At 52.6% G+C, this 135991-nt stretch overlaps 10 protein-coding genes and 1 long non-coding RNA gene across 17 annotated transcripts in view; 7 read left to right on the top strand and 4 right to left on the bottom strand.

The window, feature by feature from the left end:
• The first annotated feature begins 15546 nt into the window (after positions 1 to 15546).
• LOC115654256 (RNA-binding protein 4-like) lies at positions 15547 to 20530 on the top strand. 3 transcript variants are annotated; one of them, XM_030568250.1, is made up of 3 exons: positions 15547 to 15652; positions 18063 to 19000; positions 20417 to 20530. In XM_030568250.1, exons 2-3 carry the CDS (start codon positions 18121 to 18123, stop codon positions 20434 to 20436), a joined length of 900 nt encoding a protein of 299 aa, XP_030424110.1. In that variant the 5' UTR covers positions 15547 to 15652; positions 18063 to 18120; the 3' UTR covers positions 20437 to 20530. The 3 variants fall into 3 exon arrangements, with proteins under 3 accessions (XP_030424110.1, XP_030424109.1, XP_030424108.1); XM_030568249.1 differs by having other exon boundaries at positions 18063 to 19078; positions 20417 to 20504; XM_030568248.1 differs by having other exon boundaries at positions 18063 to 20509.
• Positions 20531 to 22356: 1826 nt separating this feature from the next.
• Positions 22357 to 32894, top strand: ARL2 (ADP ribosylation factor like GTPase 2). Of its 2 annotated transcripts, XM_030568252.1 has the most exons (7): positions 22357 to 22360; positions 29522 to 29529; positions 29599 to 29685; positions 30277 to 30387; positions 31138 to 31300; positions 31815 to 31895; positions 32244 to 32894. In XM_030568252.1, exons 3-7 carry the CDS (start codon positions 29621 to 29623, stop codon positions 32376 to 32378), a joined length of 555 nt encoding a protein of 184 aa, XP_030424112.1. In that variant the 5' UTR covers positions 22357 to 22360; positions 29522 to 29529; positions 29599 to 29620; the 3' UTR covers positions 32379 to 32894. The 2 variants fall into 2 exon arrangements, with proteins under 2 accessions (XP_030424112.1, XP_030424111.1); XM_030568251.1 differs by lacking the exon at positions 22357 to 22360 and adding an exon at positions 27208 to 27272 and having other exon boundaries at positions 29462 to 29685.
• A 1689-nt stretch (positions 32895 to 34583) lies between these two features.
• SNX15 (sorting nexin 15) lies at positions 34584 to 43721 on the top strand. Of its 2 annotated transcripts, XM_030569600.1 has the most exons (8): positions 34584 to 34790; positions 36332 to 36367; positions 36861 to 36981; positions 37413 to 37528; positions 38058 to 38325; positions 40531 to 40674; positions 40967 to 41245; positions 43357 to 43721. In XM_030569600.1, the coding sequence occupies exons 1-8, from the start codon at positions 34692 to 34694 to the stop codon at positions 43455 to 43457; spliced, it is 1164 nt and encodes a 387-aa protein (XP_030425460.1). In that variant the 5' UTR covers positions 34584 to 34691; the 3' UTR covers positions 43458 to 43721. The 2 variants fall into 2 exon arrangements, with proteins under 2 accessions (XP_030425460.1, XP_030425461.1); XM_030569601.1 differs by lacking the exon at positions 40967 to 41245.
• A 4269-nt stretch (positions 43722 to 47990) lies between these two features.
• SAC3D1 (SAC3 domain containing 1) lies at positions 47991 to 51339 on the top strand. 2 transcript variants are annotated; one of them, XM_030569602.1, is made up of 3 exons: positions 47991 to 48132; positions 48475 to 49041; positions 50202 to 51339. In XM_030569602.1, the coding sequence occupies exons 2-3, from the start codon at positions 48486 to 48488 to the stop codon at positions 50663 to 50665; spliced, it is 1020 nt and encodes a 339-aa protein (XP_030425462.1). In that variant the 5' UTR covers positions 47991 to 48132; positions 48475 to 48485; the 3' UTR covers positions 50666 to 51339. The 2 variants fall into 2 exon arrangements, with proteins under 2 accessions (XP_030425462.1, XP_030425463.1); XM_030569603.1 differs by lacking the exon at positions 47991 to 48132 and having other exon boundaries at positions 48218 to 49041.
• A 4650-nt stretch (positions 51340 to 55989) lies between these two features.
• LOC115655235 (prospero homeobox protein 1-like) lies at positions 55990 to 61875 on the top strand. Its single transcript, XM_030570481.1, has 5 exons — positions 55990 to 56039; positions 57824 to 58856; positions 60607 to 60708; positions 61113 to 61307; positions 61618 to 61875. The coding sequence occupies exons 2-5, from the start codon at positions 57837 to 57839 to the stop codon at positions 61801 to 61803; spliced, it is 1503 nt and encodes a 500-aa protein (XP_030426341.1). The 5' UTR covers positions 55990 to 56039; positions 57824 to 57836; the 3' UTR covers positions 61804 to 61875.
• Positions 61876 to 68125: 6250 nt separating this feature from the next.
• On the bottom strand, positions 68126 to 79752 carry NAALADL1 (N-acetylated alpha-linked acidic dipeptidase like 1). Its single transcript, XM_030569604.1, has 19 exons — positions 79544 to 79752; positions 78967 to 79153; positions 78403 to 78516; positions 77043 to 77165; positions 76211 to 76400; positions 75443 to 75536; positions 73803 to 73907; positions 72957 to 73042; positions 72394 to 72513; positions 72118 to 72203; positions 71772 to 71835; positions 71095 to 71162; positions 70914 to 71005; positions 70347 to 70437; positions 69935 to 70016; positions 69664 to 69840; positions 69250 to 69337; positions 68726 to 68818; positions 68126 to 68294 (listed from the first exon to the last, which is right to left on the bottom strand). The coding sequence occupies exons 1-19, from the start codon at positions 79750 to 79752 to the stop codon at positions 68126 to 68128; spliced, it is 2238 nt and encodes a 745-aa protein (XP_030425464.1).
• A 12974-nt stretch (positions 79753 to 92726) lies between these two features.
• Positions 92727 to 95384, bottom strand: LOC115654312. The gene is made up of 3 exons (XR_004001161.1): positions 95375 to 95384; positions 95004 to 95006; positions 92727 to 92856 (listed from the first exon to the last, which is right to left on the bottom strand). It is a non-coding gene; the product is annotated as an uncharacterized LOC115654312 (long non-coding RNA).
• Positions 95385 to 101456: 6072 nt separating this feature from the next.
• On the bottom strand, positions 101457 to 123243 carry CDCA5 (cell division cycle associated 5). Its single transcript, XM_030569671.1, has 7 exons — positions 123174 to 123243; positions 121623 to 121732; positions 109174 to 109236; positions 103059 to 103097; positions 102585 to 102623; positions 101812 to 102300; positions 101457 to 101628 (listed from the first exon to the last, which is right to left on the bottom strand). The coding sequence occupies exons 1-7, from the start codon at positions 123241 to 123243 to the stop codon at positions 101548 to 101550; spliced, it is 891 nt and encodes a 296-aa protein (XP_030425531.1). The 3' UTR covers positions 101457 to 101547.
• Positions 123244 to 123386: 143 nt separating this feature from the next.
• On the top strand, positions 123387 to 131091 carry ZFPL1 (zinc finger protein like 1). 2 transcript variants are annotated; one of them, XM_030568792.1, is made up of 8 exons: positions 123387 to 123474; positions 123857 to 123967; positions 124641 to 124752; positions 125202 to 125395; positions 125679 to 125754; positions 127194 to 127379; positions 127759 to 127894; positions 128126 to 131091. In XM_030568792.1, exons 2-8 carry the CDS (start codon positions 123866 to 123868, stop codon positions 128313 to 128315), a joined length of 996 nt encoding a protein of 331 aa, XP_030424652.1. In that variant the 5' UTR covers positions 123387 to 123474; positions 123857 to 123865; the 3' UTR covers positions 128316 to 131091. The 2 variants fall into 2 exon arrangements, with proteins under 2 accessions (XP_030424652.1, XP_030424653.1); XM_030568793.1 differs by having other exon boundaries at positions 127762 to 127894.
• Positions 131092 to 131169: 78 nt separating this feature from the next.
• TMEM262 (transmembrane protein 262) lies at positions 131170 to 133399 on the bottom strand. Its single transcript, XM_030568794.1, has 3 exons — positions 132195 to 133399; positions 131658 to 131757; positions 131170 to 131287 (listed from the first exon to the last, which is right to left on the bottom strand). The coding sequence occupies exons 1-3, from the start codon at positions 132426 to 132428 to the stop codon at positions 131211 to 131213; spliced, it is 411 nt and encodes a 136-aa protein (XP_030424654.1). The 5' UTR covers positions 132429 to 133399; the 3' UTR covers positions 131170 to 131210.
• A 91-nt stretch (positions 133400 to 133490) lies between these two features.
• Positions 133491 to 135991, top strand: part of VPS51 (VPS51 subunit of GARP complex) — an 8755-nt gene continuing 6254 nt past the window's right edge. Inside the window, exons 1-4 of the mRNA XM_030568791.1 lie at positions 133491 to 133710; positions 134487 to 134616; positions 134716 to 134862; positions 135507 to 135726. Of these exons, the coding sequence (XP_030424651.1) occupies positions 133507 to 133710; positions 134487 to 134616; positions 134716 to 134862; positions 135507 to 135726 (701 nt within the window). The 5' untranslated portion in view covers positions 133491 to 133506. The remainder of the gene's footprint in view (positions 133711 to 134486; positions 134617 to 134715; positions 134863 to 135506; positions 135727 to 135991) is intronic.

A 135991-nucleotide genomic window follows, 5' to 3' on the forward strand; every position in this document is an offset into this window, starting at 1 on the left:
ACCCAGAGGAACTCTGTCCAGAGAAGTGAGGCAACGAGAGAATGGAAATAGGTCTTCTGCAATATTTTTGAGGACCATTTTGTGTTAAATCTATGACTGATTGTGTTCTACTCCAGGTGGGATACAGCCCCTACAGGAACTACAAACAGCGGGGGGTGATTAAGGTGAATCACTGAGGGCAGGCCTACACTTAAAACACTGCGCCATAACGCTTCAGTGAAGACGTTACTTAGGCTGAGAGGAGGGATTCTACCATCAGCGTAGGAAATCCACCTCCCCAAGAGGCAGTAGCTATGTTGATGGGAGAATTCTCCTGTTGACTTAGCCAGTCTACTACACCAGAGGTTAGGTCGGTTGAACTGCGTAGCTCAGGGGTGTGGATTTTTCATACCCGGGAGTGACGTAGTTATACCCACCTGGTTTCCAGGTATAGACCTGGCCTAATGATAAACAACTCAAGAGAGGTATGACCCCCTGGAGGGGTTTCCATATACTGGATCAGTCTGGGCTTTCCAGAGACTGAGATACAAAGAAAAGGGCTTTTGGTATGAAAGGATGACCTTGAACTGACACTAGGCCTTCTTTCTGATCCAGCGATTGGCCAGGACCTTATGTCCCAGGGCCCTCAACCCCAGAGGAGGGGTTGGAAAGACTGGCCTATTAGGGCCCCGTGGGACTGATGGGTGATTCCTGGTGTGTTCAGGGTGTGTTTAAATCTATCGGTTTTATATGTTTTCTCTGTAACGCTTTTACCTTAAGAATAAATGTACCTGCTTAGAAAGAGCTATGTGGTTATTTGTAACTGCTGGCAATAGACTGCTCATAACCCTCAGAGAGAGAGCAAAGCTCAAGGACTAGGCTTTCAGCAGACTGGCTTGCAGGGGATATCACAGTGTGAGGCAGGGACCAGTGCAGCTGTAAAACGAAATGGTCAGAAGGGAGAGAGAGATGCGGGTCTCTACCCAACAGAGGCGATAGCTGGGAGCCGGAAAACTTAAGCGGGTGATTTTGAGAAACCATGGAGAGGGAATACAGATCCAGTTACCCAGCGACTGTGACAGGCCCTACAGTCAAGCTCCTTCTCCTGGGTTGTAGAGGGGGATCTTGGCCAGTGCCAGGAAGAGAAGAAGCTGTTGTGAGTGGGATCCTGAGAGGAAGCAGAAAGGCAGGGCTTCTTGGGCACAGAGCCCACTGGAGGGGCAGACTTGGGGATTTCAAAGCAAGGTAACTACCAGCTGTTGTTAGTTTCTACTGCATTCAGGGAAACAGGACGTTGTATGCATTCTTTGTGAATAGATGAGATTACACCTAGGAATAGACCTACCTCATCTCACTGATTTCTCCTACTAATGGACACAGCCCTGCAAGACCCCAGGTAGTGGCTAATTGCTTGGGCCAGAGGGGCAATGCTACACTCAAGATTGTGAAGTACTCAGATACCATGGTAATAGGGGGCATCTAATTACCTAAGATAGGTATTGCCCAGGGTAAACATTAACCCTTGGCTCTAGGGTGAGAGGTAATAGGAGTGGCACTCACACTGCAACTGACTATAAACAGCCAATACTGGAGGAGAGTTAAACACCTGTGGGTTTATGAGCTTATTTTACATGCCACTTTCAAGCTGTTCCTATCTGCCCACAGGCACCTAACTTTTGCTGATGTCCTTATCAGATTTTTATTGGTATTTCCAGTAAAGGGATGCAGTAGGCCCTTATCACTACCCGGAAACTGAGGCAGATTTAGTTAATCATTAATTGGCACCAGCAGTGTCTAGGGAGCTCTTCTCCCTCTCAGGGCCAGCTCCAGCTTTTGTGCAAACCCAAGTGGCGAAGCAGAAAAAAAAATGAAAGAAAGGAAAAAAAAGCTCAAAGATGAAGAGAGGGACTGAGGGACCCGCCGCCGAATTCCACTGAAGACCCAGATGTGCCGCCCCTTTCCACTGGCCACCCCAAGCACCTGTTTCCTTCACTGGTGCCTGTAGCCGGCCCTGCTCTCTCTACGCCTTATCTCTGGTAATCTCAGCCACAAATTCAACTGCCATCTCTGTGTGGACGGCTCTCACAGATACTGCTCTGCTCAGGAGCGGCGCCAGGGTTTCTGACGCCCTAGGCGGACAGCCATTTAGCCGCTCCCCCGCGGGTCCGGTGGACCTACCGCAGTCATGCCGGCGGACGGTCCGCTGCTGGAAAGGCTCCGGTGGAGCTGCTGCAGTGATGCCGGTGGGCGGTCCGCTGGTCTAAAGGCTCTGGTGGAGCGGCTGCAGTGATGCCGGCGGGCGGTCCGCTGGTCTAAAGGCTCCGGTGGAGCTGCCGCAAGCATGACTGTGGTAGGTCCACCGGACCCGCGTGCTGCCCTCCCCCGGCAAAATAGCACCCCCCATTGCCTAGGTCACCTAAATGGTAGTGCCAGCCCTGGCTCTGCTCCAGACCTGGTCCTTCTGTCCAAACTGAAATCTTGCCCTGTCTCCCTGACATCTCTTCATTGAGGTCTAGCTGTCAGCTCAACTGCAACATGACTAAAACAGAGCTCTTAATCTTCCTCCCCCAGCCCTCCCCGCTACCATCTTTCTTGAGCACTGTGGACAATACCACCAGCCTGCCTGTCATGTAGTTCTGTAACTTGGGCATCATCTTCAGCTTGGACTACTTTCTAAGGCCTCATATCCAGTCTATGGCTAAATCTTGCAGACTCTTTCTGCAAAACATCTCTTAGATACAGCCTTTCTAAACCTCTCATCCAGGCTCTCATCCCATGTCTTCCATCTCTCTCTCTCATCTTGCCCCACTCATATCCATTCAGAATACTGCAGCTGCAAAGATCATTCTTCTAGCCTAGCCCATCACATTGGTCAAGTCTCTCCTCTCTTTGCATCCCTTCATTGGCCTCCTGTTCTCTATCTTATCAAACATAAGCTAGTTGCCTTCACTTTGAAACCCTTCCTGACCTAACTCCACTTTACCTATCATCTCTCATTCAGTAGTACTGAAAGGTTGACTCCCACCTCTGATTGGCCCAGGATGCAGCCTCCATCACCCACATGTTAAATTTTTAACTAAGCACCTTCATACTTTCTCCAGTGCTGCCCCTCAGGGTTGGGAGGAACACCTGGTGAACACCCTCAGAGCTACCTCATTATCTGTCATGCTCCTGTACCAGATATGGACTGTCTCAGCCCCTGCTTATACACACCAGATGTGTTCATCATAAAATCCTTGAATCCTCTGCCAGGTATAGCTAAGGGTATGTCTACAGAACGAAATTAATTTGAACTTATTCTATTCAAATTTTTGGAAGCGATTTTATACATTCGGTGTTGTGTGTGCCAACTAAAGTGCGTGAATTCGGCGGAGTGCAACCACAGTACCAAGGCAAGAATCGAATGTCGGAGCGGTGCACTGTGGGAAACTATCCCACAGTTCCCGCAGTCCCTGCCGCCCATTGGAATTCTGGGTTAAACTCCCAGTGTATGATGGGGCAAAAACATTCTCGTGGGTGTTTTTGGGTGTGTGCTGTCATTTGCTCCTCCGTCTGTGAAAGCTATGGCAGATGCCATACTGCCAGCAGATGGTGCAGTACGGTGCACCACCTGTCTCCTGGTACTATGAATCCACCTCGCATGTCCTCATGTCTTTCTATCTACTCTTTTATCTAACCATTTCCCGCCTTTTTTCGGCTACCACGAAACGAGCAGCACAGCTTCCGCTGAAAACTCTGCTCTCCCACTCTTGCGTTGCTGGCTAATTTTTCCATGTTGTCGGCCCTGGGCTCCTATGAAGGCTATAGAAGGCAACAATTCCCCCCCGTTTTTCGGCCATCGTGAACTGAGCCTCACAGCTTCTGCCGCAAACTCTGCTCTCACTTCCGTCACAAACTCTGCTCTCCCACTCTTGAAGGTCTAGCGAGCTTCCCGCCTCTGTGAAAGCTACAGAAGACAACCATTTACCGCCTTTTATTGGCCGTTTTGAACAGAACAGCTCTCCTACGTTTTGCACCCTTTTTCCAGGATTACCTGTACAGGCACCATAGCGCGGCAAGCATGGAGCCCACTCAGATCTCTGCTGCAATTTTGACCATTGTAAATACCTTGTGCATTATCCGGCAGTATGTCCAGTACCTGCAAAACTGGGCGAGGAAGCGATGACAGTGCGATTACTATACTGATGAGGACATGGACACAGACCTTTCTAGAAGCACGGCATGTGGCGATTGGGAGATCATGGTGGCACTGGGCCAGGTTCATACTGTAGAATGCCAATTCTGGGCCCGGGAAACAAGCACAGACTGGCGGGACCGCATAGTGTTGCAGGTCTGGGATGATTCCCAGTGGCTGCAAAACTTTCGTATGCATAGGCCGCTTTCATGGAACTTTGTGACGTGCTGTCACCTGCCCTGAAGCGCAAAATAAGAGCAGCCCTCACAGTTGAGAAGCGAGTGGCCATAGCACTGTGGAAGTTTGCAACGCCCGACAGCTACCAGTCAGTTGGGAATCATTTTGGAGTGGGCAAATCTACTGTGGGGGCTGCGGTGCTGCAAGTAGCCAACGAAATCATTGACTGGTTGCTATCAAGAGTAGTGACTTTGGGAAATGTGCAGACCATTGTGGATGGCTTTAATGCGCTGGGGTTCCCTAACTGCAGCAGGGCGATAGATGGAACGCATATCCCTATCTTGACCCTGGCACACCAGGGAGGCCAGTACGTAAATCACAAGGGGTACTTTTCTATGGTGCTGCAAGCACTGGTGGATCACAAGGGACATTTCACCGACATCAACGTGGGATGGCCGGGAAGGGTGCGTGATGCTCGCATCTTCAGGAACTCTGATCTGTTTGAACAGCTGCAGGAAGGGACTTACTTCCCAGAGCAGAAAATTACTGTTGGGGATGTTGAAATGCTTATAGTTATCCTTGGGGACCAAGTCTACCCCTTAATGCCACAGCTCATGAAGCCGTACACAGGCACCCTGGACAGTAGTAAAGAACAGTTCAACTATAGGCTGAGCAAGTGCAGAATGGTGGTAGAAAATGCTTTTGGATGTTTGAAAGTGCGCTGGTGCAGTTTACTGACTCGGTTAGATCTCAGCACAACCAATATTCCAATTGTAATTGCTGCTTGTTGCGTGTTCCACAATATCTGTGAGAGTAAGGGGGAGACGTTTATGGCGGGGTGGGAAGTTGCAGCAACTTGCCTGGTGGCCAATTTCACACAGCCAGACAACAGGGCAATTAGAAGAGCACAGCAGGGTGTGCTGCGCATCGGAGAAGCTTTGAAAGCCGGTTTCATGACTGGCCAGGGTACAGTGTGACAGTTGTGTTTGTTGCTCTTGAAGTTACCCACCCACTATATATATGAAAGGAAATAAAGCCAACATTGTTTTAAAACTGTTCTTTGTTATTTGTTGCACAACAGACTGAGAGAAACCAGAAGGGAGTCCAGGGGTGGGAGGTGGGGGGTGGGGAATTGGGTTAGGAGAGTGGAGGAGGAGGGAAGGACAAGTCCAGAAACCAAATCAAAAGTTCACATATGCCAGCTTTCTGCTGCTTGGTCGATCCTCTGGGGTTGAGTGCGTGGGTCCCTGTAGCCTCCCTCCTCGTGTTCTTGGGTGTCTGGGTGAGGAGGCTATGGAACTTGGGGAGGAGGGAATTTGATTATACAGGGGCTGCAGCAGCAGTCTGTGGTCTTGCTGCCTTTCCCACATTAGATCCACCATACAGTGGGGCATGTAAGTTTGCTCCCCCATGAGCTTGACCATAGATTCCTGCCTTCTCTCATCGCGCGTGTCCCTCCTCTCTTTGTATTTCTGTAATGCTTTACAGGATTCTGCAATTGTTTGCCTCCATGCATTCAGCTGGGCCCTATCAGTGTGGGAGGACTGCCTGAGCTCAGCAAACATGTCGTCCTGAGTTCATTTTTTCGACCTTCTAATCTGGACCAGCCTCTGGGACGGAGTAGATAGGGGCTGCGTTGAAACATTTGAACCTGGAGGAGGAGAAAAAGGGAGGGTAGTATTTTAAAAGATACATTTCAGAGAACAAAGGGGACACTCCTTCTCAGTGAAACAGGCAATTCATAGTACACAGCACATGTTCTTTCTGTGCAAGTTAGCATTTTGCCTCTTATACTGAAGTGCCTGCTACTTTGGTGTGTGTAAGCCATCATACACGTCCGGGCAACAGAATTCAGCTTGCAGGCAGCCTAGGGGCACACGGGGTTCTGCTTCTTCTACATTCATTTCAATGCTTTCAAACTGCTGGGCCCCCTTTCCCGTAGCAAGCAAAGCCTGGTGGTTTTGCCATATAAAAGGAGGGCCTGTGGGCTCTCTGGGATGACCGCTTCACCCAACACACCTTCCCACCCATCTACACACCCACTGCGTGGCTCTGATGAGGCTCTGAGCAGGGATGAGCTCTTTCAAATAACGCGAACAGCTCAACGCGGCTGGGTTTCCCCCCCGCCCCCCACCGCATGTCTCCGATCAGGCTCTCACTCATCAGAAGTATCTTCTCCAGGGTCACGGTCCGGGAGCCCGCCTTGGGAGTGCGGGGAGGTTATTGGCTCCAGCATTAAGAATAGTTCCTGGCTAGGGGGGAAAACGGATTCCCCACTTGCCGCCTCTGCACTGTCCTCCTCCTCCTCCTCTTCGTCCTCCAATGACTCTTCCTCCTCGCTCCATGCAACTCCCTCCTTGCAGGTGTCCACAGACAATGATGGGGTAGTGGTGGCGTCACCCCCCATAATTGCATGCAGCTCACGGTAGAAGTGGAATGTATGGGGCTGTGACCCAGAGTGCCTGTTTGCCTCCCTGGCTTTTTGGTACACTTGCCTGAGTTCCTTGATTTTTGTATGACACTGCTCTGTGTCCCTGGAGTAGCCTCTTTCCATCATGGTCCTGGAGATTTCAGCATACGTATTTGTGTTCTTTTTTCTGGAATGTAGTTCTGCCATAACAGATTCTTCTCCCCAACATGCAATGAGATCCAGTACCTCTCATTCGGACCATGCTGGAGCTCATCTGCAAATCCAAGACTGCATGATCTCTTGTGATGGTGGACTCTGCATGGTCACCTGTGATGGTAGACTGTGCTGATGGTCACCTGTGCTGATGATGACCAAACAGGAAATGAAATTCAAAAGTTCCCGGGGCTTTTCCTGCCAACCTGGCTAGTGCATTGGAGTTGAGAGTGTTGTCCAGAGTGGTCACAAGGGAGTATTCTGGGATAGCTCCTGGAGACCAATAATGTCAAATTGCGTCCACAATACCTTTAACCCGGGATTGCGATCTCGATTTAAGCACTACTTCACTTGCTGAGGTGGAGTACAGAAATCAGATTAAAGAGCTGTTTAAATTGAAAAAAACGGTTTCATCATGTGGACGGAATCTTTTTTTTTTTTTTCGTAATTAACTCAGCTAATTCCGAAATAACAGACTAGTGTAGACCAGGCCTAGGTTTTCGCTTTAAATATGATATTTTACATTCAGTGCCACCTAGTGGGAGAACTAAAGTTCCACTTTCCTACACTTACAATATTTACACTATCACATTGTCTTTGAAATTCAGTATATATCAGTTTGTTAAGCGTCTCTCAATCATACTGGGTTTCTAATTACACAACCTGAATATATAATAACTTGGTCTTCTGGCTGTCCATTAGCTGCAACAACTGGCTGTGGCTAGTTTGGAATCCTTGAGTCTTCTTCTTCTTGTTCTGCATCTGCCATCTGTAGAGTTTGCTCTGTTGATTGTTCATTCTGAGGAACAAACTGTAGATGTTGATGGTTTCTGTTGCATTCTCCACTGTCTGGCTAGATTACATATGCTGTGGACACTGAATGTTTTTTCTTTACAACACCTGGAGTTGTCCTTCCATTTTCTCCATCTAATTTGACATGAACATGGTCACCAAGTTATAGACGGGGCAGTTCTCTAAATGAGTGACATCTGTTGTAAAAGTGTTCATAAATGCTTTAAGCATTTGCATCCAATTTGGCCACTCTCTTCATGTCTGGTCACTTTGGAGATAGGTTCTTTTCCAAAGTTGGAACAATAGTTCTGAATTGTCTTCCCATCAGGAATTGTGCTGGACTATATCCAGTAGCTGCTTTTGGTATTGATCTGTAACTCAGAAGAGGGAGGACTAGATCTTCCTGCTGTAGGATTTTCTTGGCTGTCTGTACAACTGTCATAGCCTCTCCATTCACTTGTGGGTAATGTGGGCTGCTCGTAATATGATCAAAATCATATTTCGATTGGAATGATTTAAATTCTGCTGCAGTTAATTGTGATTCATTCTTCATCCCTAGTTGATCTGGAACAGTGAAATGAGCAAAAGTGTACTTCAGTTTCTCGATAACACTGAGACATGTTATGTCTTTCAACTATATTATTTCTATGTACCTGGAAAAATAGTCCACTATGGCCAGGAAATAATTAATTATAAATTTGCATAAATCTGCAGCTTGTCTCTTCCATGGTCTCTCTGGTAGGGATGCTTGTACACTGTATGGTTGAGGATTGTTCTTAAGTTGATTTGTACTGGATCTCCTTTCAAATGTCCAATATCATCAAGTCCTCCATCAAGTTCCTCCACCTTTCTCACTAGGCCCTCTATGGCTGCCACACCGCAGCTAAAAAAGGTTGTTGGTCTTTGATCCACATGCACTGTGAATGCATAGTTTTTGCATTTGTAAGTTGTTTCTGTGGTGAACTGGCCCAATGCAGTCCAAAATACCTCCAAGGCTAGTCAGAGCTGTGTCAGAGTCCAGCTCCTGAGTCAATTTTAAAGTCAATAGACTTTCCATGAATAGTCATTTTCACTTCCCAGAAACAATTGCTCTTGGTTGTCTGTAATATGAGTCAACTCCCTGACTGCTTTGGTGCGGCTAACAGCTGTAAAATGTCCATATTTCATACATGTATTACAGCAGTGGTTCTCAAACTTTTGTACTGGTGACCCCTTTCACACAGCAAGCCTATGCATGTGAGACCCCAGCCCCCCAATAAATTAAAAACACTTTTTTATATATTTAACACCATTATAAATGCTGGAGGCAAAGCAGAGCTTGGGGTGGAGGCTGACAGTTCATGACCCCCCAGGTATAACCTCGTGACCCCCTGAGGTGTCCAGACCCCCAGTTTGAGAACCCCTGTATTACACCATGTGTCTTTGGCTGGATATGTATAAACTCTTTGGATCTGACTTTTTCCACACCTTATGCACCTCAGAGTGGAATTTGTACCTCTTAGACTAGGGTGCAGCTGCGCTGTTGTAGAGCTTTAGTCAATGGGAGAGAGCTCTTCTATCGACTTAATTACTTCAGCCCCCAAGAGTGGTGATAGCTATGTCGGTGGGAGAAGCTGTCTCACTGACATAGCACTGTCCACACCAGTGCTTAGGTTGGTGTAACATATGTCCCTTGGGGAGGGTGGCTTATTCACATCCCTGAGCAACATAATTTATACCGGCATAAGCTGTAGTGTGTACACAGCTGTCATAAACAGATAAGTAAGAGTTAATAGAACAGAAGTACTTCATGTCTCTTTTGCCTGTAAAGGATTAACAAGTTCAGTGAGCCTGGCTGTCACCTGACCAGAGGACCAATCAGGGGACAAGATACTTTCAAATCTTGAGGGAGGGAAGTTTTTGTGTGTGCTGTTAGTTTTTGGTTGTTCTCTCTGGGTTTTGAAAGCGACCAGACGTGCAACCAGGTTTCTCTCCAATCTCTCTGATACAGTCTCTTATATGTCCAGAATAGTAAGTACGAGGTAGTTAAGGCGAGTTAGGTTTATGTTTGTTTTCTTTATTTGCAAATGTGTATTTGGCTGGAAGGAGTTCAAATTTGTATTTTGCTGAAAGGATTTTAATTTGTACTTGTATACTTAGGCTGGGAGGGTATTCCCAGTGTCTATAGCTGAAAGACTCTGTAACATATTCCATCTTAAATTTACAAAGATAATTTTTACTGTTTTTTCTTTCTTTAATTAAAAGCCTTTCTTGTTTAAGAACTTGATTGTTTTTTTATTCTGGTGAGACCCCAGGGGACTGGGTCTGGATCCACCAGGGAATTGGTGGGGAGAAAGGAGGAGAGAGAGGTTAATTTTCTCTCTCTGTGTTAGGATTACTTTCTCTCTCAGGGAGAATCTGGGACGGGGAGAGAGAAGGAGGGGGAAAGGTGGATTTTCCTCTCTGTTTTAAGATTCAAGGAGTTTGAATCACAGTGATCTTCCAGGGTAACCCAGAGAGGGGAAGCCTGGGAGAGGTAACGGTGAGGGAAAGGGTTTACTTTCCTTGTGTTAAGATCCAGAGGGACTGGGTCTTGGGGGTCCCCGGGCAAGGTTTTGGGGGGACCAGAGTGTACCAGGCACTGAAATTCCTGGTTGGTGGCAGCGCTACAAGTACTAAGCTGGTAATTGAACTTAGAGGAATTCATGCTGGTACCCCATCTTTTGGACGCTAATGTTCAGAGTGGGGAATTATACCATGGCAACAGCCCTAGCTTGGGAGTTTTCTCTCCTCGCCTCAGGAGTTTTATGATACTAACTTTAAATGTCCAAGTGTCTGTTTACAGTTTCTAAGCTAGTTTCAGGTTTTTAGGTATGTCAAGTTGCTCTAGGTTTTGCTGTTTCACCAGTTCAGACTGTTTTGCAATTTGAATAGCTGGTGTAGGGTTAGATCTATTTTTAATTGGAGCTGCTGTAAAGGTTTTTGCCTATTAACCAAATAGTGAGCCTGCCTCTAATATTTTCATGTTTTGCGTTCCCAAAATCACAGTTTTCAGTTACTGTATTGCAGAGCTCTTATAAATGATTCAACATTTTCCTCTGGTTCTGAATTCTCTGATGGAAACATGCTCTTTCTTAAACCAAATTTTAAAAGGATTTAAAGATATGCTCTGCTTGCTTTTGTATAGCATAAAATATAGATGATACCTGTACATCTCTAGTTTCTTTGTGCAGCTTGGTAGAAATGCAAAATCTTGCAAAATATTGTTTCCAGTCTGTCCATTCTTAATGTTTATCAAAGTTGAAGTTCTCTGGGGGCATTGAAGAGTGGCATGCTGATGAGATCCTACAACCTTCGTTGCTTTGTCCCTTCTGTTTGCAACCTTTGTTGTTGTTTTCCTTCCGTTTCGGTTCTCAGTTTACTTCTGACACCGTGTCATGTTTTTCTGTACCAGATATGGGCTGGTCACAGAGCTTGTTTATACACACCAGATGTGTTCATCATGAGATCCTTTAATGGTCTTGCAGGTATGCCTAAGATTCGCTTTAAATCAGGCAGTGCCCCCTGCCAGTGTACTGGCAGAACAGTACAATATAGTTTAGCATTCCATTCCATTATCCTGTTTTAAAACCTTCCTTAAAACTCTATTCTGCTGTGAGTCCTACAGAAAACTTGGCAATGGCTAGGCTGCTGGTGTGCTGAGACTACAGCCTATCATGCTGACCGATATTGTCTCATTGTTTCCTTGTACTCCCATCTGTCCGTCTGTATCCACCTGTTGTACACCCCTGTCTGTCTCCATCTTGTAGTCTCTTGAACTAGATAAATTCATAGAGAATAGGTCCATCAATGGCTATTAGCTACAATGATCAAGGATGCAACCCCGTGCTCTGGGTGTCCTAAGCCTCCAACTGCCAGAAAGTGGGAGTGGATTACAGGGCATGGATCACTCTGTAATTGCCCTATTCTGTTCATTCACTCTGAAGTATCTGGCATTGGCCACTGTCAGCAGACAGGATACTAGCCAAATGGACCATTGAGCTGACGCAGTATGGCTGTTCTTATATTCTTGTTTTACACTGAGGTTGTCAGCTCTCTGGAGCAGGAACTGTCTCTTAGGGCTTGGCTACACTGGAGAGTTGCAGCGCTGGTGGTGGGTTTACAGCACTGCAACTTAGTAACCATCCACACCTTCAAGGCACATCCAGCGCTGCAACTCCCTGGCTGCAGCGCTGGCTGTACACCTGGTCTGCTTGGGGTATAACGATTGCAGCATAGGTGATGCAGCGCTGCTCGTCAAGTGTGGCCACCAAAAGCGCTGTTATTGGCCTCCAGAGTATTCGGAGGTATCCCAGAATGCCTGCTCAGCCACTCTGCTCATCAGTTCAAACTCTACTGCCCTGGCCTCAGGTAACCTGCCCTTTAAATGCCCCGGGAATTTTAAAAATCCCCTTCTTGTTTGCTAACCCAGATGTGGAGTGCTTATCTAAAAACAAACACAGCACTTGTTTGCCCAAGCAGAGGTAGGCAGGGAATGTCTACAACTGCTAGTGTTTGCTTGAGGAGAGAAACAGGGGGAGGGAGTCCATCAGAGAAGCTACTTATCTGGTCTGAAGCCTTTTTGCATTTAAGAGTGATTGAGAGAGGAATGGGGGAAATGGCTGGAATTTGCAAGGCAGGGAGCTGTCACAGTGTCTGCTCCAAAAATCCACTCTCTCTCTCTCTCCCCCACGCTTCCTGTTACACTCCACTCCACTCCCCTCTTTTGAAAAGCACGTTGCAGCCACTTGAACGCTGGGATAGCTGCCCATAATGCACCACTCCCAACAGCGCTGCAAATGCTGCAAATGTGGCCACACTATAGTGCTGGTAGCTGTCAGTGTGGCCACACTCCAGCGCTTTCCCTACACAGCTGTACAAAGATAGCTGTAACTCCCAGCGCTGCACACCTGCAAGTGTGGCCAAGCCCTTAGTTCTGAGTTTTTACAGTGCCTAGCTCAGGTCCTGGTCCATGATTGGGCCTCCTTGGTGCTACAATACTACTACTAATAATAATAATTAATAATTAATAGGCAGAGATGCCTTAGCCTTGATTCAGCAGGACTCTGGTGTAACTGGGTGCACAGCTATATCATTAGCTTCTGGGAGTGGTGATGATGTGTGGGTGATTTGCAGTGAAGGATTTGTGTGATAGGGACACCTGTCCTGCCGGGAACTGGGCTGAGGCCCAGCAACTGTAATATATTTAACACCCGTTGCCATGGATCGGTGACTCAGCTCAGGCTGCTGTTGCGTGGTGACATATTTCACACCACCCTGACTCTGTGTGGTGACATATTTCACACGGGGCACAGAGAAGTGGTGACATTCAAACTCCTGGTCTCGTTTTCCCCAGCTTTCCCCATATTTTGCACTGTCGCGCTATGAGCCAATGACTTATTTCATGTCATGTGGGCAACATGTGCTGATATATTTCATACTGTGGTGCCACAGATGAGTGACTTATTTACACACCCCTGATGCTGTGTAGTGACATATTTCATACTGTGGCACCATGGGCCAGTGATTTATTTTACACCATGTTGATCCTGCAAGACACATAGTCTGTGTTGCAGGTCTGTGGGCCAGTGACTTATTTCATCCCAGGTGGGCACCCTGCCAACAGGATGTTATGACATATTTCGCTCCACATTATCACCAACAGCTCCTCCTCCACCCTAAAACTCCATTGTGTAGGGACAGGGAGGGGGACTAAAGTGTGTGTTCTTGAGAGACAGAGAGAGAGAAAAATAGTTCTCTGATCACATCACCCAAGTAACATAGCGCTCCCCTGGTAGGGCTCAGGCACCAGTGGTCAAGGCGGAAAAGTGCCAGACTTCCGGTATGGAGCGGAAGTAGCTGGTGGGGCGTGACGCCAGTTCCGGGGCTTCCCCGGTGAGTGACTGAGAGGCGGCCCCTCCCTCCCCAGGTGAGGGAGGGGGAGAGTGCTCTCCGGGGCAGGAGAGGAGAGCGGCCGGGGCTGCGGTGCTGGCGGGAGAGCAGCGAGCAGCGAGGTGGTAGTTAGCAGATTAATTTGGGGGAGGGGTGCGGAACTAGCAAAGGGGGGTGAGAGGGGAGGGCTCGCTCGGGAAGGCTGGCCTGGCTGTGAATCTGTAGCCCCACGCTGCGGTTCACTTGACACCGGCGGGGAGGGGAGGCGACAAATCTCCCACCCCTTGCAAAGGTCCCCAGGCCGTGCTAACAGCTCCGTAGTGCTGTCCATTTGCAGAATGGTGGCTGGGTGAACCCCGGGGAATAAGCTAGACAGTTTACGAACCTTTGGAACCAGGGAAAACTTCTCCGACCAAAGCTCTTAACGCTGAATCTTTTTTTCTTCCTCTTTTACCATATGGGCAGGAACCTTTTTCAACCAATTGCGTTGCTTCTCTTTGCCCTACCTCTGTTTTTAAAAAACGATAATACTAGGCACAGATCAACACTTAAAGGGCTTTACTAACACTAATCCTTCATTATACATAACCCAGGCCCTGGTTTTCAGGAGCGAGGCATATTTGAGTGCTGTTGTGAAGGAAGCTGAGAGGGGCTAGTTATTTTTTTAGAGTCACAGGTTAACTCCAGACTTGTAGTTACTTGAAAGATCATATGTTCAGCTATAGGCATCTGTTAATTGGGGGCTGCCGTATTTGGGACACATGATAACGTGGATACTGATGTTGTCTCTGTGTCCCACCGCCAGGAGGCAGCTTTCCTCGCTTTGCTCCTTGGCCCTTGAACTGAGGCTGCTAATAAAAGTGGTGTGGTTTTGTGGCTGCCTGTCCAGTGGGAGTGGGGCCACTGACTGACCGTCAGATGGAAAACAATTTGACAGTGACCACTGCCAGAGACAGGATACTGGACTAGATGGAGCTTGGATCTGGTCCAGTCTGGCAGTAACTATATTCCTATATTCAGCCACTCCTGACCTGGGTCATATTTGAAAGCAGTGTGCTAAAGGTGGAATAATCTGAGACACATTTGTTTCTCTCCCTCTGCCTCTCCCCCTTGCTCCTAGAGACAGATTGGCGGTTGTAAACTAAAGGTAAAAGGCATCATTCCCCATTCCTGCTCTTCTGAGCCATCCTTGCTTCACCACTCTATTGTGTTTCTTACATTGGAAACTATCCGTGTTATATGCCAGCATCTGCAACCAGACAGTGGTATCTCCCTTGCTTCTAGCAATGCAGTCTGATCTGCCCTCTTCCTGGAGTAGAGAGAGGCTAAACCCCTCATCCTTGCTTGTTTGTGCTGTTTCTCGCTGGAAGAATTGCATCAAGCACCTCCTGAGCCTAGTCTGCTACTGGCCAATGAGCAAGGAGATGTGCTGTGACCCCTCCAGCCACAGGGCATGTTATGCCTTGGTAACTTTTCCTAACACCTGAAGCCACCTGCCTTGCCAAACTCTTCAGCAACTGTGACTAGGCTGGGGCAGTGAGCTGGGCGGAGTAAGGAGGCTAGCCCCAGCAGCTGAGCCAGGTCTCCTTGGGGCAGGGGATCTGCCTGGCACAAAACGTGGCCCCAACCTCTGTCCTAGTTTTGCAGGGGGATGGACTCTTTCTTGCTGCTTCCTGATCATATGAGGCAAAGATGGCGCCACCATGCGGCTTCAGCAGGAATGGGGGGGACCACCATCAAATGATTGCGCGATGCTCCCGCCGTCACTGGAGCAGCGTTTTTCTCTCATCCACCCCTTAGTTTTCTGCAAGAGCGATGGTTATCACGTGTCCCAAATATGGCGGCGCCCTAATCGCTTCTACCCCTGGAGCTGGACTTCGGGGGGGGGCGCCGGAAGTGAGCGCCGCCATCTTGTTTCTGTGGTTTTGGAGGAACAGTTGGTTTCCACTGGGAGCTGTGCTGTTTTGTTCCTCCTGGCCCGTCCGCCCTCCTCCGCGGTGAGTCCCGGGCGGGAAGGAGCCGGAGGGCTCATGGTCCCGCCGCAGCTCGCGCGTGCCGGATGGGTGGGCTGGTTTGTGCTCAGTGCGCATGCGGGGACGGTATCATCGGGAAACACGGGGGGCGATACCGCTGAGGTGGGGCGGTACCATTGGGTGACGTTGGGGAGCACGGTGGAGCGAGGGGAGGCGGAGGCCCTTGGCCCTACGGAGACCCCGAGGGGCTTGGTCACAAGGCGAAGGGTTTCCTGCCTGTCCCTCAGGATCACCGTCCCCTGTCCCGAGCCACGCCCCCTTCCCTGCCCGGGGCACCAGGCTCCTCCCCATAGCCCCGTTCCTGTCCCGCTGGAGGTGGCGCAGCGTCTGAGGCCCTGCCTGCCCTGCCCGTTTCTCTAGCACCCGTCCCAGTGCCGAGTCCTCCCCACTGGAGGAGGTGCAGATTGTGTGTCTGGGCTGCGTGCTGCCAAAGCTGAGCAGCTACGGTTTTACTACGGGTTTCACTCTAGTTCCTAACCCGCATAGGCCATTCCACTTCCGTACCCAAGTGTGAAAATTCCTAGTCCAGCTTTGTTCTGTCCACCCCCTGGAGAGCTTGGTATTAGGGCTATTGAGCAATTAAAAAAATTAATTGTGACTAATTGCACGATTAATCGTTCTGTTAAACAATAGAATACCATTTATTTTAAATATTTTGGATGTTTACTACATTTTAAAATATATTTCAATTATAACAATGCAAGGTGTACGGTGCTCACTTTATATTTTTACAAATGTTTACACTGCAAAAAATGTATTTTTCAATTCACATCATATAAGCACTGTGGTGTAATCTCTATCATGAAAGCTGAACTTGTAAATATAGAATGATGTAAAAAACTACATTCTAAAACAAAACAGTGTAAAACTTTAGAGACCATAAGTCCAATCAGTCCTACTTCTTTTGTTTTGAGCCAATCACTCAGACAAACAAGGTTGGTTACAATTTGCAGGAGATAATGCTGCCTGCTTCTTATTTACCGTGTTACCTGAAAGTGAGAACAGGCATTCGTATGGCACTGTTGTAGCTGGCATTGCAAGATATTTACGTGCCTGATGCGCTAAAGATTCATATGTCCCTTCATGTTTCAACCAACATTGCAGAGGACATGCTTCCATGCTGATGATTGGTTCTGCTTGATAACAATCTGAAGCAGTGTGGACTGATGCATGTTCATTATCTGAGTCAGATGCCACCAGCAGGTGGTTGATTTTTGGTGGTTTGGGTTCTGTAGTTTCCGCATCAGAGTGTTCATAGACTATCAGAATGGGAAGGGACCTCAGGAGTTCATCTAGTCCAACCCCCTGATCAAAGCAGGACAAATCTCCAGACAGATGTTTGCCCCCGATTCCTAAATGCCCTCTCCCAGATTGAACTCACAACCTTGGGTTTAGCAGGCCAATGCTCAAACCACTAGTCTGTCCCTGTGCTCTTTAAAACTGCTAAAAGCATGCTCCACACCTCATCCCTCTCAGATTTTGGATGACACTTCAGATTCGTAAACCTTGGGTTGAGTGCTGTAGCTATTTTTCGAACTCTCACTTCCATACCTTCTTTGCATTTTGTCAAATCCAGTGTGCGAGTGTTCTTAAAATGAACATGTGCTGGGTCATCATCCAAGACTGCTATAACATAAAATATATGCAGAATGTAGGTAAAACAGAGCAGGAAATATACAGTTCTCCTCCCAGGGAGTACAGTCACAAATTTAATTCATTATTTTTTTAAAGAGTATGGAAGCATGTCCTCTGGAATGGTGGCCGAAGCATGGAAGGGGCATACCTGGCATGTAAATACCTTGCAATGCCGGCTACAAAAGTGCCATGCAAACGCCTGTTCTCACTTTCAGGTGACATTGTAAATAAGCAGGCAGCATTATCTCCCGTCAATGTAAACAAACTTGTTTGTATCGGCGATTGGCAGAATAAGAAGTAGGATTGAGTGGACTTGTAGGCTCTAAAGTTTTACACTGTTTTGTTTTAGAGTGCAGTTATGTAACCAAAAAAAATCTGCATTTGTAAGTTACGCTTTCACAATAAAGAGATTGCACTTCAGTACATGTATGAGGTGAATTGAAAAATACTATTCCTTTTGTCATTTTTACAGTGCATATATTTGTAACCAAAAATACTATAAAGTGAGCACTGTGCACTTTGTATTCTGTGTTGTAATTGAAATCAATATTGAAAATGTAAAAAAATCCTAAAATATTTAATACATTTAATTTGGTATTCTATTGGTATAAGTGCAATTAATCACAATTAATTTTTGGAGTTAATTGCATGAGTTAACTGCGATTGACAGCCCTACTTGGTATCACTATGATAGCTTGAACGTAAGCCAGAAGTAACTCTTCTCCCCTCTGTCTCTCAGTTGAGTTTGCGTGGGTGATTCCCGAGAGCATTGCAGGCTGGAAGTGCAACCTCCTGCCATGGTGAAGATCTTTGTGGGAGGGGTCTCCCCTTCTGTCACAGTGGATGAACTGAAGAAGCTCTTCGAGCAGTATGGACAGGTGAACGAGTGTGACATCCTGAAGAACTTCGCCTTTGTGCACATGGAGAAGGAGGACGAGGCCCACAAGGCCATCAGCGAGCTGCACAAGCAGGAGTTCTACGGGGCCAACCTGACGGTAGAGTACGCCACATCCAAGATCCGTAACGCCACCAAGATCTATGTGGGCAATGTCTCCAGCAAGGCCACCACAGCCCAGATCAAGGAGCTCTTTGAGAAGTTTGGCAAGGTGGTGGAGTGTGACATTGTCAAGAACTACGCCTTTGTCCACATGGCCAAGGAGAGGGAAGCCATGGACGCTATCTTGAACCTCAACGACATGCCTCTGGAGGATCAGAAGATCTTTGTAACACTGTCCAAGAGCAACAACTCGCTCAAGACAACCAAGGGGACTTCTGTGCCACCTCCACCACCTGCACTGCCCAGTTACTACTTCCCTAGGGGACGCATCCCTCCACCACCGTCTCCTTATACCCCATATGCAACCCGATCTTGGTATGACCGGGAATATTACGACCGCTTTGCTTATGAGCTCTACAACCGGGCGATGACTGCCAGGACAGCATACGAGAGGGCCTTGCCACCTGCACCCTCTACCCCCACCGCCTACAGAGAGAGGAGCCCTGTGGGCAGGCGGACGACTGCTGCGGTGGCCCAGTATACTGATCCCTACGCTGCTGCGGCTGCCGCCCAGACATACAGCCAAGTGTACAACCAGACAGGTTATGCAGCAGTGGCGGCTGCAGCCGCAGCAGCAGCTACCTACTCCCAGTACAGCATGGGTGCCACCTACAGTGCAGGGGAGTACTATGAGAAATACAGCAACGGCTATGCCACTCAATATGCCCAGACGTACTAATCTCACTGTGCTCATAGTAGTAAGTGACCAGAGATCTTAGCTTTGGTGGGAGGCGGAGGCATGGAGTGGAGAATAACTAGCCCTAGAACTCCTTACTGGCACAGTTTTTTATGGGGTAAGGGAGTGCCACTCCTCCCTAAAGTAGCTCTCTGATGCCATCCACAGTGGATGGAGGTTACCATGCCTCCTGAAATAGGCTCATATGAACTAGACAACCTTTTATGTGTGTGTTAGCCTAGATTTCCTTTGAAGGTCAAGAAGCTCTGGCGAGAAGTGAGTTTGCCTCCCTCCCTCCCTCCCTCCCCGTTAAGAAATTAACCTTTGTTTTCCTTCAGTCTTCTCATGCTCCCACTTTCCAAGCTTTGTTAGGATGCATCTTTTCTTTACCTTCCTCCCTCATCCCCTTTCCCTCCTGGTTTGCTTTCCTCATGTTCTCTTTTGTTTTGGTTCAATCGCTAAGAAAATAATTCCAGTTTGAAAGATGAGTCGCCCACCACGACAAACTGGCCCCCTGCAAGCCTGCACTGAAAGCCACGGCAATTCTGCTCATAATTCAGAGCTGATCCTTTCTTGATTCCCCTCCCCTCTCATCAGTTTTAACTGTTGTAACTTGCAGTGCTCCTTTTTTCCCTCTTTTGCTGGCTAATTCCTTGGCACGGTCTTCCCGTGTTGTGCATGCGGAGCGGAGTTTTGAAATGTGTGTCTCTAGATCCGTAGCTAGGACCAGAGGGTGGGGGAAGGGGTGCCTTGTTCTTTTTCTGTACCTCAGTATTACAAAAGGAAGTGGATTTTTTTGGTGCCTCCAAAGTCCGTCCGTGTCACGGCTTTTTTTTCCCTTTTCGTTTTTTACATTGATGATTAAACAGCTTGTACAGAACTTCCCGGCGTCTCGTCGTCAAATCAGCTGCTGCGTCGCTTTAACTGTGCCCAAACCTCTGTGTGGCTCTTCTTTCTCCGCCTCTGTCCTCTGTGCCTAGCGAACGGCAAAACTGACACCCCGATTTCGCTTGACTGTATCGCGCTGCCTGTTCCACCGCGGTTGCCTTGGTTAACGGAGCAACCCTCTTCCCTTCCCGTCTCCCTGTGCCCTCCCCACGGCGAGCGCCTTGTTAGCAACCCCACAGGCTGCCCAGGTTTCCCTCCTGCCTTCTGGCTGCAGCATTCCTCTGCTCCAGCTCAGCCAGGGCATCTGTAACTCTGACCTGTTGCAAGCCCCTTATCTGCTATTCCTGTTGTTGAGGCCAACTCCCCCCCCCCCCCTCACCCTCATACTCATTTGTTTAGACCTCACTTGTCAGGTATCTAACATTGTAACCCTTTCTTCCCCCCCCCATTGATTTTTTTTCTCCATACACAGCCCGGTGCTCGGAGGCGTAAGGGGGAAAGGGATCTCGGCTGCAAAGGTGCAGGCAGAGCTGATTCAAGACAGCGCAATGCCTTTAACCACCACCCTGCTGAAGGAAGCGTGAAGCCTCCGCTACAAGCTTGAGTGAATATACCACTCCCTTTGTCCCCTGCCTGTGCTTCTTCCTCTTCTGGTGCTCTCAGGTTAGCTATTTGGCAGTCCAGAGGGCACCCTCTGGTGAGAGCGCAAGGCTAGCAGGACTTATGGGTTCTATTCCAGCAACTCCTTTCACCTCCCCGTGCCTTGGTTTCCCCACAGCAGAGATTGTGTTGAAATCTTTGGGTAAGCACTGTATGTGCAAAAAGATCTTGGCTTCTTGCTGGGGATGCTGCCTCCACCTATCTAAAGCGCTCCACCTTATCCCTCCTCCCCCCTTTGTGATGTCCTCTGGCTAGCTCATGTTCCTGCCCTTACTGGGTTTGAAGTTCTAGGGACAGACCTTCTCCTTAGCACATGTATGTCTCAGCCTGGGGATCGCTTTGGTCGTTCCAGATCCTCCTGCATGCATCCGCTTAGGGCTAGCACACCCAATCTCCATTTGCTTTTTAGTAGCTGTCTTCAGTTGCCAGAGACAATGGCATAGGAATCCATTGCGCTGCTGAATAGTCAGCTTGAGCTGCTTTCTCTCCTAGGAGCAGACTCGGGGCAGAACGTGCTCAGCGGCTGGGGCCAGGAATTGCACCCCCCATTGGTTCAGCATTGGGTAATGCCTTCTGTTGATGTGGGATACAGAACTAGGTGGACCACTGGTGTGTGAGAGAAGTGATAGAGAGACCCTTTCATTCCCCCAGCAGCACGTCTGGGAGGTGAAGGGGGAGCATCAGAAAAAAACAGCCGACAGGGTAACCGTCTCCCTCTGGCATCTGTCCATGGCAGATTGAGGTAAGGCAGAAAGACCTCCCCGATGAGTGTTTGAGCCTGTGTTTGTTGGAGACGATGCCGCGAGCAGGGGAGTGGGTTATTGGGGGGGAATGGTGCAGTGGTTAGAGCAGGGAGAGTCTACCCCTATGAGCTCGTAGACAGATCACTTCCCCTGCCTGTTTCAGTTTCCCCATGTGTGACTGAGGGAGCCTTTCAGTGCCTGGAGAGCCTCTGATGGAAAGGGCTGTAGAAGCACCCTTGCCACTCAGAGGTCAGACTCCTTCCATCCCCTGACCAAGGGGTTGCGGCATGATGTGCCCCAGGAACAGAATTTGGAAGAGCCTGGCAGCGCAGGGGAAGCCGCTCTGAGCGTCCAATCAGAACGGTCTGGATCTGGCCGTGGGGGAGCATTAGGAGACAAGTCTTAGTTCCATAAGCATCCACAGAAGGGGGCGTGGTATCTGCTTTCAGCACAGTTCATGGACAGACATTTGTCAGCCTGACTTCTGAGGCATCCTTTTGGGACTGTCGAGTCTGCTGACTCCACGGAGTCCTTGGAGCTGGCAGCCGTGTGCCATCCGAGCTCTGTGTTTAAATCTGTTCATTTTACACTGAAGGCCAGCTATTAACCCAAGCTCCTCCAGGCCAAGGGGAAACCAAAGGGCAGGATGCAAAGCCCCTAGATCCTTTTAGAAACTCAGGCAGGAGGGGCTAGTGAATCTAACTCGCCAATCTATTCTAGATTGACCCTATCCCAAAGAGACCTTACATCAAGGTAACCCCCAGACCAGGAACTCTTTTGGCCTCAGCTGACATGTCAGGGGAAGAGCAGGATTTCTGGAGGACCCACCAAGCATCCTGCTAGCAGAGGTGAAAGATGATTTGAAGGTTCCCCGAAGATCTCCCAGTCTCTCCTCTCTAACCACTGTGAGCCTTAAACACCCCTGGGGAATCCAGCCTGAGATGAAGCAGGAGGTAAGCGCTATTGTCCCTCCTTCCCTTTCACTCGCGCTCCAAAAGGAAGGAACCAGTGGTGTGCTTCTGTCACAGACAGCAGAAGATCTGGGTTCTGTTCCCTGGTTCTGGCACTGACCTCAGGGCAAGTCTGTGGATCTCATCTATAAAAGGGGCAAGGGTTGATTCATGTTTGGTTAAGATCTCCACTGGCTGGTGCTGAGTCAAGTAGTAGTAGAAATCCCTGCAACAGAGAGGTTGCGTTCTGGAAGCACATGCTTCCTGCCTTATTGGGCTAATCTAGTTTAGGTCTTTATATGGTTCCCATAGTGACTTGATCACTGTCTGCAGCTGCGGTGGAGATTTGAGAATAGAGCAGTCTTTAATCTCACAGACAAAGGCAGAACAAGAGCCAATCAGTGGATGTTGAAGCGAGACAAATTCAGACTGGAAATAAGGCAAATTTTTAACCCCAAGAGGAATTAGCCAGTGGACATAGGGACGTTGTGGATTCTCCATTGCTTGGAGTCTTTTAAGTCAAGACTGGCTGTCTTTCCTAAACCTGCACTGTAGCTCACACAAATTACAGGTGTGATGCAGGAAAAGGGATTCTCTGACCTATAGTATGCAGGAGTGAGCATAGATGATCAGAATGGGCCCTTCTGGTCTTAAAAGCAATGAATCATTTCCACAGTATGTGAGCGCCTCGGTTTTGAATGGATTTATCTTCCCAACACCTCTGTGAGGCGGGGTGGCGCTGTTCTCCCCATTTTACAGATGGGGAAACTGAGGCACAAAGCAACTAAGTGACTTGACCAAGTTCACACAGGCAGACTGGCAGAGCAGGGACTCAAACCCAGGTCTCCTGACTCCCGGTCCAGCACTTGAGCCTTAAGATCATTCTTCATCTTCTAAGTTATGTAACATTAGGGTTGCCTGCCTGAAGAAACACAGGCCCTTGGCTGTGGTTAGGTGGCCCTACTAGTGCCATGAGCCCAGGCTGAGTATAGGGTGAGTGCGCCCTAAGGTGAACGTACAGATCTAGGGCAGCCAACAGTTCCCAGCTTCAGTTCTTTGGCGCTACTGCATCAAAATGTGTGCGCTCTCCTCTTCCTCATCAGCCTGAACAGGAAGGGGCAGATTGAGGTAAACCCAGACCTTTGGCACAACAGCCCACCCACAACGTGATCCGTGTGTGGAGTGGCCTGGTTGCGACAAGGACTGAAAGGAAGCTTGGAGCTGGGGAGCCTTCAGCTGAAAGTCTCTTCTCTTACTCTCTCCTAGAGCAGAGTGGATTGGGCCCTGTCTCTGTCTCTCTCTCCCTCCCTCCCTTCCAGCCCAACTCCATCATCCCTTGTTCTGCGAAAGCAGCGAGCTCCGTCCCCACCACAGTGCTCTGGATGCTGTCGGAAGGCTCCCTGCTCGGTGAGATTCTCCACACCTCCTGGCTGCTGGGTAACGGGTGACGGGAGCAAACAGCCTAGGCCCCGCTCTGCCCTCTGGCTGGGGAGAGCTGCATGGAGCTAGGAGCTGGGAGAGGTCTTTCCCTGCAATCATGATTGGTGCTTGGAGTGGGATTGACCTTTCAAGGTGTTGAGAACTCATCCCCTGGTGGGTGGGATGCTGGCTTGAAGGGCTGGCTTGGTTTGCATCACGGGCAGCTTTCTCCATATAGGGGTGTTGGGACAGGAAGGAATTCTCTGGTGTAAAGACCAAGGTTGTCCTCATTTCCTCCTGGGTGATCCGACTCGTCCTGCAGTCTTTGGTTTGAGTGTGACTGGTGGGGGCAGCTTTACATCTTCGCTCTGTACCGAGGCAGTGCAGATTTGGCTGGGCCTCTTCTCTGCCTCAGAAAGATCTCTGAACCGCTGCTTCTGGTTGGGAGTCACCTTGCTTCCTTGTCTAGCCCGGGGCCTTGACCGACACCACACCTTCCACAGCTTCCCTCCTTCATCCCTGCCATAGAGTGTCCCGCCACAGAGATGGGGCCAGCAGAGCTCGTGTGCGGGATGAGAACCACCATGTCTCTACCACCGGGTACCTCCAACAATAGTCTCAACTCCCTGTTAATTGCAATTGGCTCCAGCAGAGGAGGATGGAGTGTGGGGACTGCAGGCTTCTCTGCATTGGATGAGCATGGCAAGCTGCTCCTGGTAGGTGTGTGTGTGTGGAGGCCAAGGGCAGGGGTAGAAGCCTAGGGCTCGGTGCTTTGTTGATTGGAGCAGTGGAATACATTACCTTCCTAGGGGTTCCTGAGCAGAAATAACTATAAAGCCTCTCTCCATCAGAAATCTGGGTTAAACTTGACCACAGGAGCTACATGAGATGGGTTGTGTTTGTTTTGTGGTTCCCCAGTGGACTAAACCACCCCTAAGCGGGCCAGATTGGCAGTGTCAGTTCAGGAGAAGCCCAGGAATGGACTAGTGGAGGTGAAGAATGTTGCTGGAGGACATAATTGGAGGTCATTGGCTGCTGTGTGTGAGAGGAGTCTGGGTTGGGTACCAGGGGGCTGTGGTGGGTATTGAGGGGGATCAGCAGAGTTGGAAGAGGAAGCCAGGGGACTGTGGGTCAGGATTGAGAGGGACTTTGACAGAACTGTGTAGCGGGGCAGTCGGGTTGGGATTAAGGAGCATTGGCAGAGCTGAGTGGGTGGGGGTTGTGTCTGAAGCAGAGCCCAGCCTGGGATAGCATGAGGGCTGTGGGCCAGGATTGAGGGGCATCAGCAGAACTGTGTTTGGACCCAGAACTGGATTGCCTTCTAGTTCTGTGCAGCTGGTGCTAAGCTGCCGTGACATTTTGCATTGGAACTCCGTCAGCACTACGGGCAGCCCCCTCTGCAGAACCCTGGCATCTCTGAGAGCAGTTGGCTTCTGTTGTATCAGTGACTGTTGGCTACCTGGCTCCAGCCCTTATCCGAGGCCCAAACTGCGCTTGAGTGAAATGTGCCGCCCTAGCATAGGGCTCTGGGATTGGTAGGTGGCACTTAGTACAGCATCACAAGGGTAGGGGCTGTAGGGGCGAGGCTTGGGACTAATAAACATCCTTGTTTAAATAGCATTTGGGCTGGTGGCTGATTATTTCTTGTCTGCCTTGGTCTATGGTTCCTGCGAGTCCCTGAAGAGGGCCTACTGGCTTTGCTAATGGGCTCCTCTTTGAGCAGTCACAGACCCTGAAATGTTCCTCCCAGCTGATCTCATGCTGCAGGACATGCCATCCCTCAGCTTCCTCTCTTCTCCATCCACAGAGCGGCTTCTAGAGTGGGACAATGGCCCAGTGGTGAGGGAGCTTGGGAGACCTGGATTTAATTCCCAGCTCTGCCACAGACTCCCTGCGTGACCTTGGGCAGGCCATTCAGTCTCGGTTTTCACCATCTGTACAATGGGGATAATAGCTCAGCACTGCCTCATGATAGGGAGGGAGGAAAAGAGTTGAGGCTTCAAGGTGCCCAGATGATGGCAATCTCTGTCTCTTATCAGCAGATCTCAGAGCACTTTACAAAGGAGGTGAATGGGGGACTCTGAAGCACAGAGAGGAAATGTGACTTGCCCAAGGTCACCCAGCAGGTCAGTGGCAGAGCCCCACTCTCCTGAGTCCTAGTCCAGTGTATGATCCCCTAGGCCACACCGGCTCTCCTAATGGGGACCAGATAAGTACCTTAGATGGTCAGAAGTACAGAATAGCTGGTGTTACAGGGCCATCTACTCCGGAGCAAGGAGAAGGGGAATGCTATGTAATGGAAAAGGCTACTTCTATAGCTGGACTGAACCCGCCTTCCACTTCCTCCAGTAGCCTTTGCTTCCTTCCCCTGGAAACATGGAGCACCTCCCAGGCTATGGGCATGGTCATAGGATGGGGATCTTCCTCTAATTACCTTCCCTACTTCTCATTTTGTCTTCAGGAGACCTCCAGCTCCTTAGTAGAGCCCGACAGCAGGACATCTTCCCAGCACTGAGCTGAGATGTATGTACTGTTTAGGGGAGAAGACAGGATAGCCCTAGTGGAATAAAACCAGCCATGGCAAGGGGTGTTCTCACATCAAACCGCTACAGCCAGGTTCTCACACCATGGCTGCTTTGCCCACCTCTAGTAATGGGACCATGTAGTGGGTGTAAATTACACCACTAAAGCAGAGTAGAAAGGGGCCTTAGGCCCAAGTCCTCAAAGGTATTTCAGCTCCTAACATGCATTGAAAGTAAGGGAAGGAACCTAAATGCCTGAGAGGATTGGGCCTTGGACAAGGCCTAGCCTGAAACTTGGCGTACACCTCAGACTCTCAGTACGGGGGAGATCTGATTTGGGGGTAGAGAAGTGGCATATCTGGGACCTGTTGCTTTGCAAAGAGCTGTAAATCTCCAGTGCTTGTTTGAGTGTGTCTGTGGCTAAGAACTTCCTTTGCTGAGCCTATGGTCCTTTCACGTTGCCCTTTAAACTAGAAGCCAGAGGCCTCTGCAGCGGGGGTGGGGGGGGGGGGCGTAAGCAGATGATTTGTTTGGGATAGTTGAGGCACTGCTTTTGGGGCCTAGGGTGGCCGGGCTGCAGTGCCCCACAACCTACCAAAGGGCTTGGACAAGAGGTCTGCACCTGGGTGGCTACCCTAGAGACCCAGAAACAGGGACTAGACCCTACCCAGACCCAGGGGGACCCAGGATTGGGTCCACTTCCAACAAACTACAGAAAACTGGGCTTGGTCTAATTAAAGCAGTACAACACCCCACCGCTCCAGATGGACATTGTGGTAGGGATATAAAGGTGCTGAGCTATTCCCCTACAGGAAGGGGAACAAGCTATAACAGTCTAAGGGTATGTCTACACTACCCTCTGGATTGGCGGGTAGCGATCGATCTATCGGGGATCGATTTATCATGTGTAGTGTAGATGCGATAAATTGATCCCCGATCGCTCTCCAGTCAACTGCTGAACTCCAGCTCAAAGAGGCAGAAGAAAAGTCGACGGGGGAACTGCATCCGTCGATCGAGCGCTGTGAGGACGCGAAGTAAGTAATTTTAATTCGATCTAAGATACATTGAATTCAGCTACGCTATTCTCATAGCTGAAATTGCGTATCTTAGATAGATCTCCCCCCTAGTGTAGACCAGGCCTAAGGCACCTTTCTACCACTATAACTGCCCACAGTAGAGCTTGTGTTGTATATCTGTCAGTTAACCTCCCCCTCCCTCAGCTGACAGTCCTACCGGAACCAACTCTGAAGCCAACAAAGAAAAGGTGCTTTGGCTTTTGAGGAGTGCAATCTGATCTCTTTACTCAGCTAGGCAGTAACGAGAAATAGCTTCTCTCAAATGATTAATAGTGATTAATAAAGTCACTGCCCTTCTAGGTACTATTTCCTAGAACAGGGGTAGGCAACCTATGGCACGTGTGCCGAAGGCAGCACGTGAGCTGATTTTCAGTGGCAGTCGCACTGCCTAGGTCCTGACCACTGGTCCAGGGGCTCTGCATTTTAATTTAATTTTAAATGAAGTTTCTTAAACGTTTTGAAACCTTATTTACGTAATATATAATTTAACTATTGGTCTGTGTAGACTTATAGAAAGATCTTCTAAAAACATTAAAATGTATTACTGGCACGTGGAAGCTTAAATCAGAGTGAATAAATGAAGACTCGACACACCACTTCTGAAACGTTGCTGACCCCTGCCCTAGAACATTGGTTACTCTGCTTGCCAGTAGCCTTGCTCCCCTTAGGAAAGTGAAAGTGTCTCTTTTTTTCTTTTTTCTTTTTTCTTTTTTTTTTTTCAAACTTTCCATTGACTGGCATTCAGCCTTTCAGTCCTATATCAGTGCCAGCGTTGCTGAGAACCTCCGGCTCCTGTACTTCATACAAGTGGGGGGCTGCTCTGCACTTGTGAAAAACAGGTCACTTCCCCTCTCTGGCTACTCGCTCCTGTGGAGTGTTGAAGGGCTGGGTCATCTCCAACTCCTGAAGGTTGGACCCCATGTAGGTACGAGGGAGGACATTTGCTCTTTTGCTGAGGTAGAGGGGACTTCACTCTTCAGAACTTGTACTCCACCATCACGTGCCAGTATGAAATTCTATCCCAGAATGGAGAGGGTACCAATTTTCAAATTTTCACTGATCAAATAGCTGAATTAGTTTCTCCAGCATGGCTCCTGAAGGGCTTCAGTGGATGAGGGAGTGAAGTGAAGAACCAGTGAAGTGAAGAACGGCTGCAAATTTCCCTGCTACTGGTCATTTGTGATGCTGCTGTTTCTCTATGCTTACCAGCTTGTCTAGCTGGTTGTGCTGCAGCACCTCCTTCCAGTACAGGGACGCAGAGGCATTTGTACTCATTGCATAGCACCAGCTAGGTGCTCTGTAGCTGTTGCAGCACCCTCTCCTTTCAGACCGTGAGATGTGTAAACATAGTATATCATTCACCAGCTATGCAAGTGATGGGTGCTTTACAGAATAAGCACCCCCACAATGGTCCTTACCCCCAATCTAATGCACATAGAAGCTCTGAGTTGTTGAGGAAGGGTGATCTCCAGTGTCTTGGGAGGAGTTAATAGCAGTGAAAGCAGAGGTGCCATTGCCCTCTCTTAAGGGATCTGGTGCATGGGAATCCCTGGCCTTGATAAGGATGGCCTGTTTGCTCTTAGCGCTATCCTTAGCAACAGAAGAAGATTCAGAGACCTGTGATGACACAAACTGGGTTCAGACATGGCCAAGCCACCAGTGCAACTTCCCTTCTGCATTGGGATTCGTGCCACCAGCAGGGATGGCAGGAGCCTAGCTGGTGGGGTCAGGGCCAGTAGTAGCCAGCTTGGCTGTTGGAGTGCACTGCTGCTGGGCTAATCCCCCCACCCCATCTAGAGTGGGGCCAGTGACTCACTGTCCCCACTGTGGCTCATTTTCCCCTGGCGTGTGTGAGCATCTTGCTTTCCCTTGGGCTTGGCTGGTCACCTGGCTTAGAGGGTCCCAGCCAGCTATCCCATTTCGGGTTTGGCTAGCTTTCCCTGTGTGACTTGTAAATGAACCTCTTTGAGGGGCTGTAATACCAGTCTCCATCCCCAGGTGACGCTGTGGGTTCCTTTTAAGGATTCTTCTAGCCGACGGCCCTCCCCCTCTGTGAGTCCTGGGGGTGGGACCTGTAATTTCACACCCTTCGCCTAGGTGGCGATGTGGGAAAATTTAGCGTTGTGAGGGATCTCTCCTGGCGGCAGGGCCCGTCCTCCTTGGTTTTCGGTAAGGGGCGGACCTTGGAGTGAGTGCACCCAATGGAGATCAACGCTATGGTGATTGGCGGCGACGGGACCCAATGGGCGCTGGTCCGTGGAAAGCGGGTGGCGGGCGGGGCGGAAGAGGCGGCTGGACTGGTGGTGATGGGGCTGCTGACTATTCTGAAGAAGATGCGACAGAAGGAGCGGGAGCTGCGGCTCCTCATGCTGTATCCTTTTGCAGGGGGAGAGGATGGGCTGTACCAAGTATCGCGTGGTAAAGGGGGCTTCTATCATTTAGAGGTGGGAGCTGACGGCCGTACCAAGGAGCTGGGCGGGGGGGATGTATCCTGTGTGTCTGGGGTTTGGGCTGTACCAGGGAGGTGTATCCTGTGGGTCTGGGCTGTACCAGGGAGGTGTATCCCGTGGGTCTGGGTCTGAGCTGTACCAACAGTTCTGGGGGCAGGGGGTGTATCCTGTGGGTTTGGGCTGTGCCAAGGGCTTTGGGGGCAGGGATGTATCCTGTGGCTATGGGATCTGGGCTCTACCAAGTGGCCTGGAGGAGTGCTATATTTTGTGGGTATGCGGGTGAGGGGGACCAAATGTCCCGGGGTGGGGGCTGTGTCCAGTGAACAGAGGGGTAAATAGGGTTGTACCAAGCGCTGGAAGGGGCTGCGCTGGTCCCAACTGGGAGTTTCCTTTTTATGGGCTGATCCGCCATCCAGCTGTGACACTAACATCCCATGCCCCCCACCCACCCCCACACGCTCATGTGGCTTTCCATGTTCTGAGCTGCCATCTCCTTGACCTGCCTCCCACAGTGGCCTAGACAATGCTGGCAAAACCACCATTCTGAAGAAGTTCAATGGGGAGGATATCGACACCATCTCACCCACACTGGGCTTCAACATCAAAACCCTGGAGCACCGAGGGTGAGCGCCCAACGGAGTGTCTGATCTATCCACAGGCCCCAAAACCTGCCCTGTCCAGCCCAGCCCAGCCCATCCATCCCCTGGAGAGATTTGTCCCTCCAAAGTCTGATCCCCACCCCTTCCAGGGCAGGATTATCCACCCCGCCCCACAGTACAAACCCTCAGCCTCTGTTCAGCCCTGGTTTCAAACCCCCTTAAGCCATAGGTGGTAGCACTGTGGAAAAGGATCTTGAGGTTTCAGTGGATCACAAATTGAGTATCATGGTCTAGGTTTGCTTGGTCCTGCCACAGTGCAGGGGCTGGACTTGATGACTTCTCAAGGTCTTTTCCAGCCCTACATTTCTGTGATTCTGTAGTGCGCCCTTGGAGATTCCCCTGCCTAATAGATCTCAATAACCTTGATTCTTTACTCCAAGTTCTGTACAGATCCCTCACCCCATTCCCCTAACTGTTCCAGCTCCCCCTTGAGCTTAACCCCCTTCAGATCATGGGGGTGGTTCTTCCGTCCTCAGAGGCTTAACCAAAGCAAGATGAGGCTTTACTGACAAATCCCCTGTCCCCACTCTCAGCTCAGCCCCTTGCTCACTTTCTGTCACTCTTAAGGGATTTGGAGAAGGTTTGGTCTCCCCAGAGCCAGATGCAGAGGGAACGTCCCCTCCTTGCTCCAGGATGCTCGTTTCCCATTGCATGCTGGGATCTTGCCTGACTGCCCCTTTACCTCCACACTCTGTGTCTTTTTCTACTGCTCAGGTTCAAGCTGAACATCTGGGACGTGGGCGGACAGACATCCCTGCGCTCCTACTGGCGCAACTACTTTGAGAGCACAGATGGTCTCATCTGGGTGGTGGACAGCGCTGACCAGCAGCGCCTGCAGGTCTGCAAGCAGGAGTTGCAGAGCCTCCTGGTGGAAGAGGTGGGAACTGCACCTATCTGGGGGGCAGAGAGGGTCTATATTGGGGGATGGGGAGAGCTGTACCAATTCTCTTTGAGGGTGGGGGGGCTGTATCCTGCCGGGAAAAGAGTGATATGTATGGGATGGGTTGTATCAAATGTCTTGGGAAAGGCAGTGTATCTTTTGGGCATGGGGGAGTGGGCTGTACAAAGTGTCCTTCGGGAGGGCTGTATGCTCTGGGTAGGTGGGACAACTTCTGGCTGAACTAGGCTGGAGGTAGCTGGAATTTGGGTTGGGATCCCTGAGGGTCCTTGTTTGGTATTGACCTGCTGGAGGCAGCAGTTGCCTCTGCTGCAGAGAGGACCCCAGTCCCCTTGCTGCCAGGTCCCTCAGGACTGAGAAACAGACCCCTGTTTGGGACAGAGGAGGAGGGGGTAGGCTGCTGACTGGGTAGGAGGGTGCTTGATGGGCTAACAGGCATGGGGGACCAAGACAACAGGGTCATGCAACTCACCCTGTGCTTCCTTCGCCACAGCGCCTGGCCGGAGCCACTCTGCTCATCTTCGCCAACAAACAGGACCTGCCGGGAGCATTGTCCTCCAATGCCATCCGGGAGGTGAGAGCCACTGGCCTGAAGCAAACCAGGGATATTGACTGAGAGGAGTGAGGTCTGTTGGGTGGAGTATGGGGGGCAGGGACCGGGAGTCAGGTCTTCTGTTCCCAGCTCTGGAAGGGGAGTCAGGTAGAAGAGTTACACCAGATGAATGGCAGCCAGGACTTCTGACTCACTGTATGATCTTTCCCCTCTCTGTGCCTCAGTTTTACCAGGTTGTGAGTAAGGGACTAATCCTTCCCTCCCCAGAGCAGGGACAGGAGGGTGTGCTGCTGCTGAGAGATGTGAGCTGAGGACAGGTTTGGTCTCAGCACACTCAGGTAAGTCAGCGTCGTCTTGTCTTCCCTTCAGGCCTTGGAACTAGACAGCATCAAAAGCCACCACTGGTGCATCCAGGCCTGCAGTGCCTTCACTGGGGAGAACCTGCTGACGGGGATCGACTGGCTCCTGGATGATATTTCCAGCCGGATCTTCACCACGGACTGACCATGCCCCAGACATGGCCCCCTCCTTTGTGGGGGGGCTGCAAGAGTAGGGGTGGGGCTGCATCCCAGCTTTGAACAGAGTTCCCAGGACCATGTGGGTGTTGTTTCCATGGACCCTCCCATCATGCTTTCCTCCAACAGTCAATCACCGGGACAGCAACTCCCCTTGGATTCGGCCTAGATCCCAGCTGCCCCCTGGATTGACGCATGGCTTAGTGCCCCTGGCCTGGGTCTCGTGCATGCGTTTCAGGGTTTGAGCCTTTAATGCTGGCAATCAGTTCGGGGGAAGCTGGGGAAGCAGCGGGACCAGGCCATTTATAGTTGTGGGGGCTGAGACCCCATCACTGGAGCACAAGGCCTGTTGAACTGTGTGTGTGAGTGGGACTGGTAGAGAGGAACTCTTCCCCCCTCCCCCCCAAAAAAAATGAAAAAACAAACCCACCTCTGTATCAAACATTCACATTTTTCATCTCCTGCGCTAATAAAATCAGTGGCCTATGTCCTGGCTATGCCTGGATTCCTTGACCCTGCGTGGGTTGCTTTGTGGTTTTGACTTATTGTGCCAGCTTTCCCTGAGAGATGGACTTCCCCTAGGGGTGGCTCTAGATGCTCAGCTATGGCATCTGTTTCTCACATGGGCTTAGTGATGCCTGTATTTTTTTTCCTGCCTCAGCTGAGTTGCAGATGGGGATGGGGCACTCAAGAGGCTGGGGCGGGGGGGGGGGAGTTCTGCAAGAATCTTCCTCACCCTCCCACTCTATTCTGAGCCCGCTGTGATTTTAAGCAGAGAGAGATTCACGTCCTGTTCTTAACTCTTACTATGAGCTATTAAACAGCCCCCTCTGTCCCAGTCAGTGGTGGCCGCATCTCAGAGCAAAGCAAGGGATCACTGAATAAACAGCCCCTGCTCCCCACCTCAGAGGGGGCTATATCTCAACACTGGTTAGAAACAGCTCTTGTGTCCCACCCCAGAGGCAACTGCATTTTAGTGATTGAGAAAATTAATCTCTGTCAAATACATTAATAATTCACCTCTTTCCAGTGCATTTAATCTCATTTTGCTCTGCAAACTCTGCACTCACCCTCATTGTGCTGCAGCAACCTCTGGGATGGAGAAGGGATAGCAGAGCCATGAGAGGTGCTGTTTTGGCCAAGGTCCCTGAGGCAGTGGGAAGCCCTGGGCTGCTGCAGACATGCCCTCTGGTCAGCTATATCCATACAGCGAGGGCAAGACCTCAACTTTAAGGATGTACCTCAAAGATGCCCCCCAGTGTTGAACTGTGAGGGCTGGAGCAGCCTGGCTGGGGTTGGAATGGGACATGGGGATTGAGGTTCCAGAGAGCAAACCTTATTCCTAGCCCTTTGCTCTGCTTGTAAAGCCCATCAGCGTTAGAAGGGAGACACCATTTTTCTCCCTTCTCTCTATTTACCTCCCTTGTCACATAGCCTCCCCCGGCCCTACCCCGTTACCTTCCACCTTCTATCCTATAATATTAGATCCTTTATACTTTACCCTGTAATTCAGTGGCCCTCAACCTTTCCAGACAACTTTGCCCCTTTCAGGAGTCTTTGTCTTGTGTACCCCAAGTTTCACTTCACTTAACTACTTGCCTTCAAAATCAGACAAACGTACAAGTGTCCCAGCACAATTACTGAGAAATTGCTCGCTCTCATTTGTACCATGTAATTTCAAAATAAATCAATTGGAACATAAATATTGTCATTACATTTCAGTGTGTAGTATATAGAGCAGTATAAACAAGTCATTGTTTGAGTTTGGTTTGTGCTGACTGTGGGAATGCTTTTTGTGTAGCCTGTTGTAAAACTAGGCAGATAACTAGATGAGTTGATGTACCTGCCTGAAGACCTCAGCATACTCCCAGGGCTATTCATACCCCTGGTTAAGAATCACTGCTGTAACCTGCTTTCTTTACCGCAGCTCAGTCCCAATTACCCCTTTGTCCCTGCCACTTTTCTCCCCTATACTGTTTTCCCCATTCCAAGCTCAACTCCCCGGTTACCCTGCCTGTAACATGTGGGCACTTTCCAGAGGAGCCCTTGACTCTTCAGCTCGCCTGAAGCCTTGCACTTTACACACGCTCCCTGGGCTGGGGCGGGGAAAGGAGGTCCGATCGCGTGTGCGCAGTGAATGTATGGGTGATGCGGCACCTGGATTGCTTGCGCATGCGTAGTGGCTGTTCGGCAAAGCCACGCTCCCTGGCGGCAGTTGCTGCTGCTGGGAGGCTGGCTGCTGATTGGGGGAGAGGGTGGGCTCAGGATTTAAAGGGGCCGCAGCCCCAGTGGGAGGAGGGTGATGGCCTGCACGGTGAAGGATGAGTACCAGCGGCATTACACGGTCACAGAGCCGCGGAGCCACCCCAAGGGCCACACCGAGTATAAAGTGACAGCTAAGGTGAGGGGCAGCTCCTGGGACCCTGCCTAGGGGCTGCGCGTGGCCCCTTTAAGGCGAAGGGCCCTTCCTGCTGGGCAGCAGGGGCTGCTGATACCCCCATGAGAGGGGGGCACCTCACTTGGTCTCCCTAAGGAGGGAGCATCATGCGGCGCGGGTGGGGCGAGACATGTCCCTGGTACTTTTCCGGGGGCAGGAGACTGTGTGTAGTCGCTTTAAGAGGTGGGGAGCTGCGTATGGGCCCCCTCGGGTCTCCGTTTTGGGGTGTCGTGGGTGTGGCCCCTTTAAGATGGAAGCTTCCTGCAGGGGGAGCCTTGTGTTCCTGGGTCCCGTGAGACCCGCACGTGGGACGTGGCTGGCACCTGCCACAGCTTTCCACGGCCCAGGCAGGGGTGGCAGGCTTGTATAATTTTTGGTGGTGCCCAGAACAGGTCCAAGAACCCAACCCTGTGCCTTGTAAGCCAGTATACATATTTTAAAAGGAATGTAAAACTGTGGGGGTGGGGATGGAGATGGGGGGTTTAGGGTGGGGGCTCAGGGCTAGGGCAGAGGGGTGGGATGTGGATGAGGGGTTTATGATGCAGGAGGGGGCTCAGGACTGGGGCAGAAGGTTGGGGTGTGGGGGGGTGAGGGCTCTGGTTGGGGGTGTGGGCTCTGGGGTGGGGCAGGGCTGGGGATGAGGAGTTTGGGGTACAGGCAGGCTGCCCCAGGGCTGGGGCCAGAGAGGAGGACTCCCCCCAGCCCTCTCCCCACCTACAGCAGCAAGCTCTGTGGGAGGGGCCTTCCCCTCCCCGCAGCACACTTGCCTCGCACCATTGTCACTGTGCATGCTCCTATGGCCCCTCTCAGGTCCAGGAAGCCCCCTCGCCTCCCCTGTGGTCGGTGCCAGGGGGGCTGCCATCGTATGTGCACTTCCTCCCCTGCTGCTGCTGCTGCCGCCACTCACTGGGGATGGGGCTGCCCCTTGCCCAGTGTGGGGCAGGAGCGGTGACTGTGGGCAGGGGGGCCTGTGCTGGTGTAGGGGTCCTGCTGGAAAAGGGAAGGGTCAGCCTGCCCTGGCACTAGTGCATGGGGGCACAAGGACTCTGCAGCCACAGTTGATGCCAGGAGCCAGCAGATTGGAGGCAGCGGAGAGCTGCAGGGGAGAGACCCAGCCCCAAACATTGGTGGAGCTGGGCCCCTGGGCCCTGAGTATTGCTGGAGCCTGGGCACCATGGGCCCATATAACTCACTGCCCCTGGGCCCCAGGGGCTTCCCAGGTGGGAGGCCCTGCTACAAGCCCTAGGCACTGCAGATGTCGCAGGTCAAAGACTTGTCCCACATTGACCATGTCCCAGGGATGTCCCAGGTTAAAGGTAACTCCCACGCCCTGGGGGTGTGTCCTGGGGGGTGACCCCTACCCTACCCTACCACACCACACCCTGTGGCTGTCACATTTCCCACATCCTAGACTGATGGCCCCTAGGCTGCTGGTCCCTTCATTAGCTCTGAATCTCTGCCTCCTGGCTCGGAAATTACTAACTCCTTGTCTCTTCCCTCCATAGTTTGTTTCGAAGATGAACCCGGAGGATGTCAAGGAGGTGACTCTTTTAAACCCATCTGCTCATGCAGGGGAGAGGTGCAAAGAAAGGGTGGGAAGGAATCCATATCCATCTGTCTGTGTCCTCAAAGAGAGGGAGCAAAGAATTCTGGGGGGGTCTCCACTCCAGGGTAGCCTGCATGCACAGCTGCTCAGCAGTGATAGGCAAAGTCCCAAAATTTGAGGTCTGGTGGAGCTGAGTTTTGGGGATGGTTTTGTCTTGGGGCTTTGAGGCTTATGGCAAAGGTTGTGAGGCAAGGGCAGAGTGACCAAGGTCTGGGGGTGAAAATCAGGAGGGCTTTGGGGGAAATACAGGAGTTTTGACATCAAAGTTCAGCTTGGAAGGAGCTGGGTCCATAGATTTGTATGTCGGGGTTTGAGTTAAAGGGTTGCAGTTTGGGTAATAAGAGAAGGGTCCCTGGGACTGTGGGAGCTGTGGGGTAATGCACATCTGGCTAGTTAACTGGGGTGCCTGGGGGGCTCGTGTCCTTCAGATCACGGTCTGGAAACGGTACAGTGACTTCAAGAAGCTGCATGGGGACCTGTCCTACATCCACCGCAACCTCTTCCGGCGCATGGAGGAGTTCCCCACCTTCCCCAAAGCCCAGGTCTTCGGTAAGGGACTTCCCAAGGGGCAGGGGGCGCAGCAGCCCCTGGAGCCTGATTCATCTGGGTGCCCCCAGAGCAGGGGCAGTGGCAGAGAGAGCTCCCCCCACATAAAGAGATGCACTCCGCTCCCCCAATTCCTCCACCTTTGCCCCCCCCCCACAGCTCACTTTCTCATGCCTAGCTCCCCCCATCCCCACAGCACAGCCCCCTACCCCACGTAGCTCCCTTATCCACCCACACAGCTTCTTCCTGCCCACAGTGCTCCACAACGGGCACACAGTGGATGTGAAGTGAATTGAGGTGGGATGCCCACCAGACAGAGGCAGGGGTGGGTGGGCGGGCTAGAATGTACCACAGGGTTAGAGGTGGAGTGGATGGTCTGTCTGGGGAGGGGGTTGTGCTGGAGGACCTATCCTAATAGGAGCTCTGTCTTGCAGGCCGCTTTGAGCCCGAGGTGATCGAGGAGCGCAGGAAAGCGGCTGAGGCCATGCTGAGGTTCACAGTGCACATTCCTGCACTGAACAACAGCCCCCAGCTCAAGGAGTTCTTCAGGGTACGTGGGGTAGGGCTGGTCTGGGCTGAGGGATCCCGGGGTGGTCAAAGTCTATTGCTGATGCATCAGGCTGCTCACACATGGCAGTACCAATGGCCCACCCAGTTGCTCTACACCTCCCTTGAAAAGCTTGGACTGAGGAGATTCTCCTCATCCCAGCGTACAGCAGAGACTCCTCTGAAAGATGATAGTCAGGACTGATTGGATCTAGTGGGTTAGAACAGCGGGAGCCGGGAGTCAGGATTTCTGGGTTCTATTCCCAGCTCTGGGAGGAATGTGGGATCTGGTGGGTTACGGGGGGAGCTGGTATGTGGACACCTGGGTTCCCTTCCCAGTTCCGTCACTGACCTGCTATGTGGTTCTGGGCAGGTCACTTCCCCGCTTTGTGCCCATCTTCCCCGCTGCACATGTCAAAATGTGTCTGCTGCCAGTGGAGAAGTATGAGGCTAATTCCCCATCCCTGCCCCCATGGCCACACTAGCACCCCAATCCCCAGCTCCTCCTTTACCATGCTGCTTCCTTCCTCCAGGGAGGGGAGGTAAAGAGGCCCCTGGAAGCCTGTGACCTACGCATCCTGCCACCCCCTCTGATCCCAGTACCACAGGAGGGCACAGATGCCGGGGACGATGCTCGGGGATCTGTGGCAGAGCTGGGACGGCAGAGCCTGGAGCCTGAGGGGGTGCCAGAGCCACACCCACATCAAAGGGAGCGGGCAGAACTGCAGAGCCCAGTGCCCCTGGGAGCTGTGGGGGTAGCGGGGGAGGAGCATAACAGGGGAGACAAAGGAGAGGAGACAGGTACAAGATTCCTGCTATTGATTTTGTGGGTTACAGTAGGGCGACCGGGAGTCAGGACTCCTGCGTTCTATCCCCAGCTCTGGGAGGGCAGTGGGATCATGTGGTTTAGAGCAGGGGGGCTCGGAGTCAGGACTCTTGGGTTCTATCCCCAACTCTGGGAGTCTGACTGAGTGACAAGAGCTGGGTTTTCTGGGTTCAGTTCCAGACCCTGCCACAGATTCCCGGTGTGACCTTGGACAAATTGCTTCCCCTGTCTGTGCTGCTCTTCCTCAGTCTGCAAAATGGGGATAATTATACTGAGCAGCCTCTGAGCAGGGCTGCAAAGGGTTAATTAATTGCTCTGGGCAAAGCCCTTGGCTTCCTCAGAGGAAAGGCACAAAAGAGGGGCAAAAATATTATTGTGCCGTTAAATGTCATGGTGTTGATCTATGACGTTCAGGAACCTTTTCCCCATTTAAACCTGACCCTGGCTACCCAAACAGACCAACCTTGTGCTTACGGCAGGGGGAGAAGGAAGGGAAACTTGCCAGCTGAGTTTCAGAGCAGAGATTTGAGCAACTCTTATTTATATTGTGGGAGTATGAAGGGACCCTATTATGGGGCACACCTTAGCAGGAGTATTAAGGTTGTACCTGGAGGACCCCTCTGTATTAGAGCCCCACTATGATGTGCACATTATCACCAGTATTGTGGTGCACCTACAGCTGAACTCATGGCTCATTGTGTTACATGGTCTCGGCCCAGAAGAGTTCATACCCTAAATAGACAAAGGGTGGGAAACAGAGGCACAGAGAGGTGAAGGAACTTGTCAAAGGTCACTCAGCAGGTCGGTGGCAGAGCTGGGAATAGAACCCAGGAGTCCTGAGGCCCAGCCTTGTGCCCTAGCTATTGGACCATGCTGCAGCTTGGTATATGTGAAACTGACCAGCCTGGTGATCAGCTGTCTAAAGCGGCATTGCTAAGAGCCATTCCCTAGTAGGGAGGATTGGAGGCTGCGATTGGGAATTAGGTCCCCAACTCCCAGAGGATATTGACACTTAACACCTTCACAAATCCCAGCCTTGATCTCCATGAAGGACGTTGCCCTTGCCGAGGGTTTGGTTTCCAAAGGCAGTGACTATCCGTGGCTCTGATCGGGGGCAGCAGGTGCTTCAGAATCCCAGGCCTCCTCTTCTCTGCAGGCCAGGGAGCAGGATTAGGGGACAATGCACCATGAGCACATGACATTCAGCTGATTCAGGGGGAGACAGGGGATGATACATCATGTGGTTTGTAGGAGGGGGAGTGAGGGAGGATTCTGCTGCTACAGCAGGCAAGTCCAGAGCAGGGAAACAAAGAGCTGTAGTCACAGCCCGGCACCAGGAAGGGACTGGACAAGAGGCAGCTCAAGGGCCTGAGCCTATAATGAAAGGCATCACTTTCAGTGTTCGCCAGTGAAGACTGTCAGATCCAAGACTCTATCCTGCCTCAGGCAGAGGCTCTTCAGCTGGCCCAGCCTAGATGCACTTAGCAGCACTGTTCATATGATGGTGGTACCTAGAGGCGCTGTACACCATAGAGTACGGTACACACAGGCCCTGACCAAGATGGGGATCCCTCTGAGGTACACAGCAGTAGTAGAATAGCATCTAGAGCCCCCAGCTGTGATCTGGGCCCCATTACGGGTGTGCATTATTAGTAATATTATGGTAACATCTACAGGCTCCATCCAATACTGAGGCCTTATTGTAGTGTGTGCATTAGTAGTATGGTCACAGCCAGAGGCCCCAGCTCAGATCAGGGCCTCATTAGGGTGTGTATTATTAGTAGCATTACAGTAGCACCTAGAAACCAGCTGAGATTTGCACCCTGTTATAGCATGCACACTAGTAGTAATATCGTAGTGCCACAGGCCCCATTATGGTGTGTGCTTTATTATTAAACATACAGTAGCATCTAGAGGCCCCAACCAAGCCTGTGGTCCCATTTTGGTGGATGCATTAGTAGCAGTATTACATTAGCGCCTACAAACCCAGCAAGAGACTGTCCCTGCCCCAAAGAGCTCACAGACAAGCAGTGACTCTCCCAGTTGTACAGATGGGGAAACTTAAGCCTTGAGCGCCAGATCCTCAGCTGATGGTGGGGCGGGTAGGCAGGCTGGCTCCTCAGAGTAGGGTTCAGTTCAGACACCCACACTTTCTCCTGTGCTTCGTGCCTGGCTCACAGGGGACCCCGCACTGGCTGCTAAATCCGAGGAGGATCTGGATCTGCTATTTGCCTCAGTAGAGGAGGAGAAGGAGAGCGGGTCACCTCTCCGCGGCCCCCTGTCTAACCAGGACCTGGCTCTCTTTGACCCTTTCATCAAGGAAGGTAGGCGGGGGTTAGATGGGTCTGGGTCACCTCTAGGGGATGCCAGCCCTGATCCAGTTCCAGGGTGGGGGCACTGGCTGGCTCAGGGGAGTGGGACATGGCAGCTTTCTCCTCAAGATGCTGGGCAGGCTCAGGCCACTTGGAGGGTGCAGCGGTGGGAATCTTGCCTGATGCTCCCCATAGTGGGAGAAGGGAATGGAGGAGAACGGAGGGTTTCAGTCTCGTGAAGCTGGCGTGGGATCCCCGCTCCCTTCTAACATGCCTCCCCCACCCACGCACTTTGTGCTTTCAGAGCAATGCTCAGCCAGCCCTTCCCAGGGGGCCATGTTGGCCGTGGGATCAGAACTCCTCCCCAGCCAGGACATTGAGCTGGCAGCTGATGCCCTGTGGGACCTGCAGATCTCTCAGCCTGCGGAGCAGGAGGCAATACAGGGACTGGACCCGGGAGGGTACCTGGCAGTGGCCACTGAGGAGATCACACTGGCCTTGAAGAGAGAAGCAGCCAAAGACTACGCAGGGGCCCTCTGTTGCTACCGCAGTGGAGTGGACATCCTGCTGAAGGGGGTGCAAGGTACTTGGAGGGGTGGGAGAATCTCTTGGTCTGACCTCATTGATAAACCAGCACCCTCCATAGCATAGAGGGGAAAATGAGGCACAGAGAAGGTTAGTGACGTCCCCCACAAGGCATGACATGAAGTCTGCAGCACAGCCAGAGCAGAACGCAGAAGTCCTGGCCCCCAGCTTCAACCACTGGACTCCACTCCTCTCCCAGAGCCTGGCATCGTACCCAGGAGTCCTGACTCCCAGCTCCCTCCCTTACTCTCCCAGAGATGTCTGTGTCATGGCAGCTATTAGCCCCCTGGCCATTAGTGTCAGCGGTGTTGTACCTCCATTTATTCCCCTCCCCCCCCCCCGCCCTCCTGAGAGCAGAGTCACAGGCCTTGATTCCATCAGGCTGCACTTGGCCCCCTCTCAGGGGGGTGGGTGGGTGTGTCCCCTAAATCACCCCAAGCAGGGACTTGGGGCAGCTCTCACAAGCTGCAGTGGAACAACCCTCCCCACGTTGCAGCCAACCCACTCACTCGCAGGGATGTGAGAGGGGATCCAGGGACTGGCCTGGGCCAGTGCTTTTATTACCAGAGCATTGCACTCTTCATGGCATAGGAAGGCCAAACTGTATAGCCAGCAGCCCCTCCCCATTGCTGGCCAGCCCCTTGTTTGCCCCCACTGTATCCAGCCCCCTGCCCGAACAGGGCCTTTGACCCTTACCCCCCTCATGCCCAGCCAGCCCCTCTTCCCCCAGCACGATCCTCCATTAGCACTGAAGAAGTTGGATAACACGAGGAGCTTGGTCTGCGTGAGCAATGAAGTGTATGGCCCTCTGGTGAGCTGCCGCCTGTGATGTGCGTAGGCTGCAGCAAAGGGCACCAGGGAGCCTCAGCAGATCAATTTCTAGTGAGAATCAGGGTTTGCTCATTGTGCCCAGTTCCGCAGGGTGCCAGCGCCTTGACCATTCCTAGCGATTCTGGAAGTGGTCAGTTTTCAGAAGTTCTCACATTCCAGCCAGACAAAGAGAGGTGTCAGAGTTCAGCATGGCCCTCCCTTCTCCTGCCCTGTAACAGCTAATGAGGCTGCATCTGGTCGCCCCAGTCCTGGAGCAGGACCCCAGTGTGCTAGGTGCTGCACAAACATGGAACAGGCAGTCCCTACCCCAAAGAGCTCCGCAGCTGCAGCTAGGTATTGCCAATCAGCCAGCCACCCTCAGCCTGCTTTCAGGAGGGAGGAAGATCCAATATTAAGGTTACCCAGGGTGTGAGATTGATCCTATGTCCCTTGCCAGGGCTGCCACTTCCTCTTTGGCTTAAGCACAGATTTTGCTGTGGTTTTTTTGACTGTCTTTTCCCTTCCTTGATCCTTGGGGGCCTTTTGTTTCCCCAGGGGGTTGCAAATTAACTCAGGCTACCTACCAGCAGCGTGGATCCTCCCACATTTAGTCTGGGCTGTTGTGGCCAAACAGGCCAGCATAAAGAACAAACCCACAGCTGCTTTCTCTAGATGTCACTGAGTTTGGAGGTGTGGGTCTTGGTCCTGAAATCCCTGGTCCTCAGCCCAGACATGCACCAGTCTATTGGGACCAGCTGGCAGCATGCTGAGACAGTGTCTCCTGGCCCCCGTTCTCCAAGAGCAGGTCTTCCCTGCGGAGTTAACTCTGTGATTGCATGCGAAGTATTAGCCTTGCTGCAGTTGATGTGTCTGCCCTGCTCCTGGGAGGTGCTAAGATTTCAGGGGGGCATCCTGGGCATCCCATAGCCATTACCACAGCAAGCTGAGTGGCTGTGATCCTTTTCTAGTGAATGTGGGGAGAACTCATCTGTCCTTTACAGGCACCTGGATGGGGAGGAATTGGGGGAAGACACTGAAGAATTAGCTGCCCTCAAGCAGCACTAGCTTGCGGTCACCCTGCACTGTTGTGCTAGCAGCTGGAGAGATTCACTCACTTGAGTTTTAGCCTAAACCCCCTCTGGGGACGGCCAGCTTGAGTTCAGACACACACACACACCCGCCAATTAATTCTGCAGCTGAAGAAAAGGCTTAAGTGTCATAAGTTTCTCTGCAGGGAGGAGTCAGCACATTGCTTACAGTCATGGGCACATCTTTTGCATTTCTCCTCTCCCTGCCCAGGAGACCCTGATCCCACCCGCCGGGAAGCAGTGAAGAAGAAGACAGCCGAGTATCTACAACGGGCCGAAGAGCTGGTCCAGTTGACTCATCTCCAGCCATGAGCCAGGATCTAAGTCCCCTCCCTGCCCCCAGGGCATGGGGCTGAGCTGAGATCTGAACCCCAAACTGCCTTTCCAAAGGGATCTAGGACATGCAAGTGTCTTAGCTAAAGCCCTTCCCTCATGTCCCCCCTGGGCTCAGAAGCAGGGCTACAGGCCCTGGCTAGAAACACACAACTCACATAGCCTCCGTGGTTTGCTTTAACACAGGGCTGTATGGTGAAGGGGGGAGTCTCTGCACTACTAAAGATGTTTGTGTCTATAGCGCCTCTCCAGACAGTGGGTGATTCTTCTTCTGCCCCCTGGGCTTGTGTTTGAATAATCAGTCAGGACGCTCCAGCTCTTTGCAAAGGTGAAGGAGCTCTGGAGCCCCCACAACCAAAGAGGGAGAGGTCAGCACCCCCGCTTTGCAGAAGCTGAGGCATGGAAAGCTATGACTTCCCCAAAGTCATATAGGAAACTGGTGGCAAAGCTGGAAATTGAATCCAGCAGTCCTGGCTTCCTCTTGTTTTAGTTCTCTAGACCTCACTCCCCTCCCAGAACATAGAATAGAAGCCAGGTGTCCTGACTCCCAGTTCCCCTCTCTAGTCCTGTAGGCCCCCCTCCCCTCTCAGAGCTGGGTATAGACCACAGGAGTCCTGGGACTTGAACATGGGAATGTAATGGTCAAAGGGCTGCACTTCTCCCACATGAGCTTAGCTGGCCTCCTTCAGACAGCAGCAGGTCTTTTATCCTCTGTGTTGCAGGCACTAGTGGGTGACAAGGCCAACACACTAGAGGGGTGGAGGAACCTATAGAAGGAAAGGGGAATGGAATACAGATGAATTCCCATGGCCCTGCTTTCCTGCCACACGTGGGCATGACTCGCACCACCTGTCCACCCCCATTCACTCAGCCGCATGGGGTGAAAGCTGCTGACTCATTCTCACAGCAGCACTGGAGCCCCCAGGGGACTATTGGCAGAGACTAGCATGTGGCCAGGGCTCTGTCCTTAGCAGGGGGCCCTGCATCAATCCTGTGGGGCTGGGACCCTCTAATCTTTCCCCTGAAAGCAGGGTCCAGATTTAACCCTCAAGCTTTCTCCTAGAGGCACAATCAGTCAGGGCAGTGATTGCAAGAGACCCTACAATAACAACCCAGCATCTATAACCACATGGCTTGCAGGACATTCTGTAGCAGGCTTCTGCCAATAACAAACTGATGTGGACATGAGGCTGCTTGGGTAACAGGGACTAGTGGAGAGGGGCTCACGCTATGTAGCTTGTGTCGGCAAAGTGCATTGCACACACCAGGGGTTTTTGCCCTCCGTTCCCCCCACAGCTCCCTGTGTGCCCCGTTCAGGATGCCTTCCAAGGGTGCCAGGGCTGCAAGGCACCTCACTGCCACCTGCCCTTCGCCTGAGGGGGTCTTGTCTACGCCTGCTGTGAAGCAGCCCGCCGCCTCTGGCAACACAAGCCTGGCCTTCCAGTCTGCCCTCAGCACACATTAACCTCCAGCTCCTACACCTGTCGCCCTGGAGTGCCCAGCTGCAACCAGCTGGGCACACTCAGCTTTGCCATGCCTGCAAGAGCAGCACACAGCAACTTCCAAGAATCACCTCCGGCTCCCTGCTCCGCTGAACATCCAGCAGTTAGCCAGTCAGAGTGAAAACAAGCCACCTTTACTAGCAGAAGAGACTCAAATGAGGGACAGGAAGACTATTGGAAGCAATCTTGGTTACACGGAAGACAAAATCATTGCGTGCCTAGACGTAACTCACAAGACGTTGCCCCATCTCCTGCAGGCTGGCTTGCCCCAAGTCCTTTTCCCAGCCTTTTCAGCCAGCATGGTTGAGATCCCACTTTCATAAGCTCAAGCCTGCTGGCAGCCTGTCTTCGCAGATTGTGGCACGCCAAGGCATCTCGCTGCACCCCCAGAAATACCAGACTGAACCCCCATTTTCCTCTTACTGTTAATTTCCTTCTGAAGACTCCCCGAGCTCTTCATTAGACTCAGTGCATTGGCAGACTTCTCCTGGGACACACACAACGGCCCACCAGGGAGATAGGTGCCTCCCACACGGTTTTGAGTGCTCTGCCTTTAACTACAAGGCCTAGACAACACAATTTTTAGCATAGCCACAACTCCTCACATTTTCCATACATCCATCTCACAATTATTTTGGTGACCAGTGTGATGCAGGTTTCTAGTAGAGCCTTGCATGACCTTTTAGGCGAACTCAGGGGATCCTTGTGCCCTATGTTTCACTGTACCCTCTGCCAGTTGGCATTGAGGGGTCTTTGGGTCACAGCCCACTATTTTGAGGACTCATGGTGACTCCTCCCCACCCCTCTCCCCATACCAAGTGCTTTGTGTGCCCCCCCTTTTCCTTTCCTCAAGGCCAGAATATGTGCATGCTCTCCATTCTCCTCTCCCCTATGCCAGGGATTCTGTGTGCCTTCCATTTCCCACAAACCAGGGCCTTTATGTGCCCTCTTTGCTCCTCCTGCCATACCAGGCTTCACTATTTCCTCCTGTGCAAGGAACTCTTTGTATCTCCACACACCAAGGTCATATAGATTTGCCACCTGACTACCTCCACTCTCCTTACTCAGTTAATCTAGAACTAGCTTAGTGGTTCTCATCTATATATAAAGCTCTCAGCCCCACCCTCCCAGGTAAATCCTGCCTATGGGTGGGACTTAATCTATAAATACACCATCCTCCATCTTGAATCCCTTTAGCTACCCATCAAACAGCTTTTGGTTCAGAGAAGCAGGTGAGCCTCACTCAGATATGGGGAATGTTGGGTGGGGCGATGTTTTGGGAGAGAAAGAGAAGAGGGTTAATTATTTACCCCAGGGGGCATTTTTATTTGTAATCTTAACTGTTGGGGGAATCCTTAGGGTTTTCTGTCTCTCACAGCCTTGCTTGGGTAATGCCCAGATTCTCTGTGTTTTACCTAGTCCAAACAATGGATGAGGGCTTATTACTGCTGCCACCAGCCAATGGCATTTCTCTTGTGGCCTGAGTTCAGTCCCCCTCCTGATGACTCCCAACTGTGACTACCATAGAGAAGGATTAGATGGAGCCTTTCCATGTGATCTTGTGGTTAAGGCCCCAGGACTGGGACTCCAGAGACATGGATTTGATTCCTGGTGCAGTCACAGACTTGGGGTCTGACCTTGGGCAAGTCACCCCATCTCTGTGCCTCAGTTTCAGAGTACTGTCAGGGTACATCCTTTAATGTTTCTGAAACTTGTAACTACTCTGATGGGCTCCTCAGAGCTAGGGAGAGCTGACAGTTCTGGAGAGTTGCTGTCTTTTGGATTCTCTTAAAATGGAATAAAAAACTCAGGAGTCTTGTCACCTCTTCCCACCCCTGCTCCCAGAGCTGGGACTAAAACCCAGGAGACCTGATTCTCTGGCCTCCTCCCAACCCGTTAGATCCCACTCTATTCCCAAACCTGGAAGAAGAACCCAGGAAGCCTGACTACCACCCCCTTTTAGACCACACAGCTCCCAAAGCTGGAAATAGAACCCAGGAGTCCTGACTGTTATTCTAACCACTAGTCCCCAGTCCCCTCCCAAAGCCAAGAGTAGAATCCAGGAGTCATGATTTTTGGTGTTAAATGTATTTTACCTGTACATTTCCCACCCTCATGTGTCTGAGAAAGTTGGGCTGTGGAAGGTGTGGGTCAGTGGAGAGAAACCTCCCTGGTTCTTCAGTGTCCTGGTGTGTGGCTGGAACCTGGATTTATGGCTTTCTTGGGGGCTGAAATTGTGGGTGAATGAGGGAGTGTGAGTCTGATCGTATAATGTCTCCACAGTTAGCCTGTGGGACTCTTTACCACAAGGTCTCATTGAAACCAAGTTAGAGGGATTCATACCAGAATTGGATGTTGATCTGAATAACTAATATCCAGAGCAAAGATTAAAATGTCACCTAGGCTTTGGGAAAGAGCAGAAACCCTCATGCTTCAAGGCAAGAGCTCACTCCTGACTAATGGGGGTCAGGAGGAACCTGCCCTTGTGATCCACTTATGTCATTACCAAAGGGCTCCTTCACCTGCCTTTCAAGCAGCTGGGCCAGGCTGCTCTGGGAGATAGGATACCAGGCTAAATGGGCCCCCTGGCATGGTACTTCCTAGGTTCCTCTTCTAGAGGGGATGTGGTCCCCTTGCCCTGATGGCTGGGGCAGGAGATCCCTTCCCTGCTCACCACTGCAAAGCATTTTGCAAGCAGCAAGGAAACAAAGCACACAGCTGCCAGCTCGGGTGGGAACAACTGAGGCACAAAGAGGGCAAAATAACTCCCTCCCAATGGCCTGAGGGCAGAGCTGGGAATAGAACCCAGGAGTCCTGGCTCACAGCTGCCCTGTTCTAAGTCACTAGACCCCTCCTAGAGCCAGGGATAGAACCCAGTGGTCGGGAGCCCGCGCCCGCTTCTAACGGACCAGCCAGCACCATTCCCCGCCCCGGCCCTACACAGCTGGGATTGGATGGTGAGATCACATGATGATGACGGGCTGTTTGCCTGTGCAAGGAGGAAGCAGCCTCTGGCGCAGTGCATTGTGGGGGAATTGCAGGGGGGGGGGGTCGAGGCTGTAGGGCATTGTGGGTCCCAGGGAAGGCTCTCGGGTTGGGGCAGGAGCGACTGGGCTCTGTCCTCAGGGCTGGGAGGAGAGTGGGGTCTAGTGGTGAGAGCGGGGGGGAGGGGGCGTGTCAGCACTCCTGGATTTTATCCCTAGTATTGGGCAGGTCGTGGGGGGAGGAGGATATAATTTGGGGGGCTGCTGGGATTGGTCCAGTTCTCCCACAGGGACAGCCCTGACTCCAGGTCTCCTCCTAGGACCCACCAGAGGCGTAGTTCAGATCACCCACCTACCAGGCCCCACAAGGAGAGGCACTTCCCTCAGACCTGCCCCTCCTCAGAGTCCCCATGGGGAGGACCTGATTCTCCTCGTCTTGCCCCACATGCTGTGGGAACCCCCTGCCCCCCCCCAACGCCCGGATCCTCACACTCTCTGTCTCTGCTGCAGGTGCCTGGCCAATGGGGGGTGCAGATGAGTTCCCAGTGGGCACATGCCCTGGGATGTGCCCACTGGGTGAACTGGTGCAGCGGGAGCGCCAGGGCCGCCTGCACCGGCTGGAGCTGCGGGAGGGGACGCGGCAGGGTGACCCTACCCGCGTGGTGAAGGAGTATTCCCGTCCAGCTGCTGGCAAGGAGCTGCCCCGGCTCCAGGAGCTGCGCCCTGCCCCAGTGCTGCTGGCCACTGTGCGCTACCTGCTGGGCCAGGTGGTGCAGCGAGCTGACCTGCCCCCAGCTGAGGTCCATGCTTTCATCTCTGACCGGTTGCGTGCTGTGCGCCAGGATGCCACGCTGCAGCGACTGCAGGGGGCTCCATGTGTGGCCCTGCTGGAGCGATCACTGGGCTACCTGCTCCATGCCGGCTACCAGCTGTGTCAGGAACCTCCTGCCCGCTTCGACCCCCACCTCCATCACACCCAGCTCCAAGAGTGCTTCAGCTGGCTGCGGCGCTGCTACCGGAACAGCTGTCATGACAGGGAGCCGGCCTTCCAGGCTCTTTTCCTCCTCTACAATCTGGGTGAGCAGCACTAGGGGGTGCTGTGCTGCAGGAGCAGGAGGGAGTCAGTAGGGATCGTGCTGCAGGAAGAATTTGGGGGAGGTCTTGGGAGGTGTGTGCTGGGCTGCAGGGAGTAGGAGAGGGTCAGAAGGGGGCGTTGTGCTGCATAGGGCAAGGTGAGTTGCTCAGTAGGGCACGCTGTGCTGCATGCATTGCTCAGTAGGAGGGGCTGTGCTGCAGAGGCCTGGTCTACACTACGCTGTTAAACCGATTTTAACAGCGTTAAATCGATTTAACGCTGCACTCGTCCACACTACACTGCTCTTTATATCGATTTAAAGGGCTCTTTAAATCGATTTCTGTACTCCTACAAAACGAGAGGAGTAACGCTAAAATCGATATTACTATAGCGGATTAGGGTTAGTGTGGACGCAAATCGAAGTTATTGGCCTCCTTATTTTACAGTAGCTACCCACAGTGCACCGCTCCAGAAATCGACGCTAGCGTCGGATCATGGACGCACACCACCGAATTAATGTGTCTAGTGTGGACGCGCACAATCGACTTTCTAATATTTGTTTTATAAAATCGTGTTAAGCTAATTCGAATTTATCCTGTAGTGTAGATGTAGCCAGAGAGTGGGCCGTGTTGCTCAGCAGGGGGTACTGTGACCCAGGGAATAGCGTGGTGGCTCAGTAGAGGGCACTGTGCCACAGAGACCAGGGTCAGGGGCTCAGTAGGAGGCACTCTCCCCTGGCAGTCAGTGCTGACCCCAGTGCGGTGCTAGGAGGTACTGTGCTGCAGGAAGCAATGTGGGTAGATCAGTGGCTGATGCTGGGCTGCAGAGAGGGGGCAGGGGCTCAGTAGGGGGTGCTGTGCTGCAGGAAGAAGTAGAGGCTCAGAAGAGGGCATTGTGCTGCATGGGGTGGCACAGAGGGCTCAGTAGGGGGTGCTGGAGTTTAGAGAATGGTGCAGGGGCTGGGAGGGAACCAGATGACAGGGAGAGGGGAATGTAGTCAGGGAAGGGCACTGTGCTGCAGGGAGCAGGATGGGGGATCTCAGTAGGGGTCCTGTGCTGCAGGGAGTTGTGAGGAGTTCCGCAGGGGGGTGCTGTGCGCAAGGAGCAGTGGTGAGGGGCTCAGCAGGGGGCGCTGCTCTGATTTGCCCCTTTTCCACCCTAGGCTTCCCGGAAGCCCTGCACCAGGTCCTGCAGCTCCCAGACCCTGTCCGGGCCTCCCCTGAACTCCGCACGGCGCTGGCTGTCAACTGGGCTTACCTGGAGCGCAACTGGGCACGATTTTTCCGCCTGATGCAGGCCCTGCCCTACCTGCCGATTTGCGCCCTTCATCGGCACCTGGGCCCTGCCCGGCACCTGGCACTGCTCACCTTTAGCCACGGCTTCAGTGCCAGGAACTGTCGCTGCCCTCTGACCTGGCTTGCCCGGCTACTGGCAGTGGACAGCCCTGAGGAGATGGCAGAGCTGTGCCGCCATCATGGGCTCACGGTGCTGGATGGAGCCGTGGTCTTCCAGAAAACAGCTTTCAGGGACCCAGGCATGTTGGTCCACGGCCTCTCACAGCTGCTAGTGGACAGTAAACGAGGGGAGGCCCCCCTGCTGGAGGTCATCGAAGATGCCTGTAGCTAATGGTCTGGAGAGACTTGGGAGGTGAGGATGGGAGCCAGGACTCCTGAGTTCCCATCCCTGCCTCTGGGAGAGGAGTGAGGTCTAGTTGGCTGGATTGGGAGTCAGGATTTATGGGTTTTATTGCTGGCTCTGAGGAGGGCTCCTGGTTCTGCTCCTTGCAATGAAAGAGGAATCAGGTTTAAAACAAGAGACTGGGAGCCAGGACTGCTGGGTTCTCTTAGTGACTCGGTCACTGATTCTCTGTGTGTCACCTCCGCCAAGCCACTCCCTTTGCCTGATTTCCCCCCTGCATAAAAGGGGGCTAAAGGAAGTAACTTACTTGTGCCTAGTGCAACTGGATGGCTCTGGGCGATCTTGTATGTTGATGTGCTTGGCTTCCTGCATTTGACCCCTTGTGCTGGATAATTTTTCCTCCCCCCGCCCTGTGGTTTTGCAGTTCAGGAAGCTGGCTCAGATCTTGGAGTTTGTGGGAGTTTGTTTGGGTCTGAGCTTTGGTGTAATGGTTTGGGGTCCCCGATCCACATGGTGGGGAGCTGTATGGAATGGCAGCCAGTGTCCCCTGCCCCAGGTGGGAGGTAAGGGGAGATGTAGGACACAGCCCAAAGCGCCCCTAGAATTTTGGGGTGTCTGGAGGTAATAGAAGTCAGTTTCACAATAAATGTTGACTTGTAAGAGGTGGTGGCTCTGTGCAGTGGTTGATTAGCCAATGGGCCCATGGGTCCCGGCCAATTGAGGAGTCCCACTCCCAGAAGACAAACACCGGGATGGGGCAGAGGGAGTCTCTGCATCCCAACCCAGCTCTCTGGCAGCAGGGCAGGGCAGGAGAAGACCCCAGCTTCCTGGCCCTGGCTGCAGCCCCTGGACTGGAGGAGTTCTCGCTCCCTGCTGCGGCCTCGGGGTTGGGAGAGCCCTCACTTCCTGCTGTGGTCCCAGGGCCCTGGTAGGGATGGGGGTGGGGAGAAGAGACACAGCTTACAGGGGTTGGGCTACGGGGAAGAGGCACAAGGTTTGAGGCTGTGGGAGGGGCCACAGACAGAACAGGGGCGGGACCACAGGCGGAAGGTGTGGGGAGGGGGCAGCCTATTTGCTTTGGCCCAGGGCCCCACGAAACCTTAATCCACCTCTGTGTGGTGTGGGTCTGCCATGCTGGAGCATTGTGTTAATGTCATGGGGAGCTGAGTATGCAGTGTTGTGAGGTGGTGCATGAGGGGAAGTGAATGAATCATTGGGGATAAATGGGGGGTTGCGTTTGTCTAGGGGGAGTGTGTGTGGTTGCATTGTGTGTATGTGGAGAGTCATATGGTGTTGCTGGGGGATGGGTTGTCTGTGAGGTTTCACAAGTGGGGGCTTTGTGAGGCAGGGTGTGTGTGTGAATTTGAGTGTGGAATGGGGGTTGTGTGTGTGGTATCTGAGGGTTGGGACACACACAGGTCCTTGCCAGAGGATCTCAGAGAGTAGAGTAGGGACTAATGGTTTAGAGTGGGGGGAGGGCTGGGGTGGGAGCCAGGACTCCTGGGTTCTATCCCCAGCTCTGGGAGCAGGGTGGGAATCTCAAGTCTTGGGAAGGTTTAAAGAGACCCAGGTTTTTGAGACTGAAGCTTGAGGCCTGCTTGTGTGGAGGTGTGGGGGGCAGTGCGCCCTGCCAGGATGCCCACCAGAAGCATGATTAGACGCCAGGAAAGAGAGCCACAGCCACGCGCCTAGGCTGTTGGTTGGGATAGAATGTTTTCCTTTGTGCTTTGTTCCTGTGGTTCAGTCATCAATACCTGGGTTTGACGAAGGCTCTTTGGGGTGGCTGGAACCCACTAGTCACAGGCTCCCAGAGGGAAGATCTGCCAATGCTTGAACCCAGCAGGCCCAGGATGGGCCCAGCTGTAGCCCGGCACCCAGGCCAAGAGTAGAAGAATCACAAGATTCTTCCCCAAGAGAGGCGAAGGCTGAAGGCTGGAGACCTGAGGAGGGTGTGCTCAGACAGAAAAGGGATTTCCCACTGTTTCCTGTTTCCCACTCCCCGCCCCCTGGAGCCCGCTGATCTCCCTGGTCTGGGGGCACATCAGAGCCGGTTCTCCTTGGAGAGGAAAGGCCCTTTGTGCCATTTCCCACCCCCATGAGCCAGCAAGTCCCCCTGCCCTGGGGCTGGATCAGAGCCACCGCCCCGTAACAGGGATGGGGAAGGCTTGTGTCCCATTCCCCACCCCCCTGAACCAGCTAGTTTATCTGCCATAAGGCCAGGTCTGAGCTAGGGCGCCCTATAGGGGAAAGGCTCCATATCCTATCTCCAAACCCCTCTGAGCTAGCCAGGCCTGCTGTTCTGGGACTGGATTGGAGCTGGTGCCTCTTAGAGGGGAAAGGCCCCATATTCCATTTCCTGCCCTGTGGCTGGATCCAAGCTGACGTCCCCTGAAGAGGAAAGGACCCATTCCCCATTCCCAACCCCTCTGAGCTAGCTAGTCCCCCTCAGCTGGGGCTGGATGGAAGCCAGCGCCCCCTAGAGGTGAAAGGTGCTGTATCCTATTCCCAGGCCTCCTGAGCCAGCCAGTCTCCCACTCTGGGGCCAGACTGGAGCTAGCTAGCACCATCTAGATAGGAAAAACCCCATGTCCCATTCCCAGGCACCCTTGTGTATCCCCAGGATGGGTGGGGGGTGTCTATAACTCAGAATCCGACAGCCTGAGAATCTGGACTTTGTTTATTTCCCTCCAAGGTGTCTCTCCCTCCCTCCCCTTTATGGTGTCCAATTAAATCTTAAAACAACTCAGGCAAACACGCAGCAGCCTCTCAAGAGGAACTGGAGGCCCACGTTCTCACGGGGCCCAGCTGGGACTGATAAGCTGGGACCTTCCAGCCCCTGGGAAACTCCTGCCTGTGATGTGTGTGACAGGGTAAGTGACAGATCCTCAGGTAATGGATGAGGGACTTGTCTCTCCCAGGAGATTTATGCATCTGCTTATCTGAAGCTTTATTAGTCTGGGGAATTTCGCCATCATCAGAGCAGGTGACTCTGTTCCGCAATGATCCAGATGGGTCACATCTGCCCCTTTAAGTGATGCTCCAGGAGCTAGGCTGCTGGCCTGAAACTCAGGACAGCTGGGTTCAATTTCTGGCTCTGCTGCAATTCCATTGGTGGTCATCCACTCGGTGACTCAAGTTGCCTGTCTGACAAATGGGAAGAATAATCCTGCCTTTTGCCATGACTGAAAACTCTTCAGGGCAGGAGACTGTCTCTCACTCTGTGTCTGTGCAGTGCCTGTCCAGCTGGGAATTGTGCAGCACTCAGAATCACAGGGGCCTCAGTCTTAGTCATGGGTCTGCAGCACTCAGCATGACGGGTTCGGATCCCCATTGTGGGTCAGTGCCTGGCTCAATGGGTACCATGTGTTCACACGTGAAAGGACCTGGCAGGTCTCTGGTCCCATGGGCCATCTATGGCACTGGTCACAGAGAACCAGGAGGATCTGTATGCCAGTGTGCAAGGGGGTTTGCCACCCTGTGCACCTTCCAGAATTGCCCCAGGTAGGGAGCAGATATAAGGCAGATGTGTGGGGGGGGACGACTAGATGCTTAAAGACCTTATGGGCAGGAGAGTGGAGTTTAGTGATCACAGCTGGGCTGCTGGGAGTCAGGACTTCTATTCCCAGATCCATGGAAGGAGAGGGACTGGGAAGACCCGAGACTTCCCCTCCTTTCCCCCAGGGGAACAGCTCCCTCCACTGGGGCATGCAACTCTGTGCAAAGACCCTGTGGGTCCCTGGAACTCTGGCTGTGTCAAAGGGGCATGAAAACAAGCCCTGATAATGCCAGCAAGCAGAAAACAAGAGGCACAGGGTGGGGGCTGGAGATTAAGGGCTGAATGGAGGCAGTGAATGGGCCAGGCGGTGTGGGGGGGGCACAAATCCTTTGGACGCATCGAGACGTGAATATAGGAGCAGACACAGCACTTGTGCCTAAGCCCTGGCCTGCCACCCACCGTATGGGGCTGGGTGGCTATTGTGATGACCTCAGGCCCAGACTAATCCCACCCGCATTCCTGATGGGTTGGCTAAAGTCTTCTCCCAGGGTTAGCTTATTACACCAGCCCTGGGGAGCAGGTCTAGGGTGAGAGGGGAAAAGACCCTTAAAGACCCGGGGAGCAGGGTGGAGCATTGAGGGTTGGGGATATAGGAGTCATGACTCCAGGGTTCTCTCCCCGCCACAGGGATGGGAGTGATGTCTTTAGTTGGAACAGCAGGGCTTGGGAGGCAGGAAGCCTGGGTTCTGTCCCCATTCAGGGAGGGGAGTGGGGGCAGCTGGATAGTGGGCCCTATGTGAGGCAGTGTGGGTACGCCTCTGTGAGCACTGGGTGTGGTTGTGCATGAGGAGGGTGTCTGAATGCAAGTGGGTACATGTGTTTAGGGGAGGTGGTTGTCTGTTTGAACAGCTTCCCCATAAATGTCAGTTTTAGGTTGCAATTCTCTCTGTCCCCTTCCCTCCCCCAGGGACTCCACAGATCCCAACCATCTAGGACCCCCCAGACCCTGCTGATTCCCTCTGCCCCACCCCACCTGGGTCTTATTGATCTTGACCCCTTACCCTACACACACAGACACACTGACTCTGTGGCCCCTTGGATTTTGGCAGGTCCCTTCCTGCTCCGAGGCTGCCCCGGCTGCCAGCTGCCCCACGGGAAGTACCGTTGTATTTATGGTGTGATTTACAGCACCCCAGAGTGGCAGCTGGGAGGCGAGGGTTGTAGCCACCTGACTTAGCCAAGGATCTGGAGATGGGGGCAGCTGGGAGTCAGGATTCTTGGGTTCTATCCGAGCTCTGGAAGTGCAGTGGGCTCTGGTGGGACAGGGTCAGAGGTGGGAGCTTGGAGTTAGGACTCTGGGTTATCCCTCCAGCTCTGGGAAGGAAGTGGGGTGCAATGGGTTAGAGCAGGGGGGCTGGGAGTCAGGATACCTGGGTTCTATCCTCAGCTCTGGGAGGGGAGCAAGGTGCAATGGGTTAGAGTGGAGGGCTGAGTCAGGACTCCTGAGTTCTCTCCTCAGTTCTGGGAGGGGAGTGGGTTCCTGTGTTCACTTGTTTCCTAGCATTTCCTTCCCCCTTTCTGGTCTCCAGGATTTGGCTCTTCCTTTTGGCATCTGGGTCCAGCTTGTCCCTCCTCCCACTCTGGCCCAGGATTGACAAGGGGATAACCCTCTGCCCAATCATGATTCAGCTCCTCCCATGCCACTGGCATTCCCCTCCCCCCACGTGGGGCTGTGTCCCCGTGGTGTGATGTCACCAGAGGAATGACCCAGGTCCTTCCAGGCTCTGTCAATCAGTGTGGCAGAGACTAGCTGGCATCAGGGATCGGGGCTCAGGGGCTCTCCCCAGGGTGGGCACCTGCCAAGCGGTGAGTCAGAATACCATCTGCCCCTGGCACCTGCCTTCAGGTCCCAGCATGAGCAAAAGGGGCAGAGTCAACTGGGGACTTCCAGGGCACCCCAGAGATGCTGGGGAGAGATGGAACAGAGGGCATGGGGGTTCAGGAGCAGGGTGGGGAGTTGAGGGGAGGCAGGGTCTGGGTGAGGAGAAGCTGGAATTGGAATATAAGGGTTGGCGAGCAGGGGAAGGCTGGGAGTTGGGGGCAGAGTCTGGGTCAGGTAATGCTCAGGGTTTGGGGCCAGGGAAGGTCTAGGGGTGGGGTTCAGGGGATGAAGCAGGGTTGCAAAGGGCTGGGGGATTGGGGTGATTAGGGGAGCCAGAGGGGATGCAGGGCTGGGGGGTAGGAAGGTCTGGGTGGAGGTCTGTGGAGGGGTGCAGGAAGAGGCTTGGAGGCAGGGGTTAGGGGAGAGCTTGAGTGGGAAATGCAAGGTAGCAGGGAAGGTCTGGGTGGAGGATGTAGGAAGGCCGAAAGGAAGCAGGGTCTGGGTGGGAGGATGCAGGGGTTGGCTTGGGGGAGACAGGTGGAGGATGCTGAGGGAGGCAGGGTCTGGTTTGGGGGATGCAGGGGTGTGTGGCAGAAGGGAGGCAGGAGAGTTGTCTGTTTACTATAAAGTTCAGCCAGCGTGAGAGCCACAGATCCCAGAATCCCCATGCTGCCCCCCTCCAGTCAACACTGTGGGGGTTGTTAGGTGCCCATTGCCCCAGCCTCTTGCTTTCTACCGATGACGCAGCCTATTCCTAGTAGTTGTTCCAAGGGGTTTGGGAGGGGGATGCGAGAAGGGGGGGTTGCACTCTTGTGTCAGGGTAACAAAATGAGGAGCAGCCTCCTGGCCATGTAGGAGTCGGAGAGGGGGGTCTGATGCAAGGGCTGCCTAGTCCAGGCCTGGGGAATCACTGGGGAACAGGGATCTCAACCGGAGGGGTTGGAGGGGTCAAGGTCGGGTTGTCATAGCCCAGGCATGGGGGGCAGAATGGCCTGCCACAGCCTAGGGCAGCGAGGGGATCTCAGCAGAGGCGAGGCTGGAGCGGGGCTGCTGAAAGGGGAACAGGGCTCTCCCAGGGAACTAGGAGATCTGCCATAGCTCAGGCCTGGGTGGATGTGGGGACAGAGATCTCAGCAGGGAATGTGGGAGTTGTGGAGGTTTGGGGGCACTGTGTGTGGTGCAGAATAGGGAGCTGTTAGGTTTGCATCAGGCCTACACGCGTCTCCCAGTTGCCTTCTCAGGGAGCAGCCAGGGATCTGTTTGTTTTAGCCAGGGACCATGAGGGGGGAGAGTTTGCTTGGGGGGGGAAGGGAACCTTTGCCCCACTGGCACCTCTGCCTAGAGCACTTAAATGGCCCTGTACCCTCCCCCAACCTGACAGCCCAAAGTCCACCAGCTGGGATCTCTGCACAAGCCAGCTGTATTAACCTCTTCCCTGCTTCTGCCCCACGCTTAGTTTGGGGTTGAAACAGACCTCCACCACCAATGCAGAGCAGGGTCCACTGAGAAAAGCCAAAGAAGGAGCAGGTTGGGGGAGTCAGTAGGGGGTGCTCTCCCCTTGCCATCAGTGCTGATCCCAATGCCCTAGTGTGGTGCTAGGGGGCACTGTGCTGCAAGTAGTGGGCCAGGTTCTCAGTAGGGGGCGCTCTCCACCTGTATTCAATGTTGACCCTATTGCCCCAGAGCGGTACTGGGGGCGCTGTGCTGCAGGAAGGAGCACGGTGCACGACAGACTTCCCAACTCCCATTCATCCAATCTTTTTTGCAGACTCCCAACAACGATGTCCTTCTCTGGCACCAATCTCAAGCTGGAGCGGCTAGAAGAGCAGCAGTTGGAGGGCCCCGCCTACCAGCTAAGCCAACCTAGGGGCTGCGGTGACATGGCGGGCCCTTACCCTGACAGTGATCTCATTTCCCAATGGCTGCGCAGGAGTGTGAAGGCCAAGCTGGCAGAGGCCTGTGACTCAGGCGAGTCTTCCCAGGGAGACAGGGAGGTCCCAGCGAAGAGGGGTCTTGATCCAGAAGGTGCCAAGGACTTTGCCTGGGCCAAGCGGGCCCGGGTAGAGAACATTGTGTGCAGCATCAGCAGCTCGTACCGTGATGGGAGCCTGGAAGAAGGGGGCACCGGGTACGGCCGCTCCCGCCGGGCCCAGGAGCGGAGCCAGCTCAAGCAGCAGCTGGAGAAGATGCGTGAGCAAGTGTTCCAGCTGCAGGAGAAACTGTGCCAGATCTACAGCGGGGTGGCTAGAGAGGAAGGAAGCAATGTGGGAGCAGCCTGGTCCCAGGAGCCAGGCAGAGTTGGAGCCAGCACCCGGCGTCCTGGGGGAGGGAGTAGGCACCCTGGCACCCTGGCTGAAGCCCTGAAGGAGGAGCTTGGGGCAGCCATGACCCAGGTGGTGGACACAGTCGTGCAGGTGTTTTCCCGCCAGCAACCCCCACCGGAGGAGCCACCCTGCAGTTACCCAAGTGACCAGACAGAGGCACTGCCCCTGGTGGTGAGGAAGAGCCTGCCCCATGCCTGCCCTGAGCTGGTGGCCGGCACCTTCCCCCAGCCCATGGCTGTGTCTCCATACCTGTCGGCCTTCAAGGACAGAGCAGCGGGAGAGGCCTACTGGGAGGGTGTGAGCCTGCGCACCAAGCTGTCCTCCCGCCACCTGCTGCAGCCGCACTGTGCCCTCTTCCAGCTGGCAGGGCCGACTGACCACCAGCTCCCCAAGAGCCAGGCCACAGAGACGCACCATGGCCTGGAGCCAACCCTCTACAAGCCCTCAATATCCTTTAGTAGCCAGCCAGGAAACAGGGTAGAGTGGGGAGAGGGTCTGATCCCTCCCCCCACTTCCCCCACACACATCCTGCCCCCAAGTAACCCACATACCTCACACACACACACATATCCTGTCCCCCACTGACCCATGCACACGCCCTGCCCACAACTAACCCACACACATTCACCCCCTCATACATGCCCTGCCCCCCATACTCTGCCCCAAACTAACCCACACACATTCACCCCATGCACATCTTGACCCACTCACACAGTCTGACCTCCACTCACTGCCCCCACACACTGCCCCAAACTAACCCACACACATTCACTCCCCATGCACACACTGACCCACACACTGTGCCCCCCAACCCACACATACACACTGCCCCCCAACCCCTGCTCCCAACTAACCCACACATATTCATCCCCCACACACAACCTATCCTCTACTGACCCACCCCCCCCACACACCCTGCCCCAAACCAACCAACGCACATTCACCATCCATGCACACACTGTTTCCCATAGACCCACGCATGGGCATCCCCCTGCTGAACTCCCACATACTGGCCCCTGCCTCATATACACTTACTGACCTGAACATCCCCACACAGCCTCTTCCATCTCCCTCCCCCAGCCCATATGCTGCATACACCACCCCCCATACACACATTCCTGTCCCCCCACCTCCCGCACACCCTATACACTGACTGAGCCCTGCCATTAGCTCAGCCAGCCCCCCTCCCCTGGCCCTGCCCTGCTCCACTCCACATCTTGCTGCCACCTGTGAGGCGCTGGCAGGGCAGGTGTTAGAATCACCTGCTCCCCCAACACCACCCACCCACTGCTAGTCCCCTGAGGCCTGGGGTAGGTTTAATGGTTAACCAGGCTGAGCTGGACCCTAAGCTGATTGCACCAGCTCGGAAACAGCTTCCTCCTAAAACCCACTAGGCACCTGCTGGGAATAATCCGCAGGATTAGTGGGGGTGGGCTGGCAAAAACACTCCCGCTGCCCCCTCCCCCGCTGCCTCCCACCCTACATGCTGCCCCCTCCCCTGCTGTCCCCTGCTCTACCCACTGCCCCCTCCCCCTGCTGTATATGCTGCCTGCTGCCCCATGGTCTACACACTGCCCCTCCCCCAACTGCCTCATGCCCTACACACTGCCTCCTCCCTCAACCTCTTCCTTCCCTACACACTGCCCCCTGCCCAACACACGCCTCCTCCCCCTGCTGTCCCCTGCCATTCATGCTGCCCCCTCTCCTGCCTGCCTCCTGCCCTACATGCTGCACCCTCCCTCAACTATCCCCCACCCTACACACTGCCCGTCCCTGACTGCCTCCCCCCATGCCGCCCCCTCCCCTGAAACCCCCCCATACACACTGCCCTACATGCTGCACCCTCCCTCAACTATCCCCCACCCTACACACTGCCCGTCCCTGACTGCCTCCCCCCATGCCGCCCCCTCCCCTGAAACCCCCCCCATACACACTGCTCCACACACATTCAGCCAACACACACAACCTGCCCTCCACTGACCCCCCTCTCCCTTGACTGCCTGAGCCGAGCTGCCGGGGCAGGGATAAGAGATCGAGAGATGAAATTTGTGGGGTACAATAGGGAAGAGGGGCTGTGAGTCAGGACTCTCCTGGGTTCTATTCTCAGCTTGTGGGCAGCGGTCACTGCTTTCTTTGAGGGGGAGGTGTCTGCTCTCTGGAGGGCCTTTGACTGAGGTGCTCCCATTATAGCCTTCCCCTGGTTGCTCCTTAACCTCGTCATTCCCAGGAGGGCCTCACCCCTGTGCACTTGAAGAAGGCCAAGCTGATGTTCTTCTACACTCGCTATCCCAGCTCCGGGACGCTCAAGACCTATTTCTCCGATGTCAAGGTGGGTCCCTCAGAACCTCCCAAACTCTGGGACAGTTTGACCATGGACCCTCCCCATGGATTATGGCCCATGCAGGTCCTCTAGCAGCATCCATCTGTGGAGGGAGGGTCCCTTGCCCCTTCCCCGCCTCTGACCCTATTGCCAGAAACAGACACTTAGGTAGATCATGTGATGAAAGATGCAGGGGGATCACGACCACTCCTTGCCAGGGAATGGGCAGAACAGGAATCAGCCTCCTCTTTTCCCAGAGTCATAGGGGACAGCACAGGGGGATTGGACCTCCCTTTTCCCAGAGAGTTGGAGGGCAGGGAAGGTGGGTTACTCCTCCGTTTTCAGTGAACTAGGGGACTGAGGCCCAGGGCTGTGTTGATGACTATGTCTCTCTCCTCTTGCCGTCCCGCTAGTTCAATCGCTGCATCACATCCCAGCTCATCAAGTGGTTCAGCAACTTCCGGGAGTTCTTCTACATCCAGATGGAGAAGTTCTCACGCCAGGCATTGAGCGATGGGGTGCTCAGCGCTGAGACGCTGACTGTCACCCGGGACTCGGAGCTGGCACGTGTCCTCAACCAGCACTACAACAAAGCCAATGACTACGAGGTGGGCAGCGGACCCGGCAGCAGGGAGGCAGGCAACGTGGGGTGCACAGACCGGGTGGAGATTTGGGAGGGGCCCCGTCAGTGAGGCAAGTGGATGGAAAGTGGAGCACAGGCCAAGGTGAGGATTGGGGAGGGATTCCAGCTGAGGTGAGGAGTGCAGGTCTGGAGTGATCTTGGCAGCATGGAAGCAATTGACAAGAGGAAACTGACCTTGGGGGAAGAATAAAAGAGCCCAGATAAAACCCCTCCTGCGCCAAGCTTCACCATTCCTGATGGGGTGATGCCCTTGTGTCTTTTTTCCCCCCACCCAGATCCCCAGCAAGTTCCTGGAGGTCTCCCAGATCACCCTGCGTGAGTTCTTTAATGCCATCTCCCAGGGCTGTGATGCTGACCCCTCCTGGAAGAAATCCATCTACAAGGTTATCTGCAAACTGGAGTGCGACATCCCCGATGCCTTCAAATCCCCCCACGGCCTGCCGGACACTGTGCATGAGTGACTGGGGGAGGGGTGCTCCAGAGTTGAGGTCCTTGGCGGGGGTCAGGGGAGGAGGGCTCTGGTAATTTATTTCTGATGTGATCCACTATGTCGCTAAGTTGCTGGCTGAGGTAGGGGTGGCCTTGACACCACCCATGTTTCAAAATTATCCTCCCCACACATATCAGAGGTGGTTTAATTGGGAGAGTGTGGGGAGTGCAGGCCAGGGAGGGATCCCAGCAGTGGGGGAGGCAGGTGGCTTGGGGAGCACAGGAAAGGATGGGGGAAGGATCCCAGCAGTAGTGGAGGGAGGCGGCAGCATGGGAGGTGCAGCATGGTGGAGGCAAGCTTGTGGGAGCACAGGTGGGGGATGGGGATGGAGGAGGGATCCCAGCAATTTGGGGGGGAGGTGGTGTGGGGAGCACAGGCTGTGGGTGGGGCCAGAAGAGAGATCTCAGCAGTGTGCGGTGGGGCGTGGAGCCCAGGAGGGATCCCAGCAGTGAGGGAGGCAGGTGGCATCGGTAGCTCAGACCAGGTGCAGGTGAAAGTTTCTTCTTGGGGTGGGATCTGCAGCTAGGAACAGTACCCACATGGGGCCTATCCACAGCCTGAGCAGCGGGCAGGGCCGGCTTTAGGAAGTGCGGGGCCCAATTCGAACAGTTTCGACAGGGCCCCGGCAGGGAAGACCAAAAAAAAAAAAGAAACACGTAAAAAAAACGTGGGGCTTGTACTCACCGGGCGGTGTTCCAAGTCTTCAGCAGCGCTTCGGTGGTGGGTCCTTCACTCGCTCCAAATCTTCAGCAGCACTGAAGGACCAGCTGCCAAAGTACTGCCGAAGACCCAGAACAAGCGAAGGACCCACCACAGAAGTGCTGCTGAAGACCCGGAGCGCCGCCAGGTGAGTAAAAATTAAAAAGGCGCCTCTAGCCAGGGAAGAGATTCTCACTGGCGCAGGGCCCGATTTGGGGGAATTGGTGGAATTGGCCTAAAGCCAGCCATGGCAGCGGGTGGTTTGTGTTAGTTGCTGTCCTTGCCCACATCCAGGGATCTGAGGCCTGTGGAAGGAGGGAGAGGGGTGGGATGGGTGGGGAGAGGGGCTTGTGCTTCCCAGTGTATGTGTTGCTGAGACTTCACGCTCCCTCTGGACCCTGCCAATAAAGACACATTGAAAAGCTGCTGTGTCTGTCTCCTGGGGCTGGGCTGGGACTGGGGTTCAATTCCAGTGAGTGCATGTGCTGGATCGACCTCCCCGGAGGCCTGCATGTGAGCCCAAAACATCAGCAATTCATACTCCCCTGGTGTGGGGTTCTGGCTCTAGAGGAATTTGAAGGCAGTATTGTGCAGTGGTTAGGACACTACCTTGGGAGTCAGGACACCTGGCTCTGCCAGACTTCGTGTGACCTCGGGCATATCACGTAACCTTTCGATACCTTGGCTTCCCCATCAAATGGTGAAAATTATCCTACCCCTTGTCTGCTTAGGTTCTTTGGGGAAGGGACTGTCTCTTGCTGTGTGTTTGTGCAATGCTGGGTAAAATGGGACCCCCATCTCATTTGGGGTCTGTACAGCGCCTGGCATGATGGGATCCCCAGTCTCAGTTGTGAGTCTGTGCAGTGCCTGGCACGCTGGACCCCCGATCTCTGGGGGTCTCTAAACACTATTGTACACAAACAGTACCAGGCCTGAGACTGGAGTCAGGTCTCCAGTGATCTGATACTGCCTTTGAGGGGGGGGGGGCAGTGGGATGATGATTTGCTGATGCCCCTGAGGATGAGACACTGCCAACTTGTGGGGGGTTAGGAAGTGTGGAGAAAAAGAGAGAGAGACAGAGTGACTGCGGTGGACAATTCCCTCACCCCGTCTGGATCCCCATTAATTAAATGGCTGCCGTGCTCAGGTGGCTGAACAGCTGGTGGTGCATTATAAAATCACAAATCTCCCCGCCTGGCCCAGCTGCAAATGGCCAGATTAATACCCCCGATTAACCGTAGGGGGAGGGAGGGCTGTTGTTAGCATGATGGCCTCAAAGCCCAAGGTGCTGCAAACCTCTCTCTCTCTGCTGGCAGCCCCACAAGCCTGAAGCCACCCCCATGCTCTGGAATCCTGTCCCCTAGCTCCTGCGGGGGAGGATTTCTCAGCAGAAGCTAAAGGTGACCTCGACCTGCTGGATTTTTCCAAAGCTTTCTGCTTAAGGACGCCGGATGGAACTAGGGGACATAGAGTTTTTGGGGAGGGGCTAGTTTGAATTAGATGGTGTGAAGGAGTGACCTGAGGGATGAGGTTTGTGCCCCAGAGGGTCTCAGGGCCCAGGAGTCTCCTGTTTTGATTCAGAGGGGGGGTGGAATTTGACAAGGACTCTTAAAATGCAATAACTGGTGGCCACCGCGCAGGGAGGGAGGGTGGAATGAGATATTGGGTCTATCAGCTCTGGGTACCAATCTCTATCCAACCTCAGGTCAGGGGGAGTTGGGGGAATGTGCGATGGTTGCTCCTTATACAGGGATCCCTCAGCACCAAGATGCTGCCGCTATTTATACAGTGATCCTTCGCCTGGCACTGAGATGTAGCTGCTGCTGGGATAGGCACAGCAGCGTTAATACAGGGCTCCCTGTCTCATCAGTGCTGAGATGCAGCTGGCTCTGGGGCAGGGCATGGGAACTGTTTATACAGAGCACTCTCGCTCAATGCTGAGAGGCAGCCACCTCTGGGGAGAGGCGTGGGAGCCATTTACATGGGGATTTCTTGCCCGGTGCTGAGATTCAGCTGTTTCTGGGGCAGGGAAAGCACAGAAACGCTACCCAACAGCTGGGACAGCAGAAGTAGTGCACTCCGGTAACCAACTAGTATGGTCGGAGGTAAAATTGAATTGGCCATGTTGGAATTTGGCCAGATAGTGGGAGCTCTTGGGAAAAGTGCTAGGCAAGTTTAGTTAGCAGGAGGTGTCAGTGAGCCTCATTTTGAAATCTCACGTTAAGGTCAGCAGCACAGCACCCCTTAGCGGGGGAACTGGGGTCAGCACTGATTGTGATGGGAGAGTGCTCCCTACTGAGCCCCTGTCCCACTCCCTGAACAGCATTGACTCAGCCTGCCCCTGTTTAGCAGCGCTTAGCTAGGGAATTATACCCCCGCTCTTAGCCACTGGCCACAGGGGTGAGAGGGGGGATGGCAACCCATAGCTACTGTGCTGCAGTGACCAGGAGGAACTGAGGCCAGCAATCGGGGGTGGAGCAGAGAAGAGGCTGCCTACCCAAATCCAGGGGTGGCTGTAGATGGGTGTCATTTCAAAGTGGCTGGAACTAACTTTTCTTCCTTTGGCTTTCCCAGCCCCGATCCCTGCAGGAAAGAGTGGGAGACACCTAGGACCCGCAAGCTGGGAGCTGCCATCACTACGAGGCTGCTTCTACTCCACTGGGGCTGGTAGCTGCCACTGTAGTTTCGGGACAGAGACCACAGGGTACGTTAGAGCTGTCGGTTTGGGACAGAGCCCTCGTTATGTGCGACTGCTCTTTCAGTCTGTGCCAGCATGTGGGGCTTGCTGGGCTGGAGGGTCTCCCCCTCCCCACTGGCGCTCCTGCCTGTAGCTGTGTCTGGCACCTTAAAGCCAAGGGCAAGAGGCTTCCTTGCAAATTGAGTCTTGTGAAAGTCATGCAGGCCAAGATGGCCGCTGTGCCATGGTAGCTGGGCCTGACAAGTATGGCCTAAGATGGCCGCTGAGCCATGGTACAGGGCCTGACCCGTGTGGCCCAAGATGGGTGCCTTGCCCTGGTAGCAGGGCCCAGTTCATGTGATCAAAGATGGCCACCATGCCATAGTAGCCGTGATGGCCACTTGTCCAGGTTTTCCCAGGATTGTCCCTGCCCTGGGATGTCTGTCCAGGTGCTCAGTACACACTGCAAGCTGTCTGGTTTTATGGGCTCAGGATCATCCTGGTGTGGCAGGCTGACAATTTCCTGCAGTGTCCTGACTGAATGTTACTGAATTAAGTTCAAACATATTGAATTCGTTTTAACATCTTTGCACTCCATCTATTGAAAATGCGATGGTATCTGTGTTACTGCGGAATTGCATGTATTTCCACGGGATGGGTCAATAGGAGAACAGCAGGAGGTGGTTAAGGAAATTCACCCAGGGCAGCCTGTAACATCTCCAGAGGAGACACCCCTTGGAGAGCTGCGCATATACGAGATCAAACTGGATTCTCCAGGGCCCAACAGACAAAGAAAGGGTTCTTGGATAAATAGCCTGGTTTTAACCTGACTCAAGGCCTTCTTCCTGATCAAGCAAACAGACAGGACCCTAGTGCACGGAGGGCCCCAATCCTTAGAGTAGGGTTGGAAGGACGGAGCCAACTGAGGGCTTGTTCTGAGCTAAAGCTGTGATGATCTTGTAACCACAAGGAGACTCCTTGGGTGGGGCAGGGATGGAAGAACGGTTCCTTCCAGAATCCATGTTCGGTTTGGGGTTCCTGGTAAGCAAATTAGCATGCGGGTGGATTCTTGTATTGTTTTGAATATGTTTTCTCTGTAGTGCTTTTTACCTTAAGAATAATGCAGGCCTACCTAGGAAGTGCTGGGGGGTACCTCATAACTGCGCAATGATAGGTGTTAACTGTCTCTAAAGAGAAAGCAAGCAGGTTTGGCTTGGGCAAGGTGCCTTTGCTGCAGAGGTGCCATGTCAGCAGAGAACATGATGCAGGCAGGGACCTGTGCAGCTTGCAAATCTCCTGGTTAGAAGGGAGAGAGCTGTGGATCTCCAACAGGAGAGTAAAGAGCTGGGGAGTGGAAAGCTTGTGGGTGGGGACACTTGCTGGGCTATTGAGGGGAAATATAGGCGCAGTTGCCCTGGACTGTGACATCTGGACATCCTGATTTTTGTATCTCAGAGGTAGCAGCCCCTAGTAGTGGGGCCCAAACGGTTCAGCATGGCTGCCATGCCACAGTAGCAGGGCCTGTGTGTGCTGAGAGGTGGGGGTACATTGTTATTGCTGTTTTGGAGACAAGGAAAATGAGATGCCGAGAGGGAATGGGACTTAGATTTGAGGCAGTGGCTGAGATGGAGACAGAGCCCAGGAGCTCTGACTCCCAGCACCCACATTGGGCTAATTACAAGACCCCATGCCCTTCCCAGAGATGGAGATAGAACCCAGAAATCCCGACCTCCTCCCCTCCCCCTCCGTGTTGTGGTTGTGGGGCCTTTAATGGCCCCAATGCTGTGGTAGCAGGGCTCACTGGGCCCAGGATAATCACCCTGTGCCATGAACAGTGTTCCCAACTCACAGTATTGGTGTGAGTGACAGGATGAATTTCTGGAGCCCATCTGGTAATGATATGAGAAGTTCCAGCCTCCACATGGCTGGAAGCCAGCAAAGTCCTCCTCCAGGAGGGAGGGAGAAAAGATCCCAGCAGCTCAGCATGGCTCCACTCCCTCCTCACCCTGAGATTGATCCCCATCTGGCTTGGGAAGGGAGGGGTGAAGAGCCCCTGGAGTTGCCCCTCCCAGCCTGGAAGAGGGAGGGGGACCATGCTACAGCCCCAACGCCTGGGAGAGGGGGCTGAAGAAGCCCAGGAGGAGCAGAGTTCAGGCTGGGGGTGCTGAACTGAGGAAGGGGCTGGGGGGGCAAGGGATATGCAGATTTTGGGGTGAGAGCTCCGGCAGCAGGGGCCAAAATCACCATACCTGTTAAATTTGGTAGAGTGGGTGACACCACTTGTCCCCCAACCCCCACTGGGGATGGGCTGGAGGAGTTTCAATACTGACAGACTGAAAACTGCAATCTAGTCTTTTAAAGCAACAAAACCCCCTTGGTGTGTGGGCCAGTCCCATGGGATCAGAGTCGTGAGTTTTGATCTCGTGGGGTGGGCAATATTGTGGGTGTGAGAGAGGCCCAGGGCCGCACCATGGCTGCCCTACCCATGGTGGCAGCAGTGCCTGTGGGTCCAAGATAGCCACTGCACTGTGGTAGCAGAGCTCCTGCGGGCCAAGATGGCCTCCCTACACCATTAAGAGTTTCACCTTCCACTCTTCCCACCAACCAGATGAACAAACAGAAGCACCCACTGCTGTCATCTGTTGCTTTAATAGTCCAGACTGGGTTAGGGAGTGGGGTGCAGGCTAATGAGTCGGGGTCCCAAGGAGAGCAGGTTACCCCAGTTCACTGGGATTTGGGTATGTCATGCTCTTCCTCCCAATGCCCACACTAGTGGATGCCATCAGCTCAGCACAGGGCACGGAGGGGGCGTTTGGCATTGATGGGGTGCCAGGACTGCCCCCTGGGTAGGATAGTTGAGCTGTGTAGGCTGCTGGGTTTTGAGTGACGGGGTGGGACTGGGGTGGACCCCAAGATTTTAGGCCACGGCTTCCAAGGTGGAGGCAGCGCTCTCCACAGCATGCACGACGATGGTGAGGTGCTTCTGGACTTGGTCCCAGTCCCCTGTCTCTAGGGCACTGGTGTAGGCGTCGGCCAGTCCTGGGAAGGTGGCCTGGTCAGAGGATTTGGACGCCCAGATCACGTGGCTGAGGGGTTGGAAAGAGAATGGGAGGGGTCAGTATCATGTTAGCATTGTGATATGCAGGGAGAAACTGAGGCATGGAGAGGTGGAGGGGCTTCCCCAGGGTTAAGCAGGGAGTCAACAGCAGAGCTGGGAATAGATCCCAGGTGTCCTGAATGTCAGCCCGCCCCCAGGCCTGAACCACTCGACACCACTCCCCTTCCAGAGCTGGGGATAAAACCCAGGAGTCAACTCCTAGCCCCCTGGCTATAAGCCCTAATCCCCACTCCAGACCCCTCTTCTTTAACCACTAGACCCCGTGCCTCTCCTACACTTCATTCTCTTGCTGAGGCCCTTTCACCCAGCACATTTCAATCAGGATGCACCAGGGATTGGTAGGATAGGCCCTTGGGAATGGAACCTAGGTGTCCTCCCCAGCCCCCTCGATGGCATTACCTGTAATAGTACTGGTTGGGGAAGGCCTGAGGGTTGAGGAAGGCCCTTTCCAGCAGCATAATTTGGTCATTCACCATCCGGATCTGGAGAGGACTGGGGTGGGTGGGAAGCAGAGACCAGAATATGATTAGGGACCCCCTTACATCAGATGCCCTGTGGGGGGCGCCATCATCTCATCCAGCCTTGCCTACTGCTCTCCAGGCCTGTGACCTTGTCCCAACCTTTCCCTCTCTAGAGGACTGGAGGAGATCCCCATCCAAGTACCATTGCCAGAGGGGTCTCCACTAAGGACAACAGACCCCTTCTTCTATGGGTCCAAGGTTCACATGCTCTTTGTAGATAGGGGAGACTCCCCAACCCCCACAGGTGGCATGTTTGCACAAGCATGTGTATGTAAACATGCTAATACGTGTGACCACTCCCTGCAGGACCGTGCCTCCAGGCTGTGCACCCACGCTGTTGTATGGAGGCAGGCATGGACACCCACCAGTGCAATTGCACATGGAGTCAGGGACAGGTCTCACCTGGGAGACTCCTCCTTCAGCTTCGTTATCCGCTGGTTGAAGTCAGCAGCCACTGATTTGAACCGACCAATCGCAGCCTTCAAAGGGTCTGAAAGGCAGGCAGGACCAAGTGTAAGGAAGCAGGTCTGCAGCCCCAACGCCCTATGGTCCCAGCACCTTCCCCACACTAATCTGGGCTCTCCAGAGAAGCCAGGCTATGGACCCCCTAGGGCAGGGGTTAGCATTGACTGAGAGGGGAGAGCACCTCTTGCTGAGCCCCCCCATCTTGCAGCACAGCGAGAGAGAGATTGTTGGGGATAGCACCCAGGAGTCCCGCCCGCCCTGAGAGAGAGATTGTTGGGGATAGCACCCAGGAGTCCCGCCCGCCCTGAGAGAGAGATTGTTGGGGATAGCACCCAGGAGTCCCGCCCGCACCGAGAGAGAGATTGTTGGCATTGAGGTTGGCCAGGAAGTCCCCCTGGGCAGCTGCGCTGTACAGCTCATCCAGCTTCTCTCCATAGTCGCTCACGTTGAGGGGGAGGATGAGGCTGTCGGCCAGCCGCAGCAGCACATTGCCGACTGTCCGGGCTACAGCCTGGTGGCTGGTGAACCCTGTGGGGATAAAGGGATTAGATGCATCCTAAACCTCCCCCAGCACTACCTGGGTCCCTATGCCTGCCCAGAGTGAATGCCATGCCCCCTTTACCTGGGTCAATGAACCTGTCAGCATAGTCGAAGGTATCGAAGGCCGTGTGGTAGGCGGGGTAGATCCGAGCAGATGTCTTGTTCTAAGGGAGGGAAGGGGTAAAGCAGCTGAAAACAAAAGGGGCACAGATCCCAAGGCCCCCTCTTTCCCCTAGTGTGCTGAGATCCCCAGCAAACCCTCCCCTTGACTCACCTGCCCTGCTCCCTGGCCTCACACTGGGGTCAGCACTGTGAGGGACAGTGCCGCCTACTGAGCAGAGGATAGCAGCAAGATAGCCCAGTGCTGCATTCCCCCTGCCTCTTTTCCAGCGCCCAATAAATGCCCCATGTGGGCAGGGATCTGGGATTGAGGCCGTGTCTGTCAGGAGGAGGTGACTCAGGCAGGCTCATCCCAGAGCAGCAGGTGACCTTACCCTGTCATAGGTGTAGGCGATGTCCATGGAGGTGATGCCCAGGTAATGGATGAAGGAGGCATAGTCGCTCCCGGCACCCAGGGACCCTAAGCTGTGTGGGAGATGGAGAGGGGTGAGTGACTCAGGGCCGGGGAGGGGTGGGAAGGGGAAACATCCCTGGGTGGAGAGCAGAGTTTGCCATCTCCTGCTGTGCTGATGTGGCCCCTGCCTGTGGGGCTAGATCCCCAAGCCCCCGTTCTTTGGTATGTTCTATGGCTGGGGTCATGGTTCAGAGTTGCTCAGGCTCCTGGTATTCTCCCTCCCTGCCACCCCAGATCAGACCAATGGGCCTGTTTTGCTCATTATCTGCTGCCATGGATCAGAACAGAGGGCCCATCCAGCCCAGTATCGCCTCCACATCTGTTACTCCTCCAACAATGAAGCTTTCTCTTCAATCTGAGCCACAGAAAGAGGTGGGGAGGAGAAGTTCTTGGCCCCTTTTCTGTCCCTCCCTCCCTCTCTATAATCCACCCTTGGAGTTGGGGGCGGGAGGGCTGGATGGTGGATACCACTGACTTGGGGACTCACTTGGGAATTACGCCATAGCTGGGGCTGATGCGGTTGAAGTGGTTTCTCCAGTTGTCATAGACCGACACGGAGGAGCTGGCCGGGTTTTGGACCTAGAAAAGGTGCACATGAGTCAGGCTCCCCTGCAGTAGGAGAGGGGATGGACACACACACCTTCCCCACCACAGGTTCACCCTGGTACCTGCTTGGCAGCTGCAAAGATGACGCTCTGGGCAGGTGGCGTCCCCTGGGCTCTCAGGGTGGCGTTGGCTGTGGAAAGCACGGGTGAGGCAATGTTAGGGGCTGTGCTGGATCATACAGGGCGACCTGCCGCTCCCCGGGGCTCTGGGGCACCAGCTGGCCCACAGCACAGCCAGACCAGCATCCCCTGCACTCTCGGCCACCCGCTTACGTTTGGGGGGAGAGTGCCCTCTTGTGAGCACCTTTGCACACTTGCACTAGTGGGTGCTCTTGGCTCTCATTTGTTTACGCTGGCACTGACTGATTGCATGGTCTGGCACTTGCATTGAGTCGCATGCTTGTGGCCACATGTCCAACTGCATGCTCTTGCATGCGTGCTCTCATTTGCGCTTGTGTCAGTTGCACACATGCTCTGCTTTTCATGGCTGTTCAGTTGCACCCTCTGGCACGTGTCCTCTTGCACACCCTCTCGGACACGTATTCAGTTGCATGCTGGCTCTTGCCCTTGTGCCCGTCTGATTGCATGTGCACTCTCGCACGCGCGCCCCCTTTCCTCCCTTCCTCCTCACAAATACCCCGGCCCGCTTGAGCCCAGTGTCGCGGCCCTTCCGCACAACGCAGAGAAGGGGATGGTGCAGCAAGAGCGGAGGAGGGAAGGCAGGACAGACGGACGCTTACCGAAGACGGAGATGTCCACGTTGATATAGGCCACACTCCGCTCCCGCAGTTTGCTGTAGAATTCCTGAGCAAGGGGAGAGACCCAGCAGTTAGTGCAATGGGACCGGGTGAGCTGCATGGGTCTGATCTGGGCTGGCTGGGCCCATGGGTCTGGTGCAGAGAGAAGGGTTCCCAAGAGTTACAGTCCCATTGTAACTATCCTGATCAGCTACAGAACATTCAGGACATGCCTGGGTGCAAGTCTGCTTGGATTCAGAAGGGGGCAGCAGCCACGTCCACCCACCCTCCCATCTTAGTCCCTCCAAAGAGGAGCCGCCGTCAATCCTCCTCTCTCTTGGGTTTTTACCTCCGTGTACTCAGTGGAGCCGATCAGACCAAACTCCTCAGCCCCCCAACTGCCAAAGATAATGGACCTTCTGGGGCGCCACTTCCCTGTGGAGAAACATACACCTTGGAGAGTCAGACATAATGGTTAGAGCAGGGCAGTTCTGGGAGTCAGGACTCTTGGGTTCTGCCACTGATGTGCTGGCTGACCTCGAGGGCAAGTCCACTCTGTGCCTCAGTTTCCCTAGCTGTGCACTGGGAATAGTTGCACCCTGTGCACCCACCCAGTCCCTCATACCTTCTTTCAGCATCTTGCCCAGCACGCGGGTGATCTCCAGCATGACAGCCGTCCCACTGCTCGGGTCGATGGCTCCATGCACCCAGCTGTCCCGGTGATTGCCGTACAGGACGTACCTGTCTGGAGGGGCGAGGAGAGAGACGGAGCCCTGCTGCTGATCGGGGTGTGGGAGGGAGTGCACGGGTGTGGGGAGGACTGCTCAGGATGGAGTGTGGTGGGGGGAGCTTGCTGGCTGTGAGCCCAGATGGTAAAGGAGCAGTGTTGGAGTGGGGTGGGGAGCTCAGTAAGGTGGGGCTGAGGGTCACTGGGGAGCACTCTTGAGCATGGTGGGAAGAGGAGCCCACTGAGGGGTGCTCCAGGGCATGGAGGGAGGAGAGAATGAGAGGTTGGGGGAATGGGCGTGGAGAGAGAGGTGGATCCTAGTATGATGAATGGGGCAGGGTGGAGGACACTCCTGGCTTGTGGGGTGGGAGAGAGGGGGCTGGGGAAATGGGATTTGGGCGGGTGGGAGTGGTGGTAGGTGTGGGGGTGCTTGGTGGTTGTTTGGGGTGAGGGACACTCACCAGGTTCCTCGCTGCCCCGGATGAAGCCCATCACGTTGGAAGAGTTCCTGATGACTCTCTGGTTGTGGACGTTTACCTGGACGTCGCTGTAGGGAGAGCGGGAGGAGCTGGGGTCAGCCCAGTGGGGGTTGGGATGTGTGTGTCAGGGTCAGTGCAGTTGGGGGTTGACATGATGGGGGCTAGAGAGCGGAACAGGGAATGGGGGAATTGGGGCCAGCATGGGAAGAGCCTAGGGGAGGTTGGGGGGTCAGGGTCATTGCAATGGGGGTCAGGGAGGGGAAACTGATATCAATGCAGTGGGGTCTGGGGCGAGTTGGTGCAGTTGGCGGGGTCTGGAGAGGGGAGCTGGTGCAGGAGGAAGTTGGAGTCAGTGCAAGGGGAGTGGAGAAGAGGGGATTTGAGGTCAGCTAGGGTCTTGATGTGGTGTCTTCAAACCTGTTCAGATTGTGATAACTTTAAATTCACAGGGATTTTTCTCGTCCTGCTTGCAGGCAGGGGGCTCAGCAGTGACGCGTGGATCTGGGCCTACCAGCAGTCAGTCTGCAGAAAGCCAGCCTGGCATAAGGTGGGTGAGCTGTGCCTCTGGGCTTTAGGAGCAGCCTGCTTTGTCTCTCTCTGAGTTTGAGTTCTTGTTCTGACTCCTGAGACCTAAAGTAGTGGACTGTATGATTTGATCTAACTTCTCTGTGTCTGCTGGGAACACACCACTAGGGAGTGCAGGGTCTGGGGGGCTGGATCAGCACAGGGAGTGTTGGGGAAGGAGGGGGAAGTCGAAATTCCCAGGTGACTTTTGGTGGGAGAAGTGGGGGTGGGATGCAATCCTGGACCAAGTGTATCCATCCATACCTGGTGTTGGGAAACAGCCCCCCTGTGCGGAATCCTGGCCCCACATGGTAGGAGCAGCCCAGAGAGCCCTGCCAGGACGCGGGTGCCACAGGGCCAGACAGGTTACTAGAAGACATAGAACCAGAGATATATGGGGTTATTAGAGTCTCTGCCCCGCCCCAAACCTCTGCTGCCCCACAAAACCACCAAGCCTCCTCTGTCAGTCTCCTCAGCAGCTCTGCCCTGGCCACGAAGGCTGTATTCCCACTCCTGATAATAACATTCCTTTGTTTATTCGCAGCATCTTTCCCCCGGGACACTCCAAGTACTTTATACCCATGAACAGATCAAACACTGGGGACCCCCACACTCCCCAGGAGGTGCATGGTGGGAGTCTTTATTTTATAGATGGAGAAACCGAGGCACAAGGTGGAGAAGTGAGTGGTCCAAGGGGCATGCAGGGAGTCAGACCTGGGAAAAGAACCCAGGAATCCTGACTCCCAGCCCCCTCTCCCCCAAGGCACTGGGCCCTATGCCCTTCCCAGATCTGGGGACAGACCTAGGAATCCTTACTCCCAGCCTACCCTCCACCACAGTCTAACCGTGGCTCTCCGGTCTGCTGTTCTGACCACTAGACCCCCACTCCCCCCCAGAGCTGGAAAGAGAACCCAGAGTGCTGACTTCCAGCTCCTCCTGCTCTCCCCATTGAACCTCACCCCTTCATGTATACATTACACTGTAAACCTGTGTTGTGGTATGAAATATGTGTTATTAGGCTGTTCAATCCACTTCTCATGAAATCTACATGGCCCTCTATGGAGCGGCTATGGCATGTACAATACTGTGGGTGTACAATGGTGTAGTCGGACTGTGAGAGAATGAGGCATTTCCCGTTGCCTTGGGGGTTATATATGATCTTATTGTGGTAGCGCTCAGACGCTTCAGGTATGCAGGGATTTCTCCCCACTACTGAGATGCAGCCGTTTCTGGGGTATGGCGCGGGGGCCATTTATACCGGGATCTCTTGCCTGGGGCTGAGATGCAGCCGCCTCTGGGTTGGGGTCCTTGCCCCAAATTGCTGACGATCGAAGTAATTCAGTTCAGGTGAATTTCCTGACCACAGTAGTGCATCAGTACTAGAATCGGAAGGGGAGGGGCGGTGGTCTGGCTGCATTTAATTTTTTTGCACTCTTTCCCTGCATTTAATAATGATTGTGTTTTTAACAAATCGACTTGGGGCCTGAGCTGTTGTCGCCACCTAGTGGCTAAAGCTGATGGTGCACATGTGTATCCCCCTTTCAAACTATTTCATGATTAGTAATATTCCCTAGCTCTTACCTAGTGCTTTTCAGTCAATGCCATTATCTCCATTCTAGAGATGGGGAAACTGAGGCACAAAGAGGGGGGAAGTGTCTTGTCCAAGGTCACCTAGAAGGCTAGTGGCTGAGCCGGGAATAGAACCCAAGGGTCTTGAGTCCCAGTCCAGTGCACCAGCCAGCAGCCATTCTCACCAGCTGTGTCCTGCTGCAGGACAATGCCAAGGCCAGGGAAGATGATTGTGAGTCTAATGGGTAGTAGGGCACTGAAATGCATTGTGAGGTGGGTTCAGCCCCTAGATTTCACAGCTCCTTTGCCCTAGCTCCACCTAATTAGTCACCCACCAGATTAGCGTCTGGGCGTCTTCAAAACCAATTGGCTGGGTTGGGATCGGCGGAATCCCCTGGATCTCTGACTCCTTGATTCTGTAGGTGAATTCTATGAGGGAGAGGCAGATGAATCAGAAGGAGGCTCATTTTTCCCCCTTTTCCCAGTACCCTGTTTTGGATAGGGGGGTCATTTGCTGCAAAGATGGTGGGTAAGCCAGACTTGGATCTGATGGGGAGGGGAAATACCCCAGATGGTGATTCAACATAAGGAGAACCAGAGGGCCTGGGGAGTCAGGACTCCTGGGTTCTATCCCAGCTCTGAGAGAGGAATGGAGTCTAGTGGTTAGAGCAGAGGGGGCTGGGAGTCAGGACTCCTAGGTTCTATTCCTGGCTCTGAAAGGGGAGTGGTGTCTCATGGTTAGAACCACAGAACTCAGAGACAAGACTTTTGGGTTCTGTGCAGATGGTTGAGGAGGGAGAGGATTTTGGGTGAATGGGGTGTAGGAGGCCAGGTGGGGTCCTATAGTCCAGAGAATAGGGGGCACTTCAGGGCAGCAATTCCCCACATGGATTTGGTTAAACTGCAGAATTCCCCACTACAGGATATAGTGGGGGGCAGAGGATGGGGTGTCAGCTGGATGAATGAGAGCAAGGGTGGGGGGGTGAATTCAAGGAGGCTCTTGGCCTCATCAGCAGGGGGTTGGGACAGGTGCCCCACTCTTCATGGGAGGGAACAGCAAGAGGCATCATGGGTCAAAGCCCTGCCCTGCCCAGGCATGTTACCTTTGGCAGGATAGTAGGGGGTGAGCAGGTCCCCAAAGTACCTGCTGTAAGAGCCCCGCTCCACACCAGAGGGGGGCAGGTACCAGGAGTTGGGGTAGGTCTCCTCCTCAGATGCCCGCCCATCATTGATATCCGCAGGGTCTGTATACACCACCACACCAGCCACACCAAACTCTGCCCCGTTCACTGCCTAGAGAGTTAGGATCAGTCAGATTATCCATTCCACCATCACCACCATTGCTAGGGAGAGCGGGAAGGGCAGCCAGAAAGTCCCCCACATACACTGTCCCAGACTGGAATACGTGTGAGGAGCTGTTCTCTTATTCCTGCCTCAGTTCCCCCTCTTCTAGCTGGACTTCCCCTGCCCCCACCGCCCAGGGGTGCAGCAATGGTATTCCAAGACTGTTCCATCCAGCCCCTGACCTTGAGGTGGGCCACTCTTCTGGTATCCCCCACCCCTGCATCTGTGCAGTGCCCCGCCTGGGGCTGACCAGGCTTTGGGGGGACAGGCCTTGGGCAGGAAGTGCATGGGCTAAGGGAACTGGGGGAGTGGAAACAGGGGTGATTGGACTTGGGGGGAAGAGGTCTTCAGTCAGATGTTGGGGGGAGGGATTGGAGGAATGGGGAGGGGATGATAGGATGGGGGCAGGGAGAGAGGTGATGGATGAGAAACGAGGGACAAAGGATGGGGGTGATTAGGATGGGGGGGCAGAGAGGGAGCAACTGGATGAGGGGGAAGGGATGGGGAAAGGAGCCCAGAGGCCCCCTCTCCAGTGCCACATGAGGAGGAAGCCCTGGTGTCTGTGGCCAGTAGGTCCTGAGTACCCCTCACCTTGTCGGCACGGCCGGCCACCCCGTAGCGGGTGATGGCGATGGTGCCATTCAGGTTGATGCCCATGTTGACCAGCTCCAGGTAATCACTGCGCTTGCCCTGGTTGGCATAGACCAGCCTCCCCTGAGGGGAGAAGAGAGGGGTCAGCCTCAGGGCGCTGTGGGAGAGAGGATCAGAGGGGCTGCTGGGGGCGGGGGGGATAAAGTTGCCATGGGAACAGGGCCCACTTGGGTCCTTGATGTGAGAGCAGCTGTCTATCTCCATGGGTACATGGCTGTCAGCTTGGTGATGGGGCCAAGGGGAGGCTGTTTGTCTCCAGGGATACGTGGCTGTTGGCACAGCAATGTGTTAGGGGTGTTTATCCCTCAGGATATGTGGCTGTTGTCATGATGAGGTGTGGGGGTAGCTGTTTATCTCTGGGGGTACGTGGCTGTTGGCAGGATGATGTGTGGTGCTCGCTGTTTGTCTCGGAATACGTGGCTGTCCCGTGGTGACATTTGGGATGACTGTCTCTTTGGACACATGGCTGTTGGCAAGGCAACCTGACTGGGTGGCTGTTTGTCTGGAGATATGTGTCTGTTGCCTGAATTCCGTGTGGTACTTGCTGTTTATCTCTGGGATTGCGTGGCTGTCAACATGGCAATGTGTCTGCCTGGCTCCGTGGCCATGTGGTCATCAGCATGGGGAGCAGCTGTCTGTCTCGGGGTACACGGCTGTTGCCACCACAGCCTGAGGGCAGCCATTCAGAATACCCCACCTGTTGGAGTGACATCTTGTGTGGTGCTCGCTGTTTGTCTCTGGGGATATGTGGATGTCTTGTGGTGAAATTTGGGGTGACTATCTCCATGAACACGTGGCTGTTGGCAAGGCGACCTGTCTGGGTGGCTGTTTATATCTGGGGATAGAGGCTGTTTGGCAGGATGATGTGTGGTGCTCACTGTTTGTCTCTGGGGATACATGGCTGTCTTGTGGTAACATTTGGGGTGACTGTCTCTTTGGACACATGGCTGTTGACAGGGCGACCTATCTGGGTGGCTGTTTGTCTGGAGAGATGTGAAGTGACAACCTGTGCGGCTGGCTGGGGATAAGTGGCTGTTGGCTCGGTGACAGCTGTTTGTAGATACATGAGGACCTGGGCAGGGCGAGGGATTGTCTGTCTCCATAGATAATGCAGTGGTTGGCATGTCACCCTAGGGACAGAGATCCCCAAGCAGCCTTGATGGGCTCATAAAAGAAGGGACATGGTCCTGATTGGGAGAGGAGATAAGATAAGTCGCTGACAGCCACTGGGTGCAGGGGGAGGGCCTGAGCTGAGATCTTGAGGCGATCGCGAGGGGTTATACCCAGCCCTGCTACATACCCTGGGGTTCCCAGGGGGGGCGTAGGCAGCGTAGGGCTGAACCACATCTGCATGGGCCTGGTCTGCTGTCACGTTCTTCTCGCTGCGCCGGGTTGAGAAGATCTGGCTGCTGTTCTCCACTGGGGGCGGAGGCAGATCTTGTCAGCTCTGGGGTGCCTGCCGTGGGACATCCCGTTCTGACCTTTGCCCCCATCTGCCTCATCTCTCCCTGCTCCCCTCTGCCCTTGTCTGTTTCCAATCCTGTCCCTCCAGCTTCCTGTCCTCAGCTGCTTTAATTCCACTCCCCGGCCTGTCCCCTGCCCCATTCTCCCCCTTAGACCTGCCCCAGTCCATGCTGCCTGTCCCTTCTCTAGCTGCAGCTGTCTCAGGGCCCATCTAGCACCCCACAAGCTCTGTGCCCAGCTGCCCCAGTGTCCCTCTCACCTCTGCATCCATTTGCCCTGCCTCCCAGTTTCCCCTGCCCTCCTTCCACCACTCCTTCCAGCCCCCTGCCCAGCTCTCCCTCCAGTATCCTGATCCCACCACTACAGCCCTGTGCCCTGCAGACACACACCCAGCCCTCACTTGCCCACACACACCCACGGCCACGCTGTTGGGTCTCTGTGGGTCAGGGAAGGACAGGAAAGCGCCGTACACGTCCTCGCTGGCACTGTCCAGACCGACCTGTGGGTCCTGCCAGCGCCTCAGCAGCAGCTTCACAAGCTCCTCATCCCCCTTCGTTGTAGCCATGTGCGGCTGGGAGGCCAGGGCCCTGGTGAGGGGGTACAGGGGAGTGCCTGAGATCACAGCTCCCCCAGGACTGCAGGTTCTTGTGGGGGATAGAACCCAGGAGTCCTAGCTCCTCCTCCCACCCCCGCTGTAGCCACTAAACACCACACTTCTCCCAGAACTGGGGCTACAAGCTTGGGATACAGGGCCCCTCCCTCAGTGGAGCACTGGTTCCTATCTGGCCACAGGTTGAGAGGAGGCTATTCTGTCCCAAGGTGGAGGGAGAGAGGGGAGAGATTGTAGGGATGATCCCGTCCCCTTGTGAGGGAATAGGCTGTAAGGGATGATCCTGCCTTGCAGAGCCCAGGAGTCCTGGATCTCCTGAATGTGGGTGAATTCAATGGGGCTTTTCCATCTCTCCTCCCCTCCTTACTTCAGATTCTCCCGGATCTTCCCGCTGTCCACCTGATCCATGAAGCTCTGCAGCAGGGATTCATTCAGATCCCGGCCCACGGTCTGCACCCAGCTGGGCGCCCTCGGGCCATTCCCCCCTTTGGGGATAGCAAAGTGGCCCAACAGAATTCCAACCGTCAGCAGCAGGGCCCCCACGATCACGGCCCCTAGGATCTTCAGCCAGCTCATCCCACAGCCTGCCAAGGGCTCCAGCCTTTTCCTGGGGGTGAGGTGGGTGTGATGGGCCCTTTATAGCAGCAGATGGGGCCCCACACCTTCTGGATCAGCCAATGCCTCAGTGCCTCTGATCCTATCACCAGGGCTCATGGGGTTACTCATTAGCTCCCAGATCTGGCCTAGCTGCCTTATCTCCCTCCCTATGCAATACTCCCAATTCATGGCACTGAGGGATAACCTTTGGACACCAGGAACAGGCCCATAAAGCCAATGTTCCATAAAGGGGAATCAGGAAACAGATGGAAGGGCGGTTGGTGGTTCCATTCCTCACCTCCATTAGGAAGGGCATGGGTGAGGTGAGAGCTTCTCAAGAGGAGACAGGGCTCCTAGGTTCTAGACTCAGCTCTGAGAAGGGTGTGGGGTCAAGTTAGGGGGGGCGGGTGCTGGGTGTCAGGACTCTGGGTCCTACATGTGGCCCTGGGGAAGAAGTGGACCATGTTGGCTAGAGCAGGGAGTTGGGGCTGGACTCCTGAGTTCTATCCCTGGCTCTGGGAAGGGAGACATTGGATGGTTAGAGCAGGGAGACTGGCAGATAGATAGAGCTCCTCTTTCAGATGGACAAATGGAACCCAGGCATCCTGGCTCCCAGCCTCCCCCCCCAACCCACTAGACTCCACACCCCTCCCAGAGCTGGGGATAGAACCTGTATCTCAGCCATAGCTGAGGGAATCTCTCTATAAACAGCCCTGTGTCCCACCCCAGAGACGGCTTCATCTCAGCGCCGGGTGACTCTTCCGCATGTGCTGGCCCAGCTCCGCAGGCTGAAATCAAACACCCGTTGGCCTGAGGAGTTTATTCCTTTAACGTTGGTGTCTGAAATGCTAATTAAAAGGGCTCGGATCATGCTGGCGGCTCAGTCCAGGCGCCAGTGTACAGGGGGTTGGGGAAGTGGGGGCGGAGCAGATCACAGTTAGCAAGGTAAATGCAAATATATACAGGTGGCACTGGTGGGGAGAGCAGCAGGGTGGGGTGGAGCCATAGGGGTCAGCCCAGGATTGGTGCTTCTGGCCCCATATGGAGCTGTGGGATCTCCCTCCTTTCTATTTGGGTTTGTCTATCTGTCTCCACCCCCTTCCCACACCATTTTTGGTTCTGTCTGTCCATCCTCCAACCCAACCCTCTGGATCTCTTTCTCTAGCTGTTTCCTCTCATTTCTGTGGCCTGTCTGTCTGTCTGTCCTCTCCCCACAGATCTCTCTGGGTCAACGTGTCCCCCCCAACCCCTCTCTCTGGTTCTGTTTGTCCCCCAGGCAGTCTGTAGCAAACCCAGACTACAGTTCCCTATGCTCAGTGGTGCACCCTGATCCCCTGGGCTCCTTGCTGTGGTGAGGGGTAGACAGTGAAGTGGTAAAGGGCAGCAGGGGGTAGACAGTTAAGTGGCTGTGGGGTAGGGGTCTCATCTACCTAAGGGCCCCCTTAAAGCAGCGTGGAGTCCATCACCCCATCCCCACACTCCTGCTCTCTTTGCAAGACCTTCTCGCCCTTGGCCTGGGGAAGGGACACTCCTCCATGCTGGGGCCGGTACAGCAGGGGCTGCTCCTTGCCTGGGCTCTGGAAGTCCCAGTAGTAGCGGATCCGGCGCTGGTGCCCCTTGGCCTGGCCCATTTCGCTCCTGTCCCGATAGCCCCCTCCACTCGCCTTCGCTGGCTCCTTCTCCAGGTGTTGGTGCTGCCTTAGCAGGCTATCCAGGATCTTCTGAGCTGACTGGTAATCCAGAGACACCCCTGGCTCCTTCTCCCCTAGACCCTGGCTCCAGGCCTCATCCCCATCGGAGCTGTCAGTGCTGCTGAGCTCTGGCACCGGCACTAGCTCCAGCCGCCCACCAAGCAGCAGGCCCTGCGGGGACGGAGGGCGCAGGGCATCAGTGGGCGGCAGGGTGGGCACCGAGGGAGCCACCAGCGCCTCCTGCCTCAGGTAGAGGAAGTGTGGCATGGGGAGGGCATGGACCTGGGCCCCTTCCTCCGCACTGCACTCACTTTCTGTTGAGTTGATGTGCTCCAGCAGCTCCCCAGGGCGCTGCTGCTTCCACGGCGTGAAGGCCGTGATTCTCCCGTGGCTTTCCAGCTGCCCTGGGGGTGGGAGGCTGTGGTAGTTGGGCACCGGAGTCCTGTCTCCATTGGGCATGGCTGTGTCTGACTCAGAGCTGCAGCCCGGCTTGTTGGCCTCTGTGGCCGAGTCAGACTGACTGGGGGTGGTGGTGTGGGCGTCGGAGGCACTGTCCATGAAGGCGGGAGGAGGCGCCACATCAGAGATGTGCAGGGAGTAGAGGCTGTCGGTGGAATTGGCCTTCTTCATGTGATGATGCTTCCCTGCTGATTCTGACAGCAGCATCGAGATCTGCGAGGACGAGGGAGGGGATGTCACACCAGCCCAGTGTGGCTGGGACCAGCGGTGGTTTAAAGCCTGATATCTCCTTAACTGCAAGTGCTATATCTGAACGCTTGGTACCCTCAGCTTTTCAGTGGTGTCAGGCATTTGTTTCAAGCTCTACGGTTGTTGAGCACTTGGATTTATCAATCCCATTAGTCTGATTACCTCTGAAACTCTGGTGTTAGTTTAGCAGCCTCAAAAACTGCTAAAGCTTGTAGCGGTCGTTGTTTAAGGTGCAGTATCTCCTCAAGTCTTCAAGCTAATAATGCAAGACTTGCCCTGATAGGAAGCTGGGATTTTCAGCTTTCCAGCAGCATAGGGCCTTTATGTGCAGCCGTGAGGGTTGTCAGGCTATTGGATCCCCCAGTCATATCATTCTCATTACCTTTGAGCTTATTTCCCTCAGGCCACAGACATTTGAAAGGGTCGCAAAGTGCTAGGGCTGAGCCAGATTGAGGCTCTCTAGCTCTGAAATCATGGGGGTTAGACCTGGTCTCTCTGTGCTGTTAGAAAGCTGACTCCCAGCTTTGCAGGGATACATGGCACTAATTCCTCACCTGTTTGGCTCTAAAAATGCGAGGCTGCCACTGGATCCGGAATCTAGCAACATTTCCTTGGTACTGGATTTTTGACTCCACAGCTGGAAGCATTTCCCACTCCTTCCCAGCACCACTTCTGCCTGCCTCCCCCCCACCATAGCCCACATGCCACCCCCACTGCCAGGAACCCTCCCCGTGCTCCCCCAGTCTGTGCTCCCCAGGCCGCCCACCTCCCCCACCCCTGAGCTCACGTTGAGTCTCTCCAGCGTGCAGATGGTGTTCTGGGCACTAATAAGCCTCTCGAGCAGCTCAGTAATGTGCTGGTTCAGGGTTTGTTTCTCAGCTGCCATGTTCTGAGCCTGCGGGGGGAGGGAGACAGCAAAGGGCTCAGGACAGCAAGATGAGATGATCAGGGGAAGAATGGCCTAGTGCTTGAGGGAGGCTGGGAGTCGGGACTCCTGGTTCCCCAGCGCTGAGATGCAGCCACCTCTCGGGTGGGGTATGGGAGCTGTTTAACATCTGCACAATGAAATTGGACAGCATTTGAACATATGACATGTGGGATGATCCCGTGTCTGATTGAAACTGCCAGGCAGGGAGCAATTTAGGGCCATGAAGTGGTTTGGGCTTTGGCGGGGATACCCGGGTTAATATCCAAACCTCTGTGCAAATTGTCAGGGCAGCTGATTACCCCAAGGGGGGGTGGGGGAGAGAGACTTGGCTTAATGTCTCATCATAACTATGGGAGGGATTGTGGAGTGGAAAAATCGGACTCCCTCGGGAGTGCTCTTAATGTATGGACAGCGCATCTGTTAGAGGCTCAGATACCACGGTGATGGGCCCAGAGTAAGAGCCTACATTGAATGAGGTAGTGGGTTGTTCCCTGTCTGGGCAGCTGGGTCTCCAGGGTGCATGGATCTGGCCATGGGGTTGCTCCCTTTCAATGTGGGGTCTGTAAGCCCAAAAATGGGACTGCTCCCCACCAGCAATGAAACTGCCCTTACAATGAGGTGAAGTTTCTCCTCCAGCAGCTGGTTGGTGCATTGGGTGTTGGAATAGTCCTCCTGCAGCCTGGGGGGAAACAGACAAGAGATTGAGACTGTCTTGAAAACCTCTACAGATGCAGGGATCTTTCACCTGGTGCTGAGATGAGATGTGAGGGCTGTTCATACAGGGATCCCTCATCCAGTGCTAAGATGCACCCGCCTCTGGGTGGGAGAGCACGGGAGCTGTTCATATAATGATCTCTTGCCCAACACTAAGATGCAGCCCGCTTTGGGTGGCACTGTGCTGGGGTATGGGGTCAGTGCTGATTGTGAGGGGAAAGCACCCTATACTGAGTCCCCACTGTGGATTTTCTCTGGAGGTTCCCCATCCAAGTATTAGTGAGACATAATTCTGCTTAGCTTGCAAGATCGATCTCAGGACCCTGTTTTGCTGCGTGCCCGACAGAGAAGCATACAAACTAAGAACCCATGTGACTCAGTGTGTGATTGGTGGAGACAGTGGGATACATTCCCAATCTCTACCTTCTCTCAGTATAGACATAATTATTGATAATGGGGGCTCGTCTCTTACAGGCTCCTGTGTTGCTGGCAGTGCAGCCGAGGCCAAGGGGAGCCATGCCATGTGGGTTGGACGGTGCCCAGAAGGGCCTAGGGAAACAAGAAACATGAACCTCAGGGAGAAACGAGGGAGGGACTCAGACCTGTGCAATGGCAGGAGGTGCTACTGGTAACCCAGCTCCACCAATCAGAGCTTTTTGTACCTGCAGCAGGGAGGGGGACCTCCACGGAGGTGTCATTTTGAGAATAGACTTGATGCCTCCAAGAGGGGTGGAGCTCTAACAGACTCAACTGCCAAGTGAGTGAACTGGAGAGCAGGATCTGCCCCAAGGGGAGAAGGGCTATACTAGACTCTGCCTCCTGGTGGGTGTGGCTATGAGAGCAGACTCAACCCACGATGGGGTAGGGCTGTAATAGACTCCACCTCCTGGGTGCATGGCTGTGAGGAGGCCCCACCCACCCAAAGGTCGGGCTTGGGGATCCCTCACCTGCTGAACTTCTCCTTCAGCAACTCCAGCTCTTCCCAGGTCTGCTGTAGATCCTGCTGCCCAGCAGGGCCAGGCTTGGCCCCTGCACCTGCTCCTTCCACCTGCTCCACGCCACGGTCTCTGGGCAACCTGGGATCACAGAGAGCACTGGCAGGGGGGAATCTGAGCCCCAGAGGTCTTGTCATGCCAGAGCCCTGGACCTGGCTGAAATGACTGGAGTTAGGACCAGGATCCATCTGGGCCAGAACTGCTGGCCTGCTCCCCTGTTGGATCTTTGAGCTGCATGCCCCCCTCTGCCCACAGGCCAGGGGCCTAGCTGCCTACAGCCCTCCATTGGCGCTCCCCCTGCAGAGCCACTCCAAGGGTTCAGGGGGCTTTTAGAGCACACCACATCCCCATGTATTCAAGTGCAGTCCCCCTCACACCTCTGGGGCACTAAGGCCCCTTCGTACACTGTGAGGTGGAGACTGCCTCCTGGGATTCCCTCCTGTAGCTGGGGGGGAGCTGGCATAAGGGCCCTGCACTGGTCCTGTTTTCAGCAGAGGGCTTGTGGCTCTGCGCTCTAGCGGTTCTTTGCGCCCCCAGGGCCATGGGAGGCGGAGCAGGGATGCGATTGCAGCGCTCTGCGCTCTGGCTGTTCTGTGCCCCTCCCCCCGGGGCCATGGGAGGCGGATCAGGGATGCGATTGGAGCGCCTTGCGCCCTGGCTGTTGTCTGCCCCTCTCCCCCCCAGGGCCATGGGAGGCGGATCAGGGATGCGATTGGAGCGCGCTGCGCCCTGGCTGTTGTCTGTCCCTCTCCCCCCCAGGGCCATGGGAGGCGGATCAGGGATGCGATTGGAGCGCGCTGCGTTCTGGCTCTTCTCTGCCCCTCACCCCCCCAGGGTCATGGGAGGCGGATCAGGGATGCGATTGGAGCGCGCTGCGCCCTGGCTGTTGTCTGTCCCTCTCCCCCCCAGGGCCATGGGAGGCGGATCAGGGATGCGGTTGCAGCGCACTGCGCTCTGGCTGTTCTCTGCTGTCCTAGGAGGCAGCTTCGGCCGGTGGCCAGAGCGCACTGTGCTCTAGCTGTAAGTCAGAGGTTGAGCAACCCTGAAACTGTCCTGACACCTAGATATGGGTATAAAGGAGGCTTCAAGCTGCCTTCGGTCTTTCCAAGACAGGACAGGGACAGGGATGGGGGTATGTAGGAACTGGGCATAAAATCAGAAGTGTAGGGCTGGGAGGGACCTCGAGAGATATCTAGTCCAGTGGCCTGCACCGAGGCAGGGCCAAGTAAACCCAGAGCATCCCTGACAGATGTTTGTCCAGCCCGTTCTCAGAACCCTCCAATCATGGCGATTCCTCCATCTCCCTAGGTAACCTGTTCCCATCTTAACTGTTCTCAGGGTTAGAATGTTTGTCCTAATGGCTAATATAACTCTCCTTTGCTGCAAGTGAAGCCGGTTCCTTTGTGTGCTGCAGAACAACTGATCTCCGGCTTCACTGTACAAGCCATTAACATACTGAGGGCTCTTATCAGGTCCCCCCCTCAGCCATCTCTTCCCTAGACTGAACGTGCCCAACAGCTCAGGCTTTCTAAACCTCGGATCGTTTTTGTTGCTCTCCTCCAGACTCTCTCCAGTTTGTTCACCTCTTTCATACAGTGCGGGGTCCAGCATGGACACAACACCCAGCTAAGGCCTCGCCCGTGCTGAGCAGGGCGGGACAGTGACCTCTTGTCTCTTACATGCAGCTTAAATGGAACATGCATCTTGACTGGAGGCTCCAAGGTATGTGGTCAATACTCACTTAGCTGGCTCCATATCAGCTGCCTGCGGCTGCAGCTCCTGGATAGACAGATGGAGACAGACTTCAGCAACAACCCAAGTCTTTGCAAAACCCCACCAATGCCCAGCACAAGATCTCAGAGTGGGTGAGTCTACATAGCCCCCTTGTACACAGAGGGAAACTGAGGCAGACATAGGGGAAGAGACATCTCCCCAAGGTCAAACAGAGAGTTGGGAATAGAACCCAGGCTTCCTGACTCCCAGCCCCCTGCTCTAACCCACTAGACTCCACTCCCCTGCCAGAGCTGGAGATAGATCCCCAGCTCCCTGGGAGGAGTGTCAGGCTGCAGAGTGAATTTTGTCTGGCCCTTTGTCTGGACGACCTTGCGGTGCTGATGGTTCTGGGGGGGTTGGTGCTACAGTTGGCCCAGTTGGGTGATTGCAAGAGAGGGTTGGGAGGAGATGGGGGGCACAAGAGCTAGGTGTTTCTGGAGTAGGAGGGGGGTTGGGGCTGCAGGCATGGGTGGGTGCAGGGAATGGGGGGATGGGATGGGGTTTTGAGAGGACCTGGTTGGGGCTGTAGGATGGCCCTGGGGAGGTTGGGGGGAATCTGTTTGGAGCCACAGAGTGTGGGTAATTCTGGTGGGGGGGGATAACCTGTTGGTGCTGCAGGGTCCAGATGACCTTAAGGAGGTTGGTGGGTGGAAATCTGTTGGGGCTGTAGGGCCTGGGAAGAGTCGGAGGGGGGATGTGTTGGGGCTGCAGGGCCCGATTGACCCAGGAGGGGGGATCTGTTGGGGCTGCAGGCCCTGGGAGGAGTCAGAGGCAGGATCTGTTGGGGTTGCAGGGCCTGGGAGGAGTTGAAGGGGGGATCTGTTGGGGCTGCAGGGCCCGAGCGACTCAGGAGGAGTCGGGAGGGTGGATCCATTGGAGTTGCAGGGCCTGTGAGGAGTCGGAGGGGGAATCTGTTGAGGCTGTAAGGCCTGGGTGACCCAGGAGGGGTTGGGAGTGGGGAATCTGTTGGGGCTGCAGAGCCTGGGAGGGCTCAGAGGGGGGATCTGTTGGGGCTGTAGGGCCTGGGTGACCCAGGAGGGGTCAGAAGGGGGGGATCTGTTGGGGCTGCAGGGCCTGGGTGATTAGAGGGAATGGGGGCAAGTCAGGAAGGGATTTGGGTGGGGCTGTACTGCTGGAAGGACTACTGCCACCTACCTTGCAGTGGGCCCCGCCTTGTTGTGTTGTCCCTTCTGTCTGCTCCTTGGGGGGGCTGGCCCGCTCCTTCTCCACCTTTCTGGGGGCAGGAAGCTGCTCGTGGCCCTCGGTCTCCTCCCCATGGCCCGGCCTGCCTTCCCCAGGCCTCCTCTGCTCCTCGCCACCTGGCCTGGTCTGCGGGGCTACGCCCAGCTCCAGGCTGCTGACATGGTCCATGGGCCTGGAGGAAGCTGGGTTGGTGTGGTCCTCCTGGGGACCCCTCCTCCTGCCGTGGGGGCCCTTCCCCTGCTGGCGCTGGCACTCTCGGCTCTCAGCCAGGGAGCCCTGGGAGCTGGCTTTGCTGCCGGAGCTCTTGGACTCAGAGCTGTCGGTGCCAGAGCCCTTGCCGGCACTGGCAGTCTCTGGTGGCTTCCAGCCCAGGGAGCTGAGGCTGGAGGGGCTCATGACCTGCCTGGTGATCTCGTTGAGGAACTCAGAGAACCTCAGCTTCTCCTCTACCAGTTTCATCTGGTCCATGCTGTGGTGCTTCTTGGTGACCCCCAGCTCTGGCAGCAGCTCCAGCTCCTCCTCGGCCCTGGGGGGTGGCGGGCCCTGGGGCTCCCTCTCGCCTGCCTGCACAGGAAAGGTCTCGATGGACTTGGCCTTGTGCAGCCCGTTGCTGTTGACAACAGACCCATTCTTGAGGATGCCTTTGCTGGGTGCTGGGACCCCTGCCTGTTTGTGCAGCCGTGGGGCCAAGATCTCGGTCTGCTCATTGAAGACCAAGCTCCTCTCCAAGCTGCTGGCTTTGTAGAGATGGCTCTCCCCGCCGGCCTGGGCAGGAGGTGGGGACTGGGCAACCCGGGGACCTCGCTGCCAGGACAGCCGGTCCACGCTTTGGCTGTGCCCCTTCTTCAGTCTTGGGAGGGAGACGGGCATCTCAGCCTTGTTGCTGACAGTCCACTCCCTTCCCCAGCGCAACGCCCTGGCTTCTCTGGAGATGTCCACACATGACTGGGAATGTTGGGGCTGGGACATGGGTCTGCCCACCAAGAAGGCCTCCTTCTCCAGGCTGGCTTCAGAGGACCAGGAGACTGCGGTGGTGGAAGATGCAGCCGAGGAAGAGGAGGAGGAGAAGCGGTCAATCCGCCCCTCCATCCACTGCTGGCGGCACCGGCTCAGCTCCCGCTCTGAGCCCTTCCCCTCCTTGGGGTGCTGAAGCGGGGTGAAGAACTTCTCCATCACCTGCAGCTTCCCAGCATGCACCTGGCCACCATCAGCCTCATCCCAGTGCGCCGGGGAGAAGAGCCCTGCCTGCCCCTGGGCTTTCTTGTAGGATTTCCTGCGGATGGCTGAGGCGCTCATCCTCAGAGCGGGGCGCATCATCCAAGAGCTGCTCACGGCACCGGCAATTCCTGCCTGGCTCTGACGCCAACCCCTCCCCGTGGTTATTTAACCAGACCAGCTAGCTTAGTAGAGCAGAAACAGCAAGTGTCAATACGATGGGTGCTGGAGCGTGTGATGGAGGCGAGGGAGGGAGGAAGGATGGGTTGCTGGCCATGTCCACCTACCCACACCTCCCCCCCCGTGCCCGCAGATGGCCTCGCATCAGCATAGCCACTCTGGGTGTGAGCAGGGACATGGGCTGGCATCTCAGATACGAGGTGCGTGGCCTTTAACTGGGCAAGCTGCTCTGAATTCCTGCTGCATTCAAATCCCAGTGGCTAGGGCACTGGGTTGCCAGTCAGGACACCCAAGTTTTATTCCCAGGTCTGCCACTGAGCCCCTGTATGACCTCGGGCGGGTTCTCTACCCTTTCTGTGCCTCAGTTTCCTCTCCCACCCCTTGTCTTTTGGGCAGGGAGTCTGTGCAGTACCTGGCACAAATAGAAGCCCTCATCTCAGTCGGGGATCTGTGCAGTGCCTGGCACAACAGGGCCTTGATCTTGGCCATAATGTGCCATTGTGTCCCAAAATGTACCCTCTGACTCTGCCAAAATGGAACTGTTGTCTGGTGGGTTAGAGCAGCGTGAGGCTAGGAGCCTGGACTCCTGGGTTCTATCAGCAGCGCTGGGAGAGGAGTGGGGGAAGGGGGACTGGGATTCAAGGGTTGCATGGGGTGAGGTTCACTATCTCACAGGGATGATATATAAAGCACATTTGGCCGCTGTCTCTCAAACTAACCTCTCCCTTCTTGTAGCCAGTTCTTTGCTAGGTCCCAGGCCCTTGCTGAGGCCCTTCCCTGCTCCGGTGTCCTGGGTCTGATCGGTGCTGGGAAGAGCCCTCTGTCCCGGCTGCGTACAACTCTCCCTCTGGGACTTGGCTAGAGCTCAGTGCCAGCCTCTGGTAAGTGAATGTTGCTGTCGCACATAGACCCCGTAGGTCCCTGGGTTAACACAAGCACCACAGAACTGGGACTGACCCAAGCTGACTTACAAGGGCTCATGTTTCTTGAGGCAGTGTGGTCTCAGGTAAGGCATTGGCCTGGGAGTCAGGCCAAGCTGGGTTCAGTTCCCAGCTTTGCCACTGACGTGCTGTGTGACCTTGGGCATGTCCCTTCCCCTCCCTGTGCCTCAGCTTTGTCTCCTTTCTTTCATCATTGGAACAGCCATACTGGGTCAGACCAATGGTCCATCCAGCCCAGTGTCCTGTCTCTGACAGTGGCCAGGTGCTTCAGAGGGAATGAACAGAACAGGGCCATTTTGTGTGATCCGTCCTTGTCATCCAGTCCCAGCTTCTGGAAGTCACAGGTTGGGGACCCCTGGAGCATGGAGTTGTGTCCCTGACCATCTTGGCGAATAGCCATTGAGTGACCCACCTTCTATGAGCTTATCTCATCCTTTTTAAAACCCTGTTATAGTTTTGGCCTTTACAACATCCCCTGGGCAAGGAGTTCCACAGGCTGATTGTGCGTTGCTTGAAGAAGTCCTGCCTTGTGTTTGTTTTAAACCCGCTGCTTGTTAATTTCATCAAGTGACTCCTAGCTCTGGTAACACTTCCCTATTCACTTTCTCCGCCCCTTTCAGGATTGTATAGATCTCTGTCCTGACGCCTTAGTAATCTCTTTCTCAGCTGAACAGTCCCAGTCTTTTTAATCTCTCTTTGTATGGAAGCTGTTCCATGTCCCTAATGATTTTTGTTGCCCTTCTCTGCACTTTTTCCAATTCTAATATATCTTTTTTGAGATGGGGCAACAAGAACAGTATACAAGGGATGGGCCTGAGCCACGGATTTCTGTAGTGGCATTGTGGTATTTACTGTCTTATTATCTATCCCGTTCCTGATGGTGCCTAACATTCTGTTAGCTTTTTTGACCTCTGCAGGACATTGAGCAGATGTTTTCAGAGAACTCTCCATGAGGACTCCGAGATCCTTCTTGAGCGGTAACAGCTAATTAGACCCATCATTTTGTATGTAAATTGGGATTGTGTTTTCCAATGTGCATTACTTTGCACTTGTCAACATTGAATTTCATCTGCCATTTTGTCACCCAGTCAACCAGGTTCCTGGAATCCCTTTGCAGCTCTTCACAGTCAGCTTTGGACTTAACTATCATCAGTAATTGTGGATCATTTGCAAATGCTGCCACCTAACTCTTCACCCCCGTTTCCAGATCATGTATGAATATGTTGAACTGCAGAAGTCCCAGTACAGATCCCAGGGGGACACCACTATTTACCTCTCTCCAATAAACTGACCATTTATTCCTACCCTTTGTTTCTGGTCTTTTTAATCAGTTACTGATCCATGCGAGGACCTTCCCTCTTATCCCATGACAGTTTAGTTTGCTTAAGAGGCTTTGGCGAGGGACTTGATCAAAGGTTTTCTGAAAGTCCAAGTGCACTATATTGGCTGAATAACCCTTGTCCACATGCTTGTTGACATCCTCAAAGAATTCTAATAGATTGGCGAGGCTTGATTTCCCTTACAAAAGCTGTGTTGACTCTTCCCCAACATACTGTGTTTATCAATGTGTCTGAAAATTCTGTTCTTTACTATAGTTTTATCCAATTTGCCTGGTACTGGAGTTAGGCTCACTGGCCAGTAAATACCAGGATCATCCCTGGAGCCTTCTTTAAAAATTGGCATTACATGAGCTACAGTCCAGTGATCTGGTCCAGAGGCTGATTTCAGTGCTAGGTTACATACCCCAGTTAGTGGTATAGTGCTGCAATTTTAACATTTGAGTTCCTTCAGAACTCTTGGCTGATACCATCTAGTCCTGGTGACTTAATTGCTGTTTATCAGTTTGTTCCAAAGCCTCCTCTACTGACACCTGAGTTCCTCAGATTTGTCACCTAAAAGAAAGGGCTTGGGTGTGGGGATGTCCCCCACATGCTTTGCAGTGAAGACTGATGCAACAAATTCACGTAGCTTCTCTGCAACAGCCTTGTCTTCCTTGAGTGCTCCTTCAGCACTTTGATCCTCCGGTGGCCCCACTCATTGTTTAGCAGGCTGGCTGCTTCTGCTGTACTTAAAGATTGTTTGCTGTTAGTTTTTGTGTCTTTAGCTAGTGTTTCAAACTCTCTCTTGACCTGCTCTTGTTATACTTTCACACTTCACCTGCCAGAGTTTTTTGTTCCTTTCTATTTTCCTCACCGGGATTCGACTTCCAGTTTTTCAAGGATGCCTTTTTGTCTCTAACCGCCTCTTACTCGGCTATTTAGCCATAGTGGCATTTTCTTGCTTCTCTTACTCTTGTTTTGATCTGGGGTACAGGATTTCACAGCCACTGTCACCATCCTGCTCAGGTGGTCGGTGGTATATTCCTACTGCTGTACTCTTCTTGTTCAAGTGTGGAATTTCTATCCCTAGAGAATCTATGGTATGGTTTGATTCACTTAGGTTTTTCACTTTATTGACTCTGCTTTCTTTCTCATATAATGCTTTGGTGTCTATTTATAAACTGTGACCTCTTTGGGGCAGGGACTGTCTCTGGCTGTGTGTCTGTGCAGTGCCTGGCATGGTGGCAGGACATCTTGGTTACAGGGGTATCTGTGTGGCGCCCAGCACACTAGGGTGTTACCAGATTTGCCCATTATTTTGGGGGTACGCTCATTTATCAGGGTTACTCTTCTGGGGGGTGGTTCTGTAATTCTATCAATGTACTGCTTGCGTCACTTATGTTCTCATACGGAGCTCTACTTCTGCATGTTCCCTCTCAATAGAGCTAGCCTGCAGGACCTAGGTTCCCCAGGGCCGGGTTCTTCCAGCCCCAGAATCAGAAGAACACACACACACATTAACAGAGCGCATCTGAGAGGACCGGGTTAATCAGCACTCCCGAGCTGACCCCTTCTATGCCCCTGGACTCAGCAGGCAGCATTTCCAAGCTGGCACCCTCATATGCCCCAGGTTCAGCAGGTCCCTATCCCCACTTTCACGTTACAATTGTTCTGGTAGTAACCCACTTGATGAGCAAACCCCATAGGATTTTTGGGTGCTGCAGGGATCTTTAGCTTTGGTAGGAGGGGCATTGCTGCAGAGAGAATGAGGAAGCGAAAAAACACCCACGAGGGGGAGGGGGAGAGGGAGAGGGAGAGAGAGAGAGAAGCAACCAGCTTAACCATGAAAGTTATTTATTGCCAGATAATAACCATAGGGAAGCCAAACAAACAAAACAGTTATATTATTAAATCTAACTTAAATTTGATTATAAACATCAGATGTAGAGAACTATAACTGATCACACAAGTCAGGGCCAGAAGGCTACTGAGAGAGAGCATGCTGGGTTCTCATCACTCCGTGAAGCTTGAATCGATCGGGGGTCCCAGGTGATGGTGGTTGCTCAGGGCCCGGAGTGCTGGAGACAAGCAGAGCCCCCAGGCCAACCAGTCAGGAGAAGATGAGATCCCAGTGGAACTGATGCAGATTTTGGATCCAGGCATCAGAGCACTTACTTGATGTGGGTAGGGGGTTTTGTAGGGAAAGAACAGTGGTTCAAGGGAGAACACTAGAGCTGTTGGTGGGTAAACCTTGGCTTGGGGGAGCATACCAAAGTTGTTTTGTTCAGGCTAGACAATAGGAACTGCACATTCCTGGCCAGGGTGGTGTTCCTTGGAGGGAGCTCACAATGCTATTAGGCAGCTTCGCTAGTTTGGATCCCAGGAAAGGATTTATTACTAGAATTGGTTTGATAACTGCTGAGCTGGGTGTGTGCAGACCTGGGTTCATTAACATCAGGAGCAGAGATCCCCCATCATGCACTGCTTCCCTGCTTCACTGGTCCCAGAGTTCCGTGCGGTTCTTGCCTTGGAATCTCTGTTCTCCATTCTGTATGCTAAGGGGGATGCTTCCCTGTCCCATCGCCGATGCAAATGAGGCTCAGGGAGTTTCCTTAATCCTGTCATCCTTGTCTGGAGGGTTTAGGAGATGCCAGAGTTAATGTTGCTGGTGCATGTGGCAGGTTCATACTAGGGGGAGACACAGACACACATTGCTACTCATATTAGAGGTTTGCTCGGGGCTAATTTTAATGCCTGACATGAGCCAAGCTAGACAACCGGAGCCTTATCCTGAGCACGTTGGGTATTTCTCGTACCCAGGCCAACCCAAAACCGACACTAGCTGGTCCCGCTGGGTTCGGGTTGCGTGTGAGGGTCTAGCCACCAGCCTGGACTCTGTTTGCTTTGTCATTTCTTCTGCAGAGCCAGCAGGGCTAATTAACCCCCAGACTTGATCCCCCCCACCCTGGCCCAATGCCGGCCACCCGGGCACGGTTGGTTCCCTCTTCCTCCCAGGTCGCTGCTCCCGACCCTGTGCCAGCGCCGCCCCTCGCTTTTGGGGCTTGGCGTGCTGGGGGGCTCCTCATGCCCATGATCCGTCTCCACCCACCTCCTGCTCAAACTCCCAGGCTTTCTGGTCCCCCATCGCAGTAGTGTCTGAGCACCTCACACATCTCTCAGATGTCTATCTGCCAGTCCCCCCAGTGCCATTATCCCCATGTTAGGGATGGGAAAACAGGAGCCCAAAGAGGCCATGACCTGCCCAGTGTCACCCAGGGAGTCTGTGACAGGGCAGGGAATTAACCCTGGGCCCAAGCAGGGGCCATAGCCCCTGGGCCTATAGACCCCGGGCCATCCTTCCCTCCTATGACCCCTCCTGCAGCAGGGATGCTGGGACACTATCTAACCACACACCTTTAACTCTTAGGCAAACCTGGAGTCATCTTCTCCCGGACGCCACAGGTGCTCGTGGAAAGTCCTGTGGATCATATGATCAGGTAATGATGATGGGCCTCATCCTCGGTTATGTCACCCACCCCATTTGACTGCTCTGGGGTGTAGACGGGCTCCTGAGGATTCCCCCCTCAAAGGGGGAGGGGCCTTCCCAGGGGTGTAGAACTGGTGTAAGGGGAGTGCACTGCACCTGCTACTTTGTCCCCCCGCAGGCCATGGGAAGACTGTTCCAGCTCATGCCAGGGAAGGCAAAGTTTAAGGCCCCATCTACACTCAAAAGTTGTCAACCCAAATCCACACACCCACCCCGAGCGGTGTAGTTAAGCCGACCTCACCCCCACAAAGACATGGTTGTAGCTACTGCTTCTCTGGGAGGAAGATTAGCGGAGAGACCCTCCTGTCACCGCAGCAGATGTCTACACCAAAGCGCTTCGACTCAGCCATTGTAGTGTGGCAAATGTGGGCAAACCCGTAAAGCCACCTTCTCCCTGTCCCAACTGCAGGGACAGTGCAACTGAGAAATAGGCTTTAACGAGTGGGGAGGCAGTAACTGTGCCTCAGGACACCTGGGTTCTGTGCCTACCTCTGCCACTGACCTGCTGTGTGATGACTAGACCAAGTCATTTCCTCTCGCTACCTCAGTTTCCCCTCCCACCCTGTGTCTGTTTAGGCTGTGAGGTCTTCAGGTCAGGGACTGTGAGTCTGCAGCGCCCAGCCTGACAGGGGCCCCAAGCTCAGTTCAGCTCCCAGGCGCTCTCAGAATACAAATAAATGTGTTTCCAGGGCAGAGTTATCATGTGAGGCAGTTCCCTAACTGCACACCCTTCATGCAAGGGGCTGTCTGGACTTGCCTAGGCTGGTTGGTCATTTCAAAGAAAAAGGTTTTCCCAGATCCTGGAATTATTTGGCTCAGCAGCCGTGAACTAGCATGTGCAGTGTGACGGATGGGCACTGAGGCTGGCACTGCTCACTCCATGAGGTGGGGGATCCTCCTGCATTGGCGTAGGCTGCACACTGCGCGAGGGACTTCACCCACTGTGCCAAGATGCAGTCACGTGTGGGCTGGGGCATAGGGACTGTTTGAACAATCACAGTGCAATGGTGCACAAGAGTCCAGCGCAGGAAGGTAGCTGGCATGGTGATGTGAAGCGAGGGGCTGTCGCCTGCCTGTGCAGGGGTTAATACACTGACCACTCTGGCCTGCCCTAGGGCCCTAGTGTAAATAACCGTGTGTGTATCATGAGGGACAGAGTCAGGGTTTGGAGAGCAGCCCCAGCGTGGGGGTGGGACTGTGTCAGACCCACTGAGGTGACAACCCCCTCCCTTCTTTCTCCTGTTAGCCAGAGCTCTCTCCAGGCCCACAGCACCTCCTGCGTCGGTTACAGCCCTCCAGCTCAGCGATCTCTGCTCCTGGTTAGCGAGGGCTGTTTATAACAGGGATCCCTCGCTCTGGTAGCCACCTCTGGGGTGGGTTTATTGAAGCTGGGCAGGAGTGAGTTTACAGCCCCAAACAAAGCATCTTATGAGTCTGATCTGGGATGAGTGTTGGAATAAATAAGGACTCTGCACACACACCCCTGTGGTCCCCAGTCCCTTGCACTCACAGTCCCCGTGACCTACATGGTCCTTTCTACCATTGTAGATAAACTAGGTCCAAAGGCTTGGCTGCCATTTCCACCAGGAAGGGACCAGCCTGGATTTCTCCCCAAAACTTGTTGGGCACAAGCTAGACATGTGTAAGCAGTCAGGATGAGCTTTACCCTGACATCTGGTGGTGAATTGTGGAAAAGAACTTCAGAGGCTGATCTTGTTTGCACAAGCACACACACACCCCCCATAGCATGAACACACAGCAGCCCAAATGGTCACTTTGGCTGCTGTGAAATCCCCAGTTTCTCTATTATTGGGGCAGGAAGAATAAAGTGTTGTTACCCTGATTATGTGAATCAAGGACAATGAAACTGTTTTATGACAGAGAGACTCGCCATCAACTAAGTAGCACTCGCTAGACAAGGGACATGGGTTCCAAAACCTAGGGAATTGAGAGAGGCTTGGGGCAGGTATTTGTACCTGATAGTATGGGCCCTTTTGAGGGCCTGAAATGCTGATTGCCCCCTCTTCTCTCTCTATGGTGAAATATCAGAGCTAATTTTAATTCCATTAGAAGTCTAGTTACAGGCTGCTGAGCTGGATTCACATTGGGCCAATGGTGCACCAGTACTGACGCTCCCCTACTACAAGCTGAAATCACTGAGTGCTGGGAGGGGACTGAAGCTATGTTGCTGAGTGGCTGGTGGAAGGGAGCAGTTTGTGGGATGACTGGAGTGGCTCATGGAATGGCTGATGGAGCAGCTCATGGTGAGGGCTGCAGCAGAACCCCATGGAAAGGTGGGGCAGTCAGCCTCGGATCACGTACGGTGCTCTTTAACACCGCTGAACCCCCTCCACCCAACCCAGGCTGGGAGGTAAAACTCTGCAGATAAACTTTTGAACTCTGGGGCTGCACTAACCAGGGTCAAAGACTTTGGGGACTTTTGGTGATGTTGGGGTTGCTGGACTTAAGACCCTGAGGGGAAAAAGACACTGCCAAACTTCCTTTGAGGGGTTGGTCTTTTGCTCACGGTTTGTTATGAATCCTGTTTGTGGTGTTTCCCCAACATAATGCCGCATTGTTTCCCTCCCTCCTTGATTAAAAGGCTTTTGCTACACTCAGAGGCCGTGCTTGCGAGAGGGGTGGTATTGCCTCTTAGAGGTGGCTGGGGGGGGTGTGTGGTATGTGAGTGTCCCAGGTCACTGGGTGGAGGCTCGAGCCGGTTTTGCGTTGCGTTATTGAAACGGAATCCCTGGATACTGAACCCGGCCCTTGTTGCTACCAACCCAGACGGGCAGAAGGGTTACACATGGATTCGGCCTCCATTGCCAGAGCCAAAGTGCAGCATTCACTCCCCCCACCCACCCCGCGCAAATCAATATCATGTGATCCCACTGCCCCCAGCAAAGATACAGCAAGGTTAAAGCCAGCCCCCATTGGCTTCCCGGGGCAGGGATCAATGGGGCAGGGATTTAATCAGTTCTTAAACAAACAGCTGGGGAATATGGCTGGGGGGGAGGAGGTGGCCAGTGACAGTGAGTTGGTGGCAGCAGCCTCTCCCCAAATCCCTCACCACTGATTGCCCCCCCCCACTCCCCTATGTGATGCAAGGACTATCAGGCCATCCGTCCATTCCCTCTGCCCCCCCCCCCCCCAAAGTTTTTGTTGGGTGATGTAATCAAGCTGCTTTGCAAATGGAGAGGTGGACCATGGCCTCTGGCCCTGTGGGGCTATAGGGGCTGGGAAAGGGAACATCTCAGCTGGCTCTGTGGGAATGCCGGTGTTGTAACTCATGTGCCAGGGCCTTACCCTTATGCTGATGCATCAGTGATGCCTGCTTCACCCATGTCATGCTGATGTGGCATTTGGCCTCCCATCCTGTGCCGGGGGGGGGGGGGGGGCGAGTGGGATCGACAGGCCTCATGCTGTTACCAATGGCAGGGATCCACACACCTCCCCCCCCCCAATCTTTCCATAGTGCCCAGGCCTCGTGCTGCCGGGGACTTTCCATGGTGCAGTGTTCAGTGGCTTGGCTGCAGCCAGGAGCAGCACAGTATGTGTACTTGGGGTGTGTGTGTGTACAAAGCATTCCACTGGCACGGGCTTTGTGCATATGTGCAGCTGTAATGAGCCCAGGGGTTAAAAGCAGCGTGAGGAGGGGACTGGGCAGGACTAGCTGCAGGGGCTGTGAGGCTCCCTGCACTGCTGGAGGAAGCCCAAGCTGAGGGGGAATCAGCCAGGGTCCCTGCAGCCTCCTCCATGATCAGGTGGGGAACTGGACACAGATTTCAGGGGGGGGGGAACGAGCTGGTGGTGGCACACACAGGCATAGGCCCCTCTCTGCACCCCAGACGCTCCCTGTGCAAGGTCACCCCATGTAACAGCAGGCTCTTTGCCAGGCAAGATGCGGAACTGCTCCCAACAGAGCAGCTCCAGCCCCTGAACTGCTGTGGCTCTGCTGCCAGCCAGTGGCTGCCCGTAAGCAGCCGAACCAAACGCTTCAGTGGCAGGAAGAAAACACTGGTATGACTGTCTTTGGGCATGCACCTTAAAACAGAGTGTGATTAGTCTCCTGTTGATCACAGGTGTGGCCAATGGGGAGGGAGGCACTGGGTACAAACCAGGAAGTGGCCTCCATGCGAGTGAGCAGTGGCTGGGTCTCCGATGCGTCCGCCTCACTCCTTACCCAGCCTCAGCCAGGGGGTGGGCCGAGGCTGGCACTGCAGTTGATGTGCTGATTCTCCTCCCAGGGCCCTGACATGGAGGAGGTTGAAGGGTGTGTCAGCAGCTGCAGGGACCCTCCTGATGGGCAGCCTGGCCCTGGGCAAGGGTGTGCAAGGCAATGGCTTTTTTGGGGAGACAAGCTTGCTGGATAGTGGAGTATTGCCAAGTCTCACAAAGGGATGAACTAAAAAAGCAGCATTGCCTTTCAAAATAAACCTAGTCCATTTTAGAGGGAGGGGAGGAGGGGTGTTTATACAAATGCCATAATTTTGGCACTATTAATTGCCTTAATGCAGTACAGGGGGCCCCTACCTCTACTGCAAGGAGCTCCAGGGGTGGGGAGAGAAGCAGGACTTGCATCCCACCCCTGACATATGCAGGTTCCAATACACAGGTTACATTAACTACTGGAGATATGCAAGATGCACAGAGTGCCACATAATACAGTGACTCCCATTGAGAATTATGTTTTCCAATGTGCAGATACCCCTTATCCCCTTCTAGCCACCTGCAAGAAGGTCATTCCAATATTAATCTCTAGCTACCTTACTGAGTCAATGACTGTACTCAAGTATTAATATGTGACTAACTAAAACAAATAAAATACCAACTGAAATTTATGAAATATTTTTGGATGTTTTCCTAATTTTTCAATATTGATTTCAGTTACAACACAAGTATAAAGTGTACAGTGCTCACTTTATATTATTTATTACAAATATTTGCACTGTAAAAATGATAAAATAAATGTATGAGGTGAATTGAAAAATATTAAGTACTGAAGTGCAATCTCTTTATGATAAAAGTGTAATTTACAAATGGAGATTTATTTTTTCTAGTGACATAATAGCACTCAAAAACAAAACACTGTAAAACTGTACAGCCTACAAGTCCACTCAGTCCTACTTCTCGTTCAGCCAGTCGCTAAGACAAACAAGTTTGTTTACATTGACAGGAGATAAGGCTGCCTGCTCCTTGTTTACAATGTCACCTGAAAGTGAGAACAGGCATTCACATGGCACTGTTGTACTGTGCATTGCAAGGTATGCCAGATACACCCATTACCCACATACTGCATATATTTCATGTTATAGCAGTCTCGGATGATGACCCATCATGTTTGTTTTAAGAACACTTTCACAGCAGATTTGACAAAATGCAAAGAAGGTACCATGTGAGATTTCTAAAAATAGCTACAGCACTCGACCCAAGGTTTAAGACTCTGAAGTGCCTTCCAAAATCTGAGAGGGACAAGGTGTGGAGCATGCTTCTAGAAGTCTTAAAAGAGCAACACTCTGATGTGGAAACTACAGAACACAAACCACCAAAAAAGAAAGTCAACCTTCTGTTGGTGGCATCTGACTCAGATGATGAAAATGAATATGCATCAGTCTGCACTGCTTTGGATTGTTATCAAGCAGAACCCATCATCAGTATAGAAGCATGTTCTGTGGAATGGTGATTGAAACATGAAGGGACAAATGAATCTTTAGCACACCTGGCACATAACTATCTTGCGACGCTGGCTACAATAGGGCCATGCGAGCACCTGTTGCCACTTTCAGGTAACATTGTAAACAAGAAGCAGGCATCATTATCTCCTGCAAAATGTAACCAACCTTGTGTCTGAGTGACTGGCTGACCAAGAAGTAGGACTGAGTGGACTTGGGGGCTCTAAAGTTTTACATTGTGTATGGGGTGAATTGAAAAACAATTTTTGTTTTGTTTTTTACAGTGTACATATTTGTAATAAAAAAATATAAAGAGAACACTGTACACTTTGTATTGTGTTGTAATTGAAATTAATATATTTGAATATGTAGTAAACATCCAAAAATATTTAAAATTATATTTTATTGTTAACAGTGCAATTAATTGCACTATTAATAGTGATTAATTGCTTGACACCCTAAAATTTATTAAAGATTTTAAAATGTTTTTCTACATTTTGTAACCAGCAGCATCATCACCTTTGCTTAGCTGAAGGACTGAGTGGACTTGTAGGCTCTAAAGTTTTACATTGTTTTATTTCTGAGGGCAGTTATTTTTGTACATAATTCTACTTTTGTAATTTCAATACACTTTGTATTCTGTGTTGTAATTGAAATCAATATATTTGAAAATGTAGAAAACAGCCACACATATTTAAATACAAGATATTTAATAAGAGTGATTAATTTTAATTGCTTGACAGCCCAAGTAAGCAATATATACCAGAATCTATAGAGCAGACTTCTAAAGAGAGACACAGACAGAACTATTTTATTAATTTTTAGACTGAAAAAACAACACATCAGCTCTATGTACAAAAGAATAATGCAGATTACGGGGGAGAGGCTTCATTCCACAACAAGATCAAACTGCTCTGCTTCTTCAAACTGTGCATTCATTTGAGCAGCCCACTCATCCAATTCAGATTTCTAGAGCAGAGGAAGTAAAAACAACAAAAAAACTGTAATTATAACAAGCACAAGCTGATTGATACAGAGCAGCTAATAGAATGCAGGGGTCCCTGCTCCAAAGATTTCCCCATCCCTCAACTAGAGCACTTGAGTGATACTAGAATTCCCTTGAGGTCTCCCATCCAAGCAGGCAGTACTCACATCTATCTGGGGGATCCTCCTTTTCTTCCGTTTCTCTTTGGGGAAGGAGATGCCAGGAATATTTGTGTCCCATTCCTTAGTGGAGCCCAAGGCATCGGGCTCCACTGGAGTCTCCTGGGCAGGGGAAACCTTACCCACTGGAGACACATCTGCTAGTGCATCAGGCACTAGGAGCTTCTCAAAGCCAAAGAGTGAGCACTTCTTCTGCAGGCCATGGGCGAATGTGGGTGTGGACATGTTCAAGCTGGGTGAGGCATCCAGGCGGCTGTAGGATCGGCGCACTTTCTTAGACATTAGCACATCCCTCTCATCCTGAGGAGGAGAGTCACATGCAGTGATGCTAACTGTAGACAGGGCAGCCTTCTCCACCAGGTCTGAGGCATTGGCAGGGAGAGATGATGCTAAGACTGGGTTAGCATCAGTGCTTCCACAGCCTTTGGCCTCGCTGCTTTCCACTGGGAAGTTTTCCTTTCCTGCATTCTGGGAGATCTGCAAGGAAAGGAGATGGAGTTTATCCCTTTTTCTCCCTCACTAATACAGCTAACCTATGGAACTCCCAGCCGCCCCCCGACCCTCACTGGTGGGGCCAATCATCACTCCAGTCTCAGGGCTGGCTAAAGGAAGTAGCTCAGCCCATATTTACTTTAAGTTAAAGCAGGTCTGTCAAAGTTCAAGGTCTGCCAAGTGTGAACTAGTGCCCTAAGTCACCAGGACCATTCTTCCCCCAATATCCAATATACTAGCAAAACCCAGAAGAGAACATAGAGACTTACCCTAGGGCTGCGCCGTGGAGTAAAAGCAGTACTAGTCACCTTGGAGGAACAAATGAATTCAATTAGTGTGTAGCCAAAAGGCTGTGGGAGGACAAGGGGGGGGGAGGGGAGGGGCGCACAGCAAGACAAAACACTTGTACAACACTGCAGCTAGACATCCATATACAGAGCATGGACACTTATGATGTGTTTAGAAATACCAGACGCAATGCTACTTGTTAGGACACTCATAAAAATCAGATCATTTCCCAAACATCAGATGTCTCGGTTCAGAACTTGACACTCTTAACTCTCAGAAGTGGGTGTCTGGGATGAGATATGTGCTCAGCAACACATAGGGAATGTAGTTCGACAGGTGTCAGGTATATAATTATGCCACATCACCCCAGTGAGACTTTTCATTTTACTCCACACCAGCTTAAGGAATCAAGGATTAATCATTGAAACAAATGTTTCAAGGTTACAATAACTTACGCATGGGATTTGTTCTGCTTCAGTCAAAGCAACAGCAGGCTGGAAGGCAAAAGGGAAATTAATGCAACATACATCAGCCAAACAAGGGAGGGATAGCTCAGTGGTTTGGCATTAGCCTGCTAAACCCAGGGTTGTGAGTTCAATCCTTGAGGGGGCCACTTAGGGAACTGAGGCAAAAATCTGTCTGGGGGCTAGTCCTGCTCTGAGCAGGGGGTTGGACTAGATGACCTCCTGAGGACCCTTCCAATTCTGATATTTATGATTCTAAGTCACATCCGCCACAAAAATGATTGAGGAGGAGGAGATGCCTTACAGTGGGATAGAAACTAAACTGACTGAGCTCTTTATCAAAAAGAGTTACTTGGTATAGTAACTTGAATTCTTCGAGATATCTCCCCCTAGGGATGCTCCACATCAGGACACGCGCAGATTCTTGACCAGAGGTTTGTGTCCGTAGCTCCACGCTTGCGCCCCAGAGACCTTTATGCCCAGATTTGAGGGTATATAAGGAGGGGCGGACCTGAGGCCACTCAAGTTCCTTCTCAATCACAAAAGTCCCAAGAAAGAGACTGAGGCCAAGGAGAAGGAGAGCAGGTAGTGGCTCACTCACAGGGAGACATCTCAAAATGAGGCCCCAATGCGAGGAAGTGGATTCAGTATTGCTTGGAGGTCAGCACCACCAAAGGGTGCATCAGTCCTGGGAGAGGGCACAAGAGTGTAATGCTGGTAAAATGTGTGCGGCAAAGACTTTGCAGATGTCTGAGATGGGTATATTTCTGAGAATGGCTACAAAGGTAGATTGAGCCCTGGTGATACAAGCAGTAACTTCTGAAGCGTGGAATGAACCCCTAAAAACTCATAGCATGATAGAACACAGCCTGCAAACCGCGTGGACAATTTTTGGGTGGAGATCGGATGTCCCTTAATATGTTCTGCAACAGAGATGAAGAGTCCAGGGGAAACCTGAAATGGGCCTAGTCCTGTTGAGGTAAAAGGCAAGGAGTAAAGTGAGGTCTCTTGGCAGAGTTAGTTCCTTGATAGGAGGGAAGATGTTGAATAGGCCTTTGATAAATCTTGTAGTGGTGGGGTGGGGCAAAGACTGAGAACCCTTCTCTGGGAAGGTGAGAAGCTGTGATGGCAGCTAGGTAAACTTTGATGGAGCTCAGCAATAAGTCTCTGGTTTTTAAATTCAGCAGGTAGTCGAGATTGTGAACTAAAGAGCATTTTACAGGAAGCAGAGCCATCAAGTAGTCACACTGAGAGGAGGGCTGCAGAAAAGCGCTCACACCTATATGCAATGTGATAGGCACCAGGACCATAGTTTTATGGCTTTGATGCACAAGGACTGGGATCTTGCTCCTCCATGCTGATTGATGTAACACACGGCTGCGCTGTTGTCCTTGATGTATAGTAGGAAGTGATGGCAAGTGTAACTGGCTGTTCTGAGCTCCAATATGTTGATACGGAGGATCGCCTCCTGAGTGGTCCATTTGCCCTGAACTGTGAGGTTTTGGGAGTCTGTACCCCAACATGTGACAGTCATCTGTGGTGATGATCTTCATTGAAGGATGCTGTACAAACAAACAGAGCGCCCATGCACACTTTTTGTAGGTCCTTCCACGAGTTCAGAGACTCAAGGCCCTTCTGAGGTACTGACGCCCACTTGGATAGGTTGTGTCTGTAGGGGGCATCGATGGTTCTCAGCCATGCTTGAAGACACTGAAAATGGGAATCGTGAACATACAGGCTGCCGTATGGTCCAGAAGTTCAGGCAAATCCTCACAGTGGTTAGTGGACTGTGTTGGATTATTGAAACAAGGTTGGATACCGGGGTGAATCTGTCCCTGGATAAGTATGCTCTGGTGGAAGGAGTCCAGAGTCGCTCAGATTAAATCGATATGTTGTGTGGGTGTTAGGATAGACGTCTCCATGTTGAGGTGGAGACCCAGGAAGTGAACAGAGACATTCTTGCTGGTTACTCTCTGTGCTTTGACAAGTGAGCAGCCTTTCAGGAGCTAGTCATCTAGGCAGGAAAAGATGATGATGCCTATCTGGCAAAGATAGGCTGCTGTGGCTGACAGAACTTGATAAAGACCCTTGGACATGGATGGGGATGGTGGAGAAGCTGAAGATTAGAATACTGGCAGTCGTCCCTGCCTACCACAAAACAGGAATTGTTTGTGTGAGGGATGAATGACACCATGAAAATAAGGTTGAGGGAAACAAACCAAACTAATCTCCTAGATTCAGAAAGGGAATTATTGTTGCTAGGGTCGTCATACTGAATTGTTGGGAGCTAATGAAGATGTTTAAAGTCCTGAGGTCTAGAACTGGTCTCCTCCACCCACCTACCCATTCCCGTTTTTCTTCAGGACGAGGAAGTACTGAGACTAGAATCCTTTCCCAATGAAGTCCAGTGGGACAGGTTAGATCATCCTCAGAACTAGGAGGGATTGTACCTCTTGTCTTTGTGGAGGGAGGTAAAGGGGTCCCTGAAGAGGGACAGAGAGTGGGAAGGAGCTCAACTGGATGGAACAGACTATGGAAATTACTTCTAGAATCCATCTGTCCAAGATGATGAGCTCCCAGAAAGGTAGGAAATGGAGGGGAGCCTGGATGGTACTGGGGCCTGCATATGTGGTTCCTAACGGACACCGTGATACTCCATCTCAAGCCACAGACAGTTGAGAAGGAACTGGAGTGGAAGCAGGTCCATCTCTCCCATATACTCTTGTAATGGACACGAGGGTATCTGGGGTGCAGACCCACAGACACTGTTGACAAAAATCTCCAGTGAAGAGCGCACAGGCGTGTACGTATCCAGACACAGAGCACCTATAGGGACGCTTCTCGAAGAAGAACAAGAGGTGACTCAATTATGGCATATAAATACTTTCACCAGGAAAAAAGCCCAGGTACTAAAGGGTTCTTTAGCAGCCTAGAGGAGAAAGGCAGAATAAGAACCAATGGCTGGAAGTTAAAGCCAGACACAATCCAATTAGAAATGACCGCCCCTCCCCCCCCGCCTTTTATTTTTATTTTATTTTTTTAAATAGAAGGTGATTCACTGGAACAAACTCTGAAGGGAAGTGGTGGATTCTCCATCTCTTGATATCAAACAAGCTGTTGGGCTCAATGCAGTAGTAACTGGGTGAAATTCTCTAGCCTGCATAACGATCTAGGTGATCTAATGGTCCCTCTGGCTTTAAGATCTATTAGGTGGGCTACACAGATTAGAAAACAGCTTTCAAAATCCACATCATCCCAGTTTCTCAAATTCCTGATTTTTCCTGTATTATAACAGTTGAGAATCTCTTTATGAGATGTGGCAGTCAGAATAGGAATATTTTAAGTCTAAACTGGTGCTCACGCAGTAGCTGCGCCATTAAGTGCTCCAGACAAGTAGCAGTACAATATACACTAAGAAGTGTAGAGTTGGACGGGATCTGCCATCTAGTCCATCCACCAGTGCTGAGGCTGGACCAAGTAAACCTAGTAAACATTCCTGATTGGTGCTTGGCTAACCTGTTTTTAAAAACCTCCAATAACAGGGGTTCCACAACCTCCCTGGGAAACTTATTAACTATCCTTAGGGTTAGCAAGTTTTTCTTAGTATCTAACCTGAATCTCCTTTGCTGCACATTAAGCCGATTACTTCTTGTCCTGCTTTCAGTGAATGTGGAAAACAGTTGATCAATGGCCTCTTCATAACAGCCCTTAATATATTTGAATATTGCTATCAGTTCCCCTCACTTCTTTTCACAAGACTAAACGTGCCCAAGTTTTTCAATCTTTCCTCAGAGTATGTATTAATACCTGTGGAGGAGCGGGGGCAAACAGCTGTGCATACCTCTAGATCAGTATTATAGAGGGCAAACAATTTGAGTTTACCCTATATAAGCTTTATACAGGGTAAAACGGATTTATTTGGGTTTTAGACCTCATTGGGAGTTGGGCATCTGAGTGTTAAAGACAGGAACTCTTCTATAAGTTGCTTTCAGTTAAGTCTGCAGCTTTGGGAATGTGGTCCAGACCTGGGTCTGGGTTTGCAACAGGCTAGCAGGTCTGGCTCAAACCAGGCTGGGTGCTGGAGTCCTAAGCTGCCAGGGCAAGAAAGCAGGAACAGTAGTAGTCTTGGCACATCAGTTGGCAGCCCCAAGGGCATTTCTGTGATCCAATCCATCACAGTGTCATGCACAAATTTTATAAGCATATTCTCCACTTCATTATCTGAGACATTAATAAAGTATTGAATAGTACCTGACCCAGGACAGATCTTTGCAGGACCCCATTAGATAGGCCCTCCCAGTTTGACAGTGAACCATTCATAACTACTCTTTGAGAACAAAAACTGGACACAATCTTTCAACCAGTTTTGCACCCAACTTATCATAATTTCATATTTCCTTAATTTGCTTATGAGAATGTCACATGAGACTGTATCAAAAGTCTTACTAAAGTCTAAACATATCATCTGTTGCTTTGCCCCATCCACTAGGCCCATTATCTTTCCAAAGGAGGAAATTAGGTTGGTTTGGCATGATTTGTTCTGGACTCCTGCATTCTGTATCCTACCTACAATAAATATCTGCTGAGATGCACTAGTTCCTAAAGAGTGTACAAGTCTCTACCAGGAGACTCTCTCAGTTGGACTTGCTAGGCACAGCTCACAATGTAGAGCAGAAGTGCTGGAGCACAGACACTCAGTCTAGGAGGCAGTGAGGCTGCATGGCCTACTCTGAAGAAAGGAGTGGGACTCCTTAGGGATCTGCCACACTAAAGGGGGGTTTTCCAAGAGACTGTTTAAAAGCCGGGGTGTAGCTGTGGATCCATGACAGAACCTACCTACCAGTTCTCTGAGTTTGCTGAAGTCTGATTTTTAAAGTCCATCCATTAAATGAATAAAGATGGAATTCATTCCAAGTCAGATACAAACATCTCGGCTTCATAATGGGTCGCGGGGGGCTGTGTCTAATGGTCAGAGCAGTGGACTGGAAATCAGGCTTTCTGGGTTCTCTTGCCAGTTCTGGAAGGCAGCGTCTAACGAGTACAGAAAAAGGCCGGGGAGCAGGACTCCTAGGTCCTATTCACAGCCTTGCATAATCCTGCCCAAGTCATTTAAGCACTCTTTGCCTCACCTGTAACATAGGATACAGAAAACCTGCTGCAGCACCAGAACTAATAGTCGGTGTCCTGCCACCCAGCCCACTCTTCTCTAAATGCTAGAGAGCACTCCGTTCCAGAGCTGGAAACAGAAACAAAATGAGCTTTGCCTTTCCTTTCTCAATGGGCTGTGTTGGAATTATTAATATTGATATGAGAAACCACCAAACACTAAATTTAACCATAAATTCCTTTATTAAATCCCAAGGCCAAATGATATTTATACAGTTGATCTAAACGTGCCTAAAAAGTCTAACTAGTAAGCAACTTACTGCATCCAAACAGTAACAGAACATTTATGAACTTTTGATCGAGATACTTATAAATGGGCTTAACCCAGGGGATGCTTAGACCCATATTGGTCAGTTCCAACGTGGTGAGGCAGGGTATTAGCAATGAACCTGCTAAAAGTTTACTTTTTATACCCTTTATCAAACAAGCGATGTCATTGCCATTACTGACTTCAGCTAAAGATCAACTTGATCTTATTCCAAGTCTTAATCCAGATAAGAAAGAAAAGACCTTGCAGAGAAAGGAGGCTATAAATCTTATCTTCTCTCCCCACCTCCTCCCTTGCTTACTAGCAGAACAGTGGGAAGGTTTGGGCTTGTTTCTTTTAAGACAGTTTTCCTTTGTCTTATTACTGCAGCTCTTTATTTTCTTAGTTACTTTTAAAACCATACAACATTCCCACACTACAAGTAATACTAATTATTTTTATGGTCTTCTTTTACTTGCTAATTGGGGCCTCCTTTACCACACACGCACCCCCCCCCACACACACACGCGTAACTAACCTTATGCTAACTAATTCTTTATTCTTGTACTTATCCTACAGGCTAGAAAGCGATGCTTGGTCTGTGGCTGGTTTGAGGTTGGGGAGTATAATCAAAACAGATTTCAGTTCACGTGCTACACAAACAACAGTGACAGGAAGGTTTGACTCACAGACCTGCTGTTTTCGGGGCATGATCTTTTTCACCATGATCGATCGCTTCACTGCCAGAGCTGGAAGCTGCATAAAGAGGATAAAAGAGACAAGACTTATTGGTTCTTGCACTGTAGCAGAGCCTGGGACCCCACTGTCCTACGTGGTGTACACAGAACTAGAAAAATGCCCCCTGCTTCACGTAGCTTCCAGTCCAAGCATAAGACAAAAGAAACAGATGTGCCCAAGGGAAGAAAGGTCAGACTGGAACACAATTATCTTTGACGACCCACAGCTGTAGGCCACTGAGCCCATTTTATTTTACTTAACAGTAATGCAAGGAACCTACAGGCCTGGCTCCTGTAAGACATTAGCTTACCCAGTTACCATAATAAGGCTTTGAGGCCCATGAACTGTGTGTTATAGATAAATGGCCCAACAGTGACCCTGAGGTTTGGGGAACTGGGAATACTGTGCTTAAAGCAGACAGTTTGTACAACGTAATACCAGTTAACCACAGGAACACTGAACTGATACTAGATTTGGATATTTTAGCATAAAATGTTGGCAAATGCTTAACTGCAAACTGGCCTTGGCAATGAATTGATGTATATGACAATTAGTTGAAACCATTACTATACAAATCTATAGGATAAGGACACCCCAACATAATTAGAGTGAGGAGGTTAGATATGGACAAGGGAGGCTGGGCATTTGTGTGAATATTCATGACAGCCCCCATGCTCTGTAACAGGCCAGACCATCATGTAACAGGGGATCTGGACCATCGGACTTCTTTGGCATGCCAGAGACAGAGCAGGACCATTGTCTCTTACTGCCAATTTCCCAAGGAAGGGTGTGAGTGTATATGCAAGGAATGGTATAAAAGATAAAGTAGAGATGGTCGTTCTACCTCTCCTGAGGGTCCAGGTGGCAGAAGCTCTTAAAGCAGCTTTCCTGGGAATCAGCCTGTGACCCAGGGACCCCGTGATGCCAACTGGCAGAGGGCACGGGGGGTAGGTGTTTTACAGGGATTTCCTGTGTCAGATGGCTGCATAGTAGTTCACACCAAAGGGTGGCATATGAGGTAGCCCACTGGCCATCATAATCATTACAAAACATATGAACAGATATTGATGAAGTTACGTATCTACACTGAAAATTATGCTATGAAGGTTTTGGAGTTAAGGCAGATCGCCAGAAGATGACATACCTTGGAAATGTTCCCTTCAGGTAGGAGATAAACACCTATCTCCCTGTCTAGCCATTTGTATACTCTTTGCCTACTGAGCCAAGTACACACTGAAAGATTGTGAAATCTACAAGAGAGGAAATCTTTCCACAGTGTGACAGAGAGCAGGGGGATGTCCCGTTTACAAGTAAAGACAAAGGATTGTTCTGGGATATCTTAGGGTGAAAAGGAACACTGAATCTTTCATCTAGCACAGGGATTCTCAACCTTTTTCTTTCTGAGCCCCGCCAACATGCTAAAAAATAATTCCACAGCCCACTTGTGCCACAACTACTGTTTTTCTGCATATCCAGTAGATTAAAAGCCAGGGTTGGCATTAGGGGGTGGCAAGCAGGACAATAGCTCAGGGCCCCACACCACAGGGGCCCTCTGAAGTTAAGTTGTTCTGGCTTCGGCTTCAAGCCCCCAGCGGGGCTTGGGCTTCAGCTTTTTGTCCTGGGCACCAGCAAGTCTAACGCCAGCCCTGCTCTCTGGTTTATTTTGGCAGACCCCCTGAAACCTGGCTGAGAACCACTGACGGAGCAGGCAGACTGACAGCATGCTGCCTCATGAAAGGAGGGTCACAGCCAGCCTGGCTGAAAAGCTCTGCAAGGATTTTGAGTGAGCAGTACTCTACCAGACATGACAGTATCTTGTTAATTAAGTCTGGGTCTGGAATGTGTGTCATGATTTTATTTTATATGTCACCATTTGTTTCCAATACTTGTACTTGCTACTATGGTTTGTTAAATATATTTATACTTGATTTCGCTATAAGCATATCTCAGTGCTGTGTGTTAAGCAGAGCGGTGAGCCTCAGATGGAACTGGTAAGCTGGGCTGTACTGCTTCTTTGAAAGCAGCAAATCTGTGAATATCGGGAGTGTCCAGGGGAACAGGAGCTGGTGACTCCAGAGAGACCACACAGAGGGCTTGAGTGTGCCAATTGCGAGCTTGTAGAGTAACAGCAGGGCCAGGAAGAGCTTATGTTGGCCATGGCTGTGAAGTTGGGGAGGCTTGGAAACAGGTAAAGAAAAAGGTTATGGTTTGTTGTTTTCCATTGATTTATTTGGGGTAAGGGAAATAGAACATAAAGGACAGGATGAGTAAGCCAGAGACATGCCAAACATACCAAATCACAGTTGGAAAAACTGTGCACAGATCATAGCCTGGAGGCTACAGGGAAAATAGTAGAGGGGATAAAAATCTCTAGTCATGCAATATGATAAGCATCATGGAGAACTGATTCATACATCGAAATTACCTGAAGTTGAATGAGAGGTGCAGGCTTAGGAAACCAGCCTGGCACAGGTCCCAGAGGGGCAGCCCTCCAGTTAGAACTGGCCAAGAGGGAGATCATAAACTGGAAGCAGCAGAGAAAGCCAAAAAGCAGAGGAGCGAAAGCAGGTCACAGAAGTTAAAGGAAAGGAGAAGGAAAGGCACAAACTTAAAAAGCTGGAATTACCCAAACACAACTCTCAGCCCACAAGTCATCCTCCTTGGGCTCACCCAGCTGGGAGAAACTGCCTGAGTTACAGGGGAAAACTGTTGACCCACTGAAGAATATGACCACCTTTGAAAGGATAGGCAGGGTGCACAAAATCCCTGCTGAACAGACTTGGCCATCTTACCTCCCAAAGTGACTGGCAAAGCCCTATAAACTTTTAATCCAGTCAGTCATTCTCAACCTGCAGCGAGTGGGCTGCTTGCAGCCCAATGAGCACCCAGCTGCAGCCCATGTGACATCCTGAGGCCATATAGAGCGCAATAGTGTGGATGTGGCCCACATAACACACTGAAAGCTGCATATGTGGCTCACGGTGGTAAATAGGTTGAGAACTGGTTTAATTATGTGAATGTAAATAATGCTATGTTGTATGATTGGGTTAAGGAGTCAGCATTAGGAAGGTTTCAAGTTACTCCATAGATCTAACAACTGGATGGCAGGATATATGGTGAAATGGAGAAAATAGATAAAAAGTAAAAGGGGAGAAACAATCACCGGTTGGTAGATCTATTTGCTCAGGCGTAGTTCTTTGGTGTCTGCTCCAATGAGGTGAGGGTAGAGGTGTAGGAAATTTCACCAGCAACCATGGAAGAGGCAGCCAGTGCTGCTGACTTATACCTGTAAGCGAGACCATTCCTAGAGCACAAGTCCCAAAAGGAAGGGCAAAAGCCTGGGGTAAAAGGGAGCCCCTGGTTTGTTCCTAGGGAAAAAGAAGAGGGGAGGGGAATAAGCACACACAAGTCCAGTACAGGACCCCTCCTAGTAACCCTGATGATCAGATCCCAGCCTGAGGGAACAGTCCAAAGTATTTTCTCTTATGTGGGTCCCTAGAACACATGCACAAACAATGGGGAGTCTAAATACAATGCCTGATCTAGCTAAGTTAATGCAGCTACCCTCAGTTCAGAGCCTTCAGTGATGCCAAAGGGGATTCTAGTTAAATGTTGTGCAGTCTGACCTCCTGGAGGTAGATAAAGAGTGTATTAGGGAGGCCAAGGTATAATGTGCCGGGGAGGAGAGAGAATCTCACACCTCTTCTACTCAGGAGGTATGTCATTAAGGAGGTGGATATGCTCCCGGTAAAGAGTTAACACTCCTGGTCTTGGGGCAGTTTAGAACCAGTGTGTCTTTAGCTCCCACTGAATTAGAGTGGGAAGGCTTAAGGGTTATTTTGAACGTAGGCGTTTTTAAGAATTTACTGGCTGATGTATTGGTGGGAAATGACAGAATATCACTGGCCAAGGCTATTAGTATTGTGTCCCAAAGGTCCCAGAGGTAAATGCTGTGGGGGGCGGGGAGGCGTGTGCGTGTGAGAGGCCAGCAGAACACAGCAATGTGTCTAAAGGGGAGAGAAATGAGGAGTCGTTGTCCTCTTACCTGAGACAGCTCTCAGTACACCAAGAGCGAAATGGAGTTTGCTGCAGAACCAACAGCAGACATCTCCTGGGGGAGCATAAGGGAGGCCACCCTCAGTTGTGATCCAGATAGAGAGCACAGCAGGAGGCCTTCAGAAGAGGGAAGGATTTAAAGGGAAGCTTGGTTGGAGAAAACAGAAGTCCCAGGGGGGCCCTACAAATAATCATTCCCCAAAGCATTGTGTGGAGTTAAAGCTCTTAGCCCAAAACTGCCCTTTCACTGGTCACTTAGGAATGGAGAAGACATACGAAAGGCTTAAGAAAAATTTCTATTGGCCCCATATTCATAATGAAGTAGAGGAATACTGCAAGCCTTGTGACTTAATGTCTCTGCCAGGCTCCTTTGCATCCTTTACTGGCAATTGAAGCAGCATTTTTCAGGCTTGCTATGACCATCATAAGGCAAACTCAGAGGGGGAAAATGTATATTATTGGTGGTGGATTTTGTCATCAGGTATCCAGAAACAGTTGCTCTGTCAAATGTGGAAGCTGAAACTGTTGCTAAGGCACAGTTCTCCATATTCAGCAGGGGGGCTTTCCAAAAGAGGTCTCATCAGATAGTGGATCAGATTCCACATCCCAGCTATTTGGGAGATTTATGAAAAATGTGTGGGGAAAAAAACCCACCCAGAAACAAATGGATTTATTGACAGGTTCAACTGGATCCTAAAATCCATGCTAGGAATGTAAGTAAACAGGGATGTAGTGTTACTCTGTCTGCATATCAGGAGGTGCACCCAGAGTCCATGGAGCTTGCCCATTTGACCTCCTGTATAGAATGGTCAGAGGTCCCCTGGATCTCATTAGAGACTCCTGGGAGGGTGGCACTGAAGCAGAGGGGAGACCGGTGACAGAATATGTGCAGGGGTTCGGGGTGGATTTAAAATCCATGATGGGGATAGCGCAGCAAAGCCTCATTTTTAAAAGCCAGGTTGCTCAGAAAGAATGATCTGATCACAATACCTGGGATCAATCATTTCATGTGGGGGATTTAACACTGGTGCTAGACCCTGTAAATAAAGTACAAAATGCAAAACTCATGAGAGGGGCCTTTTGAGGTAGTAGAAAGGGTTTAATGATGTTACCTACAATGTCCAAAGGTCCAACAGAAAGGTAGCAGCACAAACGGCATATAAACAGGTTAAAAGAAATTCAGAGATACAGGTCTCACAATTACAGCATCAAAGTGTAAGGCTGGGCAGTCAAAGTCCCTTATCTAGGTCACTGGATTGGAGGGGGCCAGATCCCCTAAAAGTGGAATCCATTGTTAACTGGCCTGTGCCCTGAACCAAAAAGCAAGTTCAGTCTTTTATAGGCTTAGCAAATTACCACCTCAGGTTTGTGGAGGGTTTCAGAGACCTTGCGTATGCAATTATAGACCTCTGCAAGAAGACCCAGCCTCACATGGTGGTTTGGATTTCTGCCTGTCAGGAGGATTTTAATAATAGTGAAAAGAGTTCTGTCAGAGAAGCTAGTCTAAACTTTAACAAGATGTTTGAACTCTGCACAGAAGCATCCAATACAGGTCTGGTGGCTATATTGATGCAAGTGAGCAAAGGCAATAAGAAGCATCCTACTGCTTTAAGTAAAAAACTGACCCCCACACAGGACATTTCACCGTTCTAGAAAGAGAAAGTTGTGCAATTGTGTGGGTGATCAAGGAGTTAACAGAACTTAACAGAAAATTCAGGATGCTAATAGGCCACTCTCCATTGGTATGGCTTCACAGAATAAAAAAGATACCAACTCCTGACTTCTATGCTGGAATACAGCACTTCAGAATTACAGTATGGAAATTTTACATATTCAGGGCGAGGAAAGCGTAGTGTTGGATGCACTGTGCAGGCAAGAGGGTTCTGCGCAGAGAGATGTGGATTAGCTGGTGGCTGACTCTACTGCACCAATGTGTGTGGGGGCGGGTGGGGGGATGATTGACTCAAGGACTCATGGTGCCCACTGGCAGAGATTATAGGGAGGATCATAAGGTTTTACAGTGATCCCCTGAGTCAGCTATCTGTATAATAGTTCACTGAAGGATGGCATGTGAGGTCTCTGCTGACAGCCAGTAGTCCACTGTCGTTATAATTAGTGTGAAATGTATGTATGGATAACATTTAAGGAGTTATGTATCTATACTACAAATTATGCTTTTTAGGTCTTGGAGTTAAGGCAGATCACCAGGAGGTGGCACACCTTAGAAATGCTCCTATGTATTGTATGCCTCAGGGTATGCCTGTTTGCAGACTGAGCCAAGTGCAAATTGAAAAACCATGAAATCTACAACAGAAGAAAACTAAAGAATAAAACAAACAGCAGGGGATGTCTTGTTTATGACTAAAGACAAAGGATTGTTCTGGGATATCTTAGCCCTGGTCTACACTACGAGTTTAGGTCGAATTTAGCAGCGTTATATTGATTTAACCCTGCACCCGTCCACATGACGAAGCCATTTTTTCTGACTTAAAGGGCCTTTAAAATCGATTTATGTACTCCTCCCCCTACGAGGGGATTAGCGCTGAAATCAACCTTGCCAGGTCAAATTTGGGGTACCGTGGGGTAGAGTGGTCGCAATTCGACAGTATTGGCCTCCGGGAGCAATCCCAGAGTGCTCCACTGTGACCGCTCTGGACAGCACTCTCAAGTCAGATGCACTGGCCAGGTATACAGGAAAAGGCCCGTGAACTTTTGAATCTCATTTCCTGTTTGGCCAGCATGGCAATCTGCAGGTGAGTGCAGATCTCATCAGCACAGGTGACCATGCAGTCCCAGAATCGCAAAAGAGCCCCAGCATGGACTGAACGGGAGGTACAGGATCTGATCTCTGTATGGGGAGAGGAATCCGTGCTATCAGAACTCCGTTCCAAAAGACAAAATGCCCAAACATTTGAAAAAATCTCCAAGGGCATGAAAGACAGAGGTTATAACAGGGACCCACAGCAGTGCTGCGTGAAACTTAAGGAGCTGAGGCAAGCCTACCAAAAAACCAGAGAGGCAAACGGCCGCTCCAGGTCAGAGCTCAGACATGCCGCTTCTATGATGAGCTGCATGCCATTCTAGGAGGTAACCCTACAACTACCCCACCCCCATGCTTTGACTCCATCAATGGAGTAGCATGCAACAGGGAGGAGGGTTTTGGGGACGAGGAAGATGAGGAGGATGAAGATAGCTCACAGCAAGCAAGCGGAGAAACTGTTTTCCCCGACAGCCAGGAACTGTTGCTCACCCTGGACCTGGAGTCAGTACCCCCTGAACGCACCCAAGGCTGGCTCCCGGACCCGCCAGGCGGAAAAGGGACCTCTAGTGAGTGTATCTTTGTAAATATTATACATGGTTTAAAAGCAAGCGTGTTTAACGATTAATTTGCCCTGGCATTTGCGGCCAGTACAGCTACTGGAAAAGTCTGCTAATGTGTCTTGGGATGGAGCAGAAATCCTCCAGGGACATGTCCATAAAGCTCTCCTGGATGTACTCCCAAAGCCTTTGCAGCCTTATTCCGTCCTCCATGGTAGGACATTTTACCACGCCAGGCCAGTAGCACATAGTCTGGAATCATTGCATAACACAGCGTATGGTCCCGGTGTTTACTGGCATTCAAACAATATCCGCTCTTTATCTCTCTGTGTTATCCTCAGGAGAGTGATATCATTCATGATCACCTGGTTGAAATAGGGTGATTTTATTAGGGGAAATTCAGAGATGACCGTTCCTGCTGGGCTGTTTGCCTGTGGCTGAACAGAAATGTTCCCTGCTGTTAGCCACCCAGGCCTACTTCTCTAAAATCAACCCATTTGAAAAATCTGGAAGGAAGAGGACTGGTTCCTAGCACAGCCACATTAAAGGCATTCTCACAATTGCTGTTCCAGTGGACCCTCTTTGGATTACCACCTTTTATTAGGTCCGTCAGAGGGGACGCAACGATGGCGACACAAGGGACAAATTGCTTGCAATACCCAACTAGTCCAAGGAAGTCTCTTACCTGGTTTCTTTGTTCAAGGAAGTGGGTAGGCCAACACTGCCTGCAGTTTGCTACCTAGTGGCCTACATTGGCCTCATCCCACATTATTACCCAGGTAAGTAATAGTTTGATTTTCCAATTTGCATTTGGCCTGATTGACTGAGACATGCGTCAGCCAAGAACTGGAGAATGGCTTGTACTTGTTGCAGGCAGGCCCAGTTATTGCTATATATAACAACGTTGTGCAAATATGCAGCATCGTACTGCTGATCAGGCCTGAGCATCTTGTCCATTAAATGCTGAAACATTATTACCACTTTGTCTAAACCAAAGGGCATTGTCTAGAAGTGGAAGAGCCCAAAGGGAGTCAGTCAAGAAGGCTGCTTTTTCTTGAAGTTTGAGAGAGAAAGGGGATTTGCCAATACCCTTTTTTAAAGATCTGTGGTACTGATATAGCTGACGGACCCTAAACGTTCCAGTAGCTCCTGGACTGTCTCCCACATTTTCTGGAGTGTGGGGTCTCTATTCTGCTGTCTTGGGACCATCTTGATGAGATGGTGTATCAGCTGGGCTAGCTGGGTGCAGGGGAGAATACACAGGGAAAGGCTGCAGCCATAGTAAAACCTGAGCATTTTGTTCAGGTAGTTCAGCATCTCTCTGCACATGTGCTGGCTCTGGGTGAATGGATGACTGAAGTCCCAGTTCAGCTTCTGGTGGGTAAGGAGTAGTCAATATCCCTTCCCTGGTTTTCCAAGGCTTTGTCAGGTTCAAATTGTAGACCCTGGTTTCTTTCCACCTCCCAAGCAGATGGACCTCACAGTTTACAGGGCCAAGTTGATGGCCCACTTCAAAAGACTCTTGTCATCTGGCTAGTCACTTGGATTCCGTGCTGGGGAGTAGTAACTACACTATGGCCATGTCTACATCTAAAATTTTGCAGCGCTGGTTGTTACAGCTGTATTAGTACAGCTGTATAGGGCCAGCGCAGCAGAGTGGCCACACTTACAGCAACCAGCGCTGCAAGTGGTGTTAGATGTGGCCACACTGCAGCGCTGTTGGGCGGCTTCAAGGGGGGTTCCGGGAACGCGAGAGCAAACCGGGAAAGGCGACCAGCTTCGCCGCGGTTTGCTTTCGCGTTCCCGGAGCCACCCTGCAAACCGCAGGGAAGGAGACCTGCTTGCTCGGGGTTCCGGGACCGAGAGAGCAAACCGGGGAAGGAGACCAGCTTCGCCGCGGTTTGCTCTCGCGTTCCCGGAGCCACCCAGCAAACCGCAGGGAAGGAGACCTGCTTGCTCGGGGTTCCAGGACCGAGAGAGCAAACCGGGAAAGGAGATCAGCTTGATTACCAGAGGCTTCCTCCTTCCACGGAGGTCAAGAAAAGCGCTGGTAAGTGTCTACATTTGATTACCAGCGCTGGATCACCAGCGCTGGATCCTCTACACCCGAGACAAAACGGGAGTACGGCCAGCGCTGCAAACAGGGAGTTGCAGCGCTGGTGATGCCCTGCAGATGTGTACACCTTCAAAGTTGCAGCGCTGTAACTCCCTCACCAGCGCTGCAACTTTCTGATGTAGACAAGCCCTATCACTGGGTTGGAAGATCTATAGGCATGCACTCGTTCTTGTGCTTGCTGGGCCCCCAACAGGTTTTAGTGAGTAAATGCCATTGGAGGAGCTTCCTGAACTGGAGAACATCCTGGGCCATATTGGATGCTCTCAGTTCCTGCTCCTCCCAGCTCTCATACAGGAGATCTATTATCCCTTGAGGTTGTTATTAAATAACAGTTTGAAGGGACAGAACCCGGTGGAAGCTTGCAGCATCTCCCTTACGGTGGGTGAAAGGGGAGGAAGTAGCTGGTCCTCAATGCTTGGGATCAAAGGATACAAATCTTTCAGCGCTGCCTTCACGGTTTTGTTGAATCTCTCAACTAATCTGTCCATTTGTGGATGACAGATGGAGGTCTTTAGCCAGGTTAGGAGAACCAGGGGACCTCCTTGAAGGGAGTTAATGCAGGAGCTAGTCTTGCCATTCCAGGACCAGGACTAGGTGCTGGGACAGCATTGACAGTCTCTGGTTTTCCTAGCTCTTAGATCTGTGGTTCCCAAATTTTTATACTGGTGACCCCGTCACAAGCAAGCCACTATTATAAATGCTAGAGATAAAATGGGGCTGGGGGTGGAAGCTGACACCTCACGACCCCCTTAGGGGTCATGACCCCCAGTTTGAGAACCCTAGTTCTAGACTGACATCCTAATGCGTTTCATTAGAGCAGAATATGAAAGCAACAGGGACCTGCAGCTTGCAGTGGCTATTTTTTGCCTTTGATTGGACCAACTCTGCCTTCTGGATACTCACGTGACAAACCTTCTGCCAGATTATGCCCCCAAAATTCATGAGCAGTTTGTGCAAGGAAATCACGCTGTGGCTCAGTCTAAAAATACATTCAGCGGAATCTGGACAGACATGGCACTTGAACAAACACTAAACAGTGATAGTAAAAGGGATTATTGGTGAATTTCACGTTGAAACCAGAAACCTTGGTCAGATAATTCATCACTGCTCGGGAGTGCTCAGTTGTCACAACTGTCATGAAGGTAAAGTTCTTTGGACACAAACCACATCTGAGATTTCTCTCAGCACTTGTTAACAACTCCATGCTCCAGATATTTCCATGCATGACCACTATCTCCATTCCACTAAAACAAAAGGTACAGGGAGGCATGTAGGAACCACATAGCAACAGTGTGGCCTAGTGGCAAGAACAATGCCACAGCCCCCCAGATCCCATCACAATCACAGCTCTTCCAACTTATTCCTCCACTGTTCAATACACCTGCACCCAAGACAGTTAATGAAGTTAGAGTGCATGCAGATAGTTCCTAACGGCTATTGCCAGTGCCGCTGAAATAGTTTTACCAAGGGGCATGATGGATTTTCCATTACTTGAAGTCTTTAACTCAAGACTAGCTGTCTTTTTAAAAGACACAGTGGAGCTCAAACAGAAGTAATGGGTTTGATGCAACAATGAATGAGGCTCTCTAGCCTCTGGTATGCAGGTGAGCCTAACTGATCAGAATGGGCCCTGCTGGGCAATGGGCTTAAAATGTTTGCCCCTGCCTATCCACAGCCCAAGTACAATAAGGGCAGTGCCTACCCTCTCCAACTCTTCTCTAGTGAACAAGAGTTCAGCACCTGCAGCCCGTTCAATTCTCTGACAAGGCTGCCAACCAGTAAGTCAGTTAAGCAATATAGGTATTTGTGGTGGTGGACTAAGAAACCCAATTCACTCACACAGGCCACTGAGTGGCTTTTAGATGGAAGAAGCTTCTAGTTAGTCCTGACTATTAAACATGGTTTCTAAAGTGCCAACAATTAAACCCACATCCAGGTGCATTATTTATGAAGCTGCAATAGCGTGCAAAGAGCTTACGCTCTAGACCGGGGTGGCCAATCTGTGGCTCCGGAGCCACATGCGGCTCTTCAGAAGTTAGTATGTGGTTCCTTGGATAGGCACTGACTCTGGGGCTGGAGCTACAGGCGCCAACTTTCCAATGTGCCGGAGGGTGCTCACTGCTCAACCCCTGGCTCTGCCCCCACTCCACCCCTTCCCGCCCTCTCCCCTCAGCCTGCCGTGGCCTCGCTCCTCCCCCTCTGAGCCTCCTGCATTCCATGCAACAGCTGATCAGGAGCTGGGGGGAGGGAGGGGCAGGCACTGATTGGTGGGGCTGCTGGTGAGCAAGAGGTCCTAGGAGCAGGGAGCTGATGGGGGCGCTGCTGACATATTACTGTGGCTATTTGGCAATGTACATTGGTAAATTCTGGCTCCTTCTGAGGCTCAGGTTGGCCATCCCTGCTCTAGACAGCCTTCATACCGGCAAGCACTGCACTTTTTGTGCATCTGCCCAATCCACTCACTTTTTACTGTTTTTTTTTTTGTTGTTTTTTTAAAAGATGCTGCAACTAAATCCCTTTTCCTCGGATGGATGAGGATATGGCTTGTCCTTTGCACATACTGCAAGTTTGCAGCTCTTTGCCTTGCAATAATAAGAAGCAATTTCACCACTGTACAAACAAACCACTTGAGTAAGACATCTGTCCTGCAGAGCTTACAATCCAAACAAGCAAGGAACAGACCAGACTGGAAAGTGCCTTGGATGAGCAAATAATATCAGAGCACCAAAGGACTTCTCAGTCTAAAGGCATCCCCTACACAGGGCACAATTCAGGATGACCTTTAAGGCTGACAGCCTGTTGAGTTCTCCAGGATGGAAAATCGAGCTTTTTGAGACTGGTATAACCTACTCCAAACTCTCCCACACCTGGATTTGGGAACATTTAGTACTAACAGGGATACATTATTACTCACTGGGCTCCCCACCATCTTCTTCTCCACCAAAGGTTTCCTCTGAGAACCACGCCTGGTAGGAGACCCTGCGATCCTCTCGGACCTGCGCCTCGGAGGAGGGGAGACAGCATCTGAGTGAGTGAGAGAAAAATTTTGAAGGTTGGTTGTTCCCACTGCATGGGGAAGCCCCTTCATCCAACCTACCAATGTGGGGACATTTAACTGCTTCTCAGTACTTTCCTACCTCCTAGTGTTTGCCTTCTTATAGGCATAAGAGATTAGGAAGCTGTGAAATACCCTCCAGTCCTGCATCCTACCCCAAGGAGTTCTCTAACCTGAGGAGACATTCCCATGCACCTTGCTCCTCCAGCGACCCCCCCTCCCAGCTCTCAGGAAACATGCCCTCAAATCCTGGGAGCAACATTTCCTCCTCAGATTCTGCTCCCCAAGCCCGTCAGCACTCCCATGGAGAGGAATCCCATGCACTGCTACAGACCGGGGACCCAACTGGCTAAGCAGCAGTTCTGCAGAAATAGACTTGGGGATTACATTGGATGAGTCAGCAGTGTGTCCTTGTTGCCAAGAAGGCTTATGGCATATTAGGCTGCATGAGTAGGAGCACTGTCAGCAGATTGAGGAAAGTGATTATTCCCTTCTATTTGGCACTGGTGAAGCCACATCTGGAGTATTGCATCCACTTTTGGGCCCCCCATTACAGAAAGGATGCAGAGAAATTGGAGAGAGTCCAACAAAGGGCAACCAAAAATGATCAGGGGTCTGGGGCACATGAATTACAAGGAGGCTGAGGGAACCGGACTTGTTTAGTCTGCAGAAAAGAAGAGTGAGGGAGGATTTGATAGCAGCCTTCAAATATCTGAAGGGGGGTTCCAAAGAGGATGGAGCTTGCCTGTTTTCAATGGTGGCAGATGACAGAACAAGGAACAATGGTCCCAAGTTGCAGTGGGGGAGTCCTAGGTTGAATATTGGGAAACACTAATTCACTAGGATGGTGGTGAAGCACTGGAATGGGTTACCTAGGGAGGTGGTGGAATCTCCATCCTTAGAGGTTTTTAACGCCTGGCTTGACAAAGCCCTGGCTGGGATGATTTAGTTGGGGATTGGTCCCGCTTTGAACAGGGGGTTGGACTAGAAGACCTCCTGAGGTCTCTTCCAAACCTAATCTACGATTCTTCCTTGTATCCTGCTCGTCCTGAAATCCCCCTAAGAAAAATTAGTGCCCCGAACCCACCTAAGGGAAATATCCAATACCAGTGCCCCCAAGAGACCCCAACCCCAGAGTACCCCTCAGCATACCCACTGCCCCCCCAGTGCGCTCAGTGCCCCGCAGAGACCCCGCCCCCCACGTGCCCCGCAGCGTGCCCAGTGCCCCGCAGAGACCCCACCCCCCACCGCGCCCCGCAGCGTGCCCAGTGTCCCGCAGAGACCCCGCCCCCCACGTGCCCAGTGTCCCGCAGAGACCCCGCCCCGCTGGGGACCCGCCCACAACACAGACTCCCCACCCCGGGTGACCCCCGCACCAGCACCCCACGGACAACCCCGGGCCGCACTCACCCCCCCGGACTCTGCTCCCCGCTGGGGCCGCGCCCGCAGACCGGGGCCGCCTCTGGCCCCCGCCCGCCATCCGTGGGCCTGTCCGCTCCGCTCCGCGCGGGATGGAACCCGCCACCAAGCCCCGTTCGAATCACCCGCCGCTACAAAGGACGTGACGCAACGGCGACTTCTCGCGAGGCTTCGAACCAGAACTTTCCCTGAGAGCGCCGGGTTGCGGGGACTTGCTCAGGTCGAACGTCATCAAACTGCGTCCTACCCGGAAGAGACGTGGCAACAGCGGACTCAGCCTCAATAGGAGTTTGTGAGTGGCAGGGGGACCCTATGGAGGGGCAAAGCAGGACTGGCAGCTAGGACTCCTGGGTTCCCTCCCTGGCACTAGGGAAGGGAGTGGAGTCTAGTGGTTAGAGCCCTGGGGATGGGAGCCAGGACTCCTGGGTTCTGTTCCTGGCATTGGGGAGGGGACTCGTGTCTAGTGGTTGAGGGGGACGGGACGGGACAGGACTAGGAGTCAGGACTCCTGGGTTCCTCCCTGGAGCCAAGAGGGAAGTGGGGTCTCGTGGGTTAGAGCAGAAGGGGACTGGGAGCCAGGACTCCTGGGTTCTGTCCCAGCGCTGGGGAGGGGAGTGGGGTTGATCTGGGTTTTGCTTTTGCTCAGTACACTTTCTCTCCTGCTGTGTTATCAGTGAAGCACCATGGGGCTGTGTAAATGCCCCAAAAGGAAAGTTACCAACCTTTTCTGTTTTGAGCACCGGGTGAATGTCTGTGAAAGCTGCCTCGTCGCAAACCATTCCAAGGTAACTGGACTCCAGCCTCAGTCTGGCTGCTGAGCAATGGCATCTCAGGGGAATAGGAGTCTCTGGGCCATCAGTTCTAATCCGACCCCAGGGAGGGGGGGTGGCAGGCTCAGGAGGGTGGGGAATGGGATATGGGGCTTTCTCCTTTTGGACACTGGTTCATATTTGATCCAGGGTTGTAAGCAACTGAAAGTCTTCTTTGCTCAACAACCCGCTCCCCTGCCCCCAACCTCAGTTTTTGGTTATCAGTCTTCCCCTATCCTGTGTCATGATTCCTGGAACGGTGCATCCTGTTAATATCCAGCAATGGACACTTTCCTCATATTTCCTCTGATCCTTACACAATTCTGTCCAGGGGCCTGCTGGCATGGACCTCATTGGATGTTTCTATATACAAATCCTAGGGATGTGATGAATTCTCTATCTGTTGCAATCTTTAAGTCATAAGTGGACATCTTTCTAGAGGAGATACTCCAGCTCAGACACAGGTTATGGGCTTGATGCAGGAATCACTGGAGATTCTGTAATTTGTACTAGGCAGGAGTTCAGACTTGACTATTGTACTGGTCCCCTTAGGCCTTAAAATGTAAAGTCTCTTGTGCTGCCCCTCCAGTTGCAATCCTACCTCACCCATGCCATGGGCTTTCTCTCACTAACTTCCTGTATTTTCCAGTGCATTGTTCAGTCCTATCTCCAGTGGCTTCAGGACAGTGATTACAACCCCAACTGTCGTCTTTGCAACACCCTCCTGTCCACCAAAGATACTGCCCGTCTTGTGTGTTATGGTGAGGTACTTTTAGCCATGGCTTTGGGGGCATTTCAAGAGCTTTGCTTGGTTTTCTTTTCATTAGCAAGTGACAGACCTGGCCACCAAAGCTTGATTTTTTTTTAAAAAGCAATTTAAAACTTGGGTCAGAAAAGTGATTGCCAAAATGGCACCCTGTTTATTCTGTCTTTGTAGCTTGTTCATCAGACCAGCTATATCTAGACACAGATTCTCCCACCCCTTTGCCCCACATAAGAACCAGCTGGCCTCTGAGAGTGGGAATAAAGCCCCTACAATTATGAGAACTGCGTGGATGAATACAATGTCTATGGCAGAATGGTTTCCAGCCGCCTTGCTGTGCCTGGGGACTAATGGAAGGGGAGATGTTTGTGAAGTAGATCTGATTAGGGAAGTAAACTGATTTTAGACCCTTCACTTAAAGACATTCCATGCGCTTCACCTTTGCAGATCTGTTTCACTGGTCATGTCTCAATGAGATGGCAAACCAGCTCCCAAAGAACACGGCCCCAGCTGGCTACCAGTGTCCCAGCTGCAAGGGTCCGATCTTCCCCCCAGCCAACCTGGTCAGTCCGGTGGCCTCAGTGCTGCGAGAGAAACTGTCGACCGTGAACTGGGCTCGGGCCGGGCTTGGGCTGCCACTGGTAAGAGATTCCCCATGAGACTCTCGTCTTGTTGTGGGTCTCCTCTCTGAGGGTTTTCAAGATGGGAGCCAGGAGGACGGCCAAGCTGAACAGATACTGTTGTTAATGCACCAGCCGGAGATGGGAAACAGACTATGGGGCCTTTCACCTCTTGTGGGATGGGGCAGACGGAACTCTAGCTTCCGGCTTGAGCAGCAACCACTATCTGGGATTGGCTGAGTTGATGGGGCAGAGTTTGCTTTGGTGTCTAAGGTCTGACATAGTTCTTTTCTGTTCTCCTCAGATTGATGAGGCTGATACCATACAAGAGACAGAGTCACCTGATACCACAGATTACACTGACTGGTCTAGCTTCTCTGGTGAGTGCTGCTTTCTGTGGATATAGGAATGGCTCCACTGATGCCTGCACAGGGCCCATCTAGTCCCGTATCCACTTCCCCCACCCTCACCCACTGGATCAGATCTAGGGGCCCACCCAGTGATGAGCTGCCAAAATCTTAACAATCGGTTCCCTACCGGTTCCTGGGCAGCACTTCGGCGGTGGATCCTTCACTCGCTCCGGGTCTTTGTCAGCACATCGAGTGAGCGAGTGAAGGACCCGCTGCCGAAGACTCAGAGCTCCATCCTGTGAGTACAAGCCCCACGTGAATTTTCACCTTTTTTTTTTTCTAGTCATCCCTGCTGGGGCCCTGTCAAAACTGTTCGAATCAGGCCCTGCACTTCCTAAAGGCGACCCTGCACATTGGGATTGCAAAATTGTATTGGGGGCCAAGTAGGGAAGGCTGTGCCTCCCAAAACAGCCCGTCCCCCCATCCAGTCCCCACCCATGTCCTGCCCCCGACTGCCCCCCTCAGAACCTGCAACCCATCGACCTTCCCCTGCTCCTTGTCCCCTGACCTCCCCCTCCCAAGACCCCCCCCACCCTAACTGCCCCTCCCAGGACCCTACCCAACTCACCCCTATCCCCTGACTGCCCCGACCCCCCATCCACCACCACCCCAACAGACCCCCGGAACTCCCACGCCTACCCAACCCTCCTCCCTGTTCCCTGACTACCACCCCAGAACCTCCACCCTCTCCAACCGCTCCCTGCCCCTTATCCAACCCCTCCTCCCAGCCCCAACACCATGCTGCTCAGGGCAGCGTGTATGGATGGTGCGCGGCCCGCTGGAGCTTGCAGCCCCACCCTCTTACCATGCCACTCAAAGTGGCAGGAGCTGCCGAGCTGCCCAGGAGTGGCACACTGAGGCTCTGCAAGAGGGGGGAAGGCGGGGGAGGGACTGGGGAGCCTCCCCAGCTGGGAGCTCAGGCAGGCCGGATGTGGCCCGCGGGCCGGTGTAATGACAGAAAAACGTCCCTCTCCCAATTGCCCACCCCTTTAACAACCGGTTCTAAACCGGCTTCTAAATTTAACAACCGGTTTGCGCAAACTGGCTCCAGCTCACCACTGGGCCCACTTAGGCTGCTATTCCCTCCTTCCACATTGGCTGAGAACAATGGGCATGTCTAGCCCAGAGTCCCCACCTTCCTGCTACCTGGGATGAGACCAAGGGGTCCAGTTTCATCTGCTGTCTCTTCTAAGGTGATGGGAGGGGAAGACTAGCTGGCTTTCAGGGATCAAGGAATGGGATATGAGACTTTTCAGTTCTAGGGCATCAGTTCTAGTTAGGCCCCTAACACAGAGATTCATGGAGCAAGTGGGTCACTGTTTGCTGTCCCAGCTTTGTAGATGGAAGACAGGTGTCTTAGGCTGCCCCATTCCACACAGGATTCACTTTGTTCCCTCCTTTCTTGGCAGCAACTGCAGGCCCTAACTCAGAGGAGACCATCCAGCAGAGTGCCCTGTCAACCTATTCCTACAGCGCTCCGCCCGGTCTCTCTTCCCCACAGCAGCAGCAGGGCGTGAACAATGGGGGTGTGAAGGAGGAGCATTCAGTCATCGACATGGGGAATACTAGCAATGAAACCATCACCATCAATGCAGGTGAGCAGCGTAGTTGTCCTCCCCTCTGGTGATGGGGGGATTATGAGTCAGTGGGACACAGCCCCTAAGAAGTGAGGAACCAGTGGCTACCTTCTGAGTGGGGTAGCAGTTGTGTGTGTCATGTCCCGTAGGCTGTTTCCATTCACTCCTCTGTGGATCAGGAGTCCACTTAGAGGTCAAGATAACCCAAGGTCAAAGGATTCTGGGTCGACCACAGCCAACAGGGCTGGGGAAGAACTGGTGTACGGATTGCCTAGCTGTGGTGGAAGTGGGGACAGTATGGCTAGGGGGTGCCTGTACCCCCCCCCCCCGCCCAACCTTTTCCTTTCCTGGTGCCAATAGCTCTCTGCTAAGCTCCTACACTCCCCCATCTCCCCAGCAGCCTCTACACCACGGAAGGTCTACGACACCCGGGAGGGTGGGGGCGGCAGCAGGGCATCCGGCACCCAAATCGACTGTGATGAGGACAAGTACCGCCGGCGGTCAACACTCAGTTGGTTCGCGCAGCTTCTGAAGTAAGTGATTGGGGGTGGGAGGAAACCAGTGCACATCCGTGATAGGGCCGTAATCTCGGTTGGAGCTTGTAGGTATTACCGTATTACTGCTAATGGGCCCCCGATCTTATTTGCGGTCTCTGGGTGCTACCATAATACTGCTAATGATGCACATGCCCAGATGTGCCCCTGATCTTGCTTTGGGCCTCTGGGCACTGCTACTGTCATGCTAATAACAAGTCTCCCTGGCAGGAGTCGCTCTGGGTCCAAGAAGCGGCAGCCAAGATCTCTGATGCAGCGGTTTGTCATCATCCTCCTGATTGGCGGCATTGGCTTCCTAACCCTGATCATCATCATGTCAAAGCTGGGCCGGGCCTCGGCCGACAATGACCCCAACCTGGACCCCATGTTCAACCCCCACATCCGGGTGGGCCAGGAATGAACCGAGCTGGTGGCTCCTCCCTGGGCACTAAGAATGGCCTGCCAAGGCAGGGATGCTGGGGACTGGCAGCTGCAAGTGGGGCTCTGGGGGGAGTACAAGGGGAAGCCCCCAGCCAGGACACTGCTGGGTCAGCTCAGCTAAGAGTCAAAACATGAAACTGATGGGGAGGGGGGGTTGTGAAGTGACTTTGGCCTCTTTTAAAAATGAGACTCAAATAAATCTCTAGGTGGGGTGGGCAGAGCAGGATTTGGAGGAAAGGGGAGACTTGTACAGCTATGGATTGGGGCCCCCGAGATGGGCTGGAATGAGCCCTCTGGTCGCTAAGTGCTCCAGCTGAGAATCAGTCACTATAGCTGTTCAGCTTTGGAATGGGCCAGGCAAGAGGAAAGCGTCTGGTGATCGGGGAGGGCTTGTGCTTCTAGTGTGAGTATGTCCGAGGACTCGGGCAAGTGAGAGGCAGCACAGGAATGGAAGCCTGGACTCCTGGGTTCCGTTGCCAGCCCACAAGGATTTATTGGTCAGAGCAGGGAGATGGGGAGCCAGGATTCCTGAGTTCTGTTCCCACTGCTGCTGACCCTGTTCAATCTCAGGTGAGTCACTTCCGTGCCCCATGCCTCAGTTTCTCCATTCTGTAACTAGCAGTGCTGCTGGTGGTGTGTGTGCAGGGAAATTGGGCATTTCCATTCCTGCCTGCAGAAGAGCTGGGTGGTAGCAGCACTGAAGGGCAAATGTCCCGCACTGTCTTGAAAGCATGAACTTCTTGGCATTACAGCCCTGCCCCCCTGAAACTGGCATCTGGCTCCTTAAACCCTGGGCTTCAATGCCCTTCCCCTAGGAGCCTCTCAACTGTCCATCCCTTGGAGCCTGCTAACTCAGTCTGTCTCAGTGGGTGAGAACACAGTTGTCTGAATGCAGGTGTTTGAAAGTGTTCAAGGCTCTTTTGTTCCCCTTTCCGATTCTCAAATCCTGGGCAGCCTCTGCTTCCTCAGAGGCGCCTTGTCAAACCCATCCCATATTTGATGGACCCATTCCTGTAGCCTCAGAGCACTGCAAAGCTCTCTGATTCTGCGCCCATGTGCTACGTTAAGCCACCTTGTGCTTTATTCACCCCGTCCCCAAATCCCTTTGCCCCGAGGAGGGAGGTGTAATTATTTTCCTGGTCTCAACTAGATGGGAGACAGCGGATCTGTTTGATACAGCCAGCTGCTGGGACTTTGCGGTGAGGACTGTTCCAACAGAAACCTCCTTTCCTGCCAGGGGATGGGGCAGGATTGCATCCCCACTCACAGACCCCACATAAAACTGCCATTCTGCTTTGCTGGGAATAGGAGTGGTACAGAATCTTCCATCATACCCCTGCTCCCACACATCCTTTGGGGATTCAAATGGAGTGGGCACTGGATCCCAACTCTCTCCCTGCCACACACACACACATTTTAGTTTTGCAAATGCGGCTCAAACCAAATGACAGTAACCAGCCCCTTGTTGCATCCTCATTTGCCCTCCCCTCCTACTGAGCTATATGGGGAGGTATAACTTACTTTCATCTATTCTAATTTTTCACATCAGTAACTACCTAGGCCTTAACTTTGCCAGAATTCAATGGGCAAATACTGAGATCCCCCCCTCTATGTCCAGCGCTATTTGCAGGGATGAGATGTCGTTAACCCCCGCCCCCAACATCATCTCTGTTGAGGGGACCCTTCGCTTCCCATCTCAGAATACCAGGGGAAAGGGAAGGAGTTGGCTGGGCCTCATGGGTTTGATTGTTTTACTAATGAGAATGGGGTGGGGTTGGTGGCCCCCAGCATCCCACGGGGGTGGGGGAGTGTAATTCCAAAGTTGGTCCTTCCCATCTCTGTACAGAGCTGTCACCATCGGTGCTTTGGGCTATCCCCTACTGGAAAGGGGCGCGTGTGTGTGTGTGTGAAGTATTGACCTGTTCTGGAATTTAGGGAGGGGATGGGACATGGTGGTCAGCACTGGAGTTTAAAGATTGTGGGGTGGGAAGGGAAGAGATTTCCTGGCTTGTGGATTTTCAGAGCTCTGGTGGGGATGGGGTTTCATGCTTTGAGTACAGTTGCTTTCCATCTATTTATTGAAATGGTTGATAGGAGAACAGTTCTTCCTGCAGGCTGTGAAATGCATGGGGCGGACGCAGTGACCAAAGAGAGCACACACCACGCCCCCCTCCCCCTCCCCCGCCCAAAAACAGACCGTTGCCTCTAACCATGCTGCTTTCCTGCGTCCAGCTCTTTGACTAGGCCTTAATCCAGATCTGCTGTTTTGCAACCTCCCAAGCTCCCACCCTTTTCTGCTAATGGCTCTGCTAGCCCTGGGGTAGGGGAGGTGGCATGGGACTTAGGCTGGAAGGCAGCAGAGGAAAAATATCACCTTCCTCACAAGCCACTGCCAGTGGAAAGGAGATCTGTGAACATAAGTCCTATGACTTCCACCAGTGGGTGGGGGCTGTTTGTGGTGGGGGATGAAGAGGCTGGAATCTGAACCTCTTCCCCTCCCTTGTATTGGTTCCAGCATGAGCCAGAGGGTTGGATCAGGCCTATGCCCGTTAGCATGACCATGTGGTCAGGGTGTTGGGGTAGGGGTTATGGCCACGTGAGTTGTTGAATGCCCATTGGGTGTGTAGGGGGAAAGATCCTGGCTGTAATGACTGCCTTGCTCCCACCTCCCAGGAAGGTGACATGACTAATGAATGACGCCATCTCTTACACTACAGCAATATCCTGTATTGTTATTAAACTTGATTTTGGCTACAGCCTGAGCAGTGTGTTACTGCCCCCTTCCCTCCCCGCTTCCCAAGTCGAACAGATTTGGGGATGAATGCTGCGTGTGCATCTCTCTCCAGGGCTGCTTTGGACAAGGCCAGGCGGGTGCTCAGTACAACTCCTCCCTGTATTCAATAGTCAGGTAGTCCAGACAAAAGCGGCCCACGAAGAGGGAGAAGTTCATCGCTAGAAGGGATAGAGCCAGAGCCTTGGTCAAGGGGATGGGAATGGAGTTCTCCCCAGAATAACTGAGTGATCACACATTCACCCTCAGACACACGGCTCCTCTGGCTGTGCCCCTGTGTGGCTCTGAGTCATGCTCAGAAACCTCCTGAGCTGGGGAGCCTAAATCCCAGCTGCCATACCCCATGTAAACTGGCTTTGGAAGGTATTCCCACTGGAGCACACTTCTAAGATAGAGTTGAGGATAGAACCCAATAATCCTGACTCCTGCTCCTCCCCCCAACCACTTAAACTGGTTAGACTCAGCTGAGTTTCCCCTGTTGCCCTTGCTGTGAATACACATCAGTTCAGGCATCTGGCTGGAGTTACTTACCCAGCGAGGTCAGGGCAAACCCCCTGAGAACCTTGTCATTGGTCTCCAAGGTGTAAAATGTTCCAAGCAAGGCCCAGTAAAAGCTCATCACATGGGATACCTGCAGAGACCAATGCAAATGGTCAGGGAGATGGTCAGGACCCTTCCCTGATCTGTCACTCCCCAGTGCTAACCTGATAGACCCCACTCCCCTCCTAAATGTCTTACTACTCCTGCCCAGAGATGAGAATAGAACCCAGGAGTCCTAATACTGCCCTCCTCACACCCCTCATACTATAGCCATCCCTCAGTATTCAAATGTATAAGGGATATAGAAATGGCCAACCTGGATTGAACCTAAGGTCTGATAGTGGCCAGAGCCCATAGATCCCTGTCAAGTAGGGATGAGTTATCTCCACTTCAGAGATGAGGTGACTTGCCTGAGGTCACAGAGTCTGTGGAAGAGATGGGCGTAGAAAGCAGGGGTCCAAAGTACCTGGCTAGTGCCTTAATCTCTAGGCCAAGCTGCAAGACAAGGAACAAGAGGACTCCCCTTACCAGTAGTACTGTGGTGCCATGAAAGCTCATGAGATCGAACTTCTGGGTCACAGTGAAGTGGTAGAGGTCTCCTCCGAAGATACCCATGTGAACCAGCAGCAGCAGGAGGGAGGCACTGGTGAAGATTACTTTGCTGGGGAAAGTGATGGTGACAAAGGGGTCCTTCCAGCTCATACCTCCCCATCCCATGCTAGGTGTAAGGACTAGCTGCTTGGAAACTTTGATGCTGACCATGGTGCTGGGAGGGGGTAATTAGCTCCAGGAGGCAGGCTGGAGGCTGTTTGCAGTGATGGCATGATGTCACTGCAGGCTAGAAGTGGTTCAGAATCCTTGGATCAGGGTGCTGAGGTCATAAAAAACTCAAGAGTTCTAGAAGGGTTTGCAGAACATCCATAGGGGCTAGGAGAAGGGATTGCAGAACGCTGAGTGGAGGGACACTGGGAGAGCGGAAAAGAGGATACAGGATGGGGAATCATTATAAACTCTTACCCCCAACTTGAGATATCACAATAAACACATTAGATTGTCCCCATGCATGATAGATTATAGATGGATAAATGAGCATGTATGGGAATATTAGATGGCAATGGGATGGATGGATGGACAGATTAGATGGTATGTGAGGGCATGGATTCGTAGATGGGTTGGATACATAAGATGGATATGGAAAGGGATGGATGGATAGATTAGATGATGAGTGTGCATGGGGACAGAGTTGTGGATGGATGCACAGATTAACTAGACTAACAGATTGTAACTGAAATTCTATGGTAACAGCATGATGTCATAAACCAGTTTGAAGGTGTCATGTGGTAAAATAAGGACCAGGATATGTCATAAAATCACGCCTGTTTGCTGACGTCATAAATGGTCTGGGAAATGCTGTGTAGATGGCTGATTAATTCATATGTGCGTAGAAGTGGATGATATCATATGCTAACATGATGACATCACCGCACGATGGGGCCCTGCCATAGGCTTAGGGAGCCACGCAGCGCCTGTGCCCCCCCAGCCAAAGGCTTATTGTGGAGATAGAGGCTGTTGTCTGCCAAACAGCGCGTCGCTGCTTCCCACTGGCGACGCGCCGCTCCAGGGGATCGTTCCCTAAACCAAGAGAACAATTCCGATTCCGGAAGTGACCTCGCCGTCATTGGGGACCGAACCTTCTCAACAAAACGTCACTGATCCCGGAAATGACCTCATCGTCGTTGGCGGGGAGGGAATGGTCCCAACAGAACGTCACTGGTCCCGGAAGTGACCTCAGTGTCTTTTTTCCCGTCCAAACAAAGCGGTGGGGCTCGGCCGCGGGAGGATGTCGGGTCCCCTGCCGGGGCCGGCCGAGCCCGGCTCGGAGCCGCCGGGCGGGAAGCGGCGGCCGCACGGGATGCTGAAGCTCTACTACGGGCTGCCGGACCCGGCGGGGGAGGCTCAGGGCGGCCTGGCCCCAGGAGGGGATCCGGGGGGACCTACTGACATCAATGGGGCGCACTTCGACCCGGAAGTATTCCTCACTAAGGTGCTCCCTGGCGCTGGATGTGCTCAGACCCGGGGGGACCCCCAACACCTGTGGATCCCTGTGTACCAAGGCCCTGCCCCCAGTATTCCTCTATGAGCCCCCCCACATACCGACCCCTCTGCCGGACTCCCTCCCCGCGCCTGGATCGCCGATCCCTGCCCGAGGAGCCTCCCCTCCCATACCGAGGCTCTAGGGTTCTCCCCTCAAGTCCCTAGTTTACCCCTACCAGACACCGAGACTCCTGCTGGGTAGCTCCCCCGGCGGGACCACACACACACACACACACACACACACACTCTCTCTCTCCTCCCTCCCTGGAACCCCGTCACAGCAGTGACTGCACCTGGGGATTCTCCCCAAAAGGGCTCGACTTTATAGTCTGTTTCTCAGGGAAACCAGCCTGTCAAACCCATTTCAGTATCGCAACTCCTGCCGGTGACTATTGCCTGCCTCCTTTCTGCTCCCTCCCATGTACCTCCATCCCCCAATATCGGGTGGGCTGCGGGTCGTGTTTGAGGGATACCAGTAGAATAGAGGAGTTCAGGCCTGAGATTGATGGGGCTGCAGGTCAGGCTTGAGGTGCACCAGCAGAGCTGGGGAGGGCACCTAGTCTAGGCCTGAAATTGTAGGGGGCTTCAGGTCAGTACTGAGGGGAATTGGCAGAACTGTAGGCCTACGCCCAAGGTTGGGATAATAGGGAAACAGGTGGGGATTGAAGGGCATTGGCAGAGCTGGCATCCCTGGCCATGCCCCTCACTCACTGTTACTCTCCCTAGCTGAGGAAGGAGTGCTCACTAACCCAGCTTATGGACTGTGAGACTGACATGGTAAAGCAGATCCGCGCCCTGGACAGCGACATGCAGACCTTGGTCTATGAGAACTACAACAAGTTCATCTCAGCCACAGGTACCATGCAGGGCTGCGCAGACCCCAGTCATCCAGATGTGTCCTTAGCACTGGGGCTGAATCTTTAGGCCTGGGTGATTTCTTTCTTCTACTCCCCAGACACAATCCGCAAGATGAAGAATGACTTCAAGAAGATGGAGGACGAGATGGATTGCCTGGCTGCCAACATGGCTGTCATCACGGAGTTCAGCGCCCGCATCAGCAGCACCCTGCAGGACCAGCACGAGCAGATCACCAAGCTTTCGGGTACTGGCCACACGCTGCCCTCTGAGCCAACTGGAAAGATCAAAGGGTCAGATCTGGGGCGGTAGGGATACAGCGCTGAATTAGGCTCATTGGTTTGATCAAGGGCAGTAGGGATGGTGTGGGGAGGCATGTCAGGCTAGATAAGCTCATCAGTTGTGTCCAACACAGTAAATGCTGTGTGAGGTTCAAGAGGATTCTGGGAGAGGGTGGCAGGGGTGCTGTCCTCTGCCTTGGCTGGGCCAAGACACCAAGCCCCTTTTCACGAGACAGGGACTCAGGAGTGGATCTAGGGCTTCCAAGGATAGAAATGAGGTGTGGAGGGAAGCCTGGGAGGGAGAGCCCTGTAGCTGCACTGTTCATTCCCCTGCTTGGCCAGTGCTGCGGCTGCTCTGCTTCACAGCTTGGGAGGGCAGTATTACCTTGGTCGCCCTGATCTAGGGCCAAGATGGCAGCTGATGGAGGGGGAAGAGTCGCCCAGTGAACCACCCAGTGACCAAAAGAATCAGGATAGAACAGGGGTGGTGGGAGGTTCCATGAAGAGCTCCAGGCCGTATCGTGCCTGAGCAGCTGGAGAAGGGCATAGGGAGGAGGTGTGTGCTAGGGGATGCTGGCACTGCCTCTAACAGGGTTTCTCTGGATCCCAGGGGTCCACATGCTTCTGCGCAAGCTGCAGTTCCTCTTTGAGCTGCCTGCCCGCCTCACCAAGTGTGTGGAGCTGGAGGCCTATGGACAGGCAGTGCGCTACTACAGCAAAGCCCGCTCTATTCTGCACCAGTACCAGCACATGCCCTCCTTCCAGGGCATCCAGGACGACTGTCAGAAGATCATGGCCAACCTGGCGCAGAAGCTGCGGGAGAAATTCAGGTACAGGCCCTTGAATCTGATCCAGTGTTGGGGGAGTGGACAAAGAGCAAGTTGGGACAGCTGCATTGGTCTGACCCAGAGTGGGAGGGATACCAGGGTAGATGGGTGCAAAGGTCTGATCCAAAGGATGATAGGTTGACTATTACCTTAATCAGCCAACTGCCCCCATTCATTTCAGTTGGTTTGTTAACTCTGAAACTTAATGTCAACACAAATAGTGACGGCATGGTGGAAATCAGCAATATTGAAGTCTATCATTAGGTTT

Source organism: Gopherus evgoodei, chromosome 7, assembly GCF_007399415.2.
Source record: "Gopherus evgoodei ecotype Sinaloan lineage chromosome 7, rGopEvg1_v1.p, whole genome shotgun sequence".
In the NCBI taxonomy this organism is placed as follows: Eukaryota; Metazoa; Chordata; order Testudines; family Testudinidae; genus Gopherus; species Gopherus evgoodei.

What these genes read in the sequence shown, in the direction of transcription:
- ZFPL1 (XM_030568792.1), top strand. Translation starts at nt 123,866, where the DNA reads ATGGGGCTGTGTAAATGCCCCAAAAGGAAAGTTACCAACCTTTTCTGT. An exon ending in TCGTCGCAAACCATTCCAAG is followed by an intron (nt 123,968 to 124,640) that starts GTAACTGGACTC and finishes TGTATTTTCCAG; the next exon opens with TGCATTGTTCAGTCCTATCT. An exon ending in TGGTTCGCGCAGCTTCTGAA is followed by an intron (nt 127,895 to 128,125) that starts GTAAGTGATTGG and finishes TCTCCCTGGCAG; the next exon opens with GAGTCGCTCTGGGTCCAAGA.
- CDCA5 (XM_030569671.1), bottom strand. Translation starts at nt 123,243, where the DNA reads ATGGCGGGCGGGGGCCAGAGGCGGCCCCGGTCTGCGGGCGCGGCCCCA. An exon ending in TCATGCCCCGAAAACAGCAG is followed by an intron (nt 103,098 to 109,173) that starts GTCTGTGAGTCA and finishes TTTGCCTTCCAG; the next exon opens with CCTGCTGTTGCTTTGACTGA. An exon ending in CTCCACGGCGCAGCCCTAGG is followed by an intron (nt 102,301 to 102,584) that starts GTAAGTCTCTAT and finishes CTTTCCTTGCAG; the next exon opens with ATCTCCCAGAATGCAGGAAA.
- SAC3D1 (XM_030569602.1), top strand. Translation starts at nt 48,486, where the DNA reads ATGGGGGGTGCAGATGAGTTCCCAGTGGGCACATGCCCTGGGATGTGC. An exon ending in TTTCCTCCTCTACAATCTGG is followed by an intron (nt 49,042 to 50,201) that starts GTGAGCAGCACT and finishes TTTCCACCCTAG; the next exon opens with GCTTCCCGGAAGCCCTGCAC.
- NAALADL1 (XM_030569604.1), bottom strand. Translation starts at nt 79,752, where the DNA reads ATGAGCTGGCTGAAGATCCTAGGGGCCGTGATCGTGGGGGCCCTGCTG. An exon ending in GGGCTGTTTCCCAACACCAG is followed by an intron (nt 73,043 to 73,802) that starts GTATGGATGGAT and finishes CTCTCCCTACAG; the next exon opens with CGACGTCCAGGTAAACGTCC. An exon ending in AGCTATGGCGTAATTCCCAA is followed by an intron (nt 70,438 to 70,913) that starts GTGAGTCCCCAA and finishes TCTCCCACACAG; the next exon opens with CTTAGGGTCCCTGGGTGCCG.
- ARL2 (XM_030568251.1), top strand. Translation starts at nt 29,516, where the DNA reads ATGGAGATCAACGCTATGGTGATTGGCGGCGACGGGACCCAATGGGCG. An exon ending in AAAACCCTGGAGCACCGAGG is followed by an intron (nt 30,388 to 31,137) that starts GTGAGCGCCCAA and finishes TCTACTGCTCAG; the next exon opens with GTTCAAGCTGAACATCTGGG. An exon ending in CCTCCAATGCCATCCGGGAG is followed by an intron (nt 31,896 to 32,243) that starts GTGAGAGCCACT and finishes TCTTCCCTTCAG; the next exon opens with GCCTTGGAACTAGACAGCAT.
- LOC115654256 (XM_030568248.1), top strand. Translation starts at nt 18,121, where the DNA reads ATGGTGAAGATCTTTGTGGGAGGGGTCTCCCCTTCTGTCACAGTGGAT.
- SNX15 (XM_030569600.1), top strand. Translation starts at nt 34,692, where the DNA reads ATGGCCTGCACGGTGAAGGATGAGTACCAGCGGCATTACACGGTCACA. An exon ending in CCCCAAAGCCCAGGTCTTCG is followed by an intron (nt 36,982 to 37,412) that starts GTAAGGGACTTC and finishes TCTGTCTTGCAG; the next exon opens with GCCGCTTTGAGCCCGAGGTG. An exon ending in CCTGCTGAAGGGGGTGCAAG is followed by an intron (nt 41,246 to 43,356) that starts GTACTTGGAGGG and finishes CTCCCTGCCCAG; the next exon opens with GAGACCCTGATCCCACCCGC.
- LOC115655235 (XM_030570481.1), top strand. Translation starts at nt 57,837, where the DNA reads ATGTCCTTCTCTGGCACCAATCTCAAGCTGGAGCGGCTAGAAGAGCAG. An exon ending in GTAGCCAGCCAGGAAACAGG is followed by an intron (nt 58,857 to 60,606) that starts GTAGAGTGGGGA and finishes CGTCATTCCCAG; the next exon opens with GAGGGCCTCACCCCTGTGCA. An exon ending in CCTATTTCTCCGATGTCAAG is followed by an intron (nt 60,709 to 61,112) that starts GTGGGTCCCTCA and finishes CCGTCCCGCTAG; the next exon opens with TTCAATCGCTGCATCACATC.
- TMEM262 (XM_030568794.1), bottom strand. Translation starts at nt 132,428, where the DNA reads ATGGTCAGCATCAAAGTTTCCAAGCAGCTAGTCCTTACACCTAGCATG. An exon ending in ATGGCACCACAGTACTACTG is followed by an intron (nt 131,758 to 132,194) that starts GTAAGGGGAGTC and finishes TGGTCTCTGCAG; the next exon opens with GTATCCCATGTGATGAGCTT. An exon ending in GTTTGCCCTGACCTCGCTGG is followed by an intron (nt 131,288 to 131,657) that starts GTAAGTAACTCC and finishes TATCCCTTCTAG; the next exon opens with CGATGAACTTCTCCCTCTTC.